The sequence below is a fragment of the Paroedura picta genome, chromosome 1 (genome assembly GCF_049243985.1).
Source record: "Paroedura picta isolate Pp20150507F chromosome 1, Ppicta_v3.0, whole genome shotgun sequence".
NCBI lineage: Eukaryota > Metazoa > Chordata > Lepidosauria > Squamata > Gekkonidae > Paroedura > Paroedura picta.
The window spans coordinates 86,696,968-86,805,600 of NC_135369.1; the positions used below are offsets into that span (position 1 = coordinate 86,696,968).

At 43.2% G+C, this 108,633-nt stretch overlaps 3 protein-coding genes across 5 annotated transcripts; all 3 read right to left on the bottom strand.

Moving 5' to 3' along the window:
• Positions 1-22,408: 22,408 nt before the first annotated feature.
• ACTA1 (actin alpha 1, skeletal muscle) lies at positions 22,409-28,971 on the bottom strand. Its single transcript, XM_077346425.1, has 7 exons — positions 28,815-28,971; positions 26,725-26,865; positions 25,473-25,797; positions 24,552-24,713; positions 23,855-24,046; positions 23,581-23,762; positions 22,409-22,845 (listed from the first exon to the last, which is right to left on the bottom strand). The coding sequence occupies exons 2-7, from the start codon at positions 26,851-26,853 to the stop codon at positions 22,702-22,704; spliced, it is 1,134 nt and encodes a 377-aa protein (XP_077202540.1). The 5' UTR covers positions 26,854-26,865; positions 28,815-28,971; the 3' UTR covers positions 22,409-22,701.
• Positions 28,972-38,015: 9,044 nt separating this feature from the next.
• NUP133 (nucleoporin 133) lies at positions 38,016-75,787 on the bottom strand. The gene is made up of 26 exons (XM_077346416.1): positions 75,319-75,787; positions 72,166-72,284; positions 71,583-71,686; positions 70,392-70,499; positions 68,562-68,693; positions 67,736-67,906; positions 67,020-67,175; positions 66,873-66,943; positions 66,496-66,643; positions 63,803-63,947; positions 61,580-61,737; positions 61,280-61,371; positions 60,522-60,676; positions 58,707-58,801; positions 58,012-58,236; positions 57,032-57,154; positions 55,624-55,723; positions 54,294-54,536; positions 51,069-51,202; positions 49,740-49,898; positions 46,503-46,638; positions 45,632-45,750; positions 44,367-44,447; positions 41,980-42,044; positions 38,545-38,633; positions 38,016-38,231 (listed from the first exon to the last, which is right to left on the bottom strand). Exons 1-26 carry the CDS (start codon positions 75,489-75,491, stop codon positions 38,095-38,097), a joined length of 3,438 nt encoding a protein of 1,145 aa, XP_077202531.1. The 5' UTR covers positions 75,492-75,787; the 3' UTR covers positions 38,016-38,094.
• Positions 75,788-77,662: 1,875 nt separating this feature from the next.
• On the bottom strand, positions 77,663-104,264 carry ABCB10 (ATP binding cassette subfamily B member 10). Of its 3 annotated transcripts, none has more exons than XM_077346418.1 (13): positions 103,724-104,263; positions 101,703-101,903; positions 98,812-99,014; positions 97,626-97,760; positions 96,782-96,928; positions 93,557-93,692; positions 89,885-89,980; positions 87,667-87,876; positions 86,001-86,080; positions 85,270-85,450; positions 85,014-85,057; positions 84,052-84,086; positions 77,663-79,384 (listed from the first exon to the last, which is right to left on the bottom strand). In XM_077346418.1, the coding sequence occupies exons 1-13, from the start codon at positions 104,067-104,069 to the stop codon at positions 79,123-79,125; spliced, it is 2,076 nt and encodes a 691-aa protein (XP_077202533.1). In that variant the 5' UTR covers positions 104,070-104,263; the 3' UTR covers positions 77,663-79,122. The 3 variants fall into 3 exon arrangements, with proteins under 3 accessions (XP_077202533.1, XP_077202536.1, XP_077202534.1); XM_077346421.1 differs by lacking the exon at positions 103,724-104,263 and adding an exon at positions 103,356-103,643; XM_077346419.1 differs by having other exon boundaries at positions 79,057-79,384; positions 85,014-85,070; positions 103,724-104,264.
• Positions 104,265-108,633: the final 4,369 nt, after the last annotated feature.

Consider the following 108,633-nt stretch of genomic DNA (forward strand, 5'->3'; position numbering starts at 1 on the left):
CCAGAGACCACATGGATCTTGCAAACTCTTCTCTGGTATGGAGCAGTTACACCCTTCAGTTTAGCTTGCCTCAAAAGGGTGTGTTGCAAGGGGGCTACAATTGTGTGTGTGTGTGTGGGGGGGGGGGGGGGTTAATGCAAAATGCTTGCTTTTCAATTGCACTTTGGCTTGCTTTAGAACAAACCATGAGTTGAGGGGAATCCTGCTAATAAAATAATAGCCAGTCAAGGACTTTCATACATAGGGACTGTCCTTAGTATCTACTGTAAAGCACTGTCAGCATGGCAGCACTGACATTGCAGGCTCACACAGTTTTTACCCCCAGCCTCCTGTTAAAGTTCAGACGATTTGTTTACTCAGACTGACTGCGTACACCTATCTCTGCATCGATAGTTAGAGTGCATCTCAAAATATCTATTTCAGTAAAGGAAATCATAAATCTGTTTCCTATGCACATTACCTATTTGAGACATCGCTTACCATGAGAGTGATCCGCTGGGGGCTACAATTGACACAAGCATCAGCTTAAAAAAAAAAAAAAAAAAAAGGACTCCCCATGTTACCAATAGTCTATGGGAAATCACTGTATTGGCGTTTTTCTTTGGTATAACTGGAGAGCAGGTAGCATCTCGGGTGGTTTTTTGGAACTTGTCTCTTTCTTGTACCCCGGAATGAAGCGCAGTGTGGGTTATTGAGTTTTAAATCGTAGACTTTAAGATTCAGTTATTTTAATAATTGGGTATGCATACACCTAAACTTTGAATTCCATTAGTAAATATACAGGCAGTCTCAAATGCAGACTTATCCACATGTCTAAAAGCAGTTTGTGGATCTGAAGGAGTAAGAGTTTAAAGAGAAACTGTCACATGTGAAAAATTTTCTTCCCGGCCTTTCTTAGCATTTTTTTGGGTATAAAATTATCAATTTGCTTGTCACTAATCAAAACTTCTGTGGGGACAGCTGTGGTAAAGATTTTTTTCAACAGGTGTCTTCAAACAGCAACTTTAGCCTTTAAATACATGTATTCTCTGCATTCTGGTATTTGATTTCAGGATACAAAAATTTGAACTGTGTAGAACATTAGAAATTTAGAAGTTAGGGCTTTAGTTCTGGTCACCTAGCACTGTGAAGCATCTATGTTCATCATAAGGACTTGATATTTCATCACATCAAGAGGTTTCATATCTTTTTGGTGATTGACAGAATTGTGTCATACTAGTAATATTATGTAGCCCACATGTATAAATGCATATTAAAAGATCAGCTGTATAAAATAAAATCATTTGGACTCTGTCTGACCTGTGATTCCACTGAGACAGGAAGATGTATAAGGATGTAGGGAGGGATGAGAGAAGAGTGATATTCATGTTTCTGGAAAGTATTGATAAGCATTCCCCCCTGGAAAAAACAGGATGCATGTATCCGCAGTTCCTCTAGCGTGCCTGCCCTCTGAAAACAGCCATCTTCCCACCCACCCCACTTCAAACACAAGAGGGGCTTCGCAAACCCTGCCCTCTGTACACTGTACCCCAAAATGGGCAGTGGGGGTTTGTTGTTGTTGTTAGTTGTGGAGTCATGTCCGACCCATTGCAACACCATGGACAAGGATCCTCCAGGCCTTTCTGCCCTCTACCATTCCCCGGAGTCCATTTAAACTCGCACCGTCTGCTTCAGTGACTCTATCCAGCCACCTCATTCTCTGTCGTCCCCTTCTTCTTTTGCCCTCAATCGCTCCCAGCATTAGGCTCTTTGCCAGGGAGTCCTTCCTTCTCATGTGGTGGCCAAAGTATTTGAGTTTCATCTTCAGCAGTGGGGGTTATTGAGTCTTAAATCGTAGACTTTAAGATTCAGTAATTTTCATAATAATCGGGTATGCATTCACCTAAATTTTGAATTCACTTATTAAATATCCAGGCAGTCTGAAATGCATCTGTACCACATGTTTAAAAGCAGTTTGTAGATCTGAAGGAGTAACATCTTAAAGAGAAACTGTCATGGGTGAATATTTTCCCACCTGTCCTTTCCTTTCTTAGCATACTTTTATTTTTTTTTGGGGGGGGGGGGTATAAAATTATGAATTAACTTGTTCAGTAAAGAAATTTAATCACTAACCAAGACTTCTGTGAGGAAAGCTGAGGCAGAGGGGATCCCCTGACTGCAGCCCCCCCCCCACCCCGCTCCTAATGATTATAGTTAGACATCAGGAAGAAGAGTTCTCCGCGGAGCTTCCAGGGTTACATTATCCGAACATATTATTTGATGGCAGATATTGAAAAGTCTGTTTATGTAAAAGTGTTTTTATGTATCAATTATTTTTGATAGGCCAGGCTTTTTGGTGTAGGGAAAAACGTGTAATTCTTCCACTTTTGTATTCTGAATTATTTTATCTAATAAGCAGCCATTTGTGATAGTTTACAATAAGGGACTCAAGTAAACTCGTCTAATACAAATTAGACTCTTCTACCACATATGTATAGCAATGATATTGCACAATAAAATTATGCATAATAAATTGTTATTTCGTTAGTTTGGAATAATTAATATTTGCCAATACATTGGAGAAATCCAACCTTTTATTATTATTCAGCCACCCTGATTTTAATGCTTTTTAAACATAGGAGTAATAATTTGCAGTTGGATCATTAAATCTACAGGCAACATCTTTTATATAAACCCTAAGAAATGTCCGGCTAAAATGCATGGGGACTGTAGCAAGGCTGTTTGCATTAAGTGATCTTGAGTGCTCATTAGTGAGACAACACGAGGCTCTTACATACCCTTGCTCTAACAGTTCCCAAGCAATATTACTTATTTATTTATTAACTTACCAAACACCTAATGCTTTCTAAGGGGGGCCCGTGGTCATTGGTAGTTTATCTTGAATTGTGTCAAGCTGAATAACGTTGATATCACACTATGCTTGGGTGAATGTTGAACCTTATCTGCTTTCTTTTGCAGAAGACAGAAACATTCTCAGGAAAACATGTTCCTTCACATTTTCTAGTGTCTCTGGTTTCTGAAATGACCAGACACCCCCCCACACACACACACACACACAACTCTCCTTCCCCTTTTGCACAACTGATCACAGCAAGGCTTCCTTCGCATCCAAATCCATTCTCAAATACCTCAGTTTAAATAAATTTGAGAGAACTGGCTTAATTATTTACAATACCCAGCAATACCCACAAAATATACCACTGCATAGAAAAACTCAGTCCTGGAATTAAGATTGCTGGGAGAGGCCTGCCTGGCTGTCCCAGTAACCAAAGAAGCATATTTGGTGGTTATATGAAAAAGGGCCTTTTCAGCGGCAGCCCCACACTTGTGGAACAATCTCCTCTGGGTTGTACACTTGAACCTCCCGCTTTTGGTCCTTACTAAGCAGCTGTCAGCTTTACTTAGTATTGCATCGGATTAAAGTAGTCCTACATTGTGGTTTTAAAATGTGCTTTTGTATGTATTTTATGTGATATATGTTATGTATTTTCTTTATATTGTGAATCTCCTTGGGCACCCACCCTCCAAAAATAAATCAGTCAACTCAGAGGCTCTCACATCGTTGACTGTATAGCAGCCAGCTGCTCTGTCTATCAGGGGGAAAAGGCCTGCCACTTTGAAATTAACAAGAATAAAAAACTTCATGTTGGTCAGTTTTAAGAGTGCACTCAGAAATTCCTATATTCTATTCCACGAATGATCAGATATCCCCCCATGATAGAAGGAAAAAAAACATTAGTCGTACCCCACCCTTCTACTAATCACATCGAAACACACTCGCTGGACAGCCAAGCTCCAGCAAGCCACAATCAACACTCCCTGACGTTTCAGGGGGGGAGGGGGAAAGAGCCTAACCAGCCTTTTCCTTTCTGACACATGTGAGGTATTCAGTAGGCAAACTGGCTGAGCAATTCCTTAGAAAGCCAGATCATACAGGCTGAGAGCTATGTGTTTGAACTGATATATATATATTCATCCTGACTCTGTGGTAGATATGCTGGTGCCTTTTCAATGGGGCAGGGGGTTCTGCAGTAGCAGAAAGCACCCTGGATGCTTTCCCTGTCTCCCATTTGAAAGGCAGTCCCCGGCCAGAGCCCCACATGCTCGTTAGCACGTTTAAATGCTTGTAGCATGTGCGCTCCTGGAGCTCCAAAAAAACCCTTCCTAGCACCCCTGGCACACTCTCTGAGACTTTTTCCAGCCACACAGAGAACCCCTTTGGAGTCCCAGAGCACTCCCTATGTGTAAAACTGTACAACAGCCTGCTCTGCAGGGCTGGCTTTTAGCACCAAAGATCCAAAATTAATTAATCAGGCCATGGTTGGATACTGAGTGTAGAAGGGAAGGAATGCACTCCCCGAGTCCCCCCCAAAACCCCACCTACCATCCCCTGCCACACTCTCTGAAACTTCTTCCAGTCACACAGAGAACCCTTTTGGAGTCCCAGAGCATTCCCTATGTATAAAACTGTACAACAGCCTGCTCTGCAGGGCTGGCTTTTAGCATCAAAGATCAGTATCAAAGATTCAAAATTAATCTGCTTATTTTAATTAAACCAAGACTCAGGCTACAACAAGACATAATTCCAACCCCTCCCATTTCAGGGGGAGGGGCCAACCGGACCACATGGGCAGGACCTTACACCTGCCTTAGTCCCGCCTCCTCTGAGCTCTCATTGGTCAGAAAATACTGCACGCTCATTGGCTGGGGCACCTGTCATGATGAATGGTATACCCTCAGTACTACTCACTGCTTCTAACATTCAGCAAGCCAGCCTAAGCTTTTTGGACCACCAATTGAACAACATCTGAGGGGGTCTCCAGGTAGACACTGGATCATAGTTTAGGGATTAAACAAAATGGAAGCCACTGAGCCATCAGGCCAAAGTGCTGCAAGATCTAGTGGAGGGAGAAAGCACTATTGTATCTAGCAAGCATGCAATTGCCTTATCTTGTGTCCACCAACACTCCCCACAGGCGTTTTCAGATGCAGGAACAGCCTGTTTCAACACTTATAAAGTGTGTGTGGGAAAGAGCTCTTAGGACTGCTGCATTGTGCACCTGTTCTGGATTGGGGCCTTGCAACAAATGATGCTGGCAGCCTTGGGATTGACCTATGGCCTACAACCACTTGTAGCTGAGCCCAGACTGCACACCTACTCAGGAGCAGTGCTGAACCAAGTTTTAATAATAGCAAAGTCAAGAAGATGTTTGAATACTTCAATCCAGTGACTGGAACTGTGAATGAGGTGGTATATAAATTGAATGAATAAAATGCATAGACAATGAAAAGATATACAACAGATAACGCAGTAATAACAATCCAGAGAAGGATAATGAATGTCAACAGTTTGCCAGCTGAATACAAAGGGTGGTCATTTTATCTTCTCCAAACAAAACAGGTATTCCAGGAAGGAATTAACACCCATTCACGTTTTACCCCATCAGGTTTCTTCAGGGAGCAGACCAGTACTGTATGTCTATGAATCAAAAAAGGGCTTCTAATGTAATAACACACCACTAATAAAACTTGAAAAGCATGATACGTTTTTTCAAAGTTAAACAGGGAAAATGGCCTTTTTGTGGGAAAGAAACCTCAGAATGCCAAATTTCCTCAAAGAACCATTCAAACTCCAGATAAGGACTGGAGAGCATTCAGAATTATAACTGCTGTCCAGTTGATAGAGATCATTTCCCATGGAGAAAATGGCTGCTTTGGACAGTGGCATATGAACCCTAGTAGTGAGGTAGCTTTCCTTCCAAACCTCACCCTCCCAAGGTTCCCTCCCCAAATCTCCAGGAATTTTCCCATATGGAGCTTGGCAAGCCAAAGGGAAACTGATCTCTGTAGTTTGAAGTTCCAGTGCAATTCCAAGAGATCTCCAGGTTGGCTACCCAAGAAAGAGAGGAAGCAGGAAAAGAGGAGAGGTTATGAGGGCTTTCAGGAAATGGAAAGAGGAAATAGTGTGTGTGGGGGGGGGGATGAGATGTGTTCTGCACATGTTTGTGGGTTCCCATCTGCATCTCAGAATTTACTTTCTCAATTTGAAAACCATGTCACTTCTGCATTTAAAATTCAGCTTTGATACTTTATAAAATGTCAGTGCTGTGGATTACTTTAAAATAGTACTAAGAACTAGGCATGGACAAAAGGCAATAATGGTAAGGAGAGATTCCTTGGACACAATGTTTCTTAAAACCTCAACAGTACTAGGTGGGAAATTCATGACTGTATCTCTCAATTTTTAATACCTTCCAAGCAGGGGGAAATTGGATCAGGAGGGATGACACTAGGATCAGCCCCCCCCTCCCCAGAACACACACACACACACACACACACGTCCCTGATCTGATTTACCGCCACCACTCCCAGAATCTGCTATTAGCTACTCTGGGCTAAAAGATCACTACTGGGGACAACTTTTGTTGGGGAAATCCTGTGGTTAGAAAGGCTTAACCTTCCCACTCAGCACTGTAACCTCAATTCAGTTTGGGCTCCCTGTGACTGCTATAAAGCTGCTGCTTCCTCCTTCTAAGGTAGATCTATACAGACCTCACATTTATTTCTCAGCTATGGCACATTTTTGCTGTGCCAGGACCAGTCCTTTTCCCTTAAATCCAAAAATGTGTTTCTTTGTAGCCTCGATTATGAATACTGTTGAATTTTACAAGTATTTACAGTCTTAATAGATATCAAAATTCAACATCAGCCATAGTTGAAATTATGAAAAGGTAGATACTGTAATTCCAATCCACAGAATTTGCTTGAGAATTCATTTGGAATTTCTTTCCGCTCTGTTGAAGGGCATGATCCTCTAAAATCACTGAGGCTGAGTGTTAAGCAATGTGTGATGGATTGCAGCCCAAGGAAACCAAGAATGTCTAAAAGTGAAAAGCAAACAGATCCCCGTGGCACCAGCTTTGTTACCTACCCCGCAATGGGAATCAGTTGCACAGCAAGCATGAAGCCACACTGACCCCTCCCTACTATAACCAAACCGTTCTGCTAGAGAGAGAGAGAGAGAGAGAGAGAGAGAGAGAGAGAGAGAAAATAAGCACAGAGATCATATTTCTCAGAGTCACGCATTTCTAGGAAGGCTCAGGCAAGCCTGTGTGCTGCAGTCCTGAGTGATAAGCAGCAGCTGGGCTGTGTATAGTAGGGTGTGGGAGACAGGAGTGGGGATCTCTGTGTTTGTGACTTTGTAAGTGGAAGACGGAGCCTGTGTCTGTGGTAGGGAGCTGCCTTTCTTGAGGGAGAGTGGACACAATCCAGAGAAAAGTATTTTATCTACATCCCACCCAGCCCAACGAGAGGTAAAATACTGGCTGTGACCAGTTAGCAAATATCCCCTGGCACCCAACTTTTTCCAGACCGAGTCCAGCATCCTGTGGTCATATTACTGGTCTGAGATTTTTGGGGGAAATGATGGCCTTGAGAAGAGAGGCTGCGGACTGGTTACACCTGAAACCAGCAGCTATACTTTCTGTTGTGTGTGTAAAGGGCCACGATGTCACAGCCATCTTACAGCGACCACATCAGGCAGGTGTGGCCAAACTGGTTCTCCAAAGGTCCATGGTCTTATGGGAATTGTATTCCATGGATATCTGGAGAGCCACAGTTTGGTCAGCCCTGCCATGGTGTTTTCAAGGCACGAAATGTTCATAGGTAGTTGGCCGTCTTCCTCTTCGAGTGACCCTGAACCTCCTTGGTGGTCTCTCATCCAAGTACTAACCAGGCCCGAGCCAGCTTGGCTTCCAAGATATGATGAGATACACCATGCCACCTTCCCTTGCATGTGCTGTGTTGCAGTGGTGTAAATCCAGATCAATAACTGAGATTCCTGTAACGTAACTGAGAACCCTGCTTGGCTCATTATCAGCAGACAGGCAAGTGACACTGATCTATGCCTGCTGTATTCTAAGAAGATGTCTCTTGTCAATAACCAGCCCACACACATACTTGCTGCTCTCCCTGGATCAATGTCAGATGGCTGGCTCTAAAAGTCTGTCCCACTATACTATTTCTATTATTCTGTCTAACCCAGATCTCTTTTCCATGAGCAGATGACTGCCTTAATCCTGAAGGTAACTCTTTAAGAGTTGCACTGTGTGACAATCACCAAAACAAAAAATAAGCAGAATGTATTAGCTTTTGGATCAGAAGAAGGGAAACCACAAGGCAGCTATTAAAAAGTTGGGCAATTGTATAAGTTCACTAGAATGGTGGGTCTTGAGAGTGCATCTAAGCACAAGAAGACTGATAAAGGCTTTTCAACTCCATGGTTATCTCAGCAGGGTAATGCAAAGGTATGTTTTTCTGGGTAGAATCTGTGCAGAGAGGGGGGCAAATGCCCCTCTCCTTGACCACTTTATACCATTTTTCTCTTAGGGTCTATGAAACAAGGGGATCTGGAAAAGAGACATTTGTAGAGGAGAATCATGAAGAGTTAAGCATCCCCCACTCTTGCCTGCTAGATCTCTCATTCAGGTACCCCTGCCCAGATCAGATCATCAACATACATCAGAACAAAAGTACACCACACTGCAACCCAAAGTGCTGGTAACATCCAGAAGCCATTATCCCCAAGCATTATGGGGTTGTTTTCTTCTTGAGAGAGCAGCAGGAAGAGGGGCTTCAGCCTTCACCCCTGTGCTTGTTTTCCTGTGCAAGAAAAGCTTTGCATGTGCTCTGGCAATACATGTGTACCAACTGCCATACATGGATACCCGAAGAGGGTTAACAGGCTTCCAGTTTGCTTCTGAAAGGGTGGGGGGGGTGAGGGAAGGGGTTCTTCTTACTGTTCATGCTTAGGCCAAGATGGCTTATAGCCTAAGTAGCAAAAACAAACTACCGATGGGGAGCCCAAAGGGCAGCCCACTTACAAATTGCATCAGGAATAGTTATCGTGTGGCACTGTGCGTTGAATTACTATCGTCCCTAAATTGCTCCCTTTAGCCCTTTCAATCAGGCTCATCATCGACAAAGAACTATTTTCCTGTGGGATATTTTCATCCTCCTGCCCTTTAGGCTGTACATCAAGAAGTCTAAAGTGAATGCAAGAAAAACAGAGTGCCGCCTTTAAATATAGCAGCCATTTGTGTCTGTGTATTCATTGGTGCCAAGGAAGAGTGAGCTTCTCTTTCATGTCTCCAAGTAAGTTCCTGGAATGGATTATAAAAATGCATGAAATACCTTTGGTGCAACAATAGCATGCAGCTTGCCAAGTGAGATTTTCCCTGGGGCTGGCAGAGACCTACAGTGACGGCTGCTGTAAAAATATCAGAGGGAAATATTTCAACACCCCGCCTCCAGGAAGCCTTTAAATGATGCAGAACGCTTCTGGGGGACACAAAAGGGATGTGCCCTTTTCATTAGTAGAACATGGTACAAATGGAAGGTATGTTTTTGCCTGCTTGGGTTAACTTAGTCTTGCCAGTGTTCCTGTAACATTTGTTTGTTTGTTTATTTATTTATTTTTATTTTTGTTGTTGTTGTTGTATTTGTTGACCGCTACTCCTGGCCTGGCTGGCTCGTGGCGGTTTACAATGAACATTAAAACCCACATAAAGCCCAATACATATAACTAATATTCATGGTGGCCGTGACCAGTCAGCAAATATCCCCTGGCACCCAACTTTTTCCAGACCTCAGGATATCCAGAGATGCCACAGCAAATGCTTAGGGCACACTTCTAGGGCTGCATGGTGCATTTATTGGGGGCCACAAAATATTTGGGGCTGGCACTAGTCCCTGGCTCATGCCCATTTTAGGATCCTGATCCTCTTTCTTTTCCCCTTTCTGGTGGGCAGGATCTTTCCACCAGTGCTCACTATCCTCTCAATTCCAGCATTAGAGGAGAGAAGGGACCTCTGAATCAAGGTCAGGTCTTTCCTCCTCCTCCTCCTTCGTCAGTCATTGTCATCATCAGGCAAATGGATTCTGCTTTGACTCAATTTGTGTCCGTAATGGGCCCCCTGGATTAGAATAGCAAATCCCAGTAATCCTGAAGTCAAAAGTGCACAGGGCAGCAGCTGTGGGGAGGGCTTCCTCCTACCCTTCTAGGCAAGAGTGATATCCCTGTCCCTTTCTAACAGAGGCAATCTGTGGAGTCCTCTTCCTCCAGAGCCACGTCACACCCAGCCATTCATCAGAGATGACTGTGAATCTGACACATTTTTCCCCTGTCTGAGTTTCTGGCCTCAGTGCTCTGCAACGCACAGTGGTGTCCCCTGTGACTTTGGTCAGCTGCTGCACAAGGAATATCCATATGAAACTTGTACTCTGTATTCTAAAATTGGAAAACTGCAAACAGTTGCTTGCAGCAAGGACAAGGAAATGCTCCCAATGTGTCCCCTTGCTTTCTACGAAGCTGCTTTTTACCTACAAGTCCCTGATGACCATGGCCACTGTATTGGCACATAAAAGGACTGGATCCTAAGGATGTTTGCTCTTGATTATCCACATGGAGAGGCCCAAAAGGGTCTCTGAGATGACACCACCTCATCTGGTAATCTTCACAAATTAGGCAGATAGATACTCACCAGATAGCTCTGCTCACATTTCCAACAGCTCTCCACCAGGGTCAGTTTCAACAGCTGAGCGACCCATGCCGGCTAAATCAGGTGATTTTCAGAAATAGCTAAGTAATTGGGTTGTCAGGATCTAGTTGTTTCTGCCATTATTTAGTGATGTTTGTGTAAGGTAGGTAGAATTTAGCCTTGTAGGAACTGGGGGCAGCCTTCTGCCTAGTTTATAGGCCCTCATGTTCCCTCCCTGCATCCCACCCCTTCCATCCCTTCCACCTCTAACCCGTCCCCCCTTGGAGCCGAGTCCCTTATCTGAGTGTTTTGGCTATGTGATGATCTCCCTATTTTCTGGATTCCCATGGGAGGTGGGAGGGGGAATATATGTGAAGACCTGTGTCCTGGGCCCCAGTTTCGACAATGTTTTGATGAGTGTACTTTCCTGCTTGAAAAACAAAATCCTTGCTTCATGTTGTATAGTGGGTTCAGTAGGGCAGAAACGAGGCGCAGTTGTGCATTTCAGCTCTTTATTTGTTAAAGTGATTCCAGGTTGGAAGTAACCACGCTGACTGGGGACTTGCCTGGACAAGCCCCCAAATATATACACAGGGGTAGAGATGGACACACCATTGGCTGAGCCTTGATTGGATTAGTGGAGCCTGATTGATTTAAACTCATTGGACCCTGCAGTTGGGGACCTGGCAGTTCATTGGCTGTCCTTTGGGGCTGCTTGGATCCTGCTCCAAACCCCAAGCTCAGCCCTCTGCTGCCTCGCATACACAACACTTCAAATCAAGAGTTTGCTTTTCTGGGCAATTGAAGATCCTCACAGCAGGATCCCTTTCAATCTGCTAAGGCATAGTTCTTATCTTCCATACTGTTTGCATTTACAATCTAAGAACAGTGTTCTGTTTCATTGACTTCCTCAAAATATATTCCTGCCTCTGGTGCAATCCAGCCACCCTCGGTCTGCCTCAAGTCCAAAACCATCTTCATCTTGAGATGAAGTTCCAAACCACTGCTCAAAATGGAACTGTGGGAAGAACTGAGCATTAAAACACTGATATGGAGGGCCAAAATACATGATACGCAAGATATGAGTCTGGACACAGGTTCCTAATCAGACTCGTCATGTGTAGCATCAATGTAACTCATTTTGAATGCTTTAAGGGGGGGGGAGAACATAGAGCCTTAAGAAGTGGCAAACAGCGCCCACCCCCATTTCGTTTCTGTTGGTGAAAATGGTTTGAGAGGGAAGCCTGAAGCTCCTCCTCTCCATGTTTGGAGCAGCATAACATTTTCAAAATGCCAGTTATAGGTCCCTCAGAGCTCTATTAGCCCCACCTACCTCACAGAGTGTCTGTTGTGAGGAGAGAAAGGGTAGGTGAACAGTTCTGAGACTCTTTTGGGCTACAAAAACACAGCTCCAAAATTAGTTATACCCATCCTACTTCTTGCAATGAGTTGGGCTGGGCACCTATGTCTTGACTTGTATCCTATCTATCATGTATTTTGGCCTGTAATTTTCCAAAGTTTTATCAAGAACAGCTTATTTTGCATTTCTCCCACTCCGCTCTGAGAATACCCATGTTTTGCTAATGCCAAATTGATTGGATTTATTAATCTCTCTCTCCTTTCTAGGAAAAGAGTAGGTGCCACTGTCCTAGCATGTCATATAACGCAATATGTCACAGCCAAAGCAGGTTCTCGAAACAGGATACTAAGGGCCATAACAGATGTGAGGCTGGATGCCTGTCTCTCTTCCTTTCTGGGACTGACAACAGTGCAGATGGTGTTCGTTTCAATTGGCAAAACCACATAGGGGAGGGTCAAATCCCTGCTCCTCTGGCACTGCAAAATGTAGCTGAATCAGAGAGCCATGTGGAATCCTTCTTTCAAAAAAGACTAGGAAACCAAATTCTAGGATCTCCCAGTATCTTACTTAGCTGGGGCCTAAGAACATAGGTAGGGATACTGGGGAGATTTTGACGTGTCACTAACTGCCTAGCATACTATATCCTACTTAATCCAGACTGACTCTTCACCCCCCCCACACACACACACTGAAACACAGTTTTGTTGGCTACTGTATGGGAGCAGGACTGAAAGAAAATGGTCTGGAAATCATTTTGACCTGAGGCTCTACTCTGTAACATATATAACCTTATGGTTAATCCAGCAGTGAGGAGTGATACTGCCTGGGATATTCATGTAATAGAGAACCTGCAGTAATCCCCAAATATGTTTTTTAATAGTCTGAGTCAAGCCATAGAAAAGCTTGTCAACACCAGAGTCTCCCATCAACACCATAGCAGCTTGGTGGTAACACTGGAGAGAAAATTTTGTATAGAATTTCTTGGGGCAAGGAACGTGTGAGAGTGCCAGCTAAAAATACTGATCCACTTCTGATGAAGTTTGGTGGCTTAGAGGTTTTGCGTGAGGTGTACTCATCTCCATTCAAGCTAATATTCTACCCCAGCACATACTTTGGTTTCATTCCAGGATGCATTGGTTTCCATGAGTTCAAAGGGATGCTTCCTTAATCCAGAGACCAAGCGCTGACACTGATAGTCTTTTGAATGCCATTTGAAGTAGCCCGTCCCAGGGTCCTTATTTTTTAAAATATGAGGACTTACATGTATATAACCTCAGTGGTAGTAATTCCATGTATTTAAACATGCAAGTTCCTACACCATTTTGGAAGTCTAGGTATGGGAGTCTGATTTTAACAAAAGGGGCACACTGAAATTCCTCCCTTTTCAGGGTTTATCACTCTACATCAGTGGTTCTCAACCTTCCAAATGCTGTGACCCTTTAATACAGTTCCTCATGTTGTGGTGACCCCCAACCATACAATTATGCAAGTGTTCTTTCACAGAAATTAAACCGAAACTGACCAATGGTGTGAAGATCCATTGTTCATGATTATATAGAAGAAGAAGAAGAGTTGGTTCTTATATGCCGCTTTTCCCTACTCGGAGGCTCAAAGCGGCTTACAGTCGCCTTCCCATTCCTCTCCCCACAACAGACACCCTGTGAGGTGGGTGAGGCTGAGAGAGCCCTGATATCACTGCTCGGTCAGAACAGTTTTGTCAGTGCTGTGGCGAGCCCAAGGTCACCCAGCTGGCTGCATGTGGGGGAGTGCAGAATCGAACCCAGCATGCCAGATTAGAAGTCCGCACTCCTAACCACTACACCAAACTGGCTCTCTATATATAAATTGGGTTTTTTCCCGGAGTTTCTCAGTTCAATTCTGCCTCTTGTCCCGCCGAGCTATGCCTCCACCTGGAGCACCTGGCGGGAGACTGTGCTGCACTGGAGTCACTGCTGAAGCAGTGGCACTGCCCCCCCCCCAGCCAAGCTGCTCGCCCTGCTGCAACTCCTGTGAAAGGGTCATTCGACCCCCAGGTTGAGAACCACTGCTCTACATCTACTTTCCTCACAGGTTTTTCTCTTCATATGAGCTGACAGTAGTATTAGAAGTAACAGCTGAACAAAAAGTGTAGGAACAGTAAGTGGCAGGGACAGCATTTAAAGATGACAGTCTCCAGGTGAGACCTGGGAATCCCCTGGAATTACAACTCATCTCCAAACTACAGATATCAGGGGCTTTTTGCACGCCTTCAAAATCGCACAATGGTTGCCAATTGAAAACGCTATTGATTTGCCGTTATGCACAACGTCGTTGACAATCTGCCACACACCTGAAACCGATCCGCAAAAAGCGCTTCCTTGTAGCGCTTTCAAGGAAATCCCCAAAAGTGGATTCACCCTCCGGAAAGTGATACACTCCTGCAACCAATCTGCAACACTAGCGAAAAAGACCTGTGCGTTAACATTGTTGCGGTTTCTACAAAGTCCCTCCCCCTGGCTCTCTCCTCTGATCTTCCGGCGAAGCGATTGCCATTTTTTTTTTCTCCAAGCGAGCGGGGATAAACGCACCAGCGAGCCTCTTTCTGTTTAGAGGCTTCCCCGGCTTCAGTCCCTCCCCGGAGTCACTAAGCACAAACAACACTTTGGACACAAACAACAGAGAAGCCCGTTTGCTGATGTATTTTCCCTTTATTTTTTACACGAAAATCGGGCCCGTGAGAGGGGGGGGGGATTTTTTTTTTCACTCGGAGGGAGCGTGGCAACGATCAAACGACAGCTCAAACACACCGGGCAGCTGGATGGGTCTCTCCGTTGCAACGAATCAACACAGATTCGTTGCAATGGGTGTTTTTTGTTTTTTTTTTAAACTTTCTTAAAGGGAAAGGGGCTGTTTGGGAGCATGCTAACGGCTGCCCATTGGCTGCTTGACGGCCAGGGGCGGGACGAGCTTGGCAAGAGCGCTTCCTTTCTAGCGATTTTTGCTGAGACCGGAAGCCTGTGGGAAACGCTACAAAACGCAACTGGATTCCACTACAAAGGCAGGTATGCATAACGACGAATTCCACTATTTTAAATGGCGATTTTTCATTCAGCAACCAATTTGCTACAAAGATCCCGGTGCGGAAAGCCCCTCAGTTCCCGTGGAATGCTTTGGTGTCCCAGTGGGTGCTTTGGAGGGTGGATTCTGTGGCAGTGTGCCCTACTCAGGTTTCTGTCTTCCTCAGGCTCCATCCCCAGATCTCCAGGAGTTTCCCAACCTTGACCTGGCAACTCTGTCCCTACATCCCTCATCTACAGCAGTGGTCCCCAACCTTTTTGGGGCTGGGGACCAGCAGGGCAACTGCCCACCCACACATGTGCGCATGCGCAGCCCGCCCGCACATGCACACTGCGCGGGCGCGGCCCTGATTCCCCCCCCCCGCAGTAAGAAGCTTCCCGGGCCACAAGCTTGCGGCCTGGGAAGTTTTTTACTGCGGGGGGGGGGGGCGGCACCAGGCGCGGCCCGCGGGTTGTGGACCACTGATCTACAGTATACACTACTTTGGCTGTTAAACTGGAGTTCTCCACATTCTTTCTACCAGGATAACTGTTGCTATCACATTTATCTTGGCTAAGAATAGTCTTAGTGAGGGTTTATCTACCCTGCTAATTCTCCTCAACTTTCCTGTTAATTTCTTGTGCTTTTTTACCATCTCAAAAGATTCAAAATAAACTGTGTATCACAAAGACCCTTTCTACATTTGAAACATACCTTGTTTTAGCCTTGCTTTGGATTTCCTTTGGATGCTGTGAATAATGCTAGGCTTTCCACATTTGGGATTTCCTCCCCTCGTTTCTCAGGCTGAAATTCGCTATATGTTTTCCACACTTGAGTTGGAAGGAGGAAGCCTCCCATCATGCTTTGCTCCCTTCCCTTTTCTAATTTATTTTTTGCAAAATGGTACCTGCTTGCATCTAACTCCACCATACTGTACTCTTGATCACCTCCCCCACTTCCCTTCCAAGTATAGTTTAAAACGTAGGTTATCACGTTACAACATTGCTGCAGCATAACAAACAAGACTGCCACTATTTTTTATACTTAAAGATAATGTTGCAATGCAATAATACCTTTTTTTAAAGTCAGATGTTTTGTGATGGAGAAAGGGAGGGGGGAAGAAGGATGGTGACAAGGAAGGGGGCTTGCACAAATGGTTCAAAATGGTGGATGAAGGGGAAAAAATGAATGAAAGCATTTCTTCATTGGGCAGCCCAGAATTAGATTCTGCCTTGAAAAATGTAACCAGGAATTCCTTAACCATGAGGTGAGAGGGTGATTTGGGTCTGCACCTAGAAAGGCAGAGTTTAGTGTGGAAATGGACAAAAAAGTCAACCCTTTAAAAAAGCAAACCCAAATCATATCACTAGTGCAGAAATTGTCAAAGATTGCCTCATATTTTTCTCTTGTCCTTTTGGACCTTTTCTTTAAGGTGGTACACAGGTGGTTCTCCACTCTATCCTTCATCAACCCTGAGAGACAGAAAGAGAGCTGATACATGAAAATCTAAGGCTGGGTGTTTCACATCAGGAAACTGGAGATAGTCCCAGAGACCCCACTGGGTTACAGGGGCCTGTAGAGCAATGACCCATTTCATGGTGGATGCAGACAAACCAAGCATCTGTCCTGGTCCCATGGCAAATTGTGGACCTTAGTGATCCCAGTGGTTGGCCCTGCTTGTTCCTTTGAATATTCCAAGAGTCCTATGCTAACATGCCACGTGTGTCCCAACCACACTTGGTATCCTTATGTAACATTTCAGTTATTGCAAGGCAGCAAAACTTTAAAATAGAGAAGCCCGATTTGCATTGCAGACCATGAAATGTGACTCATAGTTTCAGACTTTTGCTTTCAACATTCATTATGCCACTCTCCCCACTATTCAAACAGTTGTCATACAGGCAGTGTACATGGTAAATTCATCTCCCTCTTTTTCAGGGAGGATCCACATTTCTAAAACTTACCAGAAATCACTGCCCCCTCATAGAGTAATTTATCTGCCAGCTTTTCTTGAAGATAATCAGGTCTTTCGATGGACCATAGAACGACATAACCTTGCTGCTATTCCTATCGTCCTTCCTGTGGCTGGAAGTTGTTGCAGGAAGAATGGATATATATGGAAAGGAAGGTGCCCTCCATCTATAAATTCACTGAAGCCTCGAATACTCACATAGTATAGTCCTAGTTGCAGACAGTTATGTAAAATTGTGGTGTGTTGTATTAATTCAGTAGGCAAATTGATCTTCAAAATATCTTATCAAAGTAACAAGTACAAATGACAGAGATAAAAGTCTTGCAGTACTAAGCAAAGACTAAGTTCCATTCAGTGTTTATTTTCATTTTCCTTTGTATTGGGAAAAATATAATAGGTCAGTCTTAATGAGGATTCAGACCTGTTCTGTGTAAATTTCTGATCCAACTGTATCACTTAAGGAAAGAACAAATCAGCTTATGCCCATTAAACCAGATGTATACAATCCCCAAGAGTAATTTAATTTAGATATTTATACTTCTGTGTTCTCCCCAATGGCAACTCAAAGCAATTTACAACATGATTTATCCTATTCTGTTTTTTCCCTCACAGCAACTCTATAAGGTAGGTTAGTCACTGGTCCAAGGTCTCTTAGCAAGCTTCCATCACAGAACAGATGTGGACACAGGTGTCCCAGTTCCTAGCACTCTGAGCACTCTTAACTACGGCAGCACAACAAGCCATATACAATAAATATATTACTTTCACCTCCTTATTTTCCTAAGTGCCATTTTCAGAGTATGTTCCTCAGTTTTGTTAATTCATAGTCTTCCTGCTGGTATAACGTAGTAGCTAAGAGAATATACTGTGATTCAAGAAGTTGTTGGTTCAGGTGTCCTCTCTGCCACATTAGGTGATCTTAGGCGAGTGACACACTCTGTGTGGGTCTCTCTCTCCCAGCTTTAGTCCCTTCTTGTAAAAATGCATGAAGTGTTTTGAACACTGAAAATGCTGCTAAAATTGTGTTATAAGTGTTTTGTTTGCATCAACTCACCTTCAGCCAAGGATTTACTACCATTTCAGCACTAAAAGTACCTACATTGTCTTGGCTAGAGGGTCCTTCAATATTAGATTAAGTGCACATCACGGAAGTAGATTTTCCACTCCTACAAAGAAGTAGAAGTAAAGAAGAGCCCTGCTAGATCAGAACCTAGCATGGTATTTCCATCCATTCCAGCATCTTGTTTCTCACAGTGGTTCATAAGATGTTCCGGAAGGTCCACAGAAGGAGAACAGAGTCCAAAGTCTCAGCATTCAAATGAATACCATCTCTGGATGTGGATGTTTCATTTAGCATGTATTACAGTTTCCGCTTCTGATATATTATGAGCAATGGAACTTAAATATTTACTTTGTAGTGAGGCCTATGAGTCCCAGCAGACTTCTGAAACTCATAGATCTTGCTGCTGCGTATATGTGTGGGTCTGAGACAAAATATTCATCCACACAGAAAGCCACCCTCCTCAGTCTGTAGTGAGGCCTTTTCATTTCAACAGCATCAATATGATTTGTATGAACAGCTCATGTGGTTCCTATTTGTTAATGTTACTGAAAGAGCAAAAGACCATGGTATGGACAAATGCTCAACGTTATTTCACTGTACACTAGGAAAAGACACTCTGCACCTGTGCAGAGGCAGGGGACAAAGCTGCAGGAGACACAGCTGGTGGCCAGTGCAGCCTTCCCTTCTCTGACTGCCTGGCTCTTTCATGGCCGTTCTCCTGAGTGTGCTTGGCCAAGCTCCCGATGACTGTCTTGACAGCCTCCCTCAGCACAGCAGGTGGCTCTCTGGTTGATCCCCGGGGGGAGCTGTAGGTGCCAACTATGCCAAGCAGGAGCAGCAGCAAGGACAGGGGTGGCAGCAGTGGAGACTCCAAGCTGAGCCCAAGCCCAAATGGCAGAGTAGGTAGCAGAAAAGGCTGTGGAGCCGCTGAGGCAGCAGGAGTGGGGATGGAGGTGGTCATGCCAGATGGCAGTGAGCAAAGGGTGCTCCTGGTGCCTGGCTGAGGCCAGCACTCCATCTTCATGGCAACACTGAGCCACCACAGAGGAGGGAAAGCATGAAACCCGGCCCCCTATGTCCCATCTCCTCTCCCTCGCCTCTGATCCAACTGTTAGTCATCCCCTGAGTGGCACCGCTTCTCCAGTGGTGGAGCAGAGAGGGATAAACATCAATGATCACTTCTATAACAAATTCTCATTGCATTTTTCGTTGCATACCTGATTTTCCCCATGGCTGCTGCATAAGATATTTTCACATCAATAATAAGTAGTACCTCCACCTGTAACAATTCTGTCAGAGAGTTCATCCCCCCAATATTATCGATCTTATTTGACTCTGTCACCTCTTTGATATACAACACAACTCTTTCCTCATCTCCCTATCCTGCCTATAGGCCTTATTACAACTGGGAATGACTGTATCCCATTGATTTTCCCCATTCCACCATATTTCTTAAATGAGCACTGCATCTAGATTGTAATTTAGTTTCAGGCACTCCATCTCCCCCATCTTGGCCTGGAGGCAGTAAGCCATACTGAAGTATCGCCTTTCCAGTTTAACGTCATTGGACATCAGTAGTATGCAACGTTTCCAGTAAGGCATTCCAGAAAGCGAGTTTAATTCATTGCTAAGCTTTATGATCTGGCTTTACTTGACTGAGCACATCTTTGCGTACATTTTCTTTGGCACAGGGCCTGTAGCCTGCACCTGCTTTTTGCTTTCTATACCCTGTGAGTAAGCCACCAAGAGCAGTGGTCCTCAACCTTTTTATCACTGGGGATTGGTCAACGCTCGACAATTTTACTGAGGCCCGGGGGGGTAGTCTTTTGCCGAGGGACATCGCCACCACCTGAGACCCTGCTCCACTTGCTTTCCCGCCACCCACTGGGGGCCGCTGCGGGCAGCAGCTGTGCAGTGCCACACCAAGGGGGAGCCCCAGCCATGGCGGCTGCTGGAGAGCACCAAAGATGAGCCGGCAGCAGAGTGGCAGGGCAGCCCCCAAGGCAGCAGCCAGGGAGGAGGACAAGGAGGAGCCGCGGCCCGGTACCAACTGATCCCCGGACCGGGGGTTGGGAACCACTGACCAAGAGCATTGGTTGTGAGGCTCCCATGAGGCACAATGCAGAACTGCCCAGTGGAATGTCTGTGGCGTGGTGGACAGAAGGAACCAGGCTCTGTGCCTGAGTTGCTGGAGAGCCACGGTCAGGCAGAGCAGCAATTCTGAGCCACAAGGTCAATGGTCTCACTTGAAGGAAGGCTGCTTTACAAGTTTTGTACCTCTGTAGACAAAACATAAGCAGGTTCCTTGTTACAAAACAGCAGTCCTAGTCTCAGCTCATCACCCTCTCAAAGCTAGTGTTTTACCTGCTGTATAGTGCTAAAGATAACCAAGGGCAGCCCAGTGGATTATACGAGATATGATCTGGAAGTAGTATTGCCACGCCCCCCACCACCAGCCACCAGTGGGAGATGGAGGGGGGGGGTAGAATTACCAGACCCAGGTTAGGAAACTCCTGGAGATTTGGGGAAGGCAGATTCTCCGTGGGGTACAGTGCTATAAAGTTCACCCTCCCAAGCATCCATGTTCTTCAGAGGATCTGATCTTTGTCGTTTGGAGATGAGCCATAATTCCCAAGTCCCACTTGGAGGCTGGGATCCCTATCTGGAAGACGAGTAGAGGATTGAGTTGGGTAACAACTGATATTTAAGGAGTGGAGGGTGGGAGAGGTTAAGTTTGAAAGATGGATACAAAGTTGCCAATTGCATAGGAAGAATGTCCCACCCCCTTTAACAGAAGTCTATTGAGTGGAACTGGGCAGTTGAAGCTTTTCATGGCATGGAACTAAATACTATCATCTGCTAATTGCTAAAGCGACAGCTAGAGGGACCAATTTAAAAACTGGCAACTCTATATGGGAATGCCCTTATTGTGAATGAGTGAAAGGATTAGTGGGATTTGTATATTATCTACTGCGATTTAGTATATCAAAAATGAGGAAGAGAGAAGGCTAGGCTGAAAAGTCATGAAGGTGATTCCTTTTTGTTCAGCCAGCAACTTGCATGTAGTTTAAGTGTGGCTTCCAGTAGGGAAGTTTCTTACTGTGCAATATTATAACTGCTTTGAGTTCACAGGATACCACAAGCTCAAAGAAAATTAAATGACCTTCAGGCCCCTTCCAATTTTAGAGTAGCCAAATGAAGAATATTTTGTGATCAAAAGACAACAGCTGGGTTTGGACATCCTTTAGCAAACCAACTATAGTGAGCTGATCTGACCTGACCTCTGGAGTATTTTAGTCTCTTGGCTCAATGAATTTAACACTCAGGAATCAAAGAAGGGTCTGAAGTAGAGGGGCAGAGCACATGTTTTGCATAGGCAAGATCTCAGGTTCAACTCTTGATATCTCAGGTTACAGGATTCCAACAGATCTTTCCCTAAACACTAGAGAGCCTTTGCCAACCATAATAATCCATCTAGAGTGGGGTCGTCAACCTTTTAAAGCCTGTGGAACATTTTGATTCTGACACAAGGTTATGGGCACAATCACAAAATGGTTCCTGCAGAAGGTGGAGCCAACCTCAAAATGTCAGGGGATGAGGTTATGCATAACTCTACCGATAACTCTTCACATTTTTGGCAGAAACTCTGCCTGACAGGACAGCTGTTTAAAATTATATTATTTATATTTTCTTGCTTTCACACAGCTTATCTTCAATTATGCAGTGCTGTGGTGGCCACAATGACTATCTTTTCAGAAAGAAGTTGAAGGGAAGCTTGGCTGTTATGAAAGTTAATATAGACAAAATGGATGGTGTGCAAGTTTACACTGGCATCCCTGCATAATTTGATTGTGAAAGCTTTTATGTTGTAAAAAATAATAATAATAATAATAATAATAATGGGCACAGGAACACCAATACCATTGAAATTCTTTCTCTTGTTTGAAAAGATCCCCAAATTCTAATTGCAGTGTAGTACGGTGTGAGTGTATTAGATTTGCACATGGATTCAAATCCCTAGTTTGCAGAAGAAAGCTTATGCCTTGAATATAACTTTGTGGGACTTAAAGGTGCCCCTGGAATCAAGCTTTGTTCTGCTGCTTCAGACTAACACGACCACCGACCTGAATCTAATTTAGGCATATAAGTTCTGTGTATATTTCAAACACATATCCCTTCTCTTTTATATTTGTAGTTCACAGAGGTATTTTGGAAAATGTGTGTGAGGTATTTTAGAAAATCAAAGCTGCTTTAAATGACATAGAAATGCTGTGATATTAACTGACCCGCACAGCTTTCTTCTTGAATGCATAATCCCTCCTCACCCTGTTTTCTATAAAACAGTTACCTGGAGGGGGGAGGGGGGGAATTCAGAACAAATATTTTGAAAGATCCATCCCAGAAGAGCCCAGAGCAATAAAAGACATCAAAGGCAGCCGTATTGGGGCATGACAGAATGACTTATGATTTAATGCTTCTTGAAGTTGTTTGTTTGTTTCCTTCCACAGGGCATGGTTTGAAAAATAACAAAATGAGGTAAAATAAATTAATTTTATGTACACTTTACATACACTCTGTTTCACATGGCATCTGCAGCAACAGTAACAAAGACATTGTTACAAAGTAGAAAGTTAACGTGGCCTTTGCAGGTGTTCAACAGCCTGCAATTCACAATGTCGTCATCCTGAGAGTGGTTAGCAAGTAATAATGATCCTTCTTTTTGTAAACATGTTTAGAAGCATTTACGGTGGACAATGGATGGGCCGGCTTCATCATATTCCTGTTTTGTGATCCACATCTGCTGGAAGGTGGACAGAGAAGCCAGGATGGAGCCACCGATCCAAACAGAGTACTTACGCTCAGGTGGAGCAATAATCTACAAGAAGCAAAAGAGAACAACTCAGTTAGCAAACCAGGGGAAATCAATGAGGGGGGTGGGTTATCAAAATGGCAATAATTTTCTAACGGGATCAAGTATTCTTTTTAAACCAAGGATGGAGAAGCATCAGCATGCATTACTTGCCATATGTAAAAGGGCTAGATTTGTATTGTCACGTTTTGTTGTAGGAGTGGAAAATACAGAAGAATTACATCTAATCCATTAGCATCCCCCATGTTATTTAACAGATTATAGCACCCAGCACACAGTTGTATTGCACAGTAAACAAGCTGGCATAGTTTGGGCTGGAGTGTTTCATAAGCACATAGCAAAAAGCTGAGCCACACGAGTGGAGCCTCAGTGAGATTCCTTGAGCCTTCCTTCATGAACACAGAAGGCTGATCTACAGTTTAAACTGAATCCAGGATGGAATGAAAATATTGAGGGGAAGGAAAAACACATACAAATACATTGAGACAGACTGACTTCACAGTGATTTCAAATCCGTAACTAATATTTTCTGGAATTGACCGAATATTTGTCATATATTGTTGACAAATAAAAAAATTCTTAAAGCAAGAGAACCATGTTCCCCTTCTTGTGTTTTTGGCTGAAGAGTCCTTCAACTGCTACGATACAATGCTGAAGTCAATTATCTGCATTGTACTTTCCTTTAGCAAATTCTACAGTATGCATAAACAGTTCATCACTGATCCATGGAATGAAATCTACCTTGATCTTCATTGTGCTGGGAGCCAAAGCAGTGATCTCCTTCTGCATGCGGTCAGCGATACCAGGGTACATTGTGGTACCACCAGACATGACATTGTTGGCATACAGGTCCTTCCTGATGTCAATATCGCACTTCATTATGCTGTTGTAAGTTGTCTCATGAATACCAGCAGACTCCATACCTGGTGACATAGAGAAAATCAAGGAACAGAAAAATGAATGTAGGAACTTCCTCACATACATAAAGGGAGAGACAACTAGAAAGAATCCCTACCAATGAAAGAGGGTTGGAAAAGGGTCTCTGGGCAACGGAAACGTTCATTGCCAATGGTGATGACCTGCCCATCAGGCAATTCATAGCTCTTTTCCAGGGAGGAGGAGGAGGCAGCAGTAGCCATCTCATTCTCAAAGTCCAGAGCCACATAGCACAGCTTTTCCTTGATGTCACGGACAATCTCACGCTCAGCTGTCAAACAGAATAGAGGGAGAAAATTAGCAGCCTGCCAAAGAAGGATTTCTCACAGAAAGGAGGAAAGAACAAAGCATCCAACCAGCAGAGAACAGGAATATGGGCATGGACAAATTGTATGTAACTGATGCTCAGTTTTTAAAAGGATGTGCCTCTGTCACAAGAGGGAGAGCATGTGTGAGAGATTCTGGCTTGTACTATTTAAAAATTAGGCCAACAGCACGATGTACAGCCTCTTGAATGTAAAGTTACGGTTCCACAGAATCTGGCAGCATTAACCAAGCATAGAAATGCCAAACATGTGCATTTGCCTCTGGGCTCATACTGTGCAAGTTACGGAAAGCCAAACTGGCAACTTCCTCAAAAGCAAACTACTCCAGTGTGCCTGGTAGGGCTACTTAGAGGGCAGGGGAATCAGTGACAAAAGGCATTTACAATCCCAAATTAGAGTAAGTAAATACAAGTCAAATGCTGCTAGAGCTGAAAAGGGTGTGCTTCTTACCCGTGGTGACAAAAGAGTAGCCTCTCTCAGTCAGGATCTTCATCAGGTAGTCAGTGAGGTCCCGGCCAGCCAGGTCCAAACGCATGATGGCATGTGGCAGGGCATAACCCTCATAGATGGGCACATTGTGGGTGACACCATCACCAGAGTCCAGCACAATACCTACAGAAAATTAAACAAGTGCACAAGAATTAACAACATGAACTGCAAAATCTCCCCACAATAATCAGCAGTGGCAAGTTTCTTTGGCATAAACCGTGTCTTTCTAAATAAGCATATAAGAAATTTCCAATAGTAATACAGGCTGTGTTAGCAGGCAAGGGTTCCCTTTCCTTATGTAGTGTAGTGCAGTGGTCCCCAACCTTTTTATCACCGGGGACCACTCAACGCCGGGGACCACTCACCAGGGACCACTCAACGCCTTTTACTGAGGCCCGGTGGGGGGGTAGTTTACTCCTCTACTCTTAACCACTTCCCTAATGCTCTCTGATCGCTATGGTAATGTTTAAACATCCCTTCAAAATAAGATACAGACACGCCACAACAATGAAGTGTGTTGTAAAGGGCTGGGGGGGATGAAGTAAAGGGCCGGGGGGGGGGGGGGAGATTGCGTCCTTCGGGGCCCACCTCCAATTAGTCGAAGGACCACATGTGGTCTGCAGCCCACAGGTTGGGGATCGCTAGTGTAGTGGACAGCTCGCTCTGTTGAGCTGGATAATTCCAGAGAAGAGCTTGGGTAACTGGCTCAGTTCGTCTTTCTCATAACGTTCTGTTGGAGTCTTTATTAGTACCTAGAAGGCAGAGTGCCCCCTTCTCTGGTCAATTTCTAACTACATCTTAATGTTTGGAAGGCATGGTAACTCATGGGATTTCTTTGACCTCCCCACTTTCTATTTCTTCCATTTTAATGCTGTCACTCACCGGTGGTACGGCCAGAGGCGTAGAGGGACAGCACAGCCTGGATGGCCACATACATGGCAGGGACGTTGAAGGTCTCAAACATGATCTGGGTCATCTTTTCACGGTTGGCCTTGGGGTTCAGAGGGGCCTCAGTGAGCAGGGTGGGGTGCTCCTCAGGGGCCACACGGAGCTCATTGTAGAAGGTGTGATGCCAGATCTTCTCCATGTCATCCCAGTTGGTGATGATGCCATGTTCAATAGGGTACTTCAGGGTCAGGATACCTCTTTTGCTCTGAGCTTCATCCCCTACGTAGGAGTCTTTTTGACCCATACCCACCATGACACCCTAGGAACAAGGGGGGGAAAGGCTCAACATCTCCCATAAGAACACAAGAAAAGCTCTGCGGGATCAAACCAATAGTCCATCTAGTCTAACATCCTATCTCACAGGGTGGCCAACCAGTTCTTCTGGAGGGCCGGCAACAGCACACAGAGGCCTTCCTCTGGTATTGCCTCCTGGCTATGGTATTCTGAGGATTAGTGCCTCTGAATGTTAAGGATTCCTGCAGTCACCAGGGCTAGTAGCCATTGATGGACATCATGAATCTATCTAATCCTTGTTTAAAGCTGTCCATTCCTGTAGTCATCATTACATCCTCTGACAGCAAATTACAATTTGTAAAGTATTTCCTTTTGTCTGTCCTGAACTCACTGCCCATCAGCTTCATTGGATACTTCAAGTTCTATGCAAGAAAGCACCAGGTTACCTCCTACCAAGACTCTGATCCAGGAAGAGGGTACAAGATATTTGATGGAAACAACACCTAGCAGCTGCAGCACTGAATACATTTAGGTAACTGGACTACAAGAGATTTTGACAAACACCCCCTATTTAACCCCCCCCCCCGTGTCCAACCTTACATCCTATAATGAACATTACTGTTTGGTTAAAATCCCTTACATTGCCCAAACCAAAGGATCTGTATTTAATAGTAAATCCCATTGAATTCAGTGGAAGTGACTTCCCCAATAAGTGGGTGATGGTATCTGCCAATATTGGAGCATTTCTTTTTCTGTCTTTCTTTTTTTAAGGGAGGGCTCTAGTCTTTGGTAGTCCAAGAATGGTAAAAAGGAGAACTAGGAACCTATCTAGAATAATAATCCCTTGATCCCACATAAACCCCAGACAGATTTTTCCCAACAGAAGTGGTGTTGACCTATCCCCACATCTGCCTGCAGTTGGAGGTCAAAAGGGGCAGGAGGGGCAAAGTACCTGATGGCGGGGGCGGCCAACAATGGAGGGGAACACAGCCCTGGGAGCATCATCCCCGGCGAAGCCAGCCTTCACCAGGCCGGAGCCATTGTCGCACACGAGCGCGGTGGTCTCATCTTCATCACACATGGTGTCGGCTTTCTGTAGAAGGAGCAGCAAAGAAGAGTTCACAAGAGGAGACCAGAACTCACCCAGCATTCATCCACTGCTCCCCACATCCTTCCCTCTGCTTACACATCTGCTGAATGCTGCCTTGGGGATAGTCTGAATGGGTCATCAAGCCATGGGACTCTCTTACCCAAAATACTCAAGCAGCATTTTACATTATTTATATTTTATAATCCATTTTGTATACTGCCCTTTTCCACAACAGGGTTCCTCAGGTTTGTGAAAAGAGCAGAATGGAACAGGAGAATTCTGTCATTGGGCAACCAGCCACTGCCCTTAATTTGAACAGGCAAATCTGAGGAAAACAGCTTAAATTAAGCTCAAATTTCCTTCCTTATCTCAACCCACCTGCTTACTCTACTGAAGGAAAGAATCTAAATACTATTTTAAACCAACAACATCATAAATAATGTCTAGCTCCTCAGTTCAGCAAAGTAAAGAATTTGAATCTAAGCAGTTTGAGAGCTTTAACCCCTAACCATGTTTCAAACCACTGTTGTTTTAATAGGAGGTGCTTCCAAACCAAGTTGGTTTCAGGTTGCAGCTTTAAACTCCCCCACCCCAAACACACCCAGGTATTTCCATTATTATTTATTCCCCAACACTTCCAAATCAGCTCATGGCGGGTAACATAAAAACCCCACTTAAAATCCACACTAAAAGACATAAAACCCCCACCCAGCCCACACTGCAAGAGGGGTGAGGAAAGACGTCCACAATGTGCTACTCATACCCAAGGGGGGGCATTGATCTACCTCCCCCACCCCAGCCTAAGCCCTGAGCTTTGCTTCAGGCTGCCCATCTCTGCTTCCTCCCATCCATATGAAGCCTCTTTGTCACTCCGCAGTAAGTGCCCTTCAGAGATTACCCCTTCTGTGTTGAGACCATAATTTAATACCCTATTAAAGTGACCAGAAATTTAAGAATGTGGCATGAAAGCTGATAAAGGGGATCTTTTTTTTCTTTTTAAGTGGAGATGCTACAAAACTGGTTCTCATTTTTTAAAAAAATGAAAATTTCTGTGCCACAATCCAAATAGCGGGCGCATCGCAGGATCTCAAAAATACGGCTTATTTTTGAAAACTGAGGAAGTCAGAGGAGTGGAGTCTCTATTGGGCAATGAAAACACTTCAAACCATGCCTCCTTGGACTGCTTTGGGAAGCGCTGAGGCTCTCCTAGGCAGTACTAATGGCAAAGGGTGGAAGCAACAGGACAGTCAGGCTGCCCTGCAGACTAACCTCTCTCTTCCCCAAGCAGGAGTGACAGAGGCTGGGGGTGAAATCTCACAGAGGCCATAAGGAATGCGACAAGAGCAGCACAAAAACGTAATCATCCAGACCGGAGCCTCATCCTACAAAGAGGATTTTATTCGGAGTAATTTTCTTAGTAGTTCAGCGCCTTCTGTCTCACCTACAGGATACGAGCTACAGAAAACTGTGCGACGTATCCTTTAGAGACAATGCCGATTCCGTCTATCAACTCCAGTGGCCCCTGCCCACTTCTAGCCGTCCGCTGCAGAGCGGCCCGAGGCCGGGTCTGGCCGCTCCTTCGCCTTCTGGGTTCATTCCCAGGCAGTTCCTCGTGGTCAGGGAGTCGCCCCAAGTTCACGGCGGGGGCAAGCCCTGAGCCCCCCCGCCTCGCTACAGAACTTCCCTGCCTGCCAGTCCGCAAGGAAAGCTCTTCGTTCCTACAGCCATCTCCGTCGCCACGAAGACCCGACGGCTGCGCACAACTCGCCTGCCTGCCTGCCTGCCTGCCTGCCCGCGCTTTCCCTTGCTGGAAGAGAGGCTGGAAGAGAGGCGGGCTACTCCCTCCGCGGGAACTCCTCCGCTGGTTGGTCGCTGAGCAGGGCCGCGTTTGGTCTCCTCCTCCCCCCCCTCCCCCCGCAACCCAGCCCTGCCTGCCTGCCTGCCTGACTCACCTAGAGGGTCGTTCCTGGCTCTGAGCTCCGGTTGCTGCTAGTCCCAGCTCTGCCGCTCGGTGCCTTGAGCGCGGCCGGAGGTTTTTATATAGGCTCTGGCCGGCCTGTCCCCTCCCACGGCCGCGTCCGGCAGGGCCCCTCCGCCGACCCACAGGAATGTCTCCATATTTGGCTGTCGGGCATCAAGCGAGCCCTGGCGGTCCGGCCGGAGCCCCCCAGGCCCCTCGCGCGGCCGCGGGGCTGCCCAAAGAAGGAGTGCCTGGCCGGCGCCCAGGTAACACGGGCCGGGCCGTATAAGGAGTGTCTGCCGGTCGGGACCTCCTCCGACCCCCGGCCACGAGGCCTCTGGCCCCAGCAGCAAGCCCGGAAAGGAGACGGAGAAGCCCCCGGCGCTGCGGGTGGGGGGGGGGACGGGCGGGAGTCCCTCTGGCCGGCCACGCAAGGAAGCGGAGGCAGGAAGGAAGCGAGCGGCGGGCGGGGGAGACCCGGCGGCGCTGGGACCGGCCTTCAGCAGCCCCGCCTGTCGGGCCGCGCGCCTGGGCTGGCTTGGAAGCGCCGCCGCCGTTTCCACAGAAGGGATCCCCACTCGGTTCGCAGGGAATGACTTCTCGATAAGGGCGCGCCGGGACCGCTGGCTTGTTGGGACGGGGGCGAAGCGAAGCCTGCGCCCGCGGGGATTCTGGCTTGTTCGGCATCAAGGGCTGAGATGTCCAACCGTGCTGTTTATCCGGCTGGCTCACAGTCTCTAAACATAACAAAACCAGAGTCCTGTGGCACCTTTAAGACCGACAAAGATTTATTCAAGGCGTGAGCTTTGGAGTGCAAGCACTTTTCCTCAGACTAAACATGTCTCTAAACATGTGTCATATATTGTATGAAGGAGGGAAAGTCTTCTCCTGGCTCACTGCGGTTCCAGACTGGGGTTCTCTCCCTGCCGCTTTCAATATCAGTGGTCCAGCTTTCTTACCACTGTTAGGTACAGTTACAGGAGAAGACATCTGCTTTTTGTATTGAACTAAATTCAGAATAAGAGCCTCTTGTGGCGCAGAGTGATAAGGCAGCAGTCATGCAGTCTGAAAGCTCTGCCCATGAGGCTGGGAGTTCGATCCCAGCAGCCGGCTCAGGGTTAACTCATCCCTCCATCCTTCCGAGGACGGTAAAATGAGTACCCAGCTTGCTGGGGGGTAAACGGTAATGACTGGGGAAGGCACTGGCAAACCACCCCGTATTGAGTCTGCCATGAAAACGCTAGAGGGCGTCACCCCAAGGGTCAGACATGACTCGGTGCTTGCACAGGGGATACCTTTACCTTTACCTTTAAATTCAGAATCCAAAAGTGTAACTTTCTGAAATGTCCAAAAATATCTTGGCCGAGTAGGAAAATACAATTGTATCCACCCATCACCTATTTTTCCAATCAGTTCCATTCAGCTTCTCAACAACTGGGTGACCTAATAATTATACGTAACAGAAACAATACCTGAGGAACAGAGAAGGGGGTTACAGTAAAGTAGAATTTTAACCTGGGCCTCCCCAATACACCATGACTGACTCAGGGCCACAAGTTCTCACAATACCTATAAAGGATTGTGCTACTGCACTAAATTCACTTGCAAAGTGCATGACATGTATATGAGGAAGATTTGCATAATGCATGCTGATTGGTGAAAAAGCCATCATGACAGACTTGGTGTGGGGAGAAGAGTTTGCTAAATACTGCTTAGGCAACTTTCAATTATTAAAAATGCTGTGCAAAATCAGTTTATATATAGATGATGATGATAAATAGCCAAGGGTCTGGCTAACTGCCAGACTGCACTGAAGAGTTACCATACACCACAGGCTTGTTCTACTTAATGCTATTTATACTACTAAAGTCCTCTGACTTTTTAAAAAAATTCTCAAGAGATTCATATCTAGTTATGGTCACAGAGGTCTTTAATGATAGGTTTAGGGAAGGGGTAGCAGTTCCCATTAGGATGGAAAGTGGCACTACTCAGTATAAAGGATACTGGACAGAATTGCTGGCTTAAGAGGACCATGCCGATGAATTGACTAAGGCAGGAAAAAGTAATAGCTGCCAGGATTTTAGAAAGTCTAGCAGAGACTATTACTTTTCAGCAATTTCATAGGCAAGATTAAGAAAAAACCCAAATCCTAACTTGCATGAATTGCACAAATAAACTTTAGTTTCTGCTAAAGTTTCTAGGCTCCAGCAATATGTGGATCAAGAATTTCCAGAAGTACAGGCAGGATTTTGAAGATGCAGAGGAACTAGAGATCAAATTGCCAACATACGCTGGATCATGGAGAAAGCTAGGGAGTACCAGAAGAACGTCTACTTCTGCTTCATTGACTATGCTAAAGCCTTTGATTGTGTGGAGCACAACAAATTGTGGCAAGTTCTTAAAGAGATGGGAATACCAGAGCATCTTATCTGTCTCATGAGAAACCTATATGCAGGTCAAGAAGCAACAGTGAGAACCAGGCATGGAATCACTGATTGGTTCAAAATTGAGAAAGGAGTTCAGAAAGGCAGGGTTAGATGAGTCACAAATTGGGATCAAGATTGCAGGGAGAAATATCAACAACCTCAGATATGCAGATGATACCACTCTAATGGCAGAAAGTGAAGAGGAACTAAAGAGCCTGTTGATGCGGGTGAAGGAGGAGACTGCAAAAGCTGGCTTGAAACTCAACATCAAGAAAACTAAGATCATGGCATCTGGCCCTCTCAATTCCTGGCAAATAGATGGGGAAGAAATAAAGGTATTGACAGATTTTATTTTCCTGGGCTCCAAGACCACTGCAGATGGCGACTGCAGCAAAGAAATTAAAAGACGCTTGCTCCTGGGGAGGAAAGCTATGGCAAATCTAGACAGCATCCTAAAAAGCAGAGACATCACCCTGCCAACAAAAATGCGTCTAGTCAAGGCTATGGTATTCCCAGTTGCAATGTATGGCTGCGAAAGTTGGACCATAAGGAAGGCCGAGTGTCAAAGAATTGAGGCTTTTGAACTCTGGTGCTGGAGAAGACTCTTGTGAGTCCCTTGGACTGCAAGGCGAACAAACCGGTCAGTTCTAGAGGAGATCAGCCCTGACTGCTCCTTAGAAGGCCAGATCCTGAAGATGAAACTCAAATACTTTGGCCACCTCATGAGAAGGAAGGACTCCCTGGAGAAGAGCCTAATGCTGGGAGAGATTGAGGGCAAAAGAAGAAGGGGACGACAGAGAAAGAGGTGGCTGGATGTAGTCACTGAAGCAGTCGGTGGACTTCGGGGGGAATGGTAGAGGACGGGAAGGCCTGGAGGATCATTGTCCATGGGGTCGCAGTGGCTCGGACACGACTTCGCAACTAGCAACAGCAACAAAGTTTCAAAGTATAAAAGTATGACACTGAACCTTTTCATTTATTTTTATTTATTATTCAATTTGTTACCCAGTACTCTCGGCACACTGGCTCGTGGTGGGTTACAATACCTCCACCCGCATACAATAAAACTCCCATTAAAATGCCAATAAAATTACATAAAACAGTAATACCAGCATGGCAGTAAAAAGCACCCACTGCTACTCTAAAAATGTGCCTAGGCGGGCACTACAGGGCTGGATCTGCTAGGTACCATTAATGGTAATTCGGAGTGTATTGGTGCATGTGTCTTCTTTAGGGGAGGACCCATCCAGTGTTCTTGCAGCACTGTCCTGAACCATAAACCTAGTGAAAGAGCTGCATCTTGCAGACCCTGTAGTACACTGAAAACTCCTGCAAGGCCCGTAGCACTTCTGGGAACTCATTCCACCAGGTAGGGGCCAGGACCAAAAAGACTCTGGTCAAAGCCAGACAAGTTTCTCTAGGACCGGGAATGACCAGCAAGTTGGTACCCACAGAGTACAAAGCCCTGAATAAGGTGACATAGGACATAGGGTGACAGGCAGTCCCGTAGATATGTGGGTCCCAGATCATGTAGGGTCAAAACCAGAACCTTGAACCTGATCTGGGCCGCAACTGGCAAGCAGTGCAGCTGCCTCAGCACTGGCTGGATATGGGCCCTCCAAGGTATTCCTGTGAGGACCCTAGCAGCCACACTTTGCACCAGCTGCAATTTCCAGGTCCGAGACAAGGCTGGACCCGCATAGAGTGAGTTACAGAAATCTAAACTAGAGGTGACCGTCGCATGGATCACCATGGCCTGAGAACAGGTAGGGCACAAGTAGGCTCGCCTGACAAAGATGGAAAAATGTCTGGCGGGCTATTTTCTTGACCTGTTCCTCCATGGTCAGCGAGGCATCCAAGGTAACCCCCATGTTGACCATACTGATTAATCCCTAGCTCTCCCCCCCAATCCCCATACTTGAGACTTTATAAATCATATGATTAAGTATTGATTAAAATGGCATACAGAATGCTGTATTTGAATACAGAATACGAATAACTATGTACATAAGCACAAGGTCCTGGTCCAGCCTTTCTCCCATTGAGAAACCCAAGAAACATTCTTCAGGCTTTGTGAAACCTCAGAAGTGGTACAATCCTGCAGAATATGGTTGGGAAACAGCTGTATTCCCACCCTCCCCTCCCCACCCCCTTCAGGCCCATCATTGGCCATTGGGGGGGGGGGGAGGTCAACATGACCATATATGGTCACATCACAAATTTAAAAAATAGATACAAAATTATTTCACTCCCTCCCATTTGTGAAACCCTTCCAGGGTCATCAAGAAACCCCAGAAAGAGAAAACCTCCCGTAGTTGTGTGTTTGTAATACAAGTTATTCCATAGTAGTTAATAGCAGCAATGGCATCATCTTATCTGCCAATGAGTGTTTCTTGTGGTTTATGTGATGCTACTAATGCGTACATTCTGTGCATGAGATTTAAAGATGTGTGTATAGTAGCACACATTGTTCTAGTTTTAACCATGAACAGTTGTTATGGCTAAAAGCAGTGCTAACTGCAAAGAATGGAAATTTAATATTTTAATGTACTCTGCTCTTTTTAAGAACATTAAACACACACAAAACATGAACCTAAGACTGAATGAGAAGATTGCCCACTGCTAGTGTCACTCCATAGTTATAAAAACAAAATAAATTGCTAAAATAGGAAGAATGAAGGATTACATGGCTGCATTTGATTTGATGAACAGGTGTGCAAGGTGTCAGTGAAACATGTAAGGTTCCCTGCTAAAAACCCACACAGCATCCATTGATAAATATTAGAAGAAGAGTTGTTTCTTATATGCCGCTTTTCTCTACCAGGAGTCTCAAAGCGGCTCACATTCGCCTTCCATTTCCTCTCCCCTCAACAGATACCCTGTAAGGTGGGTGAGGCTGAGAGAGCCCTGATATACTGCCCAGTCAGAACAGCCTTATCAGTGCCCTGGCGAGCCCAAGGTCACTCAGCTGGCTGCATATGGGGGAGTGGGGAATCGAACCTGGCATGCCAGATTAGAAGTCTGTGCTCCTAACCACTACACCAAACTGGCAATGGCTCAGAATTTGTTTTTTTTTTCAAAGTTAGATTGTCTTCAGGTCATGGATGTGACCCCCCCCCCCAGCAACAATGCCATCCACAGCACTCTGATGGTGTAAACTTGCTATGCATTTAACTTCTAATAGTTATTTCAGAAGGATATTCAGTGAAGTTTCTTTCTGCAGGTATCATTATTCTATCCAGAAGTCAAGAGATGTTGTGCAACAGTAGCATCAAAAAGAGAGTTTGGAGTATTTGGATCTAAAGATCCCCAATGAAATTTTCCCACCTTCACATCTTCTGCAACCCCCCCCCCCCAATGTCACCCCAAATGCTGCCTCAGATCCTATGGCTGTGGCTTGGGGTTAGTAGGAGATCCGCAGATCCTCTCTTGGCAACTTTCTATTCCAAGCCAAAAGGAAACCATGTGAGGCATTCTTGGAAAATCTCTGTCTACAGAAAAACCATGTTTCTGCTAGATTGAGTTATGCTACCTATTTGTGAGCTTTCCCCCTCATTTCTAGGTACAGTCATGGCACACTGGTAGCTTTAAAATAGTTGGTAGTGAGAATAAATTGATCCTCTTTTTTTCCAATAAATATATAACTTTTTTAATTTTAAAAGATAGGGGATTAAATTAGCCACTTTAAAATATAGCCTGTTCAATAGTTTTGCTTATAGCCAGACACTGCAAGGAAAGTCCTATCCAATGCAAGACTGATTCCCATGTGTATGCAAGTACCCTATACATTAGCTCAATAGCATCAGTTCTAAAGCTTACATCGCATCAGGTGAAGTGATCTTGGACTCAAAAAAATTTACGCTGGAATAAACTTTGCTCGTCTTTAAGAAGCCACAGTGCTCCTGTTTAATTTTACTGCTAAAGGTTAATTTGGCCACTAATCTGAGACAAACCTTGCAGCCTTTATATAATTTCAGGAAATCATATAAAAACAGGCTGCTATACTTTTTACTGATACAAAATTTGTATGTTACCAATGAGTGGAAGATATTACAGTAAATAGAAAGTAAAATAAAAAAACAAATGAACTGATGCCAATTTGAATGGATACAGGCACTGCTTGCAGGGGAGGGTGGTATACAAATGTAAGAAATAAATAAATGACTTTTTTGCTATGTTATAGCATAGTTGTCCTGTAGATTGGCAGCATTGTAATAGCATAATTTTCATAATAAATGCATTTCATTTGTAAAGGTTTTCCTCATCCCTCCAGGCAAGCAAGTGGCATTTCCCCTGTAAACATTCTCAGGGATTAGAATATAGGAAGATAGGCATGAAGGACTAAACCAATATTTTCTTAGTACTCTGCTACAACAGAGACAAGTCAGGTCAAATTCCAGCAATGAGAGCTGAGTAAGAGCAAAGCTGATCTCCATAGGAGAGATTGCTGTAGCTTCTCAACTCTGTCTCAGTGTAAGTAACAACTTTACACCCTTGTCAGATACTTTAAATCATATTATGGTTTCACAAGTGTCACCTGAAAGATGCAACTTATCTCCTCCTTTAAAGAACGCATACATTTTCTAATGAAATAGGTACATATAAAATTCTCAGCATGGCGTATTTTCACTGAATGGAAAAAATAAATTATCTCCAGTAGATTGTAACAGGATACAATCTGCGGTGATGAACTTCTATACATGGATTAATGGTTTGTGGACAACTCGCATCTCCTGTTAAAGGCTATAGAGTATTCTTTTCTGGCCTGGATACACACATATCTGTATGTGAGGCTACTGGAAATTTGCTGAAATGTCCCCCCCCCTTTTTTTGCAAGTATAATGAATTTTTGAAGTATAAATAGACCACAGAATATGGACTAAAGTCATAAAGTAAACCATACTATTGGGAAGGATTTTGTGGGTACATTCAGATACCAGCTACCTTGTCACACAGTGCCTTTGAGGGCTGGATTTTAACTTTAAGACATGTTTTATTTTCAAGGAATGTTTCCCCCCTCTCATTAAATGTATTGCCATTTGCAATTATTACGTGCGAGATTGATGCCAGGATTCCACTCACCATCAGCTGCACTATGCTTGCAAAATAACAAAAGCTGGCATTACTATGTACCCAGAAATACGAGGCAGTTTAGATGACCAAGTTCTAAAGAAACTCACCATCACCTTCATTGTACCACTGTGGGGTGGAAATCTGACCCTTTTTTAAAGGGTTAGAAGTCATTTATTAAAAATTGCATTTGTTTTTCAAGTTAAAAACAGGTTAAACCCTGGAATGGAGAACAACTCACTACAGAAAGTAGTTACCACAAGTTAATTTTATTTTGTACTGAAAACTGATTTGACATTTTACATCCCACTCCTAAAGTTATGCACTGGTGCCTCATTAAGAGTTTCTGATATTACACATGTAGCAGCTGCCTTTTATCCAAACTGGAAATAAAGAGCACCACCAGTTTCAAAAGGAGGCAAACAAAATGTTGTGGTTCAAATGCAGTTGCAGTGGCATGTTCTGAGTAATCTTCAGATTATGTTACTCAGTTAAAAAAATTCCTTGCCCAAACTGGTTCTTAGGAAATCACTGCAACGGATGCATTGCTTACATAGTTCACACCTTGAATAAAACTGTTAGTCTTAAATGTGCCACTGGACTCACATTCTCTGTTGAACACATAAAAGTGAGTTGAGAGTTGATCTTAAAATACTCCACGTTGTTTGCCAGGCACAATCCTTATTATAAATGAATACAGAAGGCATAAGGATGATAAGTAAGAATAGGACACACCTCTTCTCTTCCTGAACAGATTCTAAGTATTAATTTTAAAATATTTTCTTCCAACTATTCCATAAGCTCTAACTTTAGATCCTTTTTAATGCACAACTGAGGTATACTAAATGACTCTGCTATGTAGTATGAATCTATTTCTAGTAGTGCTAATGCATTTTTTCTTCTATGTTTGAACATCTCCAGATAAGTCTGTTCTTCCAAACATGTTCAGCTCCTCTGCTCTCAGAGCCGTATTAGTAGAGCAAGAAGGGAAGCCATGGAATGAAAGCTGTGCTTTTAAAACTAGAAATTGGATTCTCTTCAACTGATTTAACTTGTGACCTTTTCAGCTGTTGGATCAAGTTCTTTGAGCAGGCATCCAGCCAGGGAAGAGAAATAAAATGTAAAGGGATGCAATCTGCTTGGCAGTCAATCTGGGTGTGCTTAGCTGTCTGCAGAAAGATTCTCCTGTAACATTTGTTAGATTAAAGCACCTAAACTGATTCATACTAACCCATCAGCTCGAGAAGTCTCAAGAATGTTGTGGATTGTACAGCAAATAACCAACCATCATTACCTGATAGCAAGTACAGAAGAAACCATCATGTAAAGTTCCTTCCAGGAGAGACAATCAGAAGAACTGCTTTCTAGGCTTTTTGTCATTACCTAGACTGTAGAACGTGTTATCATTACGTGGTGAGCACTGGAAAGTCTCATTCTTTTATATGTAAAGCATATGTGGATCTGTAATGTTTGTAACTGGAGTGGAAAGCTTTACTCAAAATAAGATGCATGAATAAACTGAATACGTTTTCAGAAAGAGAGCACTGGATTGTGGAAATGTAGAGAGTCTGTTCTGAACTATGCCTTTTAATTCATTTGCAGAACAGCTTGAAAAAACTTACTTATACACAACTAAGTTTTCTTCTTTTTAAAATAGAAAATAATCTAGCCTACAGACACTCAGTTCTTCAACAATGTTTTCTTGTAAATGCTTTATTCCAAGAGTTCAATACAGTATAAAAAAGCGATTAATTCTTTCTGAAATTCAAAATTCCCTCATGCCTGCCTGTAGACATAAAGTTCATAATTTGCTTTCAAAACAAATTCAAAGTACGGATTGGATTTTAAATTTCCAAGTTCATCGGCTTGCAGTAAATCCTTCACCTCTGGTAGATATTCACTGAGCTGAACTCCTACAAACAGAAAGAACAATGTGTTAGCCTGCGTGCTTGATAATTATGGAAAGTACATTTTAGACTCTGTTGCCTAGAACTGAGATACAACAACAGTTTTTAAAATGGGATTAATTTTCAAAATTGATTTGGCAGCTTCCTTTTACCCTTTGCAAATCAATTCTCACCAATTTTTACAGTAAGAGTAATGAATTTGGAACTTTGTGGCAAATGCTATTTTTCCTGCTCCTTTGATAATGCAGGTTTATGTACACATGTGAGAAGATTTACAAATATTTTTTCTGATTATATTCAATACAACAAAACAATTTACCTTCTTTCAGCAGCTTTTGTAGTATTTTTACAAATATGCTGTCTTTAGAGGCATCAATTGGATCATCTTTGCCTTCTGAACTAGACCAACTGTAATCCAAAAATAAAAGCAATGAAGTATCCTGCTTCCTTTGAAATGTTACAAAACTCAAATTTCCAATGCGCTCTTTCTAGCATATGCCCTTTTCTAGCTCAGTCATCTGCAAGTGTCATACACATTTAATTAGCACAGGTCACAGAAGTTCAGCTATGCCAAAGCAATATTAAGGATGTTAGAAGGTACACTGAACATTATAAAAATTCAAATGAAAAAAGTTATCTCAATATTGTAGGTGTGGGCTTTATTACAACTACCATGATACATGTCTAAACTCTTCTGAAAAGAAAGGGACATTCTGGCACTAGCCTGGCTTCTTCACCAGTGTTAGCAATCAGGTTCCAAAAAGGGAGCCTGTGCTACAGAAACCAACACCAGCCAAATATCAACAATGGTGGCCACAATTAACATCAACACCAAAGGACAGAGAAATTGCTTTTAATGCCTCTGCTTTATTGGGCACCTTGGCAAACATGAATGAGCCCCTATTTGTAAATGATTGTCTAGGTTACCTGAACTTTTAGACTACTAGGGTGCATCTGTTACAAGATGAAGAGCCAAGAGAAATCTGAAATCGTGAAGCTGAGTTCTAGCATAGTGTGAATAAATATTATAAGTCCTAACAACGGTCATAATATCATCCCTGGCCAATCCTATGCCAAATTTTACCACTCACACCCCATGGATTTCAATGGCTTTAAACTGAAGTAACCATTTACAAGACTGCACTATAAGAAAGGTGTATCTGTTCACTAAATAGAACACAGTGATTTAAAAACAAAACCCACACAACATTCCTATTTTCCAAACCTTTTCACAAGTGACAAAACCTGATGTGATCATGAGACTCAAGATGATTAGAAAATTTGGCTAGTATGTTCTATTGTATGCAATTTCTGTATATCTAATGGGAAATACAGTCACATTAAGTAGATAGGCATGCTGAGAAAATGGATAGATGCTATCATACTTTCCATTCGCTCCTTCCGAAATAGTGGTAGTGAACTGAATGAATGAAACAATGTTTCCATGTTAGGAAGTCATTAAGGATGCCTCCATGAGCCTCCAGATGCAACCCAGTACCATATACAGCTATCAAGCTTGACGGTATAGGAGTTATGCTCACCCCTACAGTATAGTTAGATCAGATAATACAATGCACCATTTTGAAGAGGACTTGGCATTCACAAGAACATGATTATGCTTAACCTAAAGGTTCTCCAATGGGAAAACACAGTGAAATGTTAAACACACTACTTGAATAAAGATCAGTTTCTAACTGGCCCACAAAACAAATACAAATTTTTGACAAAATTATATTTAGAATTTAAATAGTATCCCTGAATGCTAACTTCAGTTCAATGAATAAATAGGTGTACAGTTTACAATAGGACCCTTTCCCTAATCTGTCCACAATTAAGAGTAGGAAATAAATATACTTGCACATACCTACACATTTCAGAGCATGGAATAAGTTTTAATTAAATAAATAAATGAAAGCAGCCAGTGCAGTTTATCCGGTAGGTAGGGGCTTATAAATTCAGAATGTTAAGCAAGTTTAGAACATAACTTTTCAAAAAAATTGGGAGTTTCTATAAATGAAAGGGGAAAAAAGGGAAATGGTGGAGACAATGATTTCTAATCTACAAACATAAGGACAGAACTCTGGAGTATCCATTAACCGTATTGTGTGTGTAGATATTTCAAATATTACAATTCAGTAAAAGCATCCTAGTGTGTACCATAAAGACATTTTTATAGTCAGCAATCCACTATTGGGGGAAAAATTTACTGCTGCTTTTCACCCTGACCTAACAAACTTCCACAGCAGAAGTGGGGATTAAAAGCCAGGTTTTACAAGATCTTACTCTACCACTCTATCCACTATCCCACATCAGCTCTCAGTTTAGGTCTCCAGCTTATGGAAAAGCTGGATGTAAGCCATCTGAGAGAAAAGCGAAACTTCTTATACAAGCAGAAGAATGAGAGTTGGTGGGTAAGATCTGTATTACAGCCTGTATCAACTCTTATGCAATTATCTGTAGAACAGGGCAAGTGGTCACCACTTATAATAAATACCAAATATAATTTCATATTCCACATTTTAAATAAACCTAAGGGTCTTCAAGACAATACAATTTTGTCTAAAAATGCATCAATACATCTCTCTATATATCATGGCTCCATCTGTGGATACTCAGATTTGGAGAGGGGGGGATGAACAGACCAGATGCTTCAATGGCTATTGCTAGGGAACCACAACAGAAGTGCCAGCATTTCATGCCTTAGTTTCTTTCAGTAAAAGGCAGGGGGAGGGGGGTCAAAATCCTTTTCAGAGCTGTTTTGACTTTTGAGGGAGGACTCACTGGGGACAGGCCCAGCAGCAACCACTAGGCAATTTGCTACCATGCAACCTGTATCATTCATACAGACCCAGCTATTTGCTCCTGTTCAACAGCAGCCATCTCTCTCATACAAGTTTGGCATACTGGTTACAGTTTCACAGTAAGATTTGGGAGACTCAGGTTTGAATCACTACTCTGCCATGGGAACTCATTGGGTGACTTTTGGGTGGTCAGACATTTTCAGCCTAATCTACTTTCCAGGATTGTTTAACCTCTATGGTAATTTCAATTTCACTGTATCTGAAGAAGTGTATGTGTGCATACAAAAACTCATGCCTTGAATAAAACTTTTTTTTTGAAGGTGCCACTGGACACAAACTTTGGATAAATTTCCAGACAATTTCCAAGCAAACAAAATGTTTACCAAACTTCAAAGCAATTGGGGGAGGGATGAATTCTCTAGCCATTGATACACCAATAGCTTCCCTGTGCATTTCTGCAGAAAAAAAACCCAACCCTTCCTGAGAGTTTCTTCTTTGAAGGCCATAGCTGGGATTCCCTATGTCCAATCTGCACATAATGTGGAAGGCATGTAGGGCATCAAGGGGAAGTCCCCTGTGAGTTTGAGGTCTCTACCTTGCACAGGGCCTATTTTGTATACTCTTGAACCTCTACAGGTCATTTCTCCAAAAAGCATTTTCCTAGGGGTTTGCATAACTTGGACCCTGTAAATCTTATCTTCACCAAACTTGGGAGGGCAAGTAGAAGGGAGTCAGACAGAGATCCCCTACATGCTTAAGGCCTCAGCATTTCACTTGGCAGCTAATAGTTCATGATGGTTTGTGGTTTACAAACCGGGCATTTTCCGGGTTCATGCCCATCACTAATGTCATACATAATTCTAAATAGGATATCCTTTTTTGTATAATATGAACATCCAATCAGAAATTAGAAAATAGTACGAGATTTAGCACCAGTAATTTTGTTCACTTACTTGTCTCTCTGAAGAGCCTTGCTAAGTATTTTTAGTTTCAGATCATTTATATCCACTTGCTCATCCTTTATTTAAAATGAAGACAAAAATCTTATTAAATACACTTGATATTTGAGAGGAAAAGTCTAATCTGCTACTAATACAACTAAATTTAATAGCTCATGTAAGCTGTAAACTACATGACCAAAAATAGGTAACAGTTTTCGGTTTTATTGGTATGTCCCAGAAGAAATTTGTGTGAAACGGAAGATGAAAAAGGAAGCAGCTAGCGATGAGGAGCCCTGATGGTTCAAGTTACTGAAAAATGCTAGTAAAGAAAAAAGAAAAAAATGTTATTCTACCATTGAGAAAATGACAATGTGGTAGCTACTTTAGAAAGTGATGATGGGCAGGAAGAAAGCCAAGTACAGAGCAAGAAAACACATAAGTTTCAAGAAAGGACATGGTGCCAAGTGCTATAGACAAAAGTTGTGCCAATTTTTGTGTCTGTGTCTGTGTGTGGGGAGAATGAAACAATCATGCAAAATTGTAAATTCAAAAAAGATTTAAATAAAGTCTTGCTTCAAAGACAATTGAAATGTTACGGAAAAAAGGGAACTTTAAGAAGAAATTAAATAGGGAAGAGTGTAGGTTAATTATGACTAATGACGTACAATACAAGAAAGTTATTTGGCAACTAACAGCATTAGTCTAGGGGAAAGCATGACCGTGCTACAGAGAAAGTCTATTAGTGAAATTATAGGGTTGTGCATGGTGACTTCCAAATCAGCTGTTCCAGGCCGGCGCAGCCAGCGCCACGGGGGGGGGGGGAGGGAAGGCATGCGCGCTGGTGCGTCAGTCAGCACACACATGTGCAGGCGCCGAATTGCACACCACCACTGGTGCCTCCCCCCCCCCATGCCACTGGCTCCTTTGGCCTGGAACGGCCGCTTTGGATGCTGAAGCGCACAACCCTAGTTCCAAGGTACGAGTTTCCCCCAAAAGTAAAACCTAGTGGTACTTTTTCATGCACTGCTAATATAAGCCCTCCCCTGAAAATAAGACCTACCTCTAATTGACCCTGCCTCAGTCAGCTCATGCCCACTCCCATCTACCCAGCCGGCCAGGGGCTCTCTGCTGGCATTGTGGCCGGTTTGCCCCTGGACACATGTGTCATTTTAACATGGCGATGCTATGGGGAACCGGTTCCCAGTGGAGGCACCATTTTCAAAAGACAGAAAAGTACATGGGGGGGGGGAGCCTTCTTCCTCCAAGGGCTCAGGCCCAGATTAGGGACGGGGAAGAGAGCAGCTGGAGCTTGGCTGCTAAGAGGAAGCTGGGCGAACTCTCCGACTCCTGTCTCAGGAGGGAGGGGGGCTTTCCCTTCCTGGAGAGGCCAGCGACAGTCCCCCGGACGGCATCCTGGTGCTGCAGAGCAGAACCCCCACTCCCACCCCCTGCGCGGATCTCGGGCAGAGGTGGACTGAGTCAGCCAGAGAGTCCACCCAGCTTCCTCTTAGTGCCCAACTCCAGCTGCTCTCTGCAGGCGTCCTTCCAGAGTTTTGAGCAAGGGGACACGGGCTCCCCTGCAAAGATCCACCATTTGCCCTACATGGCTTTATCATTAGGACCTCCCCCCGCCCCCAATCTGCACCTGAGCTCTTGGGGGGAAAGACAGCTCTGACAGAGTGTCTGCCCTGCTGCGGGCATGAGGGGGGCAGGGAGAAGCGCGCTGGGCTGGACACTGCGAAGAAGGAAGAAATATAAGATCTACCTGAAAATAAGCCCTAGTGCATGTGTTTTCTACCTAAATATAAGACACTTATTTTCGGGGAAAACATGGTAGTTCTGTAGTCTGCTGCCAGGAAGTGGGCAGGCAAGGGAGGTCCAAAGGACTATGGGGCTGAAAGCTATGAAGGGATAGGATTGCTAGGTACTAACATGCCTATGCTAGTCTACTAACATGACAAAGCTAGAAGCTGCTGATTCTACTTTCATTGCTGCAGTGTAATTTGACAATCCTCCTGGGGAATAAGAGTTGATATATGTGGAGAGGAGGGAAGGAACTTTGAATTGATTTGAATTTGTAGGCTGAGGATGTTCAGTGAAATTTTTACAGATTCTTTTAAGGAGCACCATCTGAACATTTTATATTCATGATTCTATGCAGTGTTATTTGAAAGCTATCCTAAAAATCAATGCATACAAGAACTTTAAAAATCATGTCACTGTTGGAACACTGATATCTTTTAACCTGAAAGGCTTGATCCACTATCTATAAAAAGACAGCCATATAAAAAGTCCATGCCAGCTGCCAAAAAAGACGAATGTAAAGTATCTTCTTGCATACAGAAAGTAAAATCTATTCTTCTGTAAAATGTTTCACTGACCTCTAATCATTCTCATACCTCATCAATATATTCAAGTAGATCAAGTGCCTTCTTGAAGTCGTATTCGTTAGCCCTCCTGTTCTCATTGCATATGTACAGCTAGAGCATAAAGAGTGAAGTACAAACAATCATTTCAAGTCTCCAGAGAAGTGAAACTGATCTTGTGAAGAACTCAGTGTGGGAAGTCCACCCTGTATTCCAACAAGTGATCTTTTCAGGGAAATATGCCTTGATTCAGCAGCAGGTATTTTTGTAGTAAGGGAGACAGAGTACAAGGTTTTAGAAATGCATTCCACCCATATTACAATGGAAAGACTGCACTGATGTAAGGTTGCTATATGATAGGCTTCAAATTTGTATACCATTTAAGGCTGCAGCATTCCCAGTCTGTTGTGCTAGGAACATAGTTCCACAAATAAATACTCCAATATAGAAATTAGCTTTATTTGCATAATGGTAGAGACCTAATAATAATCTACAATGTATCTAAACCAGATAAAGATCTAGCAAAGCTCCATACAACTTTTTCCATTTAACACTTGAATATATTTGTTTTCCAACTGAGACCCACAACATAAAATTGACTTCTATGCAATACACCTTTAGTTTAGATGGCAAACTAAAAATTACTATTTAGTCATTCTCACTATATTACCATTCACAGCTGCTAACTGAAAGACAAAGTAGAGACAAAATTCAAGGCAAAAAACTGTAGCAAAAACTGTCTGAATGTAGTGGTAAATCTAAATTTCTATCCATTCTCTTCTATGTCCCCTTGAGACTTTGTGATAAAGACTATTTCAAAGGAACATAACATCAAGTATGAAATGCAGGTGAGGAGAGACCAGTGTTCACACAGCTCAATCTTGGGCTTCAATACAAGGTACAATTTAGATTTGATATCAATAGTACTACTCAGTTTTGTAAGGCATGTCTGGGGTGACATGAGCATTCAGCTGCATTGGACTGTTACCCATCTTGCCTACTGAAATGCTTTTAAGAATGCCATTTCTGTAGGGAATAATCATTGCTTCAAGAAAGGCATATGGAATCAAGGGGAAAGAAAAGAGCAACATAAAACAGAAAATGTGACTAGTTTTAAAACACAAACACTGATCTTCAAAATATTTTAGATTAGCAATCTACCATTCTAGTCAAAAGGAAAAGAAAATTGAAAAAAAAAAAGAAATTGAAGAACCACAGTCAGTGTCTTCCAACCTCAATGCCAGCTCTCTTCAAACAAAGTGCAAACTTCAGCCCACTGTCAAAACAGTGCTGCATACCTCTATCAGCTGTGGAGCACTTAAGACAGGCATTTCATTAAGGTTTAATTCCCTCTCGGCCAACAGCTGTTCAGGTAGAGTCTCCTGGTGCAGCAGAAAGTGCTCTTGTTCAGCCGTTTCTTGTAAGACAAAGGATGATGTATATTTAATTACTGAATAAAAGGGAATTAAATAATGTTTTCCAAGGTTTTGTAAGTTTAATGTGTGTGTGTGTGTGTGTGTGTGTATGTTTCATGCTCCTTGGAGGCCTGTCAAATTTGGGTTTACTATCAACAGCTCAGAAAGATACTGGTACATTTCATTTCAAGCAAAGAAAATGTCTAGTCAGATTGTCTATACATAAAATAAGGGAGTTTTTAATAAATTAATCTAACTCAAGAATAGTCCCCAGTGAGTTATGGAGAAACACTAGAGGTTCAATGCAATATGCCATTACTTAACACCAAACAAACTCTTTCCTTTGTGCACATATAAGGGTCACTCCTTATTTTGTAGGAAATTGCCTTTTAACACTATCTGTTAATACTCAAAGTGGTTCCCCTCAAAACAAGAACTTATTTAAATTGCTACCATTTTTTTAAATGGTAGGAAATGAAGACAACAAAGTGTGATAAAATACATTTCATCTTCTATGAAACATTTAAGAGACTCTGCAAGGAAGGATAGCCAGTATTTGCTATTAAGACCCTGAACAACACAGCATAGAATCCCGGTTGGCAACTACCCTTCCAGACTACTTTATAACACAAACCTTGCCATCGGTGTCCATATTCCCCACTACTAGTTGACAATTATAATGCTGTTAAGATGCTAGATGTAACTACAAAAGGGATTGCCACCATATATGCAAAAAAAATCCTTTAAAAATTACCTTCAATTTTTTCATTTAGTATCACATCTGAAATGTCAGATGCCAACACAGCGAGTTTACTCAAGCCAAGCAGAGTTTTCTTCCTTGCAAAGTACCGAGTTTCTGTATTTGCTAATTTCTGCAGTGTTCGATGAGCCTAACATTGGAAAATGAACTGAAACACTGAAATTATATGGTAGATAGAGCAAAAATGCAACAATAAAGAGATCTAAATAAAGGGTTTAAAATTCTTACTATATTACTATAATAAAACATGTTTTATTTACATTTGGATTTGTTGACCGCCACCCTTGAACCAAGCCAGCTCATTACGGTTTACACAAAACCCCCATAAAACAGAATACAGTAACACGTGGCCTATTACCTCTCGCCTCACCAGTATACAACTGCCCACCAACCTCGGCAGAGGCCTCCCAAGGCAAATGCCTGGTGGATGAGCTCCCTTTTGCAGGCCCTGCGAAATTGTGGGAGTTTGGACAGGGCCCTGATCTCTTCAGGGAGCTCATTCCACCAGGTGGGGGCCAGGATAGAAAAACCTCTGGCCCTCGTTGAGGACTGACGTGTTTGTTTGGGGCCAGGGATCACCAGCCAGTTGGTGGCGGCGGAGTGTAATGCTCTTTTGGGGATATAGGTGGAGAGATGGTCTCTCAGGTACACTGGGCCCAGACTGCATATGGCCTTGAAGGTGAGAACCAAAACCTTAAGCCAGCTGAGCTGTTGAAGTATAGGCCAGATATGGGATCTCCATGGTGTATTGGTGAGAATCCTGGCCGCAAAGTTCTGAACCGATTGCAGTTTCCAGGTCAAGGATAAGAGTAGGCCTGCATAGAGCAAGTTGCGGAAGTCCAGTCTAGAGGAGACCGTCGCATGGATCACTGTGACTAGGTGTTCTGGTGCCAAGTAGGGTACTAGTAGCTTGGCTTGGCATAGATGGTAGAAAGCCTGCTGTGCTACTCTCATGGCCTCCATGGAGAGGGAAGCATCTAGGATCACACCCAAGTTTCTGGCAGAGTGGGCTACTGCTAGATGCACTCCATCCAGATTGGGTAAGTGCACTTCCTCACTTGGATCTTTCCTAACCAGCCACAGGACCTCTGTCTTTGAAGGGTTGATCTTCAGACAACTCTGCTTGAGCCACATCTTTACTGCTTCCAGGCATCTGGCTAAGGTTTCTGGGGGGAAAGCAGGGTGGTCATCCATCAGGAGGAAGAGCTGGGTGTCATCTGCATATTGGTGGCAACCCAGTCCAAACCTCCGCACCAGCTGAGCAAGAGGGCTCATGAAGATGTTAAATAAAACAGGAGAGAGGACTGTTGCGTGTGGGATTCAACATGTGAGCTGATGACGGTTGGATACTCTCCTATTTCAACCCTTTGTCACGACCCCGGAGGAAAGAGATCAGCCATTTGAGAGCTGTTCCCCATATCCCGGTGTCGGCAAGGCAGTGACCTAGGAGCTTGTGATCTACAGTGTCAAACACTGCTGACAGATCTAACAGTATAAGCAGCACTGACTAGTCAGTCTAGCTGGTCATCCATCAGGGCGACTAGTGCCGCTTCCACACCATGGTCAAGGGCTGAAGTTTCCTCCAGGAATGCGGATATTTGGTCTGCAGCAGCCTTTTCAACTAATTTCCCCACTAATGCTAGACGCGAGCCGGGGCGGTAGTTGTCAGGTGATTTTGTGAACTTAGGCAGATTGCAAGTGGGTGAGGAGGTGTCTTTCACGGCCCTTCCTTGCATACCCAGGGAATTGCTGATTGCCACTGTGGGATGGTTGGTGAATTTCCTCCAGACCAAGCTGGATTCTGGAGATTTTTGGTGGTGGGGATCACTTGAGCATAAAATTGGGGTCACTGTGGGTAAGCAGGTATTTCTGAGTTCCTGCATTGAACAGGGGATTGGACTAGATGACCCTGGAAGTCCCCTCCAACTCTATGATTCTAAAAAGTGGATAAACATTTAATAAATAATAAATGGGAGACAGCAACTCCTGTTTAACCCAATCTTCACACATCTTCCTCGCTTTTCCCCACCTACAAGCAGCTATTTCTAATTCTAGAAAGTTGATTGCTGGATCACAGGACCTGGACAGAGAAACACATACCCCTTTGTTAATAATGGGGTGAACTGCCATGCCTTTTCTTGTCAGCAGAGCTCTGCAAATTGTAGAGGCAGCTCTATTTAAACTTTCAAAAAAGAGAGAGGAGGGGGGAGGGAAAGGGAGAGAGGCAGGAAAGGCAATCCTGCTGCCTCTCCTTCTGCTTCCCCATACCGCCCACTGACTTACAAGGCTGTCACTTGCAACTCTGGAATTCAACTTTCTCAGGGTCAGAGACAGCTGCTGGGGGAATGGGGGAGAAAGAAAGATCCCAATGCTTTCTGCTGATGGACTGCTTTTCCACATTGTAAAGGATCAATGGGAAGAGGGATTCTGATAAAATTTCTGTTGGCTCTTGACGATTTAGAAAATAAAATAGAAGTATATTTACTAAATTTTATTCCTTTCTTAAATTTATGGATATTTTCTAGTTAAACACATCTAGCATGTAATTAAGAAGTTGGTAATAACAAATTAAATTTCATGTTTTCTGTATCTATGTTTTCTGTATCAATTTCCAGTCCTGAATAAAGGATACTGATAGATTCTCAGAAGAGGGTACAGAATACCCAGTCTCAGTCCTGTATTCACATGCAGCTAATGCATTCATGTACAGTGTTCCATGAATGTCTGAGCTATTTTTACAGATCAATGATTCTTAACAGTGATCATCCAACCCCCAAGGGAGTGAGCTAAAAGTCTTGGGAGATACTCAGAATTCTGGGGGCACTTGGGATTTCTGGAAAACTCTTTCCCCCATTTGCAATGGTTTCTGATACCAAGCATAGCTGTTTCATCCTGCTCAACCCAGAGCTAAGCTTTCTCCTGCAGGTTTTTAAAAAAAGGGGCCACAATAAACTAGAATTAAGTATGACATTAAAAAGCTGGCTGATGACCATCAGGCACAAGAGCGTGCCTGAGAACTGCATACCATACACATATATCATAAAGGTGATTTGTGTGGAATTCTGTTTATATATATACTTTATGATGACTGACAAATGGTTTGAAAAACCACAGCTGTTTGTTTTTCACTGTAGACTTTGTGAGAGAAAGAAGTTGTACAGATGACATCCCAGAGGATCTCTACCAAAGGAAGAACTGTTATTTGTCATAGCTATAATTAGGAAAACATACCTTTTCCATATCATGGCTGTTGATGTCATGTAGCCAACTGAGATGCTCATGAGCCTGTAAGAAGGTGGCCAGTTGGCCTTGCTGAGCAATGGGCTGCGATAGCAGCTTTCCTCGTTTTCCCTTCTCCAAATACCAACGGAAGAGGAAATCTGAAAAATTCTAAACATTACAATTACATAAGCACTTGTTTCACCGAACACAGTCAAACTACAAAACTGACTGGCACTAAAAATAACAGTTCTAAAGAGGAACCCCATAAAGCCATCGGACAACTTTCAATATTAGGGCTATTGTGGAGACCTTCCTAAAAGTGCTCCCATCTACTTCAAAATCCAACCAACTAATCTTCATCTGAGGAATGATATCCTTACACACTGTCCCCCTCATCTTTTGGAGAAGTAAGTGGTTTCAGGCAAAGCAGGCTTTTAAAATGTATTTTCATGAAATTATATATTAAGAAATTTTAAAGTTTAAGATTCTTATAATTTAAATTTTGTAAAATTTTAAATTGTGTGTTTTATATGTTGTCACCTGTCCTGAGCCTTTGTGAAAAGGCAGGCTAGAAATATAATCATTAATTGTTTGATTCATTGATTGATAAATAAACAAACAAACAAATAAATAAAAGTAATTATGGAATCCTTCTGCCAGCAGAAGTTGCAAAAATTCACAGGGACTAAGCCCTTTTTATCCTTCTCCAACATTTTCCATCAACAACTAAAAGGAAGTGCAGCTAAACATGACACAAGGCATGAATGAATGGGCCAATTCCACTTCTTACACTTCACTTCTGGTCACTGATAATCTTCAAAGCTAACTGAAAGAAAATAGAACAAACACCATGCAGAGTAGTCAAGGCTGTTTGTTTTGTAAAATGGAATTATTCACAATAATAAAAGTGGACATTGATCCCAAAGCACAGCATCCCTACAGCTTCCACAACTTATAATTGCTTAGAGACACAAGACAGTCCCTCCCCCATTCATCCCTTTCTCTTCCTATGGCAGAATAGTTTCTGTAGCATACAACTCACACCTGTTCTTCAGCTGGCAACATAAGGCTATTTACTAGAAATGTTATGCGCAATCCAAAGAAACTTATAACAGCCTATTGCTTTCAGAGCAAGTATCTATAGTGGCTAGAGCACTTGACTTTGACTAGGGAGACTAAAGAAGAAATCTTCTTGGGGGCCTTTGAGCCATTCATCATTCTTCAGTCTCATCCGCTTTACAGGCTTGCTGTGAAGTTACAATGGGAGTGGGGGGCACAACTATGTATACAGCTCTGAACTCCTTGGAAGAAGAGTGGGGTACGAATGAGACAGAGTACCTGATCAGCAAATTGGGTTAAGTATCGTTGTAGTCTGGTCTGGTTATCAGTCTGCTCACATATTTGTATCAAAATATCAAAATCACAATATTTTTCTGCCAGAAACGCAGCTAACTGGTGCTGCCCTATGGAAACTGCAAACAAACAAAGAAACAAAAAGCAAATATTTAGAATCAAGCACATTCGTCTTGGTGATGCCCCTCAGCATTGTTGTTAGTTGCAGTCTTGTCCATCGTGACCCCATGGACTTGTCAAAGTCAAATCAAAGCCTTCCTGTCCTCTACAATTCCCCAGAGTCCATTTAAACTTGCACCTACTGCTTCAGTGACTCCATCCAGCCACCTCATTCTCTGTCGTCCCCTTCTTCTTTTGCCCTCAATCGCTCCCAGCATTAGGCTCTTCTCCAGGGAGTCCTTCCTTCTCATGAGGTGGCCAAAGTATTTGAGTTTCATATTCAGGATCTGGCCTTCTAAGGAGCAGTCAGGGCTGATCTCCTCTAGGACTGACCGGTTTGTTCACCTTGCAGTCCAAGGGACTCGCAAGAGTCTTCTCCAGCACCAGAATTCAAAAGCCTCAATTCTTTGACGCCTGGCCTTCCTTATGGTCCAACTATCACAGCCATACATTGCAACTGGGAAGACCATAGCCTTGACTAAACGCACTTTTGTTACCCCTCAGTACAGACAATAAACATCCACATCATGACAAAACTAACATGAAAGTTTATTAAAAATGTATATAGATCATTGATATTTAATTTACTCTCCAAATATCAAATGTGTGCACAAACGTAACAGTTTAGCTCTGAATACCATACGTTTGAACCAGTTCATCAGGATGCAGTGACTAGTTACACATCTTTGGCAAAGCCTCAGAAGATTTTATCTTAGCAGATCCTTCTTGTTTAATTCAGAATAGGCGGCCTATATTGGCTGCCACAGTAAAGAGTAACACTTATTTGCAATTTGTCACCAGTTAAACAGACAGATTTATTGCCGCTCACATCACATTTGTTATGCCCCAGCCATTATGGGTAGCATGATATCCCCCATATCACATCAATATGCTATGAGACCAGCACTATAGAGCCAAAGAAAGGAAATAAGCACTAAAGAATTTTTAAAGGTTTACAAACTGGCAAGCCAGATCATTACTAGAGAAAGTCTTGTGGGCATCTGACATTTTATTTAACAAGGACACTTGACTATTCCCATGATTTAGTTTCAGTTGTGGGTGTTGAGGAGAGGGAGAAATGCCACTGCTTCTGTGGAGATCACTTCTCAATGTTCACCAAATAGTTAGGGTATGTACTTACTTTCCCTTTCAGGTTCAACTATAGCACAACTATAGCTCTAATGAATAGGTGCCTCTGTTATTTAGTTTTATACTTAATCCTGAACCTCACACCCAGATAGTGGAGCAAACAAATCTATATCATGGGACCAATTACAGACAAGGGATTTTTCTATAAACCTGGGGAAAATCCCAAATTTGTAGAAAACATTTTTAAAAAGAAAGCAAAGAAGCGATATGTGTACTTGTGCAGATCTTACCACTCAAACAAACAAACAATGCTGACCAAGACCTCATGGTCAGCAATGCTTTACAGATGAGCATTTGGGGAAAAATAGGATGACCGAGAGGAGAGGGAGAAAGCAACAGCCAGTGGGGGACACATGGACTGTGGGGATGGGATGGCTGAGGCAAGGCAGCAGTGATAGAGGGGGGAGCAGTGGCAGAATAGGTAAAGGTGAATGCAGCACTGCTGAGAGAAAGTAGGGAAAAGCAGAAGAGACAAGGCAAGTCTTCTACTTCAAATCTTCTACTCCGAACCATGGCAAGGGGTCTTCCACTCAAAAAATTCCCTGGTCACAACCAACTGGTTGATGGTGGCAAAAGGCATGCAACTGAAAGTAAGATTTGTGCATTCAGCTTCAATTCCACCATCAGCTGGTCGGGGGGGTAGGGGTGGGGTAGTGGAAGAAAGCACACAATACACTTTCAGGTGTAATCCCCACTCCCCTCCACAGAGAACAAGAGAGAGGAAGAAGTGAGTACTAGCAGGGGGATGGAATTTCTCCTCCCTCCCTCATAAGTCCTCACAAGTTCCAACTTGCGCAGTTATATTCTTGTGCACTCAGAATCACAATATATGTGATCACAACAAATATTTGAGTCCTGGGTCAAGAGGCTTTTTCTGACACAGAAAAACTGTTCTGAGAGAAGTTCAGATCCCATATAAGCACAAATGAGCAAGAGCTATTCATTTTCTCATTTTAAAATCCAGTGCAGGACGTGAAGATTATGTAAGCGCTTCCTATATGCCTGTCTGCAAGACACTCAATTCCACCAGGTGCTCCCAGTGACCATGTGGCTAGGTAAACATCTGCAGGAAGGTGCTTCATGTCTACAAATGTACTGGCTCCTCCTTACCAACAAAGGATGCTTCTGACAGCATTGAGGAACCAATGCAAATGCATTTAAGTGCATACAAGGGCTCCCTGCACTGCAGAGGTTCAGCTGAACACAGAGACATATGAAGATAGCTGAAGTCTTCCATCTACAATAGGTTACACAATTTAGAGCTAATTCCACCAAAATCCTTTTGATATACAAAATCCTGTGCTGGGATGCAAAATGCACAAAGGAGGTAAAGCAGTTTCACACATGAATAAGCTCTCAGTTACTGTTAAAATTAATCCTTGTCACAGAAGGATGATACCCTGAAAACCAGAATTCAGAGGAGTACAAAATGACATGGATTACTCTTTTTAGAAGCTATCAAAAAAAAATCTTCTGTACTTCTTCAGCTCCTTCTTAAAAGTACTAATCTGGAAAAAAAATTTAGGGTTTGGGTGCAGGAATATTTTTAAAAAGAAGTCAGAGGATGCTTAAACAAAAACTTTAAAGAGATAATTTATCAAAGTGAGATTCTGTATTTTCTAATCACTTTGCAAGCTGTTTTCCACATGGCAACAATCTTAAGGGCAAAAACATTTCTTGTGAAAAATTACTGGGTGGGTTAGGTGTGAATTTCATCCTCTTACTACTGCAGCTTACAACCTGATGCTACCAACCTAAAGAAAGCTGTGCCATGAAGAATGTTCCTGGGGGGTGGGGCTGTTTCTATTTCATTTTGGGGGGTTGCCTTGCAAGCCATTGGGAAGGACTGTAAGCAGCTTATAACATAGTATATGCCCTCTAAATAACAGTAGCAGCACTTACGCAGTGGCAATAGCAGTTCCGACCTTTTCTGTATATACTCCGTTTCCAGACTGCTGTACCGTTCCTGACAGTCAGGACTGTCCACGGACTGAAGCTGGGAAACATAGCCATCCAGAAACCCATCTAGTAGTGCCACCAGCTGTTCTATCACAGTGCAACGAAGGTTACTGCTGACTTGAGGATAGACGACTTTCAGAATAACTTCGTGCTGACGTATTATTGTGGACCGCACAGCAACAGATGCTTGACCGAAAGGGGGGGGAAAAACACAGTATCTTAAAACCTTCATAGTTTCTGTACTAATGAATATGGATATATGATAATGATGGGAAATTAAAGGCAAAAATGTAATATGCAGAAGTAAGCCTGTTAACTACATCCAGAGTGAAGAGGAAGAGGAGGAAGAACTTGTTGTTTAGTATCTGAAGGTGTCTCAAAGCATCTTACGATCGCCTTCTCTACCTCTCCCCACAACAGACACCCTGTAAGGCAGGTGAGGCTGTGAGCTCTAACAGAACTGTGACTGGCCCCAAGGTCACCCAGCTGGCTACATGTGGGAGGAGTAGGCAATATACCAACTGCAAGGAGAAATTCAGAAGCTTCTCCATTTGCTGGCAATAACCTATGATATACATTATTCTAGCTGCACATTATTTTCAGGGAACTATGGATGTCAGCCACCTACATGCAGGATGTTTTTGCTAAATTGTTAGCCCCGGACTGAATTAACCTGTTTATACATAGCATGAGATCTGGTACCAGGTCAGTGCAGAACTCCACCTATCCTCTCCTGCCTCTCAACACAGGAAAAATGTAATTTAAGAGTGGCTAAAAGGCCACACATATTTATAGTGCAGACTGTCATGCCAATTCTTATTATAAACTAGAACATTATAAGATCAGCTAGCCCAGGTGTTCAGAGTGAACATGTAAGAAACACAAGGCAGAAATCCAAAGGTAATTTTCCAGAAACAAAAAGATAATTGTTATAGAATGCTTTGCCTCCCATGCTAGTTCTCTGGGTATCGTGCCCCGCTCCCCCCCCTCCCCGGATCATTTGAGGGATGTTCACTGGGTAAGGGTAAGAGGCACAAACAGGTTCCTTTTTCACTTGTAGAACTGCTTTAGGTTGGTTGAATGTTAACTTTTGGATCCAGCATTAACAGTTTAACAGTAAAATTTTAGCTTCCTGCCTTAGGAATCACAGCATTTAAAATAACAACACAGAACTGAAGTAGGAACAACATTATGCAGCAGATAAAGTAATTCGGGGTGTGTTAATATTATAGCACAGAAACATTGTAGCAAAGTAACAGTTTCATTTTTTTACCTGTCCATGGAACATGCTCTGGTTCTCTTTCTCGGGGCTCTCTTATTTTATATAAAGAGGCTTTAGACTGGCGTTCATTGACAGCAGCTTGCAGCATATCCTAGAAATTATTGACAAAGGAAAAGGAGTAGTGCCTTACCAACTGGAGACCAAAGTACCGTATTTGCAGGCGTATAAGACTGGGCGTATAAGACGACCCCCCAACATTTCCACTCGAAATATAGTTTGTCACCATTGTACGGCCACAGTGTGACCGCAGCGCCTCTGGCCTGCCCCTGCATCTCCCTGTGACCGGCACTAGTGCGCAAGTGCGAGCTCTGTGTAGACAAGGGACGGGGCGGAGCGCCGCTGCTTCCCGCAGATCAGAACGGGCCAGTCACGCCAAAAAGGCTGGGACCCCTGTCTCGCTGCTGATGCTCGCCGCAGCCACAGTGATGACCCGCCGTGGCCGCGCTGGATACCACGCGATACTGGATGGTATGTAGAATGAGGTGGGCGGGCATCGGGAGGACACTATGGGCAGCTATATCTATCCCAACTGAAGTACACCCGGCATATAGGATGACCCCCCCACTTGGAGGCATGTTTTTCAGGGGGGAAAAGTAGTCTTATACGCCCGGAAATACTGTAATTTACTTTTCAGCATTTGTTATTTTTAATGTTCTATTGATTTATTCAAGGTCTAACTCTGAACATTTGACATCACTTTGCTGAATGGCCAAGGGCAGCCCTGGCCTGTCCTAGTACATTACAATAATCTGCAATGGAAGTTCCCAAGGCATGGATGACATAGCCATGTTTCTTTGACAGTTGTGTTTCCTAAATTAAGATTTTAAGCCAAGTCCCATCTTCTTTCATTCAGTCTGATATTAAGATAAACATTTACTGATTGCTTCAAGTGGGTAGCTGTGTCTGAGAAAGTGTGCGTGCATACAAAAGTTCATACCTTGAAGAAAACTTGATTGGTCTTAAAGATGCCACTGGACTCACAAATTTATTTAATCATTATTACTGTCATTTTTCTTACAAGAACGTAAGAACACAATGATCCATCTCGTTCAGCATAGTGTTTCACGCAGTGATCAAGCAGTCACCCTGGAGTACCAATGAACAGGGCAAAAAGGCCAAAGCCTTCTCCCAGTATTGTCTCCTAGAAGTACTATTCAGTTGACAGGAAAATATCTTTACAAATGAACATTTCCCCCATCCTTCCTCCTTTTTATGCTGGGGTCCTGTTTCTTGCTAAGCACTAAATTAGGGCACCATCAAAAATAAAAAAATGTAAGCAAAATGTTGAGCTCTCATACTGAAATGTAAAGACCAAAAAAAGTATTTCAAGACAGGAATCATGCCCACAGTTTACCAGGTTAGTGGACTAACTTTTTGCAATACTTTTGCCATTTTATACCTTTATAATATTGTTTACATTAATAACCATTTCAGTATAATCAACTGAATCAGTAGGAGTTTCCTTCAAGAATTGTTCCTCTTCCTTTAGTAAGCATTCAAAAATAGTATCTATCTGTGACACCTGAAAAAGAAAGCCAGAGGAACACTGTTAATTAATATATTTTATGAGTGTTTCATGCAGAACAGTTTTAGTTAGCAAATCAAAACTCGACAGAGATTTTTGCCACTTGATTTTTTTTATCAAGCTTTCCTCTCCAATATAATCCTAATAAACTGGTAGGAGCTTTCCAAGACGGTTTCCACACTGAGAACTTTGCTTTCCCAACTCCTGTGCAGGAGCACATGTCCAAGGCAGAAGAGGTGCACCATGTGGGAACAGGAAGAGGCAGGGCAAACTGCCCTGGCTCAAACTCCAGCCTGCAGCCCAGCGCAAAGCCTCTAATGCAGAAACGGTCCGAGTGGGAAAACATGTCAGTTATCTTTAGACCCATGTGAAGTATGGAGGTTCACATAATGAAGATGTGCTAAGATATTATTCATAGTTCAGTTCATAAGAACATAAGAAGATTACGTCAATGGTTCATCCAGTCCAACACTCTGTATCACTCAGTGGCCAAAACACAGGTGCCATCAGGAGGTCCATCAGTGGGGTCAGAACCTCAGAGACCCTCCCACCGTAACCTTCTAAGCACCAAAAAAACAAACAAAAACAAAACAAAAAACAAAAAACAGAGCATCACTGCCCCACAATAGTTCACATAGCTTCAGTTCTGTTTTCAGGTTTCTGATTGGTTTCAAATTCTACAATCTAAACCCTACTGCTTTGTTTATTGGTAGTTCCATCCTTTTGATTGTATTGACTTACTCTGTGTAATTTGCTCTGGGTCCCAGTGAGAAAGGCAGATTATAAATACTGTAAATAAATAAACCTAACTATTAACCTGTATTTTTAGCTTATAAATGGTATTTTTAACTTACCTCTCTGAAGAATACATCTGCAGGAGTTAAGCTAGGTGGTATGTCACTTTGTCTTTGGTTCAAAGCAATTTGTATTGCAGCGTTGACTACATCTGGCAGTCTGGAGTGATAGTTTTTGAGAACAATGGCTGCAGATAACTTTTCTGCATGTTCACAAAGCAACAACCGAGTTGCCATTGGCAGGCCTCTTACCGGAAAACTACGCAAACGCGCAAACAAGCCAACCTTGAAAAAAGAAAACTGTATGTGTGTTTTTGCACTGCACTTTTTTGCACTTATACTAAAGAACAGGAGCAGGCAGAAAGTCATTCTGCTTTCTTTTTCATGCAAAGGAGGTACATGTGTACACATATGGAATCCCTGCTCTGGATGGGAAAGTGGTGTACTCTCAACATTTCCCCCTGCATCAAAACGGCTATTTGACTCTTCCAGGGAAACCATACAGGTAACTGTAGGGCAAGTTAAATTTTGTGCTATTGGTCTGCTATAGAAATACACAAGAAGAAAGATTTCCTCACCCAGGCATTGCAAACCTGCTCAGAAATGATATAATTTTTATTCATCGCCATGTTGGGAGTGTCTCTACCCACCAAGCCATTTTGTAATGGATAGCACCAAAAGCTGTGGGAAAAAAATTAAACAGTTCCCAGAAACATAGTTTGCCCTTTTCTGCTCCAGAACATGAAGCTACCTACCTGACGAAGAAATTCAATGAACAAAGAATGTGCTTTTGTCTTGTTTTCCAGCTGACGAAGAAGAATGAGGGATGAATGAGTAAAAGTAGCAGCTTCTGCACAAAAACGGGGGGGGGGGGATTTAAATTTCAGTCCAAATTTAATGCTTTTCTGAATGTAGTCCTTTTAAACATTTTCAATTAGATTAACTATGTACTAGCATATACACTTTATTTTATTTTATTATTATTATTATTGTATTTATACCCCGCCTCCCCCCGAAGGCTCGAGGCGGCTTACATAACCCCGTCCCCTAAACCATAAAATAACAATAAGATCCAATAAATTTACAATAGTGGCAACAACGATGGCGTAATCTACTCATTTGGTCTTTGCATCCTCAACTACGGAGGGGGGTGACACTCTCTACCGCCAGTTTGTGGGGGGGGGGGGCTGATCTTCTTTCCGCCCGGCCTCAGCTATAAGCCTGGCGGAAGAGCTCCATCTTACAGGCCCTGCAGAATGCTTGTAATTCCCACAGGGACCTCAGTTCTTCCGGGAGCTCATTCCACCAGGTTGGGGCCAGGACCGAGAAGGCCCTGGCCCTGGTTGAGGCCAGGCGGGCTTCCTTGGGGCTAGGAACAACCAATAGGTTAGCCCCTGCAGAGCGTAAAGCCCTGCGGGGGATATAGGGCGAAAGGTGGTCCCTCATATATGCTGGGCCTAAACCACGGATGGCCTTGAAGGTCAAAACCAAAACCTTGAACCTGATCCGGAAGGCGACCGGTAACCAATGCAGCTGCCTCAGAACTGGCTGGATGTGAGCCCTCCACGGTGTAGCTGTGAGGACTCTAGCAGCCGCATTTTGGACGAGTTGCAGTTTCCGGATCAAGCCCAGAGGCAGGCCAGTGTAGAGCGAGTTACAGAAATCTAGTCTGGAGGTGACCGTCGCATGGATCACTGTGGCCAGGTGTTCGGAGGACAGATAGGGCGCTAGTAGCCAAGCCTGGCGAAGATAAAAAAATGCCCGGCTAGCTACCTGTTTAACCTTTGCCTCGAGTGTTAGTGAGGCATCAATGGTCACCCCTAAATTCCTGGCCTGAGACGCGATATTAAGTTGCGTCCCGGCCACTTCTTTTGAACTTACAATATATTTCACCAGGCTATTCTAAAAGCAGTTGAGAGATCACATGCCTGAATACTTGGAAATCTGTTTTATAAGATAACTAGGAGCCAAGCCCGTTGCATTCAGGAATACAACGGGCACTAGATTAGGGGGGTGGAGTGTAAGAATTCTGTGGGCAGCCTCCCCCTTCCCCCTAGGACCTGGAAAGGCTGCAGGCAGCTGTTATAGAACGCACTAGAAGGGGCAGCTCTCATGTGGCTGGGATCTGTAGCCTCCAAGCTTCAGAAGAAAGTGGAAGGAAGAGGGGGTGGTCAGGGGTGGGGGTCGGAAGGCAACTGGCTGGCTGCTGAACAGATAGGCAAGCTGGTTGGAGGAGGGGGCAATCAGGGGTGGGACAGATGTCCTGAGTGGGTGTTAAGCGCTGAGTGGCACTTAAGCCATAACACGCGCTCCTTGTCCAAGGCCTTACCAGAAGTATATAGTTGAACAGATGGAAGCACACAGTCCCCAAACTGTAACCTGAAGTGCAACAATCCCAGAAGTTACAGTAACATGACATATCTGAATGTGTATAGTTTAATGTGCTAAAAATACAATGGCATTTGTTTAAGAACAGACCCACATACCTTTTTCTTTTTAAACTGTAGAGATATTACAATGCTTATATTTCTTTATTTTCTATTGTCTGAAACTTCCATTTTAGTTCTTACCTGGTACAGATTCAGCCCATCGTGGGTCAGATGAAGGATAATCATCTATTAAGTTCACACTGATCTGGGTCACAGCTCTATCCAGTTCAGCATCAGGATCTGCATCTGAGGGAAAGAGCTCACTAATGATGGCCTGGGCATTGTCCAAATCATTCCTGCAGTGAAGAAACAGACACAATGAATTTGCTTTTATCAGGACACAGTGTCTTTGTCGGGCTGTATAATATAATTTTTTGTTATCCTATTTTTAAAATGTAGTTATTGCAGCGCTGCAATCAATACTTCTAAAGTTTTCAGTATCACTCCGGGCACCATTCCTCTGCAGAGGTGCAATCTTCCCACAGTGCCAAAGATGAATTAGCACGACACCATGTGATTAGTCACTTCCCCTTTCATCACTTCTACCAGCTCGCACCTAAGTGGGGGAGGGGGGGGGCTGCTTTCCCAATCTGAGTCCTTCTACCAACTCATTGAGCTCCTGTCCTGGCCACTGTACCCTTCCTGCAGGTTAAGCTGAGGGGGGGGGGGACCAAGTTGTCTGAGTCACGTGGACAAAGTGCCTTCTGACTCCCCACTGGGCCAGGAATGCTACCTTCCAAGTATCCAGGAGACGAGGTACTCTATAACTCTATAAATATAATATAGCAGGTTTCCCAACAAAACACAAATGGAAATTTTTTAAAAGGCAAAGCAAATAACTTGATTAAAATTATTTCAACACTGCTGATATTGTACTATCTAGAATGACAGTTTTGTACCTGCAATATTGTAAGAAAGTTGTTTTCAACAATTTAGACTTATCTTCTTGTGATATAATATCCATTCCAGAAGTAACATCAAATTCTGGAGCCTAAAGTATAAGAACAGAGAACAAAAGAATCAGTCCTTCAGGAGGAATAATATTTCCCCAATAAACAACTTGATGTGATCAAAAATTCAAAACTGCCATATTATTACTCAATAAAAGGCACCACAGGAAACACATATTTACCCCAAATGAATTCTGTCAAGACAATACTTTCCCTGCCAGTTATATAAGTGTTCCATATAATTATTACCTCATAATTTGATTCTGCTACAGATGAAGTAAGAGAATCTTCAAGGTCTTCAGGAAGCAATGAAATATTTTCCCTTGAATATATAGCTATAAGTCCGCTTTTTCTGGTGAAAAAAACAGGAAGTCCAGCACAGGAACCGGCTCCCAAAATTCTATCTCCTACGTTTTAAAAAAAGCATGTTGTATTGTGAAAATAAATTCAAGGTTGTTATTTATTACACCACAAAGACTTTAAGGGCTATGAAAAGAGTCCTTAAAAGGAACAAGACACTTTATAATTTCTCGCATTTTCAATCACTCCACTGCTATGCAAGACAATTTGTTTTCTTGTTGAGTTTACCTAGCCTGCAGAAGTCGCAACATAAGTGTGATTTCACTCCTGGAATGCATCAGCACTCAAATGCATACTGTGCATTCAAGTAACTTTCTACTACTATGCCTTACTATTCAAACCTAATGCCTAATCAAGAATCTTATGTAACAGAGCCTACATCTAGTATCTGAAAGGGTGACTTCCAAAAACCTCTGTCCTACTTCTGTTTTTAGTTCTTACTGCCTGCATTTTAGTCATTTTTTCAGAGCCAAAGTTGGAAGGAAATCAGAGATAGCCTTGTGTGCAGCACAGGACTTTAATGCTTGTCGCAAACAAAGTATTGTTTAAAAATACTGTACTGCATTCTAAAAGTTCTCTCCTCCTTCTCCAGTTTTAGAGCCTGTAGGCTCATCAGAGTGCAGGAAATTTCCATTCACAGGAGCATCGGCATTTTGGATACATGAACTTCACAAACACTATGCTCCTACTGCAAGTGGAACTTATTCTAACCAATACATAATGTATGAATTCCTTTTAAATCAGTAGCTTTTTTTTAGAGCATGAGGGGGAATGTTGATGATATGTGTGATTATTCACAAAGCTGGTTTTATCTCTGTCATGCTGACTCAAACTGCCCCACTTCAAATTTAATCCCTGCTACCAGGGATCAGTAGTTTTAATCTGTTAAATGTTCAGGTTATTTATGCATCTGACGTTGAAGAAACATGACAAAACAAATAGGAGGGGGAGGAGCCAAAGCTCCATAAACACAACAGAGCTCTCTGATAATGCCCCCTTTACACATCAAATAAAAAACTGAATTATCCAAGATTAATTAAAATGTAATACAGAATCATGGAATAGCATTAGTATCAAAGCATATTAGGAAATTTATATTGGATTTTTATACTGCCGATACAACTACAAGAGGTTATACAGTTCCATCTTGTTTGGAGTAAATATATACTGTATTTGCCGGCATATAAGACGACCGGGCGTATAAGACGATCCCCCAACATTTCCACTTAAAATATAGAGTTTGTTACATTACATTACAGTACCTGTCATTGTCACCATTGTACAGCCACAGCGCAACCGCAGCGCCTCCGGCCTGCCCCTGCATTTCCCTGTGACCGGCACTAGTGCACAAGTGCGCATGTGCAAGCTCTGCATAGACAAGGGGTGGGCCGGAGCGCCGCTGCTTCCCGTCGAGCAGAACGGGCTGGTCATGCCGAAAAGGCTGGCACACCTGTCTGGCTGCTGATGCTCACTGCAGCCTTGCTGATGAACCGCTGCGGCCATGCTGGATACCGCGTGATATTGGATGGTATGTAGAATGAGGTGGGCGGGCATTGGCAGGCCATTATGGGCAGCTATGTCTATCCCAACTGAAGTGCACCCGGCGTATAGGACCACCCCCCAACTTGGAGGGATGTTTTTCAGGGGGGAAAAGTAGTCTTATACGCCAGCAAATACTGTATATACTAGCCTGAAAGCCTGTTACATCAAGGAATGCAAGGGGCGCTGGCAGTGGCCCCTCCCCAAGGGTGCCGCCAACTGCCCTACCTGTGTGCATTTGCTGGCGGTTGGGTCCAAGTCCTCGCAGCCAGCCGGCCAACCGGCCTGCTGAGTAAGCTGGCGGCTGGGTCGAGCGGTGGGCTGGCCAGGGTGCCACAGGAGCACCCTCCTGGGCTGCCAGGGAGCATGTGGCTGCGAGGCTGCGTGTATGCCTCGCAGCCAGCTTCTGGGGGTGGGTGCTCCAGGGACCAGCCTAGTCTGGGTGCACCCAGCATGCCCAGATTGGTCCATGGAGCAAGAAGTGATGTCCAGACACCTGGATGGGTCCCAGACACTGCTCTGTTCACAGTGGCTCTTCCAAAATATATAATGATTAAGGATAAGGATATTTACCTTGAGCACTGAACGTAATTTTTTCCTGTGGCAAAGACATTCTTCCCGTTCCAGTTGAACAAGCAAATATTTCATCTTCTGTGTAAAGACAGGCAGCATGGCTGGAGAAGGCAGGAACTACTACTTTACAAATTAGTTCTTCAAGCTGAAAATATTAAAGGCCACACTGTGACACTGAAAAGAGTCACTGGAAAAGAAAATAATGCTAGGAAAAGTTGAAGGCCACAGGAAAAGAGGAAGACCCGATACGAGATGGATTAGCTCAATAAGGAAAACAAGTATTCCTTCAACATTCCACTTAGCACAAATACAGATACCAGACCCATTGATTCGAGGGCAGTCTACTGCTCTGAAATATAAGCAGATACCTGCAAGGATTTGTGGGAGGGCACTCCATTTTCCCTTGCATCCTTTCCCTACACTATTTCATCCTTCTGTCCTCCTAGCAGCCCCCATGTTTTTTTCCTGCTTTTTTATCTTCTTCCCACTCTTTTATTTGCTTCTCCTTCTTTTAATCTGCCCCCATTTTCAGCTTTATTACACTTATATCCCACCTTTCAGTTGGGACCCAAAGTACTTTCCCCCATCAATCAATTTTAACCTCCCTTTGAGGCAGATTAGGTTGAGAGAAAATGAGAGTGGAGCTTTGACATTCTAATTACTACAACCACACTACCTTTCAGCTTTCCCTTCTTTCTTTCTCCTGGCAGCCTCTCTCTAGTAAATTCTGGCTAAGTTCCAAAAGCTGTGTTGTGTAAAGTTGTCCAGTTGTCTGGTGGCAAAGTTATACAAGATGTGGCCCAGGTGAGCTGTGTGGCCTCAAGTTGTAGCCCTGGGCCCTGAGTGAATTGAACAAACTGCATGGTAGCAAGCTTCTTGAAAGTTGCTGCTAGGTCTGGCCCTGATGAGCCCTTTTCTCCAAGGCAGGAGAGAAGGGAGCAGTGACAGACTGGGAAACCAAAAGACTCCTGAGAGGCCCTTGCACTCCTCCCTTTTACTGCCTTAAACCAAGGTTTGAATACTGGCCATACTGTTGTGATTTCCTAGCAATCTCTACAATGGTCAGACAATCCTGGCCCCCACCTGACGGAATGAGCTCCCAGAGGAGATCAGGGCCCTGATGGAGCTAAAACAGTTCTGCAGGGCCTGCAAATGGGAGCTCTTCCACCAGGCATTTGGTTGAGACCAGGCAAAACCAACAACAGCTACAGGGCCCCTGCTCCCTCCCTCTCTCCCAGAAACCCATTCATGAGTTCTGTCCCTGGACCTGTTTGCACTGTTAACCTTTGTTACAGTTATTAAAATTAATAGTATTAATGTTGTGGTTTTCCATACATTATAGAAAAACTAAGTTCCTTGTATTGTTTTCTATGTTTTATGTAAACCGCCCTGAGCCTCTGGGGAGGGCAGTATATAAATACAATCAATCAATCAAAGCAGATGCTGCTTCTCTTACTTTGAGGGGCTTAACCTCCTTCAGAGGTATTCTTGAAGCTTTTTTCAGATTTGTAAAAAGATTTGTCTGTTCATGGCTCCAATATCTGGATTTCACAGATGGGCCAGACTGAGTATTACATATATTTATTGTGTACATATGCTTGTGAGCCTCTTGTGGCGCAGAGTGGTAAGGCAGCCGTCTGAAAGCTTTGCCCATGAGGCTGGGAGTTCAATCCCAGCAGCTGGCTCAAGGTTGACTCGGCCTTCCATCCTTCCGAGGTCGGTAAAATGAGTACCCAGCTCGCTGGGGGGTAAACGGTAAGGACTGGGGAAGGCACTGGCAAACCACCCTGTATTGAGTCTGCCATGAAAACGCTAGAGGGCGTCACTCCAAGGGTCAGACATGACTCGGTGCTTGCCCAGGGGATACCTTTACATATGCTTGTACTTGGATTGTCTTGTATACCTTAGGCGTTAGGCTATATAATAAAACACACACACCTCTTCATTTTTAGACAAAGGGTTAATCAAACATTTCTCTAACCACACAGTGTTTTACATGGGCCAAACCAGGTCAAACTAATTCAAATAACCTATAAATATTTGATTTCTTAATATTAATACAGAGTAAAATTAAACACAGAGACACATGCAACCATCCAAAGGCAGGAACAGGGATTCTTCTTAAGTTCCTCTGTGACTCCCCACCCTCACCCCAGATCTTACAAAGAGTATTCCTTGGGTTGCAGGCCCAACATCAATGAACAACCTTATGGGTCAGGAAGGCTGCAGTGAAGAAGGATCTAAAACTGTTCCCTCCTCCCCATCAACAGAAGAGAAAGCAATTTTATCCTGCTCCCCACCCATCTGTTTGTCTCCACACCTCAAAAATACTCTTTCCAGGGAACAAAAGAGATTGCAGGGAGGGAGGCTGATGGAAACAAGGGGGAAACCTGTTTATTGGTGATTAAGAGTCTCCATTTTTAGTAATGCACACTCAAGCCTTCCAATTCAGTTGTATGTCTGTGGATATGGTCAGAGGCAGTTTCACGGTAAATGAAGAAGAAAAGCATTTTAGCCATACAGGCTACTAAAAATGTTTTGCCGAAGAAAGTATATGATGCTGTGTATGTATTTAAAACCAACAAGCCCCTCTCCCATAACCAAATGACTTAATCTCAATTTTATGCATTTCTAACCAGTCTTTGGAAACATTTTAAATATTAAGCCAAATACTCATTTAGCACAAAGGTTACCTGAAAAGGTGGATTATACTGTGTGACCTCCACAGTTACACTGTCAGACATTTGATAGCCACTGTCCTCTACTGTTATCAAAGTGTAGTAGGTGAGACATGGTTGGTCACTAAGATGCCAGGCTGCAGCCAAAATCACCACCCCATCACTATTTATGGAAAAACAACACATAAGAGATTAGTGTCAGCTCATCTTGCATCTTACTTAAACTTGCATGTACGTTAGGATTTATAATGAATAACTTTTAAAACAAGCAAATTATTCATGCAGGAGGACAGTAGTTATATACCTTGCAACCACTGCTTTTTATGCAACAAAGGCACAATGCTCACACTAACAAGTGAGAAACCCTCACTGTGAACTAAACAAGAACTTACCAATTTTGCTGCAAATCCAAATACTGCACATTCACACCTCTTTTAATTTCTTCATAGTTGCTTTCAGAACCCTGTGCAAATAATAATAAATGTTTATACCAAAAATGAAAATGCTATATTTTGTTTTCCAAATTTACTGCTTCTTACCCAAATAGCATCCATGATGTTTTCTCTAAGCACTCTATTCATATCCCAGCTAAGAACATGATGCTCCAAAGAATCATCTATTTCCCATTTGTGCAGATTTGAGCTGGTCATTGCATAAAATCTTGAATTCTTTCTGTCCCAAAGGATACTAGATAGCTGAATTACAAAACAATTATAAATTACTAATGTACTTAATACAATGGTATCCTAATTAAATGTTTCATGAGAAACAAATAGAATTACTTCAAGTCTTGGTTATCAAAACCAACACGGCATTTCTCCATACTTTTAGGATGAATGTCCTCTACAATCCCGCTCTTTTGACAGGCTAAGTACTGGAGTAAAAGCCACAATATACTGGACCATGAGACTATGTGGGCTGCAGGACTTAGCCACAAAATAACAAATACCGTGTTCCACAGGTGGCTAAGATGCTAGTGTAACACATTTTGAACAGCTCTCCTAACCGCATTGACTACACAAGTTGGAGAAAGAATGGCATTTTTCAAAGACCAACATATTGGGCCTTGGGAGCTGGGAAAAATAATCTGGACAAATTAGAAGTGCCTTTTTGAGAACAAGCATGTGAATTTTTAGCCACAAAAAAGTGATAATGGCATATTTGGTCCATTATAGAAATCTGTGAAAGCATTCACATTTTGAGGGCTTTACTGTTTTATACAAATTTACAGAAATATTTTAAAAACACTACTTACTGCAGCATCGTTACCAGGAGACAAGATCCCCAGTAGAGAAGAAACCTTTCGGCCAATACCAGAAAACATGCCTTGCCCTTGTGGGAGGCTATGCTGATGAATCTTACCAGCACTGTCTGGTGTCAGACGCATAAACTGACTCCTTGAAGATGACAAAATGAAGCTTATTCCCTGGGGAAAAAATAGCCAGTTTAGAAGACCGATCCAGTAACGCCTTTCTCTAGAAACAGCATCAAGCTTGCTTTTGTTTTTTTTATACAGAATGCAGATTTGCTTTTAATCCAATTAAAAATAAAATTGTTAAATTTTACTAAAATTCTAAATTTTTATTTATTTATTAAACTTTTATACCGCCGTTCCCTTAGGCTCATGGCAGTTTACAAGATTTAAAGAAGTCCCCCTTCTATTGTGGATAACACAGAGTCAATGATTTGCAATGATTGCATGAATGGGGTCTTCTCCACTTTCTTTTACCCCAGCGGTCCCCTTCTGGGAATGGGAAACTTTATTCCCAGAGGGGCACAGGAGCCATAAAAAGTAATAGCTGTGTGGGTCAGGGGACAGCAACTATGAGGGCAAAATCCACCTCTCCTTTCCTCTTTGTCAATGCTGACCCATGTGCCTATCACTCCATGTGGTCATACAACCCTAGGAATCAAATTTCCCAAGGTCAGGAGGGACTGCTGGGGGGAAGAGGAAGATTTATCGCCATTTGTTTACAGATCAGTAGATCCAGCCTTCACTAAATGACAAGAAGTAATCCAGTTTACGGAATTTTTAAAATAAAAGTATCAGGAAGTATCTGACCTTACAGTTTTTACTTTACCTTTACGGCAGTTAGAAAACTGCAGAGAGCACCTCCGTAGTCTACAAATGTTTCAGTGAAGGAACTTTCATGCACGAGGGTGGACCAATAGCGTATAGATCCTTCACAAGTGGCAACCATTACTGACACAGACTTGCAAAAACAGAAAGATACAAGTTAGATATGAAGAAGAAGAGTTGGCTCTTATATGCCGCTTTTCTCTACCCAAATTGGCTTACATTCACCTTCCCTTTCCTCTCCCCACAACAGGCACCTTTGAGGTAAGTGAGGCTGAGAAAGTCCTGATATTACTGCTTAGTCAGAACTTCTTTAGCAGTGCTGTGGCAAGCCCAAGGTCACCCAGTTGGTTGCATGTCGGGGAGCACAGAATCAAACCCGGCTCACCAGATTAGAAGTCCGCACTCTTAACCACTACACCAAGCTGAATCTTGAGTTCCAGAGCATTTTTACACTACAAATTTAAATTTCAGTATCATGGCTCCCAGACAAAGTGTACTGGTATCCATTGTTATGTGGCAAGGTGAGGAGTCTCTAATTAAATAATTTCAGCAGCACAACAAAACTGCCACAAGCATAGTTCTGCTCACAAATCAGTCTAGGATGGAAGAATAGTACAGAGGAGGGACTTTATAACTCACTCTGTGGGCCTGCCCTTGGCTTTGACCCAGAAGTTACAGCTGGTACAAAATGCGGCTGCCAGGGTCCTCACTGGGACACCACGGAGGGCCCATATTCAGCTAGTGTTGCATCATCTACATTGGTTACCAGTCTGTTTCCAGATCCAAGTTTAAGGTACTGTTTTTAACATTTAAGGCTATACACGACCTGGGGCTTATCTATTTGTGGGATTGCCTGTCTGCTTATGCCCCCCTGCAGAGCTCTTCACTCTACGGGTATGAATCTACTGGTTGTCCCGGGCCTCCAAGATGTCCTTTTCGGCCCTGGTCCCAACCTGGTAGAATGAGCTCCTGGAAGAGCTAAGGGCCCTGTCGGAGTTGTCAGTTTTCTGCAGGGCCTTCAAAGCAGAGCTCTTCTGCCAGCCATACGGTTGAGGCTGGGGCGGCACTCTCAGCGTTATTATCTGAGGATCTTGGAGTTGTGGCTAGTTAAGTTCCCACTCCCAGGGAAAAATGTAAAAAGATATATTGACCTGTTGCTGAACAGGAAGGGGGAGGCGGATGTAAATTACTACTGGTCGCCATCTTGTTGTTTTAATTAAGGGGTTTTATGGGTTTTAATATGTTTTATTGATTGCAAACCACCAGGAGACATTGAGAGCGGTGGTATATCATTATAAAATTTTAAAAAATAATGTTCAGTAGATTTATTGGCCCCAATAAAGTACCTGACAATTCAGATCTATGGCAGTTTCTGTAAGGCCACAGCTCTTCCGGGAGCTCATTTCACCCGGTCATGGCCAAACATACATTTCTCAGGCTCAGGCAAGGGATCACTGGCCTGTTCACATTGGTGGAGTGAAGCGCTCCTCAGAGGGTATAGTCAGTTTGGCAGTCCCTCAGATATGTCATGCCCAGATCACAAATAGCCTTAAACAATAACAATACATTGAAACCGAGTTTTGGGTCATAATTTAGACAGACAATAGAATGTTAATTCAAATTTTGTTGCGTTTTTCTTCTGGACGAAAGAGTTTTCTTGCAGTTTTTAAAGAACAGAAATCAATATAATCATCATATTATAACATAAAAAGACACATTAAATAAAAATAATGCTATGGTACTTTCTGACTGCATTACAAGTAACGTTTCCAAATGATCCCAGGACAAACTGTGTTTAGTTTTCAATAATTAACTAGTTGAATTTGCTCACTTGTAAAGAGGATGTTTCACCAGGGAGATTAAGACAAGAAACTGCTACTAAGCTAGAACTTTGCAGATAGTCACTGGGTGGTAATTGCAGTTCCTTGCATACAGATAGCTGCAACACAAACAGAAATATAACTTTTAGTATGATATTTCATATTGGAATTATATTAGAATATATTTATATTACACAAGATATTATAAACCCTATTTAAGAGAGGCTTTCAGTTCTTATGCTCGAAATATACAGTCCAATCTACTTAATTTCCTCTTCATGTTATTCATAAAACCACCTTTCTTCCAGCTGTTACTCATTCCTAATTTATTCCAACACAGAGAGAAGTGTGTTGATCTTACTTTCTAAGTTGTCTTATTTTATTTTATTTATTTATTATATTTCTATACCGCCCTCCCCGGAGGCTCAGGTCTTGAACATGATATACATATCCTTTTTTACTAGGTCAGACATCTTATTCATATTGATTGTAACTTGAACTATGATTTGTCCTGAATCCTTGGGGAAATGCCGCATACAAATATCAAAATAACGGATGCATTGCATGCTAATTTGCAGAATGATTGTATAGTGTAGTATAGCTAGAAAGATATTTATTGTATATTAACTTGTGGAATGATGGAGGCTGCATGTTGACTGGAGTGGGTTGTAGGGATTATAACACTCCAAACTTGTTCTACTTACACCACATTACAATTTGCTTCTCAGCTTAATTCAAGGTGCTGATATTGACCTTCTAAGCTTTGTACAGCCTGGGGTCAACATAACTTAAAGACCACATTCTCCCATATTAATCTAACCATTTATTTTGGTCATCTACAGAGGCCCTGCTTCAGTTGCCCCCTGCCATCTGAGGCCAGACAGGTGGCTACCTATTAGAAGGCCTTCTCTGTCATGACACCAAAACTCTGGAACTCCCTCCCCAAGATTTGTCTGTTTCCTTGTATTTGTATCTTAAGTGAAGACTTTGATTCATCTGGCATACTCCAAATAACAATTTTGGGTTCATATTTTAGTGTCTGTACTTTAACTGTATTCTGATTGCTCTAATGTCTGAATGTTTTTATGTCCGCCACCTTGTGTTCTGAGTTTATTGTCTTGCTGTTTAAACTTGATATTTTAAAGACTGGCATGATCAGCACAAAAATCTACATTAGGTACTGTAGCCTACTGTTGATTTACCTTAGCAACTGATGATTGATTTATCTTCCAAATAATCAATCTGTCTCTGTACACTAGCCATGCCCATCCACTTTCATCCAGCTGTATACTTATGAAATCCTCAACTAAAAAGAAGAACAAATTGATAAAAATAATATATCAAATGCATGGTTAACAGAAACTCCAATGACGCTAGATGGCAATCATGCACCTTTGTTCAGTCTTAAAGGTGCCACTGGACTCTACATTTGTTCTGCTGCTTCAGACCAACACGGCTACCCACCTGAATCAATCTGTGAACCTAGGACTGTTGTTAGATAGCGATCATGCAAAATACCTAACTGAACAAATGTTAAAACAGTATAAAAATTATTAAAGTAGCACTGTCAGCAGTACCTCAGGTGATCACTACAATCAATCTCTCTTGCATAATTACACACACTAGCCATATATATCTGGGTCTCAAAATGTACTCTGATGTTTAAAAAAAAACTCTACATCAACCTGTAAGGATATTAACAGTTGTGTGCTGGCATTAGTAATCAAAAAGCAGAGACTTCACAATTATATAATTTTAACTGTATTAAAAGACTGAATCACTCACCATCAGCCATTCGTAGGGCTTCTATTACTTTCACTGGCAAAGAGGCCCCAAAGGCTTTCACATCATAGTTGACAGTTTCACTTCCTGAGGGATGGTGGAGAACTCTTGAGGGTGTCCCTCTAAGCAAAAGAGTTGCCTTTTTCAGTGTTTCTTGTCTCATTTAGTTAGCACTATTTGTTATTTCAGTAACCTCTTAACAATAAATCATTTATTATTCTTGGAAGAAAGAATACACTCTCTTTAGCTATTTAACCAAATCTACTCCAGCTCTCCAACGAAAACTGGACGAGAGTGGGTTGGCCATTCTCGTTTTACTAGATCTATCGGCTGCATTTGATGTGGTCGATCAAAAACTATTGGCACACTCATTGACACAGGGATTAGAGGAACAGCTATAGATTAGCTGACCTCTTTTCTTACAAACCAGTCACAGAGGGCTGCAGTGGGGGAAGAGTTATCGCACCACTTCGTACCTCCTTGTGGGGTACCACAGGGGACGATACTTTCCCCTACACATTTCAAAATCACGAAGGTAGCCCACACAGTGTTTTTCCATCTGCACCAACTAATGCCCAACCTGTCCACAGAACATTTAGCCACAGTGATCCATGTTAATGGTCACATCTACATTACCATGTCTACTTCTGTAACTTGCTCTACACGGGCCTACCATTGCGCCTGACCCAGAAACTCCAATTGGTACAGAATGCAGTTGCACAGGTCCTCACTAGGTCATCTTGGAGGGCCCATGTCCAGCTGTTGCTGAGGCAGGTGCATTGGCTGTCAGTTTGCTTATGGATCAAATTCAAGGTATTGGTTTTGACCTTTAAGGCTATACGCGGCCTGGGTCCTTCCTACCTGCAGGACCGCTTATCACATGCTACCCGCTACCTGCAGGTATGAATTTGTTGGTGGTCCTGGGCCCTCGAGAAGTGTGCCTGGCATCAACCAGGGCCAGGACCTTTTTTGTCCTGACCCCCACCTAGTGGAATGAGCTTCTGGAAGAGCTGAGGGCCCTGTGGAAACACTCTGAGTTCTTTCGCCAGGCTTTTGGTTGAGGCCGGGCCGCATATCAGGTTAAGATTGGGTCCTTCCCCATACTTTGCGACATCTGGACCCCCCGGGGGGGCCAGTCATTGTCCTTCTAAATTACATCTGCTGGATATATGACTGGGAATAGGGAAGTTGAGGAGTAGGGTCAATAATAGTTGCTGCCGCCATCTATGTTGTTTTACTGTTTGTATTGTATTGTAGTTGTTGGCAAGTTGGTAGAGCTTGAGGTCTTACAGCAGTGGTCCCCAACCTTTTTATCACCGGGTACCGGCCAAAGCTTGACAATTTTACTGAGGACCGGGGGGGGGGGTAGTCTTGTGCTGAGGGATGTCGCCTGAGCCCCTGCTCCACTTGCTTTCCCACCGGCTGTGCAGTGCCACGCCAGGGGAGAGCCCCAGCCATGGTGGCCATCGGAGAGCACCAAAGGTGAGCCAGCGGCAGAGTGGCAGGGCAGCCCCTGAGGCCACAGCTGGGGCAGTGGATGAGGAGGAGCTGCGGCCCGGTACCGACTGTTCCACGGACCGGTCCCGGTCCCCGGAGCGGGGGTTGGGGACCACTGCTCGAAGGGATTTCTGCCCCTCCAGATGGTTTGTAATAGCCAGCTCAGGGCTATTGCTGTAAAGGATTTGGGGACAGGGTGTGTGTGTGTGGGGAGGAGGTGGGCAGGTCAGGAAGGGAGTTTTGTGTAGCAAAATTCTAGCATGCTCTCCTAATGTCCATATTTTCAGCATGATGTGATATTTTGGCATTTTGATTTTCACCAGGAAATGAGCCACAAAAGTACCAAATCTGACAAAACCATATTTCTCACTTTGTCTTAAGACTGGTCCACAAGAAGCTTGCTATTGTATTCCTTAGGGTGAATCAAAAAACAAAACCAGCATCAGATTTGCAACACGGCACTTAAAAATCTTCGGGCAATAAAACAAATACAAAACTGCAATATTAGCAGCCACATGTCAACCAAGCTGCTCAGAAACCTGGATGGGGGTGGTGGGGGGGGGGATGTATTCCCTAAGCTCTGAACTGTATGCAGAAGAGGCCTACTCAGATAATTGTTGCACTGTCATGGAGAGATCTCTGCTCTGAGCACTATGAACCTAATTTCAAAGCAAGCTGCTTCTTCCATCTCAGAATGATATCTGCTATGGGGCCAATTTGAATTCTAAAGCTGCAAAAGTTCAGAGTTTACCCTGGGTTCCCCTAGATGCTGGCAGGGGCTCATGGGAATTGTAGTCCATGAACATCTGGAGGACCACAGGTTGACTATTCCTGCCCTAGATAATTCAGAAAGCTTGTGCATAATGCCTCCCTACTGGTGGCCAGCTAGCAATGCACAACTCCCACCAAATGAAGCATCCCACTTTGCACTGGATTTATACTCACCCACCATGCCGTCCTTACTTATTTAGACTTTTCCAACTGTATGTTTTTATTGTGTTCTGGTATGGTGCTTTAAATTAATGTGCAAGCCACCATGTGACCTATAGAGTATGCAAACAATTGGAGAGGAGGGGTGTGTGTTTTGCACCAGCTCCTCCCCTCCCCCCTCCCCAGATTGGCCTTATAAGCCAAATTGATTCCAGTGTTATATGGCCAAGGCAAAGCTTTCCAAGTCAGTCCAGCCCAGTTCAATCAAAAGACTTGGATGTAAGCTGATATTGTTCCATTGATTTCATTGGGTAGAGATCAGGATTTCAGTGTTTTTATTATTATATTGTGAACCACCATGAGCTGGCTGGCCTGGGAGTGGCAGTATAAAAATTCAATAAATAAACAAACAAAACAAACAAACAGGACTTAAATTTCCAGAGATCTGCACACTTTTTAATACTGTAGAAAACAATGCTAATTCGACTGGGTTAAGATTGTCAGATCTTATACAATTCTGTAATGAGTTTACCTGGGCTGAAAAGCCCTTTCCTAAAAAGACCCGAGTTAGGGTGTTAATGATAGGACGTTTTGGCAGCCATTCATATCCGGGGTCGCCAAAGCATCCTCCCCGGGCTAGAACTCGCGACAGGCAACCCAGGCATGAAATGGTCTGACGTCACAGCCTGGCGTGGATACTTAGGCTCCTCCCACCCGGGCCGCACTCACCGCGCAGAGAAAGCACCGGAGCTCCGCCGAGAGGCCGGCGAGAAGAGCGCGGGGGAACTGACCGACGACGCCACCAGGGCCTGGCTCTTTCTGCTGCCTGTCCGGCCGGTCCTCCGGCTCCGCCCCCCGCCGCTGCCGCCGCCCGGAGTATGAGGGGAGCCGGAATGCAACATCGTTGCCGCCGCCGCCACTTGAAGCTGGCCGGACTAGGACTTCGGAGCTCGCGCGCCGCAACCACCTCGCCTTCTCACAGCGTCTCTCCCGCTTGCGCGCTCAGATTTGACGTCATCGTTCTGTCGAGGACAGGATTGGCTGAAAGCCGTGGGCAGTCTGCCCTGTTAACGGTCGCTTCGGAAGCTGGTCCTGGTGGCGGCCCGTAGTGCAGCGGGCAGAGTGGCTGGGCTCAGCGGAGGGTTCTGTGACGAGTGAGCAGCCTTGAGCATCGCTTCTGCACAACGGCTCATCAGAGGAATGTTGAGTCGCGGCGGGAGTATTGCTGGCGAGTTCAGCACACCGCCCACCGACCTACGCGCGGGAAGAAGTTAAAACCGGCTATAAATGGATCCTCTAGTTTTCATCCACCAAACTCCCTCAGACACATAATGTAATTCTGAAACATGGATCCTTGGAATTTTGCACTTGGTCATCCAGAACTCAACATCTCATCACCTATGTTCTGCACCTCTACAGTTTGTGCCACAAAAATCATGCTATCACTGCTTTATGGAGGTGGCACAGTGCAAAAGTGGAATTTCAAAGCATGGATCCTCAGGAGGTTTGCATTGGGTTATCCCAAACTCTCCATCACGTTACATAAAGTGTCCTTGGGCACACATTACGCTAGAAAAATGGCCCACATAAAAATCATCAATTCATGAGGATCTGGACTTTGGCACCATCTATGGTGAACTGGGTGTAAATGCAGCCCACTGATTGATCCCCTTAGTCACACTCCCCGTTCTGTTCCCTGGTTGCTGCCGCCAGTAAGATTCTAACCATAGAATCATAGAGTTGGAAGGGACCTCATAGGTCATCTAGTCCAACCCCCTGCACAATGCAGGACAACAGGAGGTGTCTTACCCACTCCTGGGAAAATATAAGTGGCCTAATAGCCCAGCCAGCTGTGTGATGGCACGTATCAGTTAACTGACTCCTAGAATTGATTTAGTCAATAAAATAACAAGCACTAGGCAAAGAGCTCAACAACTGATGATTAAACCACATAAAAGAACATCCAAAATAAAAATGGATTATATGAATGGGCAGAGTCCAATGTGGAGTACCGCAAGGTGCAATTCCCCTATGTTTAACATCTTTATGTGCCCCATTGCTCAGCTGATGCAGAGTTATGGGCTTCGGTGTCACCAATGTGCAGACCCCCAAACTCATGGCTGCAGGCACAGCCATAAGCTGCAACCCATCCAGGCATGGGAGCACACTTCCTGGTCCTGCCCCCTTCTACCCAGCCAAAGTCCTTCCATCTTGGAGGGGTTGAGTTTCAGACAACTGTTTCTGGCTGGCCATCCATCAGGAACTAGATCTGAGTGTCATCAGCGTACTGATGACAGCCCAGCCTAAAGCCCTGGACCAGCTGTGCCAGAGGGTGCGTATAGCTGTTGAAAAGCATGGGGGAGAGTATCACCCCCTGTGGCACTCCACAAGGGAACGCAAAGGGGCCAGGCATCTCTTCCCCCACTGCCACCTCTGTCCAGTGCTGGAGGAAAGAGATGGTGGGCTAACAACTGGCAGTTGACCATATTGAATATGGCCGGCAGATCAAGAAGCATGAGGATAGCCGCACCTTCACGATCCAGCTAGTGTGGAGATCATCCGTCAGAGTGACTAGTGCAGTCTCCATCCCATGGCCAGGACGGAAGCCCAACTGATATGGATCAAAGGCCAAAGTTTTCTCCAAGAAAGCCAGGAGCTGGTCCGCAGCGACCCTTTCATCCACCTTGCCCAGAAACAGAAGGTGCGAGGCCAGATGGTAGTTGGTGGGGTCCCACAGATCCAGCAGTCCCACAGATCCAGCAAAGAAATATTACATATCCTCACTATTAACAGAATAGTCTCAGAAACAAGTGTTACTGAAACCTCCTATCACTCTTTAAAAGTGGATTGAACCAACAGCTCAATTTTTATGCACACTGCAGTAAACACTAGCTGTTTAGAAGACATTGGATGAGAGAATAAATTCCTGCTCGGAGAGACAATTTGTGACTTTCTAATTGTCCCTCATTGTTGATTAAAGTGCTAAAGAAAGTCCTCTATCCACAAACTTTGTTTAAGAGCAGGGTTTTTTTAAAGCTACTCCATACAATTATGTGATTCCCTGTACAATGTCTGAGTTTTGTACATTTTTATTTTATAGAAATCACAAAATTAATGTTAAAGGAAGAAGAAAGCCACCACAAATCCAATTGGCGGACAATAAAATATAGCGTAGAAATACTTTTTTGGTATCGGAAATGGACCTAGCCCCTCGCCTACCAATAATAGCATCAGTTAAAAGGAACACTGGCAAACTGCAAGTTTGCAACATAAGCAACAGTGTGCAATATAGAAGAGTCTTAGAAACCAGCTGTATGTTTTATAAATATGTAAATAAGAATATTTGACAACATCAGAAGGGTAAACAAAATTAAAATCTATGAATTATTAAATGTTCAAGTATTAAGATACAACCGACCAGGAAGGTCACATTTCTAAATAAGTCTATTTGGCAACAGAACATACACAGCTTCAGTGGAACTTGCATTCACCTATCTTTACATTTTTGGTTAAATCTCTTTTTAAAATATTTAAATTTAAACTCACAGGGTTAACAAAAGCATTTTCCATTTTGTTAAATTTTCAGTGCCATGTAATATAATCTGACCTGATGGAAAGTTAAAGAACCTCTACTTTAAAGGAGAACAACAGAAGGCTACTTGCTTCCCTTTCTGATAGCAAACAGAAGAAAGGCCATCCAAGTTTTAGACTGCTTAATAATGACAGAAAAGCATACAGAAATATTTTTGTTCTCTGCACTGAGCCAACTAATCTCAAAGTATTCCAGTATTTGTTTAAATATATTTTATATTAGATGTCACTTGTTTCCAAGCTCGGTTTGTTAGAAAGTGCTTTGAAATCAGTACAGTTGCAATCCTATACATGACTGTAAGTGTTATGATTTAAACAAGACGCTTCAGGATAAATATGTATGACAAGAAACTGTATATATTACAAGATGCCAAGTCAGATCACTGTTCCATTGAGTGCAGTACCAAATATCTCAGCTGGAAGTGGCTAGTTGTATGGAGAACTGAAATCCCTTTCAAATGGAAATATCAGGGACTGAAACTGGGATTTTTCCATGCAAACCATGTACCTTCCAGTGGGAAAAAACCCATCTCTTAACACTGCCCAGAATTGGGCTTTAGTTTCAAAACTCTTGATCAATGTTAATTCTAATGACACTTTTCAGAAGGGTTTCCAGGTCAATATGTTATTTTAATGCCGTCTCAGATTAGCTTTGTTAAAGCTAAGGCTTTAAAAAAAACAGGTAGACACTCGAATCATATCCATTAACTAAAAAAAAAATAGAAAAATATTTACAGTATGAAAGTAGTTCAATATTGGATATTTTCATACATGTACAATTATTTAAAACTCTGAATAAAAAGGTTAGCACAACCAAGTTTGAAACTTCTTGGGGGAAAATATATATTATATATTGTGCATTACTTGAAACATAAATTAAATTATTGGAAATGTTTTACATTTCTATTCATACATTCTGTTTTGCTTACAAAAATCTCTCTTTCAAGATTTTACATTTATCATAATACTTTCACTATTCTGGACAAAAGACTGTTTCTTCATTAGTTTACTGAAAAGTCCATTTGGATTTGCAAGCAGTGTTTCATGCTTTCCACACTCAATAATTCTGCCTTGGTCCAGAACTGCAACACAATCTGCATTCTGAATGGTGGAAAGACGATGAGCAATAATGAGGACAGTCCTCCCTTCCATCAGTCGATCCAGTGCCTCTTGGACAAGGGACTCGTTTTCAGCATCCAAAGCACTAGTTTGTGAAGAGAAGGAAGCAACAAAGACAAGTTATTTTTCCTCAATCATTTTTAGGGGCTGTCAGTTCTCTCCAAACTAACCAGCTTGATTTTAACCATTTAATATAGTCTTTCAGAAGGTACAATAGCCTAATAGGTATTTAATAAAACCAACCATTCTTTTTCCATAAATTAATTTTAACACTCAGACGGAACACAATGTTCACTTTACACGCTGTTTTCAGCCTATGACTCATGTGTCAGATTAGCTCCAACAGGAATCCAGTTGAACAGTCATTCTTCTGCAGAGGGTAAAAGCCAAGCCAAGAAGATACTACATTCTTTATTAAGATCCAATAATGAGGACTGCACAGCCTATATCACTTCACACTGATCCCCACAAGCTGTGTCTCCTGGCAAGTAGCAGACCAGCTGAAGCATCCCAGAAGGTCTGCATCAAGAAATATGGAGACTGCCTTACTGCAGTGCAGTACCTCTCACTGCAGTGCAAACTGGAAGTGCCCCAGTTCATTTGAGGCATGACTGTTCGCAGGTCAACACCCAACTGATCTCTGAAACCAGTTAAGTTCAAACTCATAGAAGTAGACTCGGAACACGTTCCATCCATCCATCATCCGATTTATAACCTGCCACTTCCACATTAAAATGAAATTAATATAAAAACGGATTCCATAGAATACTGAAATAATTATCATTACTATTCCAGCTTACTTGCAGATATCTTGCACAAAAAGAGAACCAGATTTCATTTCTCTGCACTTTATATTCATTATGTGCTTAAGCAGTCTGAAGGTGTTTCGCTAGCTTTGCTTAATAACCCATTTCCTTGGATTTCAGGCATATGTATATACACACAATTTTCCAATAACACTTCATGCTTAAGAGGAAATATTGGGTTGGAACCAAAGAAATATGAGCAGAACTCCACTTGGAGAAGTGCTCTTTTGTAACCACCTCTGTGATTCTGGAGTTTTTTGGTGGAGAGATCACTTGGGCATGAAATTGGGGTCGCCAATTGGGGTCGCCTGTGGGCAGGTAGTTGTGAGTCCCTGCACTGTGCAGGGCGTTGGACTAGATGACCCTGGAGATACCTTCCGACTCTATGATTCTATCTGCAGCTCCTGCTCGGGGAGGGAATCCCTTTGGGAACAGCATGGGATGCAGCTTGAGAGTTGATCTGTGGAAAGCACAGGCTCTTTCCCTTGCTGTGTGACTGCTGATGTGCAAATTGTTGCTTTGGATTCAATCAACTGTACGTTGTTACAGCATATTAAGGAATATATAGGATTAGATGAAATGGCACCTTTCTGCTGACAGAATAATCTACCAAAGAAGATCTATTTCCTTCACATAGGGGCATCACTGGTATCAACACCATAAAAAGTTATTTGAAGTGCTAAAAAGGGACAGTTACTTAACATATATTCAGCAATTCCTATCTGTTCCTTTTAATAAAAGGGTAAGAGGGTGGGACTCATTGGAGGAGCTGGGACTCATTGCTTACTCACCAATCAGGGAGGCTGTCCCGGCTGTCCCATCCCTGATTGGCTGTCCATCCAACAAATGACCAATTCGAAGGGATGTCCTGCACCTGGCCGTGTCCCCCTCTAACTACTTCCATATAGAAGAAGTGTCAGACACCGGTAAGGTTGCTGGATGGCTGGAGCTGGGAGGGAAGGTGGAGGGCCAGGAACTGTGGCTGGGGTTGGTTGGGGTAGAGGGAGGCCTGCAGGGCTTTGGAAGGGCTGCCTGGGGAGGGGTGGAGTCCCCCCATGCTTCCTCTCCACCCTGAAAAGTTCCGGGGAGGCCTGTGGGGGCCTCAGCCGGGGGAAGGCAGACTGCCCCCCAGTCAGCCTTGGCGGGCTTTCTGGGAGTAGCAGGGGGGGAATGGACTGCCTCCTAGCACTCCCCCCATTCTGAAAGGCCTGCCGGGGCCTCTGCAGGCCTTCAGGGGGGGAACGGGCTGCTCCCCAGTGCTTCCCCTGACCCCAAAAGGACTGCTGAGGACTCTGCGGGCTTTCAGGGAGTGGGGAATGAACTGTCCCCAAGCGCTCCGCCCCCCCCCAAAAAAAGGCCCATCAACGCCTCTGTAGGCCTTCAGGGGGGAATGGACTGTCCCCCAGTCCTCCCTCACGCCCAAAAGGCCCGCCAAGGCCTCCATGGGACAGCAGGGGGAACAGTTTCCCCCCAGCCTGACTAGGCCTTCCGAGACCTCCGTGGGCTTTCAGGAGGTGGCGGAGGGGAATGGACTCTCCCTGCCCTTAAAAGGCCCACTAAGGCCTTTGTGGGCATTTTGTGGCAGCAAGGGGGGAGACCCTGGCTGGCCTGCCCAGGGAGGGGGGCCCTAGCTCCAGTTGTATTGTTAGATACCATGGGCTTTGTTGTTAGTCTTCTGCATAAACTTATGACATGGTTGCCACCAGGCCTGGACCAGAAAAGACCATGGTTTAGTGGCATAGCATTAGCTTCACTTGCAGAAGGTGTCAAGTTCCGTCCCTGAGTCCCCAGTTAAAATCGAGAAGTGGGCTAAACTGAATAAAATGAAGTTCAATAAGGACAAGTGTAACGTTCACCATTTAGGTAGGAAAAACCAAACACACCGATATAGGATGGGGGAGACTTGTCTTGACAGTAGCATGTGCCAAAAGGATCTAGGAGTCTTAGAAGACCATACATTGAACATGAGTCAACAGTGTGACTCGGTGGCTAAAAAGGCAAATGGGATTTTGGGCTGTATCAAATGGAGTATCATGTCCAGATCATGGGAATTGATGGTACCACTTTACTCTGCTCTGGTTCTGCCTCACTTGGAGTACTGTGTTCAGTTTTGGGCACCCCAGTTGAAGAGGGATGTAGACAAACGAGTGTGTCCAGAGGAGGGCAACAAAGATGGTGAGGGGTTTGGAGACCAAGACTTATGAGGAAAGGTTGGGAGAACTTGGCCTGTTTAGCCTGGAGAGGAGACGACAGAGGGGATTTGATAGCAATCTTCAAATATTTAAAAGGCTGTCATATAGAGGATGGAACAGAGTTGTTTTCTCTTGCCCCGGAAGGACAGACCAGAACCAATGGGATGAAATTAATTCAAAAGAAATTCCGTCTAAACATCAGGAAGCAGTTCCTGACAGAGAGTGGTTTCTCAATGGAACAGGCTTCCTCGGGAGGTGGTGGGTTCTCCATCTTTGAAAAATTTTAAGCAAAGGCTGGATAGCCATCTGACGGAGAGGCTGATTCTGTGAAAGTTTAAGGGGGTGGCAGGTTACAGTGGATGAGCGATAGGGTTGTGAGTGTCCTGCATAGGGCAGGGGGTTGGACTAGATGACCCATGAGGTCCCAACTCTATGATGCTATGATGCTATGATTCTAAAAGTATCGTGTAGGAAGTGGTGTGAAAGACCTCTTTAGGGAGCTGTTGCCAATCAGAGTAGCTGATACTGACCTTGATGAACCAACAATCTGATTCAGTTTAAGGCAGTTTCACGTATTTACGTGTGTTCAACTGTGCATATAAATGCTAAATGGCTGGAGATCCGCAAGTGATCCATTACTTGCCCCATGCCAAGGAGCAGAATCAAATATATTTCTCTGGGAAAAGGGACTACTTTTTCAGATTTCAAGAGATACAGGGACAACATTCAGCGAGATTAAGTACCCTCTTTAGAGTTTTGGGATATCATCCTGTCCAGCACCCTGTCTCACATAATGCCCAACCAATTATTCTGGAGAGGTCAGCATGTCAGTCCAGGACGTGGACAACAAGGTTTTCTCCCCCTACTCAGCCATAAAGTTTGCCATGGGACTACTCTCACAGGCACCAAACAATTGTTGTTGGTTTTAATGTAAAGTTTGTTTACGACATTTATAGAATTTTGCCTGATTTATGTCTAGTCAAACAAATCTTACTCAGTGGAGCAGCGAGAAGAAGAGGAGGAAGAGGAGGAGGAGAGCTGGTTTGCATACCCCACTTTTCATTACCCAAAGTACTCTCAAAGCAGCTTAAAATCACCCTCCTTTCCTCTCCCCACAACAGACACCCTGTGAGGGAGGTAAGGCTGAGTAAGCTCTGGCAGAACTGTTCTGTGAGACCTGATCTAACAGGACTGTGACTAGCCCGATGTCACCCAGCCAGCTGCATGTGTGCTCTTAACCACCACACCAAGCTGGCACTACACCAGGGCAGCAAGGGGGACGTGAAGTAGAACTCAGCTGATCTGTCTGAGGAGCTGCAGAAATGAAAAGCAAATGACTCCCTATTTAACGACTCCTGCTATAACAGGAGACCTCCCAGCTGCCCATTCTTTTGCCTGCCAATGCTTGAAGCACTGGGGAAAAGAACTGGGGAAAGGCGATTAGGGCTCATGCTAGCATTGAGCCAGCACATTGACAACTGTGGTCTGAAGCACAGCTATTAGTTCCAGTTTTTAAATACTGGGAAAATCTACTCTTCTAGTCTTTATATAATGAAGTATTGGATTGAGTGTCTGCAAAAGTAGTGCAGAAACTGGAAAGCATGATGCTCATTTCCACAGAAGAAATGGCAATCCATGCTTTGGCACAAGGCCAGTAGCAGAGATGAGAATCAGCGCAAGATGCCCCAATATATTTTTTGTCCTTCTAATAAAAATTACTCCTCATAGCCAAAACTACTGCATATTGTACTCACCTTGTTGCTTCATCAAGAAGAAGAATTTTTGGATTCTAAAGAACAAAATGAAATGAACTTAGTTGGACAAATTGTAGATTTTGTTAATGTTTTTATTTTAATACCAGAAAGTTGAATGTTAAATTCACTAGCTTTATCAAGAAGAATGGATATATGCAAGATTTCTCTTGTTCTGAAAACTGTAATACAATATTGTGAAATACTTAGTTACTGTGAAGACTCCATAATTATATTTGTAATTAAATTATGATGCTATTTGAAGCAGATCTATTCAAAATCCTATTCAAGTCTTTTCAATGGGACTTCTAGTAAAGTTTTTTTTAGGACTGCACCATTATTCCCAAGAACCAGGAAAAATTCTGCATTTTTAAGGGGAGATTAACAATATGCAATTAGCATGAGCATGGAATCAGATAAAAGCCTTTGATAATAGAGTGTAGAGTCTTTGATAATAGAGTCTATTTTAACATTGGTAAAGTGGGACACCATTGACCGGGGGGGTTCTTGATTTAAAATTTGGTCTATATTGAGCAACAAATATTTTCATAGAACGCAAAAATAGTATTGTAATATATATATTTTAAATTTCAACATAAGTACAATTTGCCAGGTGCCCCCAGATGTCCCTCCAAAAGTGGGACAATCTGGTCACCTTAATTTAATGGACTAATTCAGCACAGGACTGCACTATAAAAGATAGCATCTTTGAAATTTGAATCAAAATCAATATCTTCCTATAGTCATAAATTACAGTTCCTGCAAGATCACACCAATTGAGAACAGAGCAGATTCTGCTAACAACTGGGTTCTAATCTCATAACAGACAATAGTTTCAATATACAATAAAAATTATGTGAACCTATTTCTGACTCCTACTAACCAACTATATACTCTTTACAAACCTTGTCCTTTCTTTTAGCACAGATATATAAAAATACTCAACTGGTTTTAGTTGGGCTTACCTTGAGAAGAGCTCGAGCGATTGCAATTCGCTGTTTCTGTCCACCTAACATAAAATACTGTTAATGGAGACTTAATTGAATATGGCCATTTTCTAACTTAACGAGTATTATGTTATTAAGCAATAACAATTTCTCACCTCCCATTCTGCTGGAGTAGTTTTTAATAGACATTTAAAATACATTATTAATGAAACTTAAAATCAGAACACCAAAAGAACATTGCTACACCAATGTGCTCTGAAAATTATGGTTGTACCTGAAAGAAGAACACCTTTCTCCCCAACTGAAGTGTGGAATCCTTTGGGGAAATTCTGGATAAAGTTAGCAGCATTTGCTATCTCTGCAACTCTCTCAATTTCTTTGGTTGTTACCAGAGAAGGTTCCTGTGCACCATAAGCAATGTTCTCAGCAATGGAACAGGAAAACAGAATGGGTTCCTAATGTATGGAAAAGAACAGCAACCATGTTAATATAGCTTCATAATATATGCCCAGATAACACTACAAAGTAGTCCAGTGCAATCAAAAATATCTGTTTTCCCTAACATTTATTGGTGTACAGAGATGACTTGCAACATTTAAAAAGAACATAAGGTCATAAAACAAATTTTAAGCTGCATTTCACACGATGTGAAGTTGCAAAATATTTGCTGTGAAGTTGCAAAATATGATAGGAAAGCTGATGACTTAATGTGAACACCACATGGAACTACAGAGCTCAACTATTTAAAATGTGGCAATTCAATCAGTACTGAATCAAACACTTTAGTGTTAAGTAGTTTTCCAACCCAAGTGGTTCAGTTAGCAGTCCTAGCCAGTGCTATCAGCAGCAAAAAATGGAGAAAGATCTGGTCCTTGACTGGAAGGCTTTTTAAAAAGGGGAAAACATACTATTCTTCTCAAAATGTTACCAGTGATGTAGAACAGATCTAAGTATGTGCAATAACTGCTTTTAAAGGGAGTTAAAGTCAAGTAGCTGTTTCCTTACCTGACTAACAGTTCCAATCTTAGTCCTGAACCACAGAGGATTAAGCTGACGAATGTTAACACCGTCAACGGTAATAGCTCCTGTTGAGTAAAGCAAGCGATTATTGTTATATATTTCCATATAATAAAACATGTACTGTGTTGGCAGACAACTCACTTGTTAAAGCAGAAGGCGATTAGCCCAGAGTAGGGGTATTCCGCCAACAGGAAAAAGACAGTCTGGGATCCGCCCAGCAACCGCTGATGAAACCATACTGCCTTTTCCCTATATGTAGGGAAGAACAAAATGAAATAAATGCACCCTGCAGATTGCTACTTAATTCCTCCCCTGGTAACGCTATGAGACCTCAATTCCCTTGAAAGTGCCTCTCTCCCTGTTCCCAAGCAGGAACCAGATAGGCCAGCATGCATTAAATGTCAGGTTGGGGCATCGCTAGTGCCATTGCTGTTCTTGGCAAAGGAGGGGCCACATGGGAGCCTCACCCCCTCTCCAGATGCACCCCTCCCACCCACATTTACTCAGAAGTAAGCCATGCTGTATTCAATGGGCCTTACTCCCAGGCAGGTGTGAGAAGACTTGCTGCTCTGCTGGACCTCCACCTTCTGCTCAATGGCCTGCCCCACCCAGCCTCCTCTCAGGCCCACCTGATAGGCCTGAGTGGGTGCCATGGCCAACCTCCCTTCACCCAGCTCATAGAATCATAGAGTTGGAAGGGACCAGATATGGTGGCCAGGAGCTTTGTGAGTGTGGCTGAGTGGCAGCGCTGGGCCCAGTGAGGACTGCCAGGCTCGAGTGTAGATGTGGGGGAGGCCTGAAGCTGTCTTAAAGCACCACCTGTGGGTCACCTCAGCAGCTGCCTCTCCCTTCCCTGTCTCAGGCCATAGGTGGGAGACTGGGGATGCTTCCCCCCAGAGCTGGTGTATTCAGGGCACCTCTGAGCATGTGCAAGGCTCTTTGTGGTGGTCTGGCCTACTGCATAGGTAAGGAGGGCGCAGGGACATCTCCCTAAGATCCCTGGAAATGGAGGGGGAGTGGAGAAAATTATAATGGATAGTGTTTGAGGCTACTGGCACCTTTAAGACCAACGAAGTTTAATCTCAGGGTAAAATTTTTGGGAATCCCAGCCTCCAGGTGGGACCTGGGGATCTCCTGGAATTACATCTCATCGCCAGAGAACAGAGATCAGTTCACTTGGTGATAATGGCCCCTAAGAACATAGTCTGTTTGGTTTTATAGCCCACTGAATTCCCTCTCCTCCCCAAAGTCTCCAGTATGTGTCACAGAGAATGCTGTAAATCTTCTGGACAATTTAGCATTCTTATGCTACTTTAAAAAACAAAGCTAATAAGCAATATGCTATGTTTTCCCAATAGCCAAAAACAGTTGAGCTGATAGTATGCGTGTATGTACTTATTGTGGTTTAAATATTATATTCAATATTATATTAAAAACACTCTAAAACTTTAAACTGGAAATGATCTCACTTGCAATTCTTGTACATATGTTTAAATGGCATCTTGGTAACATATACTTTCCTTGTATTGTATAGTTTTAAGAAAACATACCAGGAATACAGCTTTGGACCCAAGTATATTTATTATTCATAGCATAGTAGGTATGTGTGAGCATACGTTGCTTACACACACACACACTCTTGCTTACTTACCTGAGACTGGATCATAAAGCCTAAGCAGGAGAGATACAACTGTTGACTTGCCAGAGCCACTTGGGCCAACCAACGCCATGACAGAGCCAGCTGGAATGGTAAGGGTGAAGTCCTGGAAAACTGAAGTTTCTGGACGAGCTGGATATGCAAACTGAATGTTTCTAAACTCCAGTGCACCTCTGAAAGTATCCTGGTTTAATACTATTCCCTCTAAAATAATGGAAATAACAACATTAGAGATGTACCATCTATAAACGTTGCGGCATAACAGCTCTTGCAGGTTCCATATAGGAGAGAGAAAGCTTCTCTGCTTCCCTGGATTATCTAGCCAACCCAGCATCCTCATTTATTTATTTACTCCCCTTTCCCATTCTCGGGTTTGCTCAGACCCAATAGCCTCAAAGAGTATCTCCTGCTACAGGGCTAATGTTTCTGTACTCTTTACTGCATTGCTATTAAAAGACTCCATTTTGTGACTATCTAGCAGCTGCAGAGACAGACAGACATACACAATCTGGGGATGGAAGAATCAACTTCAGTCCTGGCTTCTGCTGGATATGCATGTACAAAAGGGTATGAATGGATTCCTGAGATTATAAGAACAGCACCTCAATTAATAAAGAGTTTAATAAAGTCATAGAAGCACTTGCATGCCTATTAACACAGCAAATCTGAGCAAGTATTAAAAAGAAAATTGGTATAACTATAGCTCTTCTAATCCTATTTTTTACTCATTCTGAAGATTTTAAAATAAGGATAGATTCCTAATTGTTTAATTGTATGTGGTCATTACTACCACTGGGAAAAGCAACAAACAAACAAGGCCTCTCATCTGGTGGGGGTAGGGTTGCCAGGTTCCTCCCTGGAACCCTGGCAAAGGATGGGGGCACAGGGTTGCCAAATCCAGGCTGGGAATCTTCTGGAGACTTGAGAGTAGAGCCTGAGGAGGGCAGGGACCTCAACAAGATACCATGGCATAGAGTCCACCCTCCATGGCATCCATTTTATCCCGGGGAATTGATCTCTGTAGTCTGGAGATGAGCTGTAATGCCAGGGAATCCACAGGCCTCACCTGGAGGCTGGCATCTTTATATCCTTTGATTTTTCACCTTCCCTAATGGTAAATTCTCCAGCTTTCAAAGTTTTCACAGGACTTATCCATTTGCCTTTCAGGTCCTTCAAGCTGAAGTGTCACTTTCCCTACTACTCTAGCTTGGTGTAGTAGTTAAGAGTGGCAGCCTCTAATCTGGAGAGCCAGGTTCCATTTACCCAGCCCGTCTACATGCAGGCATCTGGATGACCTTGGGCTAGTCACAGTTATCTTAGAGCTGTTCTCACAGAGCAGCTCTGTCAGAGCTCTCTTAGCCCCAATAACCACAAAGGATATCTGTTGTGGTGAGAAGAAGGGAAGGTGATTGTAACCCACTTTGAGATCCTTTGGGTAGTGAAAATCAGATTATAAAAACCAATCACCTCCTCCTTCTCTCTTTGATCTTCTGTAAAACTAGGTGGTCTGTACCTGTATAGCCAGCTTGGTGTAGTGGTTAGGAGCGAGGACTTCTAATCTGGTGAGCCGGGTTTGATTCCGCGCTCCCCAACATGCAGCCAGCTGGGTGACCTTGGGCTCGCCACAGCACTGACAAAGCTGTTCTGATGGAGCAGTAATATCAGGGTTCTCTCAGCCTCACCTACCTCACAGGGTGTCTGTTGTGGGGAGAGGAAAGGGAAGGCGAATGTAAGCCACTTTGAGACACCTGATAGAGAAAAGCGGCATATAGGAACCAACTCTTTTATTCTACTGGGAGATGTGTCATCCTCCTACTGAGTCTCTTCCCTCTGTGTTCTGGCAGCCAGTAAAAGGCACTTAGAAACCTCTAAACCATGGATGAAATACAAAACATTCCTACTCCTCATACTCACACATACCTACTTAAGTTGCCACTTCATACATAGAACAAGTGAGCTGATATCAGCTTTCTCCATAAGAACTTAATCTTTAATGTGTCACAAGACTGTTGTTTATGCTACCAAAAACCAATGTGGTTCTCACTTTAGAATATTTATCACAGAATTTAAAAAATTATATTGTACTTCAACATTTGAGGAGAAAAAGCTAATTTAAGAAAATATAAACTATTTAAATATACTTCAACTATTTCTGAACATTAGACAAGTTTTTTAAAAATCTTGCAAAATGGTAATGACATAAAGAACATACCATTAAAAGGAAGTTCTGGCTTCCTATCAATAAGTTCCCACAAACGTCCTCCTGCACCTAATCCTTTCATTAGCTCTGAATAGAAAGAGCTTAAGCCTTAAAAAAGGGAGGGAAAAAGAAAAGCCTGTTGTTATGCATGAGCAGGAACATACAGGACATGCAAACTGGCATAACTTCAATTACTGAATGCTCATTCAAATGATTCCATGAATGCACAACCTGAAAAACAAGTTCAGTGCATTGGAAAGGATAAGCCCAGACAAACATTTTAAAGCCGAACACACATGAAATATGACTGCACATCAGACTTCAGACTTCCTGTATGTCTACCAATTCTGAAACTAGCCATAAGTGGAAAGTAAGTGCATTACAATTGGTGCTGTGGCAGGGAGAAAGGGTCTAAAATCTTCATCTCTTAATTTTACTCATAGTTAAAGCGGGCAGAAAACCTGTTGTTCCCTTTCTTTAAAGGTAACCCTGAGGCAAGTGGTTTTGTTTTGGTTAGTGAAACCCATGAAACTGAGCCATGATCCAAATTGGGGCATCAAATAACTAGTTAACTTTTTGTAGAAAATTCTAGAAAGATCTGATCACAGCTCCCTGATCATCATGGGTTGGATTCCAGTTTATGCTTCTTGTGCATAGCAATCTATGGTGCAAAGAAGGGGAGAGGAGTCTTTCCCTTAAAGCAGGGTGCTAGCATTATGGACAGCTAAGAAGACAGCATAGAACTTTTTGAAAAAATAAGCTGCATAAAATAGATGGCCACGAGTGCTACATAAAAAACAGTAATCTATGCCATGACCATTAACGTGTTTGATTTATTTCAGCTGAACAAATACTTTGCTGGAGTGGTACAAAGGGAAGCACTCAATCTTTAATGGATGTGGTTCCCCCCCCCCCCAACAAAGGTCTCCTCTATCATCTGTGCAGTGTACATACCAGATCACCACTGTGAAGTCCCATTGCATCCAGTTGCCTCTACTTATACCAGGAGGCTGACTGCTGGGGCATAAAATTTCTCCTATTGACTTTCTCCCGTGCATTCATGTTGCACTAAACAATCTGATACACTGTTATACTAATTTCAATTTATTGTTACCTTAGTTGTACATATTATTGGAACACACCCATTATGTTTAATTAGTAGGCTCAAAGTGGTTTCATTGGATGCTTTCCCACCTACATGTTACACCCCTTTTGTCATAGCAGTTTAAGTGGTTTCCTCCTTTTTTGCACTCTTTTTAAAAAATCAATCAACATCTGAAAATGTTGACTGAGATAAAGAGATGAATGGAATGAGGAAGAGGTGGTGGTAGAACAGGGAAATGCATCTGAGAGGCTTTCTGTGAAAACAAGTAATACAGAGGTGATGAAGAAGATTGTTGCTTGAAAAAATTCCTGGGAGGGGAGAATGCCCACAGTTGGTAAACCTACCCCCCCCCCAGATTATTTATATGGAAAATCAATACCACAGAGAAAAGTATGTTGGCACTGAGAACTGCCAATGCATACCCATGCACATCTACTGCTTTGAACATGCACATATTTACATTCTCTGTCAGGAAAGTTCATTTAAAATCTATTTCCAAGCAGCATGAGGCAGGGGGAAAAGTGATGTTAGTAATGTGACATTTGAACAATTACAGTTCAAAGAGCACTTGCAGGTTTGGGGAGAGGGGAGTACATAAGAGCCAATCTAATTTAGCCAGCACCACCCAGGTTCACTGACAGTTGAGAAAATCAGCTGGAAAAAGATGTTTACAATGTTCTATAACAAAGCCTTCTAGTTTGGAAAATCCTTTTAAGATCCTGAAATACGGCATGCTATCAAGTAAGACAGTAGTCATCTGGAGAGGCCCCTTCAAAGGACATTCAGTGAAAATGTTAATATAAGTTCCCAGAACTTGTTAAAGCAGATGTTATTTTGCAAAACAAAAAAAAGGCACTGTATGAACCCCTGGCCTTGCCATGAAAGCTCCTTTGAAAACAAGTTATGCCACCCTAGAACAAACCCTCCTAAAATCCCCAGGGACATTTATTTTCTTACATGCCTATCTGCAGCTGTCAAGACTCTTTCATAAAGAGGAGTCAACCTCTGTGTTAAGAGATTGGGTTGTTATCTGTAGTAATGGTAGAAAATAACAAACCGGATAGTTTTTAAGAGAGCTGAAATTAGTGTAAGAGGCCCTATTTTCTTTTGTCTTGCTACTGCCTCTAGTTCAGTAGCTTCTACATATTTCTGAAGGCTGACAAAAACCCTGCACACCTGGCTTAACCAGAAATGATCAAGCAGTGAGTGTCAACATCTGCAATAATGGTGTTTTTTTACATTGCGTTTAGTTCCTTTAAATCAGCTGCTGGCTGATTTAAGTTTAATTATCGTATTTGCCGGCGTATAAGACGACTTCTCAACATTTCCACTCAAAATACAGTACTATGGGCCACTATGGGCAACTATGTCTATCCCAACTGAAGTGCACCCGGTGTATAAGACGACCCCCCCCCACTCGAGGGTATGTTTTTCAGGGGGGAAAAGTATTCTTATATGCCAGCAAATACTGTATTTCAAAGTAGATCCGATTTTAGTAACTCAGGAAGTCATGTGAGTACACATTATCCAGTGGAAATAAAGTTATCTGGATATTTCAATACCAGCTCAGATCACCCAATAAATGCTAAATGGGTTATCTTCCAGTATGCTAAATGGAATAAGTTAATTGGCTCATGTTAGTATGATTACAGCAAAGAATAGAAAACAATGTATCCTATTTATTTTCCCCTACCAAGTTTTCACAGATGCATAATTCTGACTCAACTGCAGTATAGACACTTTGGGCATTTCTGGACATTGTTCAAAATAGTGTTATGCCCTGATTTTTTGGGGGGGGGGGGAAGCATGCTTTGTGCTACAACTATGGGGAAATTTTTTTTTGTTTGCCTTTGCCTACATGATTGAATGCCTATTCGTTGCTCCAGGCAGTTCTCTTTTAAAAAACCCAAAAAACTCCCATCCCTGGGAGAAGGGAGAGGGAGGCTGGTGCGAAGTCAGAACATTGGAGGTGGAGACAATGCTTCTTCGCATCCATACACTTTTTTTGATGGTCCTCAGGGGTAGGTGGCAGCCACAGAGTGCTTCCCTCCAAGTCTGGACAGGGGTCGTGGGACCAGCCAGCCATAGGTAAGTGTGTGGTGGTGGCAGCAGCAGCGGCCCAGGCAGGGAGCGGGTGAGGGTGGGGCTCTCACTCTCCTCCCTTCAGAACAGGCGAGCAAGAGGCCTGGGATGATTTACATGGCTAAAGTGCTTCGGTGAACAAGGCAGGTTCTTCTGAACCCGAAGCAGTTTGGATTTTCTTTGCCTTGCACACCCCTACCATGTATGTTGCTTCCAGACTCATTCATACAAGCTCTATTACTTTCAAAGACTCCAAAGCTGTAATTTTCATATAAAGGATTGCAGAAATTTTGTGGTAGACTACCAAACTAGCAGTAATGAGCTACGGGCCAAGAGGAGAGAGTGTCTCTAAAACAGATACAGGGCACGATTTCTTAACACAATGTTTGTAGCATCTGTTTCAAACATTTATTTCAAACTCATTTATGAACTAGCAACTTGTCTATGTTAATTTTTATTTTTAATGATTAAAAAAGTGTACATTTTCTGATCCATACCTCCAATGCTTATGCCAACCCAGAAAGCATACATTAAGAAAGAAGACAGTTCACCAATAGTCATGTGAGCACTGCCCATCAGTAATCCTCCTTTGTATAGAACAGAGAGCACAATCAAGTTGCCAGATAGCCCAGTCTAAAGGAAGAAAAAGAGAAAATAATCTGTGCTGAAAAGGAAACAAAAATAACACAGTCCTTTAAAGATGCATCATCTAAAATTCATATTCAAGAACTTTTGTTTGAAAATCCATATCTTCTGGCCTGTAACAAAGATGTGTAATGGATTTGGCAGAAGGGTGAATCACCTTAGCTTCTTTGACTGCCAATTTTTTACAGGACAGAAGGAACTAATACCTTTGTGCATAGTTCTTTTAAAAACATATAGTTGGACAAGAGCAGAACAATAAGTCAACGGTAATCTATAGGAGTATGATCAAGATGGGTAGCCATATCGGTTTGTAGCTGTAGAAAAGTTGAAAGCTCATAATCTGACACACATTTGTTACTCTTCAAGATGCTACTGGACTCTTGCTCTATTTTATGCACTCCTCGTTGTACCTGTGTTCCTGTTTTTTCCATTCTGGGACCAAATATCTTTTCGATGTATTAGTTATAAAGCCATTAGCCCTGCTAAAGATGAAAAGTTTTCAAACATCTCCCTTAAGAAATATCTCCTTAGGCTCCAATTACACTGAAGAAAGACCAGCAGGGATACTCACTTCTGATGATAGAACAATTTAAAAGGGAAACTGCAGCCAGGTTAGCATAGTATAGATTCAGAATTTCCATTTAAAGAACTCCTATTCTGGGACCTTTGCACCTTATGTCTTGCAGAGAAATCTGTGATCAAGCATGCAACATCTGCTCAAAATCTCCACCCCAGGAGAAGTTAAATTGGCCTCAACCAAAGCCAAGACCTTTTCTGCCCTGGCACTGGCCTGGTAGAACACTCTCCCAAGCGAGATCAGGGCCCTGCGGGACTTAAAACAGTTCCACAGGGCCTGCAAGACAAAGCGATTTCATCAGGCCTATGGTTGAGGCCCACAGAACATAATAAATTACTGGCCTTCCTACACAAACAACATCTGCATACCATGTAATTATATTATAGTACTTAGTTCCCCCTCCCCCCGTCCTATTGGAGGAAAGGTGGTGGGGAGGCTCCTGGTTTTAATGTAAACTGGTTTTAAATGTTTTAACTCTTGTTTGATTAAATGTTGTGAGCTGCCCTGAGCCCCCAGGGAGCGGTGAAGCTGGCAAAACCAACACCCCAAATTCAAAGATGTTATCTTTGTGACAAGGTTCTGGTATTGAAAACCTTTTTCCCCTTCACTTTTTCACAGCGTATTAAATCAGCACAGACAAGAATTGTAGCTCTCAAGCAGTATGGTAGCCTGCATTGCACGGATCCAGACTGCTGCATTGTTGAAACAAGGTATTCAATACTTGAACCTTGTAACATATTGGAATAAAAAACATCTTGATCATTTCCACACAAGGAATTTGCCCTTGGACAGCCTCTCATTGCTCGCAGATTTTGTTCTGCTTCCACATGTCGTCAGCAACAACCTAGAGCACTCCAGTGGGTGGCATGAGTTTTTGTCCAGTTTGCTCTGCGGTGAGGGAAATCACAAAATCCCAATTTCCCTCTTCTTGTCGGGCTGCAAATCAGGGTGCAAACAGGGGCAAGCCTGTTGGGAGGGAGAAATGAGGAACAGTATTGTAGCGTTTTGCCCACCCCTGCCCTCGCCTCTCCATTTTCTGATTGAAATTTTAAACAAAGGCACAGTCTGGGTTGCTTTGAGACTGCAAAGCGACGTGCCCTCCCTTCAGATAAAATGTTCTCTTCAGGGTGCACGGTAATATTGGGATTGAGCCACTAAAACACATTCCTGTTTGGGTTTTCTGTCAGTGGGGTATGAACGGGGTAATGGGTGTGTGTGTGATGCAGCAGCCCTCTATTAGCTTGACATCCATGCTCTTTGTTTTATATCTTTACTAGGAATCAAGCCCGCTGTAGTCACAATACAGCAGGCGCTAGATTATGGTCTCGGTGCCGGCGAGCCTGCAGGCCGGCGGCACGCGGGACATGGCGGCCTGACGTCGGCAAGGGAGCAACTGCGAGCCGTGCGTAGCAGAGTGGGAATCAGGCCAATCGGCAGGCGTGAAGCGCCTGCCGATTGGCCCCGCCGATGGTCTGTCTGGAGGAAGGGGCCAATCGGCACCCTTCCTCATCCCGGACAGAGTCCACCCTAACTCCTCCCCCTAAGCCCTTAAGGCTTTATTTAGTCCGCGGCACCTGCAGTGCCATGGGCGGGGTTAGGATTGTGAAGACACAATCACTGGGGTCCAGTTCTCATGGCTAGCCTATCACAAATCTATACGAACATAAAGAGAAACTGTTATACAAGAAATCCCAAATAGGGATCTAAGGAAATGTTTTATTGTCGTGGCGTTTCCCCATAGCAATGCAGAAGTGTTTTGTTTTAATTAATTTTGGGACTTGGGGGGGGGCAAAGTTTAAGTCCCCAAAACAACCGCTGAGGAGGGCTTGGTAGCTCGCGTTGATTGACAACCCAAGAAGCGGAGGGAGAAGTGCAGGTTGTCCACACTTCAGGCTTCTCTGCAGCCTCATCAGGAAGGGAAAGCCTGCAATGAGGTAGCGGGATAACACGGGAGGAGTCTCCCATAAGAAAGCATGCAAACGCACAATTTCCGATTGTGCGTTTGCAAGCAGGAGGTGGCACATGTTTCATGCCTCCATGCGGAAATGGTCCTTCTATATCAATCTTTGAATTTTTGGGGTTGCCAAATTTGCAAAGGTGTTTTTTCTTTCATTGATGTTGTGATCATTTCCTGTGACTGCCTAGAATTATTCACTCAGGAAATGGTGACAAAGCAATTTGAAAATGAATAAATGAGTTTACCTGTTACACTCGGGAGTTTAAGAAGCATCCTGAGAATTCTCTAAGGCAGCTACATAAAGGTGTGGCGAAAGCCCTCTATAAAAATTTAATCTTTGATCATGTCAGATCCAGAGATATAACTCCCACCTTAAAAGCTTACAATACTTACAGAAAAATTATTTCTAGTATGTTAAATAGATATGTTATACAGATCAAAACTGAGCATAACTGTGTGTATGTTACACATATTCACACGCTCATGAAAAGCCAGAGCCATTACACAGACATTGTGGATTCCTCACCTTCTTCATATACTTACTGCTCCAAAGAATCCTGCTCGAGCTATGGCTTCTTTTTTGGCCAACTGCAGTACATAATCAACTTTGCTCCTGTATTTCTCCATTTCGTGTAATTCTTGTCCAAAAGCGCGAACTGTTCGCAAATTTCCAATCCGTTCTTCTGCTAACTGTAACATATTTATAATGTAATTCAGCTGGCTCACTTTCTGGCATGCTTGAAAACAAGATCAGACCTTGCCATTGCATTTAAAAGCTATACTCATAGCTGGTGCAGATTTCTGTTGGTGTTTATCTAATTGCTTTATCATCATAATACAATAAGACATGATTCCACCTCTTTGTACTCCAGGGAACTGGAGCAGGGAGATAACCTCAGCACAGCAATGAAGTCTTAGGCCACTGAACTGCAGCATGAGCCATGCAGGGTGATTGCATAATGGTTCAAAGTTCACAGAGAACCACTGGGGAAGAGAGAAGTCAATGCAGATAAACCCTTACTTTAGTATTCCAATAATATAAATACAAATTGTGACAAGAAGTGTGGATGAAGAAAAGCAAGAAGAAAATTATATTACAAGAACAAGGGAGGTAACTTCCTAGTTCAGCCTTTGTTTCCTGTTAAAAGGGGAAGGAATGAAAAAGACTGCCCCATCCCCATTGTGCATCAGCCTCTGTGATCTATCCCCCCATTACTCCCTTTTCTTTAAAGTGAACCTTTGTGTTTGAATCAAGACATATTTAGGGACCGGAATCTCAGAGCCGCTTAAAAATAAAATGTACCTGACTATAGACAAAATGAAGATAAAAAGGACTTTGATCCAATAGTACCTTTAATTTAAAAAAATTAACAGAGTAAGGGTCTACCTGTGTTGCTTCTGCAAGGGAATCCTGTGTCATTCTAGTCAGTTTTCGTAAATATCTTCCATAAATCACAGCTATGATAGCCAAAGGTGGCACCACAGTCAGAACAAACATAGCAAGTTTGGGAGAAACGAAAAACTGCAAAGTAAAAGCAAATTAGTATTAACCTTGTAATGTAATTAAACAGTCTCCACTGGATCTATGAACTAAACAATGTAATGCAGCAGAGTTCCCCTGTGAAACATTTTGTAATGGTTTTTAAAACTGTATTTCATAATTAACATCCTAATACAGCAAGGACGGAATGGGTGGAGAATCCATCTTCTAAACTGATATAAGCCACACCGAGACAAGGTAAGAATTGATGGAGTGAAAATTTCTAATAACAGCTGTTCAGTACTATTATTTACAACCATGCTACAATTGTTATCAAACACCATAAGCAGTGCTTGGGCCCAGAAGAGGGGAGGTTACAAGAGCAAACACAGCCAACGCTCTCTTTCATCAGCAAACTCCACCCAAGTTGCATGGTGCAATTGTAGCACAAGTGGGTACTGTGAAACAACAATGTTATTTGGCTAGAGGTTTGATGGAATATATTTCCTCACACATGTGATCTCGTTCTGCACCCAGTCATAGGGAACAAGGTGCTTGGAGGCCTGCATTGCAACACATGCAGCAAAAATAAAAAAAACTTCACATTCCATTTCTCAACCCTGAGATAGCTGAGGACCCAACAACTTGACTGTGCTCTAAAATGAGGACAGTTTAGTGCTTAAAAAGCTGAATGAATACCCTTGCATTGATGAGAAATCTTACAGGAGTAGAAACAGTTCTTCCATGTGGACCTACAGATCCAAACTCATGTACAGAAGCCTCTGTTCCACTTTCCAAATGTTAGAAAATGTAGAGATATATGGCAATTTCAGTATCTCTACCAGGAAACAGGTGGTGGTGTGATTTTCTTTAACATAGCAAACATGTGCAGGAGAGACAGAATTGTGGATCAAGCACAACTCCTTGTCTGTGTGATCATATAGTGGTTTTTCATCTGATTAAATACTTCCTTAATGTAAGTACTACCCACAAAGCACAAGCACTTCAGAAACTGTTGGATACCCAGCATGCTAGACACTTTGATTCTACAGAATGAATGAAAGCAGAGTGATAAGAACAGGAAAACACACACCATCATCCCAATCCCAACTGAAGCCTGCGCTACAGCTCTCAGCCCATCAGAAAGGTTTTCAGTGACTGAACGGCCCAAAAGTGCAGTGTCAGAAGATAAGCGATTGATCAGTTCTCCAGTGCTGGTTTTGTCAAAAAAGGCTACTTCTTGTTTCAAAAGAGATGAAAACATTGTTGCTCTCAGTCGATTCACAATTCGTTGTCCTATAAGTGTACAAATAGTACATTAACAATATTATTAATTCCAAATGATCTGCAACTGATCCCATGTCACAAAGGCAACAGAAAATATGCCGGTGGGATTGGCATCGTAGAACTGTACTGTTTCCTACAGTTAATATTTAGATAAAGTATAATGTTTAATCCCCCCCCGCAAATCATGCAACAGATGTTTAACAGGTTTAATTCCCCCCCCCCCCCAAAAATCATGCAACCGATGTTATAAAGTCAATTAATTTTTGAGACTATTACCTATTTTTAAAGAGTTTTTAAAAAAGAAAATATTGAGACATATTTGTGTTTTCTTCAGCTTTTCCTGTCACTGTTGTTTTTATGGTTTTAGCTTTAATGTTGCAATGATGTTTTTGTTTGGTTTTAATGGCTTAAAAGATGTGTTTTAATTGTGTATGGTTTTAATTTATTAGCAGCCTTGGAGTCTTGATGAGGACAAAAAGGAGGGGTGTAAATTTTGTAAATAAAATAAGTATCTAACACTACTAGTAGAGTTCAAAGAAAACAGGGTCAACATAATACTTTTGCTCACTTTCATATAGTAAATAAAGGAAATTGATCCTCACTGCTCTTAACGTTTTCAAAAACTTGCCAATAATTAATTTCTACAAACTCTGTTTTGTAAATATGTTTTCCTTTCTTTTTCTCTTTTGCAAAGCTTAAGGTGGAGTGGTACCAAATTAATTTTACTTGCTGTAGTTTAGTAGTTCAACTACAAAGATATTGTTTGGGGACAATATCATACTAACTCTCCATGGAATTGATTTATTTCAGCACCTTATCAGAAGATTAATATGTTCTCCCAGCATGTCATTGCCTTTTAAGATCATTTTTATTTGAATTTTTAGGTTTACGCTCATTAGTTCTTTTTAACATTATCATTATTGAGACCATGATAGATTAACCACTAATGAACATCCTTATCCTTAACTGCTAATAAACAAAATTTTCACATTAATGAAAGTGGAATGCAAGACCATCAGCATCACTTGGTTCTGATAATTACTTTCAAACACAGGGAAATATTGGGATAGTTTGCAAGGTTGACAGATTCTCTGCCCAACATATAACTTGGGTTTAGAAGTAAAGACTAACAGAGCTCTTTAACTATATTAAAATGTGGTCTCTTAGGTACTAGAATTAAGGGTCTCACAATGTTAAGGTTCTCTTTGTATTAAGTTGTTAAAACTAGGAATTCTTTCTACCTGGTTTTATTTATTTATGTTTGTTTTTATTTAATTTGACTTCCATACCGCCGCTCACAGCAAACTGGCTTGCGGCGGTTCACAGCATGAATATAAGAATATATTTACATTAAAATAATCTTATAACAATAAAATCCTCAATCTTAACCCCATAGAATAAAATACAATCAAACAATACAATAGAAGAAGATTTATTTTGTAAAACATTTGAGCGCGGTGGTATATAAATATAAATATAAATATAAATATAAATATAAATATAAATATAAATATAAATATAAATATAAATATAAATATAAATATAAATATAAATATAAATATAAATATAAATATAAATATAAATATAAATATAAATATAAATATAAATATAAATATAAATATAAATATAAATATAAAAATGAGATGGCAGTACAACTAATGGATCTCCCCAGCCTCCAGTGCAGTTGACTCAGTTGGCTGGAGTGCTAGGGATGTCAAAAAAAACAGGGAAGTTTGAACATGGTTCTATATAGGTCTAGTACCCAAGAACCGGGGAGGGGGGGGCTTGAAATTCCCTGGGACTCATCGCGACTAGCCTCAACCAAACACCTTACAGAAGAGTTCCATCTTACAGGCCCTACAGAACTTCAAGAGCTCTGACAGGGCCCACAGCTCTTCTGGGAGCTCATTCCAACCAGGTAGGGGCCAGGACTGAAAAAACCCTAGCCCTGGTTGAGGGTAGGCACTTCCCGGGGCCCTGGGACCATTAGCAGATTCATACCCGCAGAGCCACACGCCCTGCAGGGGGCATAAGGAGGTAAGTGGTCCCACAGGTAAGTAGGACCCAAACCACATATAGCCATAAAGATCAAAACCAAAACCTTGAACTTGATCTGGAAACCGACTGATAACCAATGCAGTTGCCTCAGCAGAGGCAGGAGGCATCCTCCAGGATGATTTAGTGAGGACCCTAGCAGTCGCGTTCTGTACCAGCTGTAATTTCCAGATCAAAGCCAAGGGTAGGCCTGCATAGAGCAAGTTACAGAAGTCTGGCCTGGAAGTGACTTCACAGTATTTGAGTCACATATAAGAAATTACTAAGGCCACAGCACAGCACATGAATGCAAAACAGAAAAGCTATGAGATTTCTGAATACCAATGCTATGTGTACAACATGCAAACCGTCTCTACAAAGTTCCATGAAGCATACATGCTCAAGCTTTTACCATGCACTTTAGTTACCTGTTAATGATATGGGATTAAGAAAACAGAAGGGACTTCCCCCAGCTACCCACCACATACATGCTTATGAACAGGAATTCTAATCTACACAGGCAACTGGTGCTATAGTATTAAGGAATGGCAATACCCGCAATCAAATGAAAGAACATAACCTTAAATGTGTGACCATTACCCTGAAATGTTTTTCAGCCAATTCTGTCAAAGAGACAGAACAGTTTACTTTTGTTGTTGTTACCTGCAGTCTGCATGAGGTAGACACGGGTTGCATTGGCAGCAGCACCACAGAAGAATATTCCACTTAGCAAGGCACAGAGGTTGGACAGGTTGTCAGTAAAGTCACCAGAGGGGTTTGTGTAAATGACATCAATAACCTTCCCCAAGAAAAAAGGGGCAGACATAGTGATGACACTGGAGATGGTCAGAAAGCCAACAGCAGCTAAGGAAAAACAATTCAATTTTACATTTTTTTAGGTATTATGGAATATTTTCTTGATAGTTCATTTGTTCCACATTCCATCAAAATGGATAACTTTTACATAAGACATAATCTCCATTGTAAAATATATGGTCTAGTAATGTCCAATTCAACAAGTGTGTCAAGTAGAGATAAAGTTGTAATGAAGAATTATAGTGGCCTGAACAGATACAGCTGCTGAATATACTGATTCAAGAATCGCATGATTAAGAAGTAGTACAGAACATAAAACGCGGAATTACTAATAAGTATAAGACAATTAACAATAAAATTTATAGCTACCTCTTTCATAAAGAGCCAGTGTGATATAGTGGTTAAGATCAGGCATGGAAAGATCCAAGTTTAAATCCCTCCTACCATGAATATCACTGGGAGACTAAGCCTCTCAGTCCAACACATTTCATTGGGCTGCTGTGAGGACAAAACTGAGATCCGTTGAAATCTTTGTGCAGCCCTGAGTTCCTTTGAGGAACGATGGGAAAAAATTGATTAAACAAAGGTTTTTGCACAGATACTGAGAAATAAAGCCAGGCTGAAGTCTCATAAAGGCCTGCAGGATGATGCCAGCAGTTCAGTATTATGAACAAAAAATATGGGAGTATTCACAACAGTAAATGCACTAGGTAAAAGAACTGGTTCAGGTTTGTTTGTTTTAAAACATAATTTTCAACCCAATAATCCTAAAGCTGCAGTGAAGCAAGTAGCAGAATGCAGCACAAATCATGCTCCACCTCATGTGAGTACTTCACAAGTATCAGGTAAAAGTGAACACACTGCTCCATTTTAGATACTCTGCCACCTGGAACTGAGAAGTCAACAGCACAATTCATTATAGCTGGGCAATAAGGAAACAAAGCCAGATGCTCTGGTCCTGATGGATAGCACTTCCCTTAAGCCTTAGATATATGCCCTATATCTCCTAGAGCAGTGGTCCCCAACCCCCGGTTCGGAGACCGGTCTCGGTCCGTGGCTCCTCCTCGTCCTCCTTCCCGGCTGCTGCCTCAGGGGCTGCCCTGCCACTCTGCCACGGCTCACCTTTCGTGTTCTCCAGTGGCCGCCATGGCTGGGGCTCCCCCTTAACATGGCATTGCGCACCTGCTGCTGGCAGCGCCCCCCAGCGGGCGGTGGGAAGTCAGGGGCGGCAGCGGGAAAGCAAGTGGAGCAGGGGATCAGGAGGCGAGGTCCCTCAGCAAAAGACTACCCCCTCCCCCCGGGCCTCAGTAAAATTGTCGTTGACTGGTCCCCAGTGATAAAAAGGTTGGGGACCACTGTCCTAGAGAATGCATCTTCACTGTTAGGTATTACATATGTATAGAATTTCTAGCATTTCATGAAGTTCTGAAATCAAATTATATTCTCTATGAAAGGTGTCATTGGGTGCATGTAAAGAAACTATTTAAGCATCATACTTACATCTGCTTCACACACATTTTTGTGGCCAGTCTCCTCCATTTTATCCTCACAACAAACTTGGCCAAAATTGATTCCAGCAAAATCATTTGTTGGAAGCATTTCAAGTGAGCTTCAACTTTCAAAAGGTTGTCTTGATATAAATGCAGTTAATCTTTTTATTTTATGTAGCATATATATTCACAGGCCACCTCTCCGAGGAAACGGCAGGCTACAGGATCAGAATCGACCTCTAGCTTGGAGCATGACAAGAAGGGGGGATAGCCCGGCGGGGGGGGGGGGGAGCCTGGGCCAGGATTCCATTCCCAGCAGAGGACAAAAGGTGAGTCGGGTTGTCTTTTTTTTTTTTTTTTGAGTGGGGGGGGGGTTACCTGTCAATCTCCAGCGCTCGGGATGCGCCAAGGCCAGGAGTCTCTTGGCGTCAGAGCCGCCTCCTCCGACGGCGGGCCCAGGAGCCTGGGAAGGCGCTGCCTCCGCGGGCTCGTCCCCCTTCTTCCGCGAGTTCCCAGCCGCGGCTGCCCAGGAGGATGCGGAGAAGCTCTGCACAGCGGCCGGGGAGAGGCGGGAAAGGGCGGGAGAAGGCGGCTGCAGGCACCTGTTGCTGGCGGGGCTGCAGGCGGCCCAGCCTCTGCCGAGGGAAGCGGGCGCCCACGACCAGCACTGCCGGCGCCGCCATAGCAGCAGCAACGAGGGCAGCCGGAGAACCAAGCCTGCCATGGAGCAAATGGCCGGCGGAGGCGGCGGAGGCGGCGGAGGCGGCTTCCGAGCCCAGCGGGCGAGGGCGGCGCCTCAGAAAAGCTGTCCCAGGAAGCGCCGGGCCCGCCCAAGCAGGGACCCGGCCCGGCCCGGCCCCTCCTGCTGCCCGCCGATAAGGCTCCGGGAGGCGGCTTCCTGCTATCATCCCCGGCCGCCAAACCCCCACCCACTCGCCCGTCCTCCTACCCGCCCGAAGGAAAGAAGGAAGGAAGCAGGGGCCGGCAGCGCCCCCTGCCGCTCCCTCCGCCTCAGCGCCCCCCCCACACACACACACCCCACACACACACTGGCAGGGAAGGGAAGGGAAGGAGGGAGCGGCGCTCGGCCGCGCAGGCGGGGAGGGGGCGCTGCCGGAGAAGCCTGCTCGGCCTTCGCCCTCCCTCCCCCCCCCCCGGAGCCTCTGACATTCCGCGCTCGCCCTTGGGAGAGGGGCGGCCGCGTGGAGGTTTCTCCCGCGGAAGCGTAATCCGACGCGTGCTCCGCGCACACAAGGAGGCCTGCGCCCCCCACCCGAAGAGAGCGCTCCATGAAGCTGGCGTGCTTGACCCCCTGCGCTTTGACAGCAGCCTAGTCCTCTAAGAAGCTCCGCATGCGCCTGAGTAGGTGGCCCCTTTCCCGCTTTCAGTTCATTCCGGTGCGATTGGTCAGCCAATGCAGGCGGCTTCGGGCTGGAGGAGTCAGCGGCAGACCGAGCAGCCGAGCCGAGCCCGCCTGTCATTTCTCCTATGGGGGGTGTGCATGTAGGGTAGCCGTTTGGAGGTGGTTTGTCATAGCCTAGCCCCACGTCACCACCCCGGTAGTCCTTGGAGGTCTTCTGTCCAAATACTAACCAGGGCTGACCTTGCTTAGCTTCCAAAACAAGATCAAGCTATCCCAGGCTATTCAGCACGCGTTGAATAATGCACTCTCCCGCTCCTAGTCTCAGGCCACTTTGCCTTCTGATCATCGAGGACAGTTGCAACCATTCTCCTTACCCAGTTCCTTTGTGACAGCTTTGTAATAACTGCCATTAGTATGTTTTCTTTTCTTTTTTATTTCCTGTTTATTTTGTAACAGTGGGCCGACTCCAGTATTGCAGAATTAAAGTTTACTTACATAGTAAAACACACTTGGTAAACAAAAGCATTTGGTTGAGACCAGGCATAACCAAGAGCGAATGAAGGGTCCCTGCTCCCCCCCCCCCAGAACTCCACCAGAGTGCTCTGCACCTGTTGTGCCATTGCACTGTTGCATTGTTGTACTATTATATTGTAATGTTACAACCACTGTTATTCATATTAAAGGTAAAGGTATCCCCTGTGCAAGCACCAGGTCATGTCTGACCCTTGGGGTGACACCCTCCAGCGTTTTCATGGCAGACTCAATACGGGTGGTTTGCCAGTGCCTTCCCCAGTTATTCATATTATTGTATGGTTATTAATGCAGATTGTGTCATGTATGGTTCATAAGTTCAATGTAAACCATCCTGAGCCTCCGGGGAGGGCGGTATATAAATATAATAAATAAAATTAAATAAATAAAAAAATTAAGTCCCAGCTTCATGTATTGATATGGTCTGTCTAACTCTGTTGGAAGAGAGATCTTGGTTCCCTTAAAATAAAAACAAATTCAGAGGTAGGGATTACTACATCTAAACACCACCCGCGACTAAATAAAACGCTAAGGGGTTCTGGGGCAGGATGTGTCTGTGATGAGGAAGGGTCCGGATTGGACCCTTCCTCTGGACAGACAATCGGAGGGACCAATCGGCAGGCTCTTTGCGCCTGCCGATCGGTCTCTCCGATTCCCAGCCCCAGCAACTGCGAGCCGCGAGCCGCATCAGGCCGCCGCCACACAGAGCCGCCACCGGGGAACACAACAAACTGTAAGTTGCTAGCACCCGCTGTATTCCTCATACAGCGGGCTTTATTACTAGTAAGATAATAAAAAGGAAACAAGTAGATAGCTCCCACCTCCTGAATATTAGAACTTGGGTTTCTTTACTGTAGCTCAATGAGAACTCCATGCTCAGAGGCAGCATTCTAGTGGATACCATTTGCTTTATGCAGCACAAACAATATGGGGGAGTATATGCTTTGGTACCTTTGTGGGCTTACTGGAACTAGATGAACCCCATTCAGGATGGCTTTCTACATCCCTTTTCCTCTTTATCCCCTCTTCCAAAACTCTTTGGTCTTGACAGAGAATTTCTAAACCAACTTTAAGTTGTTATTAGGATAAAATGGGTGGGATTCCCAGTTTATAAATCAGAATCAGATATATATGAAGGACAATTCTGATCTGAAAACTACCTGGGGTGGGAGGATAGGTTTTTTTGCTGCCAAGGTTTATATTTTAATGGAGTCTTGATTGTTTTATGTGGGGTTTTATTCTGTAACCCGCTGTGAGATGGTTCACTAATAGCAGCAGGTAACAAATCTAATGAATAAATAAATCCAAGGATGTTGATTTCCTGAACACTAATTTAATTTGCTTAACATTAATAGAGGAATAAGAAGAAATGTTTTTCTTAGTCATTGTTATACAAGGATGCCACATTATTACTGGAAGAATAATATTGGAAGAATCACAGTTCTATCAAACTGCTGGCACTAATGATTGAATTTATTAAAACCTCTGCTGTTGTAAAACGTATAGCAGGATATTGCTATAAGTGGGCTCCACCTCCTATTTGAACACATTAAGCAGTGGGGAAAAGAAAGCAATAATGTTGGTCAGAATAAGGAAGACAGAGGAAACAAAATTAATATTCAGCATATCTTTGTTTTGCTTATAATAGATATAAAAACAAGTGTTCTAAAAACTCAGTGTTCCCAAGACTGATATTTTATGTCTCATGTAACAGTAGACTCTGAACATAGTTAGCAAAGCAGGCAATTCTCATCAAGAAGGGGGGTGGGATCTCCTTGTGCTCACTTTCAAAATACTGCAGCAATATAGTCAAGAGATGTTTTGTACCTGGACAAGTATTAACTGGTATGTAAGCTGACATTTCCCTGTATATGGATTCCACCCACTTTTTATTTTTAATTTTGGTAAACTGCCGCTGAAGAGTGGCATGATGGGACAAACTTTGACTGAGCCTATTTATGCACGGAGTCCCTCTAATGGTACTGTTTAAAAGCCTAGTTCAGCACAACCAATATGACATTCCAAAGGCAACCATGTCATGTGCCTCTAGGTAGAATTAATGAGGTACAGTTATAGCAGGAAGCCTTTAAGAATATTTTGCTTCCAGAGCTACATCTTGCATCTCACCTTGAAATGCAGTTGCACATAGAAGAACAGTTGCATACAACCCCGCCTCCCCCTGACATTTGCCATTTTTACAGAGGTTATTTTAGAAGAGTTATAGGTTGTGATACTTTTTTTTGTCAGCAATACCCATACTATAATTTCTAGTTTTTAGGTGGCATTTGTGTTGTAGTGATTTTTAACTATTTGTATTTGGTTCTATCAATTGTTGGCTTTTCAACTGCATTGAGCCCTTTTGGAGAAAGAGAAGAAAAGCAAAGGAGGTGAAATGTAAATGTATTTTATTTAAGAAAAAATTCTTCAGCACACTTCTACCATGTTAGCTTGTAGTAATTTGAGATATTCATTTTGTTGTGCTCCTTTTGAGAGAAAACAGGCAAAGCTACTCCAGTTGCATGTCAAGAAATGCAAATGTTTCCACAAGCAAATTATGGAATTTATTTGATAGAAAGCAAATGAAGAGACTAACCTGATTACCAGAAGCAGGCCCTTTTTGTTTTGATATTTGTATCAAAACAAAAAGGGTCTGCTTCTTGTAATCAGGTTAGTCTTTCAAGTATACCTGCTTAGAAAAGCTGTTGCTTCAAACTGTTTTTAAATATAAAAAAACATTGCTTTATGCACATAAAAGTCACCATCAGTAGGCTGTGATAGCGCATACACAGCAAAGAGACATTTGTTGGGTTGTCATGCTGACAAACACCACATGATTTTCATGCTTTGACTGTATACAAGCACTTTCCATTTAAAGAAAATCGTCATCTTTAAAATAGCACTTGAGTATTATTCCTGGCCTCAGCTTCCACTCTTGACAGCTGGTGATCAACAGCCAAAGCTCCCACAAGTCCGATCTACCCATGCTTTGTGAATTACCACTGGAAGTTATCTATGCTACTCCACCCACAAAATTAATTCATTGTCCACCTTTCTCACTGAGATTGTCCACCTTCCTCACTGTAGTTTGTTGATAGTATCAACAGAATGTGGCATCCAGAAACAATGCAATAGGTTTTCGATCTCAAATCTGAAACCAAGCAGGATTGTGAAAACAGAGTTGAAGCAAAGCACATGACACTTTAAATCAAACAGGGCAGAATTGAAGGGATCCCTTTGTATACAAAGCTTTGAAATAACTACGTATATGTTATCCAGAGACTTTTTTGGCTCTCTCTAGTTCCATTGGGGTAGCCATTCTACACTGGACATTGTCAGCACAGTATTACTTGACAAAGAAAGAGCTAACATGATCACCTTGTAGCATTGGTGGAGT

Coding starts and splice junctions, on each gene's coding strand:
- ACTA1 (XM_077346425.1), bottom strand. CDS start 26,853: ATGTGTGATGAAGATGAGACCACCGCGCTCGTGTGCGACAATGGCTCC. Junction 24,714..25,472: donor CGCCTCTGGCCGTACCACCG/GTGAGTGACAGC, acceptor AATTTTCTGTAG/GTATTGTGCTGGACTCTGGT. Junction 24,047..24,551: donor CTACTCTTTTGTCACCACGG/GTAAGAAGCACA, acceptor TCTGTTTGACAG/CTGAGCGTGAGATTGTCCGT.
- NUP133 (XM_077346416.1), bottom strand. CDS start 75,491: ATGTTGCATTCCGGCTCCCCTCATACTCCGGGCGGCGGCAGCGGCGGG. Junction 72,285..75,318: donor TCCGGTGCTTTCTCTGCGCG/GTGAGTGCGGCC, acceptor TCTTTTGCTTAG/AGGGACACCCTCAAGAGTTC. Junction 57,155..58,011: donor CAGATGTATTCTTCAGAGAG/GTAAGTTAAAAA, acceptor TTTCTTTTTCAG/GTGTCACAGATAGATACTAT.
- ABCB10 (XM_077346418.1), bottom strand. CDS start 104,069: ATGGCAGGCTTGGTTCTCCGGCTGCCCTCGTTGCTGCTGCTATGGCGG. Junction 97,761..98,811: donor CAGTTGGGATTGGGATGATG/GTGTGTGTTTTC, acceptor TTTACTTTGCAG/TTTTTCGTTTCTCCCAAACT. Junction 96,929..97,625: donor CCCTTGCAGAAGCAACACAG/GTAGACCCTTAC, acceptor AATATGTTACAG/TTAGCAGAAGAACGGATTGG.